General features: G+C 39.0%; 3 protein-coding genes, 1 long non-coding RNA gene and 1 pseudogene across 4 annotated transcripts; 2 read left to right on the top strand and 3 right to left on the bottom strand.

Annotated features, from left to right (window-relative positions):
• Positions 1–5,215: 5,215 nt before the first annotated feature.
• On the bottom strand, positions 5,216–32,279 carry wnt10a (wingless-type MMTV integration site family, member 10a). Its single transcript, XM_030759060.1, has 4 exons — positions 31,808–32,279; positions 30,048–30,313; positions 24,016–24,389; positions 5,216–7,773 (listed from the first exon to the last, which is right to left on the bottom strand). The coding sequence occupies exons 1-4, from the start codon at positions 31,867–31,869 to the stop codon at positions 7,255–7,257; spliced, it is 1,221 nt and encodes a 406-aa protein (XP_030614920.1). The 5' UTR covers positions 31,870–32,279; the 3' UTR covers positions 5,216–7,254.
• Positions 32,280–43,672: 11,393 nt separating this feature from the next.
• Positions 43,673–67,871, bottom strand: wnt6b (wingless-type MMTV integration site family, member 6b). The gene is made up of 4 exons (XM_030758251.1): positions 67,187–67,871; positions 57,620–57,840; positions 47,643–47,938; positions 43,673–46,369 (listed from the first exon to the last, which is right to left on the bottom strand). The coding sequence occupies exons 1-4, from the start codon at positions 67,264–67,266 to the stop codon at positions 45,908–45,910; spliced, it is 1,059 nt and encodes a 352-aa protein (XP_030614111.1). The 5' UTR covers positions 67,267–67,871; the 3' UTR covers positions 43,673–45,907.
• A 13,304-nt stretch (positions 67,872–81,175) lies between these two features.
• LOC115800639 (FAST kinase domain-containing protein 3, mitochondrial-like) lies at positions 81,176–84,700 on the top strand (annotated as a pseudogene).
• Positions 84,701–84,753: 53 nt separating this feature from the next.
• Positions 84,754–100,046, bottom strand: cfap65 (cilia and flagella associated protein 65). Its single transcript, XM_030757499.1, is given in 42 exon segments — positions 84,754–85,393; positions 85,513–85,771; positions 85,774–85,895; positions 86,126–86,202; positions 86,204–86,258; positions 86,380–86,395; positions 86,398–86,596; positions 86,713–86,763; positions 86,848–86,909; positions 86,912–86,981; positions 88,177–88,293; positions 88,568–88,711; positions 88,796–88,954; positions 90,325–90,516; positions 90,643–90,753; positions 91,268–91,334; positions 91,587–91,672; positions 91,781–91,871; positions 92,045–92,173; positions 92,859–93,072; positions 93,178–93,306; positions 93,448–93,613; positions 93,743–93,889; positions 93,987–94,071; positions 94,208–94,347; positions 94,444–94,695; positions 94,815–94,852; positions 94,855–94,933; positions 95,116–95,272; positions 95,421–95,492; positions 95,494–95,629; positions 95,785–95,983; positions 96,086–96,354; positions 96,472–96,694; positions 96,777–96,913; positions 97,347–97,552; positions 97,711–97,877; positions 98,221–98,279; positions 98,282–98,322; positions 98,416–98,603; positions 99,630–99,712; positions 99,904–100,046. Coding segments are annotated over 41 exon segments (5,358 nt in total). The 5' UTR covers positions 99,711–99,712; positions 99,904–100,046; the 3' UTR covers positions 84,754–85,227.
• Positions 100,031–102,138, top strand: LOC115800251 (uncharacterized). The gene is made up of 2 exons (XR_004021647.1): positions 100,031–100,108; positions 102,044–102,138. It is a non-coding gene; the product is annotated as an uncharacterized LOC115800251 (long non-coding RNA).
• Positions 102,139–116,300: the final 14,162 nt, after the last annotated feature.

Raw genomic sequence — 116,300 nt, forward strand, 5'->3', positions numbered from 1 at the left:
AATTTTACTGCTACTAGAGCATTTAAAGCCTCATCTTCTACAAACTCTATGGACAAATCACAGGAACTACAGGCAGCCAAACTACACTTTTATTTGTATGATTCAGTTTCTATTTATTTGAAAATTGCTTATGTTTGTTGCAAAAAAGTGAGTAGCACAGTGGTGTGGTGGTTAGCACTGCAGCCTCACAGCAAGAAGATCCTGGATTTGAGTCCATCAGCTGGCTTGGGCCCTTCTCTGTGGCGTTTGAATGTTCTCCCTGTGCTACTCACCCCATGACAGCTGGAATAGGCTCCAGCCACTGCCCCCAAGACCCTCAACTGGATAAGCTGAAGAAAATGGGTGGATGTTGTGCAAAGTAGATAAAAAGTTACTAATCATATTCCAACTAAGATGATCCTGAGTTTCAGTGGCCACCATTGTAGCATATTATCAGTCATGGCATCAATAATATGTTGTCTACTTTATGATACTGAAGGCCATACTGCTGATCCATTTTGTTCGACTTGCCGTTTTCTACATCTGGCATGCATACACAGCACATGTGGATTACTGTTATAAAGCACTATTCAGTGTTCATTCCCCTGAGTTTTCTTGTAGGGACTGGTCCCTCACATTTGTTCTTTTCCCTCAACCCTTGAGGGAAAAAGCAAAAAAAAAAAAAAAGAACATTTATTCTTCATCCAGCAGCTAACTGTCTGTCTACTTATGTCTGGCCTCCTCCTTCATGATTTTCTTTAGAAAGTTTCTTCGTGTTATGTGAAGTCTTTCTTGATCTCTCTCTCTATATATATTTTATCTCTTTCTTTCTACTCTTGAAAGAAAATACTCTTTCAAGAGTATTTTTACTAAGAAGACCTGTGGCTTGATTTATGGTAATCCACCTACTTTCCATTGCTTGCTCAAAACAACTCAGCATGACAGTGGCTAATGAGACGGCTATGGGTGGGAATACGGACAAACAATAGAGACTAGATTCACTGGGTGTTGCAAAACATTGCCACAAAAAAGGACCGCACACTGAAATGAACACAAGCATGTCCTAAACGTGAAGAGAAAGAGAAACACTGAAAACACTTAAATGTACAAATGCCCGTACACAAAAATATAAGTTGCTAGAAAAACATGACTAGACTCGTTGTCTTTCTCGTTATCTCTTGTGTGCATACTTTATGCATGCATTCACAGCAGTTACAAAAACACTAATTATAGTTTGGATGCTGTGGCCTTGTTGCTCATAGTAATATGCAAAATTTTATTGCAGTAGTTTGTTACATTACCAGCCATCTGATAGAACAGCATCAATTAAGCAATTAAGGTTAAAGCTGATGAATATGTTGGGTGACGTTTTGATATGCAGGCCAAATATATGAATCATTTCAAAATGTATTGTTCCCAGAAGAGGGAGATAAACTGGTGTATTTTTTCCACTAATGTTAGGTAGGGAACATACCTAACATTACCTAACAATATTTTCATTTACAGATGTTGATTTACAAGATTAAGCCCTGGTTTTGCACAGTGAAGACAGATGTCACTTCCTGTTATTTATATGCATTGTGAGTATCCATTCAGGCTTCATTGCAAAAGAACCTGACTCTCCTTGAAAACATAAGAGAATGTTTAAAAAGTGACATGCCAGTTCATGTCAAGGGATAATAACATAATAAATCTCACTCACCAGCATGATGTTGTTTCAGCTCAAATCTGCAGTCACTTTGGAACCTGCTCGCTATCAAAATAACAGCCACTGTTCAAATAAACTCAGCACACAAGCCCAGGCCTGGTGTTTCTGACGTTTACAAGCTAGAGCTATTCTCATGAAGATTAATGTTTTTTCTCTCTCTTTTGAGTAATCTAATATCAAACAAATGTTTATGAAGGATAATGATATGTGTTTATGATATATGAAATATGATAAGGTTCTTATATGATCATTTGCCATGTGTTCCTTTCTAAGTAACATGAAATCATTAAAGCAAGAAGTAAGCATTTTTAATTTCCGTGAAATGCTTCTTACAAACAATAGAGAGATCAGCTGAACTTTAACTGGGCTGCAACTAAAGCCTACTGTAGAAACCCAGCAGCAGTTGGAGTAGGTTACTCAACCTTGGCTTTAGGTTGTTGTGAACACATAATACTAGCGTGCATACACCCACCCTGTCACTTGTCACGCATGTGCCCGCAAAAAGAAACACACATGCTTGTATAAACAAACACTCATGTGCCATTCACACACAGTGTCACTGCAAGCACACCTTCTCACATCAACTTTTTATCCATGTAGTGTTTTTACTAAAATCAATGAACTGAAAGATGCACTGTGCACGCTGAACTCGACATGCAGTTGGTGCACGAGACAATGAGAAGATTTGTAGTTTTGGTTAAGAATAGAATCGCATGATTCTAAAATAGCACCTTTTAACTGCACATCTGCTTACTTTTAAAGTGTATTTCTTGCATTCTTACATTTGCGATAGTGATTCCATCACTTCCCTTAGGGTACAGAATATGTAAGTGAGTCAGGACACTAAACAGGATTTCTCTCTGCACGCAAGCAGCAACTGGTAAGGGAGGGTCTACTCTTGACCACAGATTTGTGGTCTTATCTGGTCTGGGTATATCTTAAGTTTCCTTACAAAGCATCCAGTCTATGTGCATTCTGAAAGTAATTACTGTAATTACAATTTGGAGGCCAGCAATTCCAAATATGGGTCATTTTTTTTCTAGAGTTTATAGAAAATGTAGAAAGAATTGAAGTTTCTAGACACTGACTCACTTTCTTTTTAAAGAAACATGTATTCACAGACTATATACAATAAAACTAACCAACATAATGTGTCAAATTAAAGGTAACCATAACCCTTTTTGTCATTTAACTGTTTACCATTGTTACAACTGGCTCCTAGGCTGCAACAAAGAATGGAGTCATGCCACCAACTATATAGGGATATTCAAAGATTTATTAAACTTAATTATGATGTACTGGTAAGTCCATATCAGTGGAATAAAGCAGTGCATGGATGAGTTGGCAAGTGTATAGGACATGACGCGGGCGCAAAAAGTAAATTAAGATAACTCAAATGAAAGAACCAAGTGGGGGTGCTGAGGCGTGAACTCGGCAAGACACTGTCACAGGACCAGAGTAAAGACGCAGTGGGAACAGAGACCAGGAATGCCTAGACAGGCAGAATTTTAAATAGGTGGGCAGAGCACTGGCCAGGTGTTCAGCATCTGCAGTCATGTCCTGAATCTCTGTGAGAGGTCCTGGGTTCAAATCCCGGGCAAACCCCCAATTGGTACAACGGCTCCTAGGTCGCAACAAAGAATGGAGTCATGCCACCAAATGTATAGGGATAACTAAAGATTTATTAAACTTAATAATAATTATGATACTGTATATGCATAAGTCTGTATCAGTGGCTTAACGTGGTGCATGGGTGAGTTGGCAAGTGTATAGGACATGCCATGGGTGCAAAAAGTATATCAAGGTAACTCAAATGAAAGAACACGGTCACAGGACCAGAGCAAAGACTCAGCAAGAGCGGTGACCTGCCTAGAGAAGCATGAGTGAGTCTCCACCTAGGAAACTCCTGGAAAACGCCACAAAAACAAACGCATACAACAAACGAAGGTCAGGGGCCATGACAACTACTAAACTGAAAAGCTATTTAAAGGAAAATGAACTTTTCCTTATCACTGGATCTGAGCTTCAAAAAAAAAAAGAAAAGAAAAAAGAAAATCACTGGAAAAAAAACAAAAAAATCCAATAAAAACTATGAGGACTACAACTATAAGGATTTATTATGCCCCAAACCAGCACCAGAGGCTATTTGCACATCTCTATGTCCCATTCTTCTGAATGCAGTATCTTAGGAATTTTCTTCAAATCTTGCACAGATTTTAACTTGGATGAACTGACTTGTTAATAGTCAATAGTAAAATGATCTGCTCATTGTGACCCCAAATTTGTCCCATTCTTACTGAAATAAAATCAATAATACTATCTGATCTCGTGAAATATATTACGAACACGTTGAGGCAATTTCTTTACCTGGACTCCTGTACAATTTGATGTTTAAAATAAAGGTTGCATTTTTGGTCATACCTCGTTATGTGCATGACAAACATTCACAAAAATGTCTAAAAAAGCTAAAATCTTTTTTTTTAATCCCACAAGATTAAAGATGAAGTCTGCATACATGTGTGGAAAGTGCAACTTTTTTCTTCTTGGTATCAAAGTAACATTATAATTGTTTTTGTTATTATTATAGTTGTTGTCATTGCTATTATTAGCCACATTTTTAGATTGAATTAGATTTAACTGCAACTCATTTGCAAGAATATGTTTTGAAGGAAACATCATGCTAACTGTTCGCTTACAAAAGTTCAAATTTTTTTTTTCTGTTCTAGGTACAGATGTTCATGCAGCACACTGAAGGTTTGATGTTTCTTTGTTTTATCCCACTATATGCACAAAAGTACAGGTCCAACTACAGATTACACCTACAGGAGCTGCACCATGGAAACCTATGCCATGAAACTCCTGATCCAAAGCTTTTGCGCTGATGTTAATGCCAAAGGAGGTTTGGAACGCTGCAGTTACTGAGTTAGCAGCTTTTACACACTATGCCCCTCATCACACTCTGCTCAGTAACTTTACATGGTCTGCCACTTTGTGGCTGAGTTGCTGTAATTCCTAAATGCATCCATTTTGCAATAATACCAGTTACAGTTGATCATGGAATATTGAGGGGGAAGAAATCCTACAAACTGACTTGTTGCAACGGTGGCATCACATTACAGTAACGCTCGATTTCAGTGAGTTTATTAGTATAATGTATTCTTTCACAAACGATTATTGAGGCAGACTGCATGGCTAGTTGCTTGAGCTTATACACATGTGCAATGGGACTGAAAACACCTAAATTCCAATTAAGCGCTGTGGCCTGATACTATTGTCCTCAGTGTATTTGTCTGATTTGCCTGGTGTAAACTGAAGTGGTGAAACTCAAAGCTGTTTGTTAACCTCACAGAATAAAATATCAGAGGGAATATCTACTTTTCAGGGAGCTGAAACTGATGAAAATGAATTAACTCCTGACCCCTAATATACTATAACACTAATTAAGTAAAGAATCCATCATCATTAGTATGCAGACGGCAGCTGGTTCATGAAATAATAAACATGACATGTTTCTTTTCCCAAGTCCGCTGTTTTCAGGTTCTTTATTATTTATCACATTAAAGCTTCTTGCATTATTATCGTCTGTCTTTATTGTCTTACAAATATTAAGTTATCCACAAAAATAAAATAACTTAGATAATAACCATATTAAAACATAAAAAATACGTACATACATTTATGACATGAACAAATGCATATTGCTGATATCTTCCCAGAGTTTTCCTGGACACAGTTCAGTATGTGCAAACTACTTATCAGAATCAAAATAAACAGTTACACTGGAAACATAATCCCAGATTTTTTTTTCTCTGCTTTCAACACAGAAATATATTTGCTTGAAATAAATTACACTGTCTGATAAGGAGCCTTACTCATACCGGTTTCTTGAAACCAAATATGATCTTATAAATGTGCATAGGCAGAAAACCATATCAATATTCTTTTTATATAGTTTGAAGTTGACCTCAGAATATCCCTGTAGTACACATCAAAGAAGTGTGAAGTAGGTGAGTGTAGATATATTACACAAAGCTTACAGTGTTGCACACATTACATTGCATCACAAAACAGGAAACACTTTGACTGATGAGTTTTGGATGTTTAGACTGTGAGGAACTGGAGCGTGTTTGTGCGCACTCAGTTTCCTGAGGCACTTTAAAAATTGTTGATGATTTGGTGCAGCATTATTAATTTTTATTTACAGTGCTGGTCATATCATGTTGACGATGAAAACTGTTCTCCTTAAATCAAGGTTTACTGTGCACTCTGACAGTCCTCTTACATTGCGTACCACACACAACACAGACCACACATTTTGGATGACGTAAATCTGGACCAGACATTTGTACTATATTTTAAAGGATTTCTGAATACACCAGTACAAGTTTGTGCCTCAATGGTTGTCAAACAGTGATGTTGAAATGAATCTTATAGTGTATAGAAGTGGTGCTTGTTTTTACTCTGTCTGAAGCTTATTTGTGGAAACATTTATCTCAGTGGCCACCATTAAAGAAAAGGAAGCATTTTGGTTGCAAGAATATGATATTTCGAATCAGCGCCAACAATCAGTTTCAGATCAGACTTTTGGCCCTTGAACTTCCGCCGCTCAAAATTCATCTTTACTGTAATCTTTCTATAGAGATCATTATTTCTTACCAAATGTTTGGCCATTAATGCAGCATTGTAATTTGAATAGACAAGTCTGTCCTGAGACTCAATTATAGAATTCACGCTACCTCTTTTTTTTTTTTTTTAATAAACTGTTTGATTGCTTTCAAAAAAATGTCATCAGTGTTGGCAGGGATATTAATACTGACTTTCAGTTGAGCCAGACAATCGCTTGATGTATTCTTATGTGCAACATGATAGCTGCTATAAATAAATATGGAAAATTATGAACTGTCCTTGAACAAGGTACAAAATCCTTCAATGCTCCAGATATGTAGTGCTATGTCAAACTGTGTGCATTATGAGTCCTGACATTTGCCTCTGCATCGAGTAGATACAAGGCAAGGTATATTCTAAATGACGGTACTGGTAATTGAGGCTCAAGGGACAACTTTTTGGTGTGTGATCTGTTTCAAAAATATACTTGATTTTATGTTTCATGCAGATCTTATATTTCTCCTGCAAAGAAGAAATTCTATTTTCTGTCTGCTTGCAATCTACTACTTACTTTAAACTTCCTCTTTGCTCACTTGACTCTCATGCAGCTCTGTGCCAGTCAAAATATATTTAATTTATTTAAGATTCTTGTCTTTATATTACTATGTTCTTTGTCCTCAAGATGAAGGCAGTATACATCCAAGGTCTTTGAGTTGTGGCACCTTTTCACATATGCTGCATGTGCACACTCTTTACCAACATACACTTCTATCTTTCTGCTGGCTCAACTGCTTCACTCTCTGTCCTTGCACATCTTTTCTGCAAAGAAAAACTGCAGTCCACCGCAAAAAAGAATGGGGTACATAACTTATGGTCATATTCCCATTTCAAAGTAATATTCTGGATTTAAAAATGTCTCTTTTGCTGTGTTTTGTCTATATAGCCTTTTGGTGTGTGTTTCTTCATTTACAGACACTGACCCACTCTGTTATCCTGCACTCTTCGCAGACCACATAGCAGCACCAGTGAAACTTGCAGTTGCAACGTTCACTTCGTGTCTGCTGCAGAATGTTGTGGCCCCTGCCACAACACAGACTCTCACAGTTGTCCATGCCAGGGCTGGTCTTGTTGCAGATCCGGCCCTGTGTGCCGGCTGAATCCGACCCAAGGTCCCGCTCACAAAAATCCGGTGACTTTTCAAAATAGACTAGTTCGTTGACACTGGGCCGCCGCCGATGGTGATGATGATTGTGGTGGTTGTGCGGATGATGGTGATGATGGTTGTGGTGGTTGTGATGGGAGTGGTCCAGCTGTCCGGTGTTCCGGTTATGAGCCTTGATAAGCGTGGCAATGTGGAAGCGCTCTTTGAGGATTGAACCCACCACCCGGAATTCTGGAGTGACCTGCCAGCAGGTTTTCAGCTGGCAGCTCCCTGATGTCCCGTGGCATTTGCATTTCCTTCTCATGTGGTCGAGCACCACCTGGGAAAAACATAGACAAGGCAGACAAAAAGAGAGAGAGTGGGATGGAGTGAAGAAGTAAGCAGAGGCGAGGGAGAGAACAAAGAGAAGGGAAAAAAGAAATTCAGAGATTACCACTTTCCTGATTGCTAGTCACATTTTAAGGCTAACATATACAGGTATTGACTTTATTTCACTTCTTTTTATTTGTTCTTCTATGGAAGCTACTGTACTGTTCCAGTGCATAATGAATAAGATAAATCCCTGAAGAAGCATTGGCTCCATACTGAAAAAGCCAGGTGGTCTGACTGAGTATGTTGTTAAACATGCTGATATCAAATAGCGCCCAAGTATGCAGGTATTACCCAAACAGATAGTGGTGTCATTATTCATCTTTTGGCATCAGGTAATGACTCCAAGCATCACCCACATGTAGCCGCACATTAGGCATCAAAGCATAACAGCATTCACATATTTTCACTATAATAGTTTAAGGCTGGCCAATTGAACTGCATGGACATTAGCAACTAGATCTGTTCACTGAACCACTCACTGTAGGCCCTGACATAGTATATGAAAACACTGTACTACTCCATGCACATAAACAAACACAAAATATCCTAATAGAGCAAACGGTGCAGGACCTGCATACATATATATCATACATGGCATAGCCTCTGTCCATCTCAGTTGTGTGTGTGTGTGTGTGTGTGTGTGCGTGTGTGTGTGTGTGTGTGTGTGTTTATCAGTCATCACCAGTCCTAAACTTTAAGATCCAATTACCAACAGGAACACCAGGCCACCCAGAGTACTGACAGATGATACTGCTGCCACCCCTATCAACACACTGGGGCAGGCTGGACATTTGCACAATTAAAGGCACTCTACACATGTGCTAGCAATAAGGGTGATTATTCTCTCACACACATAAAAAACTTGAACTTCACCCACACTTGATCACTTCATGCAGAATCAGACAAAAGTCAATACATGGTTTCAGAAAAGGTGTTTGAGTGTGTGGTAAGTGTATGTATTCATACTTCTGTGTACAAGGTAAAAAAAAAAAATCTGATGTTCTTTTGGTTTTGCTATTGTTAAACTCTCTTTGGTTGTAGATTTGGTAAAACCATCTAGCATTTCATCTGTTACAGAGACAAAACAGCAGCCAAAGTACAGAGGAAAAAAACAGGAGGGAGAAACTCTTATTGTGCTTTTTAAGTGTTACAATCCTGTTGCCTACTAAAATCCAGCCAATTAGGATGGATTCCATTCAATTCAATTCAATTTTATTTATATAGTGCCAAATCACAACAAACAGTTGCCTCAAGGTGCTTTATATTGTAAGGTAAAGACCCTACAATAATTACAGAAAAAACCCAACAGTCAAAACAAACCCCTGTGAGCAGCACTTGGTGATAGTGGAAAGGAAAAACTCCCTTTTAACAGGAAGAAACCTCGAGCAGAACCAGGCTCAGGGATCGGCAATCATCTGCCGCGACCGGTTGGGGCTGAAGGGAGACAGAGGACAATGGAAGACAGCCAGAGATTAATAATAATAATAATGATTAAAAGAGGTGAATGCATCATAGGAACCCCCCCAGCAGCCTAGGCCTATTGCAGCATAACTAAGGGATGGTTCAGGGTCACCTGATCCAGCCATAACTATAAGCCTTATCAAAAAAAAAAAAAAAAAAAAGGTAACATTTTTCTTGTCTCTTTGCTCTTCTCTGTTTATTCAGAGGTAATTGTAATGTTTTGGGGGAGCAGCATGCTCTTTCATGCTGTGCATTTGGGTTTCCCACTTGAGCTAACAATTCCAAATAAAGGTGTGACTCATATGTCCATGATGAACATGTGAAATGCACGCAAAATGAAAATTATTCTGTTTGCTACAGAGACAAAGTTCAAAACTAAGGTGATCAGTAATCGAAAAAAACAAAGAGTAATGGGATGAAGTAACCAGTAATCAGGTCATGTCACAAAACCTTTGGAGCATGGGATGTGATGCATCCATTTAAAACTGTGAAATCTTAACTTTCTGGGAAATTTATAGCATTTATAAATACATGTTTATGTCTGGAAATATGTTTTTTTTTTAGTCACTCAAACTTGTCAGTAATGAGCCTTTTAAGTTGAGAAAATGAAATGTTAGAAGCATGGATACTACACTTTAAAATGATTTACACAATGTATTATAACAATTATGCAAAAGAATGCAAAATATTTTCACCTTGTCTATCATTGTATGTTCATAATGTGTTACAATAACAGAAAGTGACTTAGAAGTGTGCTTTTTGTATAAACATAGTTACACTGTTATTGGGAGTGTTGACAGGAAAGTTTAAAGAAACTGTGATCAGTGGTGAGGAGATACTAGACGCTGTAAGACTTTATGGTAAACAACACTATAATTGCTCAAACAGCACTTGCACTGAGTTCAGACTGTAACTTCTGGCTCAGTTTTTACATGGGGCCAGAGGCAACCCCAGAATCACAAACGTGCTGGCCTTAAACACACAGCAAAGTCTGTAATCATGAAACGCTCCAACCCACTTAAACCTTAAAGAGACAAACTGACCTAGGAGTCATAATTGCATCCACATTGCTACTGTTTGATGGTATATTCACAGCAGGACAGGGGTTTCAAAGAACAGTAAAACAACCAGCTTAAAGAGAGTTTCTTTCTAAATATGAGAAACTGTTGTTGCAGGAGAAGACCAGATTATGAACAACAGCAGCACCTCTAAAAAAAAAAAAAAAAAGAAACTATCAGAGCATATTTATCAGAGCAGCGAAATAAACATAGAACATTTTCTTGAGATACACAATGCATTTGGAGATATACATGCTGTGATATCTTCAAAATGTTTTCCAGTCAGTTGCACAGCAGTTCTGGCTTCCATATCCAAACAATGTGCAACAAAGTAAATCCACGCAGAGAGCTGGCATAGTGGCCAAGCCATGTCACAACAACTTCCTCACCCATGACATGATACACCCAAAAAATGATCCCGTACACATTTTGTAGCTGCATTGTTCTAAAAATTTTCTCTTATGGGTGTTTTGTTTTGGTTTGATTTAAGTGTGCACGGAGCTGACAGGAAGTCTTCCTGTCAGATGGAAATCTTGGAACACTCACAGCCTCCTCAGCTGGGGAAGGTTGATAATGCGCATGCTCGACAAGTCAAAAAGGTGAGGAACCCTTCAGAAATGTGCCAGAGATTCCTAGGCTTATGTACAACTTTTGAATAAGTGCGCATCACTAAGCACAGTGTTAATGTCTCTTTTAAACATCCATGACTGGAATGCAAGCAACCATTTGGTGAACAGTGTCTATCATATGTCTGTGTAGATTCTCAGTCATCCAGGTCATAGTAGTCTCTGGAGCTTGAAAAAGGCGACTGGACTTCTTTTTGTTTCTTGAAGACGTTTCACCTCTCATCCGAAAGGCTTCTTCAGTTCTCAACCAAATGGTGGAGAGACCCAGGTATTTAAACCCCTGTGGGCGTAGTCCCCTGGAGGTGGTTATGACCCTCTATTGATCATGTGCGTGAACACATGTGCCCAGGTGTGAAGGGGGCGTGGGTCATATTTAATCAGTGGTTTCAGTTGAAACCAATTTAGGTCTCCGCTCCATTGTTTCCTGTGGCCTATTGAGGTCACTGGAACAAAGGTGTGAATGGGGGTTGAGACGTCTGGGAAGGGAGCTCAGGACAGCACTGTAAGCGGGGGAAAGTTGGTGACGTAATCCACCTCCTCTGTTCAATGATGGTTGTTCACAGTGGACATAGATGGCTTCTTTCACTCCTCTTTCAAACCATCTGTTTTCCCTGTCCAAAATGTGAACATTGGCATCCTCAAAAGAGTGCCCTTTTTCCTTCAGATGCAGATGTACTGCTGAATCTTGTCCTGTCGAAGTGGCTCTTCTATGTTGTGCCATTCGTTTGTGAAGAGGCTGTTTGGTTTCACCAATGTAGAGGTCCGAGCACTCTTCACTGCACTGAACAGCATACACTACATCGCTGATCTTGTGTTTGGCGGGTTTGTCCTTGGGATGAACCAGTTTTTTGTCTTAGGGTGTGACTTGGTTTGAAGTATACTGGGATGTCATGCTTGGAGAAAATTCTTCTGAGTTTCTCTGACAAGCCTGACACATATGGGATGACAATGTTGTTCCTCTTGTCCTTCCCATTCTCTGTAGTTTGTGTTTGGCCTTCATTCCTGTGCATCTTAGCTGATTTGATGAAGGCCCAGTTGGGGTAACCGCATGTTTTGAGGGCTTTCTCAATGTGTGTGTGTTCCTTATGCTTCCCTTCTGCCTTAGAGGGAACACTTTCCGCACGGTGTTGTAGGGTCCTGATCACCCCAAGTTTGTGTTCCAGAGGGTGGTGGGAGTCAAAGAGGAGATACTGGTCTGTGTGTGTGGGCTTCCGGTAAACTTCAATGTTGAGGCTTCCATCTTCCTCGATAAGCACCGCACAGTCCAGGAATGGTAACTTGTTATCTCTGGTGTCCTCCCTGGTAAAACGTATGTATTTATCCACTGAGTTAATGTGACGAGTGAAGACTTCTACTTCTTGGGTTTTGATTTTGACCCAGGTGTCATCTACATATCTGTACCAGTGGCTAGGTGCCATCCCTTTGAAAGAACCAAGAGCTTTACTTTCCACTTCCTCCATGTAAAGGTTGGCTACAATGGGAGACACTGATCACGCACATGATCAATAGAGGGTCATAACCACCTCCAGGGGACTACGCCCACAGGGGTTTAAATACCTGGGTCTCTCCACCATTTGGTTGAGAACTGAAGAAGCCTTTCGGATGAGAGGTGAAACGTCTTCAAGAAACAAAAAGAAGTCCAGTCGCCTTTTTCAAGCTCCAGAGAGTGTCTATCATACCCTAGCATTCATAACTAAAGACCATCTTGGAAGGGTTTCACACTAGCCATGTGCCAGTGATTTCTTCAACCACACTTCAGCTTCATTCTGATCTCAGCTGTAGTGTTTTATGCACCAGCCATAGGCCATGGGATCACAGTCATGGTCCTCTCTAACTCTTTACCTCCCAATAAAAGATGCCTTGAGATCACTGTTGTGGTGAACAGGACAACATAAATTAAACTGATTTAAACTGACTTGTGAACCTTCGAAACACAAAGACAGAAAAACATATATTTGCAACTGATTTAGTGGTAGTTTTTGTAACTGCCACATTTTGATCCTTGTCACACTGATGTCTAGGCAAAAAGTTTTCTGCTTTTTTCAAACCTACAAACTACTCCGAGTGGTAAATTGGATAGATGCAGCAATATTAAGAGTGTAGGGTTGGTTTTGGTTTTGCTTTCGATTTTTTGATATAAAAGGCTGCGTACTAAAAATCTGATTGATTCTGTCAAACGCAGACAGATAGATTTGCAACACATGTCTATATTTGGTGTCCAATTTTACAAAGACTGCTGCAACTTGCAACAGTTGGTTCCATTAATAGGGAAACAGCTTTCATTTAAATGTTAACACATCTGTCAATGCAGCATCAAAGGAATAATGTCTGAGCTCTTTTTCAGGGTGTATTTATTCTTTAAACATGAGGCATAGTGCACACCCTGTTCTCAAAGGCAAGCTCCTAAAACCTCAACAAAAGAAAATAACTGTTGGTGTAAAGTGATTTATGTGTGTGGGAAATGTCAGATATTCTTTTGACATGCAGATGATTCTGAACCTTAAGAGGTAAAATGAAATAGGGAAGCTGTCTGCTCTTGCTGTATCAGAAGTGGCCTGTCAGTGTGACATGTGCCGTGCTGATCCATCTGACAGAAGCGCACTGGTAAAGAACATTTTGTGCAAGTGGATGAGACTGATTGATTTTTACACAGCATTAAGTTGATAATGCAATATACTTTTTTGTATTTTATTAATTGCTGGTAGTTTTACTCTGAGAGATAATCTCTCTTTTTCATGAATGAAGTAATGACAGACAACAAACAAAATAAAAACTCAACAACATTCACTTGTTGACTTATTCCATTTATAAATGACGCCAGTCTAAAATAACATAATGAACTTCCCCTGTCCTTCTTCATTTATCAGCATATTGACTGTACTTTTCCAGATCTAGATGACTCTAAGAATTAGGCTGTTTTGATTAATGACCAGATGAAAGGTTGTTATTTTTTCCTTTCGGTTTCTTACAGTTCCTCCTACTGATCTGCCCCTTCGGACAATTACTCTGGGCAACATAGAAGACTTGCTGAGCTAAAACTGTAAAAAATGTAAATATATGTAACTACATGTGTTTAGATGATACCCAATACATTTTCATTTTAAAAGGCAGAACTTTTTCTCCATTTGCATCTAGCATTTACACCACTCAGGAACAAAACGATGCCACAGACACCCATATTCACTGCCTGAGTCGGTCTTACCAGTTACCATTTGTCCTTACCTGGTTTGTCATGCTAATCACATAACCCTTGTCTGAAAGAAAACAAAAAAAGAAAAATCAACATTGACTGCCAGTTGTTTATTTAATATGAATGCCAAATATGTTACTGACGTTGTCATCTCTGCCAGCAGCTTTACACTACATGTGCAAGAGACATGCACAGCAGACATAAATGGTCAATAAATATTGTTTTGAGGCATGTTATTCTGAACTGAGATTATTTCTTAAATGTTGATTAAATGCTTTTTTTAAAAATGAAAATATATTGTTGCATATGTGAAAACAGGAAAGAAAGCTAATTTTAGATCCTGAAAATTAACCCTGAGGACATTTATGGCCTGTGGAGGAAGGAATGCAAGACAGACTGACAGGTGGTGTACAGTAATTCAGAGATGAAGGGAGGGGAGAGGAAAAGAGGTTGACAGGAGGAGGAGATGATACAAAGGATTATCTCTTTGCAGCCCTAACACTGATTAATACACAAAGGCTGTTTGAGAGAGAAACAGTGTGTATGAGTGTGAGAGTGTGAGAGTGTGTGTGTGTGTGTGTGTGTGTGGGGGGGGGGGGGGGGGGGGGGGAGGGGGGCTGTCACAAATCATCTGCCTATCAGCCATAAAGATTAGATTGTGGTCAGTAGTATAAAATCTGTCAACATTGATTATCTTGGTGATGTGAGATGGGATATATACAGACACTTTATTGTAGCTCTTACACAGCTTGAGTAGCACTTTTGTTACAGCGATCTATGTTAATGTGTCCAGGTACTCATCAGGGCCTACAGCCAGGGTTTGGGAAAGTTAAACTAGAACAAAATGTTAAGCAAATAAAACAGCTACTGATTTGTAGAGAAAAAAGAAGAGGCCTGAATTTGTGGCTCATTGCATTCTTGGGTCTTAAATCCTTGTAAAACACCTGATGAAGAATAATTATCTGCATTAAATATTATCTTTTCAGAGCATTGGTTATTGGAGTGGAAATGTATTAATATATGCTATTTCATGACTAATACTTTGGTTTACCCAGCACATACACTAGAGATGTAACTTCTTCAAAGTCCATGGTGGACCACAGTTAGGAACAAACATCTGGAAAGTTTTAATTGGCTAGAGCATAGACAGGCATCTATAAAACAACCCCAGACAGAGATCAAATACGACATGTTGGTGGCAGACCAGGACCGTAGGCTACATAATACAGTACACCAGGGAAAAGTACCAGCAGACTACTGTGGAATGAGGACGGGTGGATGAGGTAAAGTAAAGATCAGAGGCTTATTATGAAAGCATGGGTCAGAGTGCATTAATTAGGTAAAAGAATGCAAAAGAGTATTTTTGGCACTTTACGTCTTTACAGGAAAGAGGACAGAGGGCACTAACATGCAGCGATTACATGATGTGACCTTATTATTATTTTTATCCATTCATGTCCATGAATTTGGGGGGGGGGGGGGGGGGGGGGGGGGGTACATCCTGAACAACTTGCAAGTCCATTATTATTATTATTATTATTATTATTATTATTATTGTTACATATTAAATGGTTAATTTTTCTTTGCTTTGTGCTAAAAGAAAATGCCTGTTAATACTAATAATTGAGTGATTTTTTTTTTTTTTTTTTTTTTTGGCTGGAGCATACAAAGTTAATGAGGCATTTTTCCATTTCTTGCATACACTTGCCTGTAGCAGCCCTGCCATGACACACTGTTATCCACGATTGCAGTATGCAAAAGGTGAAAGTATTACCACACTCCTTTTAGCCTAATGTTAAACCAGTATTATCATTCTCAGTCAGTACTGAGTCAGTACTGACTCAGTTGTAATAAGACAATTGATGATAACTTGCAGCACAAGGAAAGAACTGCAGCTTGACACAGACAAGAAAGGCCAAAATCAGATTGTCTTAGTGTGTCTGTGCATGTAACTTGTTTCTATCTTTATACTGTTTACATAAGATTATTTCAACTTTTCATCACTGTTCATCTACAACAAAAAACAACACGTTCTACAATATGATAACAACACAGTAAATTCATCTTATAGACTAGTTCAGAGATATGTTTTGTCGCGGGCTTTGAATTTAATCATTCCCTGTTTCATCACCACCAACTGTATTTGGGAAAATCCTATCTAACGTCTGTGTGTCCCACCATCGACCCATTTAAGCGGATAAACAGCAGACTAGTCTGCATGCTGCCTTGTGTTTGTCAGTTCAAAGAAAACCTACTAAAGGACTTTTAAAGCCGAGCAGCAAGCCGAAGCGATATCAAAGCACACAAACAAATCCCACAGCAACACATTAAACCCAGACATCACTTTAAACAAATCAAACGCCTCGCTTCAAAAGAACAGTTAAGCGCATGCAGACAAACACACACGCAAACATGCGAGCGCAGTGACATGCTTTTACGGAGCAAATGCATATCTGCACCACACAGAGAACTGTACTGTACTGTGTGTGAGTTTGTGTCTGTGTGTGTATAGCATTTACTCGCTGTTAATTGCAGACCATGTCCACAACTCTCATTTAGAGACTCTAATAAAATGTTATTACCAGCATAAGCACTTCCACCTGTTGACCTTTAACTATGAAGCATTTGCCTCCTTGTATACTTCTGTGTGTGTCTGTGTCTGCACTTATGTGTACGTGCCATGAAGTGTGTGTTAGGTCAGATCAAATACTCTGCGTTTGTACTGTCAGGACTCAGGAATGCCCTGCCTGCCACTGATGATATGGCCTCTGAGGAGCACAGGACTAATCTTTCTATTTTGATCGCACACACTTTGGTTTTGTGTGGTTTCTGAGTCCATTAACATACACGGCCTCCAAAGAACAGATTGTCATCGCTCAAGGGTTATATTAGCCATGAAGAGATGTAAGAGTCCTGATTTTGCTGGTAAAGATGGAACTAGAAGGGTTGTGGCTCAGATTTGTGATGACTTAATCGTGATTTTAATAAATCTTACAGGTTATTCAGTGTCCTGTTGAAGGAATGTCATGCCTTGACATTCACACTGTAAATCTTTAATTGCCTGGAAATATCAACACCAAAAAAATAATACTGAACACTGGCTTATTGAATCTAATTACATGCTGTTTTTTTTTTTTTTGCCAGTGTTACTTAACAATACAATACACTTCTCCATGCCCTCCCACTCTTGGTTTAACAATGCTTGTAAAGGATGTGTGGGTAGATGCCAAAACTCCCTACCTCTTCAGTATATTGCACCATCTTTGCTAAGCCATTTCCAATTTTTGTCCAATCCCATCTTATCTGAAGGATTTGGCTTAAGTCCCTCTTACAAACATACTGTACCTATTTATCCTATCATAACCCAACACGCTTACAAATATAGTTGATGAAGATGCCCTGCAAGTTACTTCAAAGCAGAAACTGCGATGTCGCATCCTGTCATACTGTGCTGCACTTGATTCAAGCTCACTTACGCACCTTTTGAAGATCACCATTAAAAAAAGTCCATAAAATGCCAGACACAAGTGCTATCATGAGCATAACTTTATTATGATTTAGTCAGGGCAAATGTTCAAATGTTTACAAATGTTTAACTGTGAGTTGTCAATTGTACATATTTGAAAAGGGGTTGAAGAGGAGTTGAACAGTATAGTTTACTCTGAGAAAAGCAACTCACCATCTCGTCTTACTCCCCTGAAGTCAAGCCCTGATGGTAAATTATAATTACCAGAAGATGCTTGCCAGAAACACAGCAGACTGTTACATAGCCAGCATTGTCACCACCTGCCTAATGAACAGGCAGGATTCAACAGAACCTTGAAATGGCTCTAAGCTCTGCAACAAGAACACAAGAAAGCGTGCCAAGCATTTGTTTTGAGGTGTGCTGTTTAAATGATTGATAAGAACGCTCCGACTTTGCCAAGAAATTTACTTTAGGATGATGGTTTCCATGTCATAAACTCTTAAAACACGTAGCCCAGCCTTTCACAATGACTCTTATAACTACTAGGTTGACTGGAAATAAACAAAAGAATAAACGAAGGGAAGAATTGTGCTTGAGGGACTGGAGAGAATCTGTCTGTAATAACTATTAAATGGCTTTTTTTTTTTTTGCGAAACATCAAATCTTACTCTAATTAAATTAGTGATGATTTTAAGTATAATCAAGCAGAAGGTGAAGCTTGTGCACATATGTAAGGTGTTAATGATATAGTGATATTTCTTGTTCCCCTAAGTGCGCAGTATTATTTCTGCAGCAAAGCCTGCTGCAGAGAGGTTGGAGGAGGCAGCGTAGGAGAGGGGGAAGAGGGGAGGGAAGGAAGGGCGAATCTCTTTCTACTTTCCGCCCTGGTGTTTGAAGTCTAAAATCTTTTGCAGGGTTTTAAACATCTGTTTCCAAACTGCCAGCAGCCACTAATTAGGGCTAAAAACAAGACGGGACGTCGTGAGAACCTTGGGGTGGGCATGAGGCGACATGCACACCCCGCTAAAAAACCACCGCATTCCTCTGCAAGAAGACTACTTCTCTGAAAGAGGGGGAGTTGGACAGGGGGCGTGGGGTGGAGGGAGGTGAAGTGGTGATGGTGGGTAGGTGGGAGAAGAAGACACACAGAGAAGGGTAGCCATTATTTTGAGGCCCCACCTGTCAGCATTTTATGTTTGATTCTAGGGTCTGTGCAAATGTGTGTGTGTGTGTGTGTGTGTGTGTGTGTGTGTGTGTGTGTGTGTGTGTGTGTGTGTGTGTGTGTGTGTGTGTGTGTGTTTGTGTGTGTGTGTGTTGCAAGGGTTTTATTGCACCTATCAGTATTTCACAGTAACACCTTTGTGATGACTCATAAATTTGTCCTCTGTTCCTCCCTGTCTTTTTTCTAGCCTTACACTCTGCTCCACCTCCTTTTTTTGGTTTCCCTTTCTCTCTGATCCTAACTTTTTTCCAGCAAGGGATGGCCTCTGTATGTTATACTTATCTAAGCAGTTATCACAACTTAACAAGTTAGTCAGACCCTTTGAGAAGCTCCCTGTAGCTGGTGTGGTACTGGTACAGTATATGCATACTACGTTTAAGCCTATTAGCCATAAATAGGCTTAATAATTATCCACTGAGCCCATTTTGCAATTTCAGAAAAAACTCATTCCATTCTAGCTAAGAGTTTGTTTTGTTTTCAGTTATGGATGACCAGATCTACCAGATATGCCAGTGGTAAAAGACCATCAGGGGCCATAAGGCTTGTGTCAAAAAAGAAAGGTCTGACGCACTAGATGTCATTTGACCCAAGCTGCTAATAACAATAATTTTTCAACAAAAATACTTTGCATTATTATGTATAATGCACACTCAGAACCAGCAACTAGAATTTCAAAATATCCTCCTTTAAACACCAAACTGTAAATTAAATTAAAACAGTATAGTGCCAGTTATAGGTTACTTTTCACTGAGCTATTGTTGAGGTTTTCTACGTTTCCACTGAACAAGTCACCTGCAAGATGAAAGTGTGGTTGATAAACTTGTTTGTATTGTTGTTGTTGTTGTTGTTGTTTTTTTTTAACAAACATTCTTGTAGATGCTAAGAAACGTGGGTGCTAAAAAGCACAGCCAAAATAAATTTGACTATTTCTATGATTGACTGTGATTCTTAGCAAGTCTATAGTTTTTCACTCATCTTTGCCAGACTTTTGCCAGCTGGTAATTATATAATGAGGTCTTGTGTCACATCCACAGTATAATTTAGGTTATGCCAAAAGTATACTAAGGTAACACTTTAATATCAGACTAATAAGATAATTGGTATCTGTGTCATTATACCTCTGTAAAAAGGTATTAACTAAAGTCAACTAAAATTGGTGATAATGATATATGACCATCTCCACATGCCAAAGTGAAACCTGCTGTTTATTTCAGCTGTTAACTGTATTTAAATTGGTAACTCAAGGACTACACCACCAAGATTCACAAAGATATGGGCTTCATTTTATGTTTCATATATGCTGCTCTTCTAGCTGTTGCTCAAAATTGAAATCTTTAGCTAGCTTTACAGATAGTTGACGGACTTATTTGCACCAACAAATAATGTGTTTCTACTCCCTGCAATTACTTACATATCTTTTAGCAAAACATTATTAATTTTCAGAGTTACAAATCCATTACAAAATGGCTTAATAATGTACACACATGTCCTAGCTGAAATGAAGTTGAAATGGCGATATATTATTAAGTTTCCTAGCAACAACGGATGGAAACATTAATGATCCACTAATGTTTCCATCAGTTGTTGTTACAGTACGTTGAGCTAGCAAGTCAAACATGCAATATGTATGAGAAGTTTACTAGTTACTGAATTATCTCTGCTAGCTAACTAACCTGTGTGCGTATATGTATGGTGCAATGGAAGGGAGCAAGCGGGATGAAGAGTCTGGGATTTTTAAATATAAAGTACACTCTCCAGCCACTTTCTTGGGTCCATCGGATGAACTGCTTGTTAACACAATATTTTATCAGCCAATCACATGGCAACAACTCAGTGGATTTAGGCACATAGACATGGTCAAGACAACTTGCTGAAGTTCACAATAGAATGGGGAAAAAAGGTGATTTAAGAGATTTTGAACACAGCATGGTTGCTGGTGCCAGATGGGCTCGTCTGAGTACTTCAGCTGCTGCTTTACTGGGAGTTTTCCACAGAACTATCACTAGAGTTTACAGAGAATGGTCTGAAAAAGAGAAAATATCCAGTGGTGAGCAGTTCTCTGGCTAAAAATCCCTTGCTGAGGCCAGAAGTCAGAGGAGAATGGCCAGACTGCTTCAAGTCGATAGAAAGTAACAGTAACTCAAATAACTGCTTGTTACAACCAAGGTATGCAGAAGAGCATCTCTGAGCACAGAACACCTTAAGCCTTGAAGTAGATGGGTTACAACAGCAGAAGACCACACCAGCTGCTACTCATGTAAGCTAAGAACAGGAAACCGAGGCCACAGTTCACGTGGGCTCACCAAACTGGACAACAGAAGACTAGAAAAACATTGCCCAGTCTCAGTCTTGATTTCAGCTGTGACATTCAAATGTAGGGTCAGAATTTCATGTAAACAACATAAAAGCATTGACCCATTCTGCTTTGTTTCAGTGGTTCAGACTGCTGGTGGTGTAATGATGTAGGTGATAATTTCCTTGGTGCCAAATTAGCATTGTTTAAATGCTAAAACCTATCTGAGTAATATTGTGCATCCCTTTTTAACCAGAGTACTCATCTTCTGACTTCTACTTCCAGCAGGATAGTGCACCATATCACAAAGCTCAAACCATCTCAAGCTGATTTCCTGAACATGACAGTGAGTTCACTGTACTCAAAGTCACCACATATCAATACGATAGGGCACCTTTGGGATGTGGTGGAATAAAGGATGACCATCATGGATGTGTAGCTGAAAAATCTGTAGCAATTGTGTGATGCTATCATCTCAGTATGGACCAAAATCTCTGAGCAAGGTTGCCACTCAGTACAAGCAAGAGCACCCGAGAAAGCTGACAGTATTATAAATATGACACTGCAACAGCTACTTTTTAAAGTGCATTATTTCACTCTTTTTAATATATATTATTAGAACTCAAAGCCACAACTCACAAGAAGAGAGACTTTTTCTTGTTAAACAGACTGACAGAAAAGAACAACACAGGATTAAACCTGGAGTGTGTTGGTAATAACACTGTGTACAGGACAGTTTGCTACCTCAAAATGTTTAAGTATTGTTAACATGAAAAACAACCAATCATACTGATCATACTAATTACATACAAAACAAAATAGTACTTAAAAGACAAATAAATCGCTCTCCTTGAACCCCTAATTCCTTACTCATTTCATTTCAGCCCCCACTCCTGTTCTCTCCTATTTCCACAGTATTGACCAGAGGTTATGTCACCTCTATTACTCTTTCTACCATGTGCGCTACTACAGGGAGGCCAGCTGCTGTTGTGTTCGGCTAACTCCACACTCCACATTTGTGTTTTGTCTAGATAATCAAGGAAACCAGAAGTAAACTGATCAAAAGATACAGGCTCAAATTACTCTGGAGGAAACAGGGAACAATGAACAATTTACACTGCTTCTTGTCTGTGTTCCCCCGCAGTGCTGGACATTGCCACTGCTTATCACCAGTCATTTACATCTTTCTATTCCATTGTTTGAGAACTAGGAAAAATGCTGAAAATGTTACAAAGTTTCTAAAATACAGATACTTGTCATTTGGTGTATTGTGCTATGTCATAAATACAACAAAGACAGTGCAGTGCAGACTACACAATCAATGACGTGTTATGCTTTGGATGGCCATTACTCTCTTTGACATCCTGACTGATGTGAGACTAATTAACATGACAAGCAGGATGTGACGACCATTTAAACAAAGCTGTCCATCTATTTTTTTTCTCTCAAGAAACTAAAACAGTCGTCATACCGAACCTTTACGTTTAGAGATTGTTTTTCTTTTTTTAAGCAATCTGCTAATAATTAACAGAGGAAAATACATCAGAACTATTTAGGCTGGTGCTACTTTTACGGGTTCTTAAATGTCACTCAATTATTTTCATCAGTTTCACAATATGCTGTAAATTGCGGTTTCAACTGAGATTAAACTTAATCCTTACAGATGTGTTTTAAAGCATAAAGGAAGAATACTGCACTGTAAACCCGGATAAGTTGAATCTACTTAAAAAAACCAAGGTAACTCGTTGCCTTAAATTTTTTAAGTAATGAAACAGTTCATTTAACTCAGCCTGTTAAGTAAGCACTACTCCATTTCCAGTTGAACTAAACTGTATGTTCTAATTGACCAAACTTATCTTTTATAGTTCATGAAAAAATAAAATGTCTTTTGATCAATCAATTCCCCTATCCTTTTCATGGTCACGGGAGGGTGGGGGCTGGAGCCTATCCCAGCTGACAAGGCAGTAAGATGCAGGGTACACCCCGTACAGGTCACCAGCCTGTTGCAGGGCTGACACAGACAACCATTCACACCTGTGGGCAATTTAGAGAGACCAATTAACCTAACCCCAGTAACTGCATGTCTTCAGATTGTGGGAGGAAACCCATACAGACACAGGGAGAACATACAAACTCCACACAGCAAGAGTCCTGGGCTAAGGTGGAATTATATTAAATATTTTTAACAGTGTTGAACTGTGTCTGTTTAAATTTGGTAAATAAACATGATAAAACTCAGCCCTGCTGAATGCTGTACATTAACATTTACAAATAACATTTGTCCATGGAACAATAAAAAAAACTATACGAGAGAGCGTTGTGAACAAAAACCAAACAAAACACCAAATGTCAACTATTCCAAACAGCAAGAGGCCTGGGTCAAGCCGGAATTGAACCCAGACCTTCTAGATGGCATTCTAACTGTGAGGTAGCACTGCTAACCATCGTGCCAACATGCAGCTGCGCATTAATCCAGTCTGTTTAAACTAGTATATACTAGATTTTTAGCAGGTGCAAAACTAGATGATATTAAGTTGTTTGAACTCAAACACATGATTACAATAAGATAGACCATCAAAAAGTACAGTCTACTCAGCATTGACTAGTAATGTTCACATTCTAGGCAATTTTAAGTAAAATGAACTCAATATTTTTAAGTGGAATCAAAATCTGGGTTTACAGTGTGGGACGTCCTACTGGATAACCCTTAACCAAACACTTCTTGCTCTCCACTGGGAAAGTAAAGACAAAGGCTTCCTCTGAACAGTGGATGATACTGTTTGGGGCATGCAAGTTGCAAGTGAATACTAACATCAAACCTCAAACATTGATTGACTTTTTGATAATGGGGCTTCAGTTCAATTTTCACTCACCTGTCTCCCAACTCTATTATTATGCAGCCTCATACGAGCATGGATGTCCTTGTAGGTCTCACGGGCATCCAGGAAATCCCGCGAGAACTTCTCTCCGAAATCCACGTCGGGGCTGCAGCCGCCCCACTCCCAGGAGTCTTGGGGCCCTGGCAGGTCAGCTGGGAAGTGCTCCATAACACCATGTACCATACCCTTCCCTCGGTGGATGGCCTCAAGTTGCAAGCGGTGGAGTTTGATACGGAAAGCCTCCTCATCCCCACGTCGCTTCTCGTCACAGCCGCATGCTTTCAGTTTGCCCATAGAGCAGGCATTGGCCACTGCATGCACCACTCCTGCTGCTGCAATGGCATACGCAAAGGCACTCTCTCGAAAACCTGTAGGTAGAAGGAGAGTATAGTAATGTTGCTTTAAACTAATGTGAAAGTAAAAGATTATAAGAAGTGTAACAACAGGAAGTGGTTTGGAAATGGAAAGATGTTTTCACTTCAAGTGGCAGTCACCCAGAGGTCAATAGAATTTATGCTCTCTAATGGTGCTCAGTGTTTTACTGCTAAGCAGTTTTTTTTTTTTTTTATAAAGTGAAATAAGAATCAGATGCATTTCTTACAAAAACTGACTTGATGACTATGCACTAAAGTGTTTTACTTTAAGAAGAATTTCTTAAACTTTAAGATGAAGTTTAAGATTTTTGAGTAACTTGCAAGCAGAATGCATCAGTATCAGTATTATATCAGGTGAAATGAGAAAATTACTGGGTAAAAGGAGGACAGAAAAATTATCCCATTTGACATTTGTATGGCTAAGATTCCACTTGAATGTGTTATTTGTTGTACATTTTTATTGAATATTTTCTATTTTTAATCAAAACCACAAAATAAATACCAAATAGGTCTATTTTTTCCCCTCTCATTAAACTTGTAAAAGTGCTGGACACATTATTTACATATTCAAGGTTTCCTTACCATAACACTCAGTTTAAGACAATCTTTTGACTTTAGAGATAGCTTAATGCGTCTGCACATTGTACTCTTTCCTTCAGGCATCATAAACAATACACAGAAAGTTTTTTTTACATGCTTATATGTACACGGACCAAGACTCATAAAACAAAAGGAAACATCTGGGACAATAGCAATTAAGTGTTCCAAAAACTTGCGCACTTTGTCTCAGTAGACCAGCTGAACGTGAACAGACCCCCACCACTCCCATCAGAGTACTCACCGGGTACTCACACACTGTGACTAAATGGGGCTGTGACTCCTTCCCGTGACCCCCTCCCATAGATCTTTTGCCCAATTGTACTTAAAAACCTTGTTGTTTTTATGGATAATTCCTTCCTTCCTTCCTTACCAACCAAGAGCCATTATTAATTAAAGACAGTTTTATTTCTAAAGTACTTAGGGACAGTTATCCATGCAAATATCACCTCTCAGGTGAACTACTGTAATTCCCTGTACACAGGATTGCCCTCATTTGCAAATGGTTCAAAATGCAGCTGCTCGACTCTTACCTGGTACAAAGAAAAGACAGCACATCACTCCTGATTTAGCTCAGCTGCACTGGCTACCTGTGAGGTTTTGAATAGATTTTATAATTTTATTATTATTTTTTAAAGCCTTCCATGGATTAGCTCCACAACATATTACAGATCTTTTAACTCCAGTCACTGAGGCCTTCATTCAGACAACTTTTCTCGGTTACTTCTTCTCGCCTAAAAACTAAAGGCGACTGGGCTATATTGCGATTGCTCCAAGGCTCTGGAATAGTCTGTCTTCCCACACAAGAACCTGTTCAACAACTGACAATTTTAAATCAGCTCTAAAGGCGTATCTATTTTCAGTTGCTTTTAGTCAAGTCTGAGGTCCCTCATGGTTTGGTCACACTAACTGTAAATGGTTTCTATTGCTCTTTTATTTGACTGTTTTGACCATTGTTTTTATTTTTGTTTTTTTTTTGTTTTTTTAACCATGGTTAGAATTTAGTCATATTTTTATTCTTATTTTCTTACTTGCTACTTTTTCAATTATTTATTTACTATGTTGTCTGTTTATGTGAGTTCTGTGAGTTTTGTAATTGGGCTCTTGGAGACCTGAATTGCAAATAAGTGTGCCTGTAAAGGACTTTGGGATAACTTTTGTTGTTTTGAAATGTGCTATGTAAATAAAATTGACTTGATAACTGTTAACTTGATCATTCCTGTATGAATACTAGTCTGACTTACTTTTTCTGGCTGACTAGTAGCCATACTTTTGTTGTCATTTCATTTATTGTGATGACAACTTACCACCAAATGAACTGTACATATGTTTAAGTTAGAGAGGCTCATTATGCCATACCGCAGCTTTCGCCTTGTAATCATTTTAAATTGGCTCAAAAGGAACTACTCGATGTAAAGGAGGCAGATGAATGACTGTGTGCATGTAAAATCCATGTATGACGTGTGACTCCTTTTGCTTTCTGCGTTAAATGCATCCCTGTATGTAATGAGTGTATCTCTACCACAACTACCACAACTGACCTGTAAATCATAAGACCAATGTTATAGTAGACGTTCCTTAAACTCATTTACACGCTTACACTGGAAATATAAACACACATAGACATTCACCCTACCCATGCTGATATACTTTTGTGACAAAAAAATGCATGTCTAATTGTGGAATCCATGAATACTGAAGGATAAAGTGTGACAGAATCATTTGCACTCCTGCCCTCTACAGTGTTTGTTGTTAGATCTCAGCTTTCTGCCTGTCAAGGTATCCTCAGGTTCTACAAAAGCAACCCCACTGGCAGTCTGTTTTAGAAAACAGCTACAATTATAATGGAAACTTGTAAAGAAAACATGAAAAGAAACCACTTAGGGGTTTATAGCACAGAGCTTGAAGGGGAAATGATTCAGTCTGCTTGTTGGAGTATAATAAAAACCCTATTAACTGGAACTGCCCCTTTTAGCAGTGTTTGAAGTTACTTCCTTATTAATATATTTTAAAATAAAAACTTGATTATTTCACTTTTGTGAGATGTGGGGTAAGATTTGACACATTTGTTGTTGTATGCTGGACATATTTGTTTTTGAATATCAAAGGCTTGTCACATGAATAGTCAGCGGCTGCACAGTAACCATGAGTTTGTGAGAAATTCATACACTGGGCAAGATGCATCCTACAGCCTTGATATACTTATGCAAGTACATGTTTCTAAAACTTAAAGGATGTTTTTGGGATATTGTCACATTCCGAATGATGACTGCAGTTATCCACATGGCAATGCTAACCAAAGTAACTTCTCCAGTTACTTTGGTTATTTGGCAATTGTTCTTGAAGTGTTGTCTTTCTTGTATAAAGCTGTTAAGCAGAGGCATGTTGATTTTTAGAAAGCAAGGAAGCTAATAGTATAGCATCTCTGCATGCTGCCAGCGGGAGTAAAACCAAACCATATACACCTTGTGAGCAAACTGCTGATATTGAGCAATCATCAATTTTCACATCCAATATCCACAATCCTTTAATCTCTGTTCTCAGTCTCCTCTAACTCTTATCAGTGATCCACTGATATACAATTACATATAGCAGCTTCCTTAACAGTTTAAATTTGAACAAGAGCAATTATAAATTTGAATATGCGCCATTAATGAATGCACACACATCAAAATTGTACTAACGATATATAATTTGACTCTGTGACTAACAATCAGCCCCCTCCCTCCTACTCTACCCTACCACCTGGACCCACACTGAGTGGGAGAAGGGAGAAGGATGGCACTCAAGCACATCCTCATACTTAGAAAGCCTGTTTTAGTTCTTGACCTGCTCTGAGTTGGGCACTGCAACGCAAGCCCCCGGAAGACTGGGAACAAATCAATCTAACAAATAATTCACCGGCTGTGGCACGCCCGGCTGAACTGATGGCAGTGGAAGTGGCAAAATGAATTAAAGATTCAAAGGAAACTGTCACTTTGTGTTACAGAAACCGACTAAACAGGTTTATGCTTTTGCCTCCGAGAGTTGGGAAAGTGCTGAGAGCAAATTCACAAGCACTTGCACTGGCAAGGGAAGAAAAAGCATTAGGAGCAGCCCAGCGAGGAAACACAGAGACACAGTGACAGAGAAAGAGATGGCGAAAGAAAGATAGAAAGACACAGAAAGAAAGGGAACAATTCTCCTATTTCTGTCTGTCTCTGTCTTGTCTGGCCCTCCCTTTAGCCTAGTTTTTAATTCAAGCTAAACGGCAATGAACATGGGTCCATAAAAGAAACCATCAGCAGAGAGGATTGGAGTACTATCTGATGTAATAAAATTAGACACAAAATTAATATTAAAATGTAGCGCATCTGATAATCTATTCAAAAACCTTTTAGAAGATCACATGCAGGATTTGAGAAAGCCCTGCAAGCATATTTGAGTGGGGAAGTTTTTCGGTTGGAAATATTTTTTTATATTTGAATGATTTTGAGCTTTTAAAACTGAGATAAACTTGTTGCTACAGTATACGATGTGGAAAAAAAATGCCAGTTTGGTATACATAAGCCTTGTGTAAGAGCGTATTCTAGTTTTGTTTCAAGAGCAGCTACATCTTCACAATTCTGTATAATCCATGTATGAAAACGTGCCTTATCCTGCTTACGGTAACTGCACGTAACGATGGCTGCAGTGTGTCAAACTTGTATCCATTTTTTAGCGTCTGTAGAGAGGATCGTATCAACATGTAACAGATGAATCACAGGATTTAAAGAGGTTGTTTATGTCAGTGGTTTGGAGTTTCTGCACCCGAGGCAAACCAGGGATGCCAGACAACCAGCAACTGCCTCTACTAATAATGACAAACAGCTTTTCAATGAGTCAGTTAGGAGTGAAAGTAAGACCAGAGATGAGAAAGCATTTACTGAAGTTAAGATGATTTTTTTTAGATGCATGGCAGTGATAAGATATAGTGCTCAGTGAGGGTTACAAACCATTTTTATGGTGGTTGGTCACTTTGCAAAGTGGTTAAAGATAGAATAAATTACTTCTACAACTTTTAACACAAGAACGATCTCCAATATTTAGGATTTCTTTATAATAGACAAAGTCATCAACAATCCAATGTTAGTGTCCCAAAGAAACACTCTTCAGAATATTAAAAGATGCCTGTTTTCCACACTTTTGTTTAAAAAATTTTGCTTAAAAACTCAAAGCTTTAGCACTCATTAAACTAAGGTAATGCAACATACACTGGGGCTCTCAACCAATTTCTGCAAGTTCTAAGATGAAGGTAAAATCAAAAGCCAGCTAAACTCAAGACTCAAACTACCAACCACATTGTGTGTTGTATCTATCCAGGTGCTCAGGCTACTAAGAAACTGATGCCTTTTCCAGTCAATAACCTGGGATGACACCATCTGAAGGCTTCCCAACTCGAAAGATCCTCTTTCATCCTTTGTGGCTGACTTGCAAAGCTGCAAGCACTACAAAGCGGCAAAGAAAAATGATATGCATGAAGCGTGGTAATCTGAAGGTGACTAACTGCTTTTGAAGTTACCTGCTCTTTGAATGGGTTATTGAGAAGCTACAGTAAGGTGGTTAGAAAGTAGATACCAGTCTGCTAGGGACTAGAGATAACCTGATAATCTGGAGGACTTGTTTCTGAGATAGCAATGAGGAATGTTAACCATGGGGGGAAAAAATCTATTGTTATAATCTTGTTTGAAGAATTATGTTAACTCTTGTTTAGGAGCTTATGTATCTCTGTGGCAGCTGATCTTTCTTAAACTATCCTTTCAAGATGCTGCATTGAAGTGTAATTGAGGAGGAAACCACAGTCTGTTTGAAGAGCGAATTTTTGCCTAATAATCTGTGGTGACATTTCAACTTCATAGCCTCCTAAAACTTTAGTAGCTTTTAAACTCATTTAACCCTTCAGACAGTAGTGTTTGGTACATTTTATGTAATCATATTTTGTGACTTTTATATTGTTCTTGGAAGAGATGCAAAATGTGTACAAGATTGGCAGAAAATGAAATGTAAACTCATATTAGGTTATACATCAAAACTGACCTCTTTTGAAGACTATGCTGTCATAGGGTATTTTGTTTCTAGTCTCTAGGCTGGAACAATTCCAGCGGTGCCCTCTGAACTGGTGTTGGCACTCATGGATGGCAATCTGGATTCCCTGGATTGCTGAAGCCGTTACATCTGGGTTACGCATGCACACCTCCAGCTGGCGCCGTGTCAAACCTGGCAGTGTCAGACACACCGTGTTGGCATTCAGGATCGGGTCGATGTTGGGGAGTTTCAGGCCCAAGATTTCATTGGAGTCTACCCTGCATGGAGCATGCAAGTATAGGTCAGGTTACTGACAAGATAAATGTACAACTCAAGTCTTTTGTTTGTGTTCTAGGTAATAATGTTAGTCACTGGAGGCTGTCTAGTTAGAACTACTAAGGTTTCTGTTAATGTTCCTTTGGTGTCACTTCAACACCCAGTTTCCACCCCACCCCACCACGACTTGGTGGTTTAGTCCATTACTTTAAAGTCTCAGAAGTACACAAACTATGTGGTAGTGTTGATAAAAAACATCTCCAGATGCTGGCACTTTTGAAGGGGAAGTGCACTCTCTAATCTCTTTGTATGTTTTTCTTTTCAGATTGATTTAGTTAATGATCATTCATATTTCTTTCCATAAATACAGATAAATGTAATATAAAAAGAACCTAGGAAAAACATTAAGTCTTTAAATGTATGCATATTTAACTTACAATATTTTTTTTATAATAGCACACATGAATTTAGACTGAAAAAAAAATACTTACTTGCCACATAAAATCACCAGAGGAAATACTTTAGCACATAAATTGTTATTAGCAGTAAGGTGTGTCTCTGCGCTCAATTGTCTCAGCTTCTGTTGCAGATCAATCTTGTGAACAGCAGTAATTCAGCTGACAGCCGTTTAAAGCTCTTCGCTTCACAGACAACTAGGAACAGCAGTAATAAGGAAAACACATGATGCGCTCACGATGGCTTGAAGTGCTGAAAGGTGTCCTGCATTTCTTTTCCTTATCTTTACAAGTAAAACACAGGTTGTGTGTCTCGGAGTGTGCCTAAAGCACACAACCACACATGCAGCCAGAAGCACAGGCAAAAACACGCATATAGCTACATACAAGCGCAACCACACTCCTAAATGCACACGCAAACAACCAGGTGTAGGGAAGAGTTAGTTTTTACACGCAGAGAATCTCTTCTGCAGAGCTTTTCAAATAATCAAATCAAGAATTGGATTGATTTAGAAAAAAAAAAAAAACACACAATACAACTTGCCACTACATGTTATTCATTTGCATGTTACACTGTCAAGGTGGCATTGGTCTTTGTGGCTTTGCAATTCCAGTTAGACTTCTGTTGCTACCTGTTGTGTTTCCGGCTCTGACAGTAAATTGAGCAAGTTCAAAAACTAACTTTACAAAAAGGCACATGTTTACCGCTGGGCAAAATGTTTAAGATGACAAAAAATATAGAATAAAGAGACATTAAAAAGAGGACAGTACTTTCACACTTCATTTTTTATGTTCATTGTGTTAGATTAAGCGCACACAACAACTTGCGACCTAACATTTGCTGAAATGAATGAAAAACAACTTTTACGTGGATAAATCTAACATCTATTCACAATATTCTATTGGTAGGAAATAATGTGATTTAAATGAAAAGAAGAAGGGTCAAACGAAGTAGTGAAAGATGGGCTTTAATTGCATTATACAAGCAGCTTGACCTCATTTTTAGTAAGAAGTGCTACACTCCGTATTAATTTCACTCACCTTTTATCCAAGAGACAGATAACCATCAAGACGCACGTTATTCTGAGGACTGAGTGTTCCATTTTTGCGTCTTGCAATAAAAAAAAAAATCAGGAAAAAGTTGTAAAAATTAAGAGTTTGACTCAACCAAATCCCAATGTGTCGCCACAAAGTTTTTTAAAAAGGTGAAAAAATACAAGAGAGGTGAGTCCGGTTGAAAAAATTTGCGCTGGACTTGACAGCTCCGACTTCCCTGAATCCAGATGCGCCAGCCAGCGGCGGTATACTCATTCAAAAAAAGTTTCATCAACCTCCCAACTTAATGAATGAAGGGGGTTGCTACAAGTCTGATCAAAAGTCAGCGTTTAGCCTCTCAAACACAAACGTTCTCATGCCGGTATCTCCGCCAACAAGGTCTTTGCTTTGGTATAACATCCGAGAGAGACGGCTGAACCTATATAGGCGCTCTAAATGAAGTCTGCTAGAGTAGTGATGTTTCGGTGCGCACTGATAGTCCTCTAAACTACTGCACTTAGCGCTTCGCCAGCCCACTTTTTTTTTGCGTCACTCGGGGAGTAGGAGAGCGCCGAGGGAGGTCAAGTGCCTCGTTAAAACAGGATAGAGATCCTTCTAGATAAAAAAGAAACCCCGAAACACTTAGCCTGCGCCCTCTGAGGAGCGGTGCTGAGGATGAGGATGGGGGATGAAGATGAAATGCAGCGCAAAACCAAAACTTTCTTTTGCGTTTTATTTTAGGAGATTGCCTATTTGGTGACGCATGTGATTGTGAAGTGGACAAAGGAAAAAAAAAATGAAGAGGATTTACAACCTGGATAAGCGGAAGAAAATGGATTGATGGCCCATTCAAACTTTCAGATATAGTCATTACCTATAATCAGGATTATTTTTTCACTGCTTCCATACTTAAATGTAAAGGGTACTTTACTGATTTCGCTTCATTAGGTAAATTTATTAGCAAAACACTCAAATTTAAAGTGATAGCTGGTGAAATATCTTTCCATTTATAACCCCCTGTGAGTAAAACTCCAGAATGAATCAGCAACATAATTTACCCACCCTATGCTTATAGCTGTAAACTGAATATTATTTGTTCTATATAAAGGATGGATGTGGCCTCCAGGTCTAAAAAGTTGAAATCTTAAACCTGCATTTTTCTGATGACCAACAGGGGCACCTCTTTTAGTTGCAAAAAGTAATCAGATTTCATAGAGTATGGGAAAACCGCCTAAGTGCTCACTTGATCTGCAACCTTAGTAAACACATTTACTGATAGATTTATGGTATAGTTAGTGATAGTGAGAGTCAGTATCACTGATTTCTTGGTCAGATTCACCTGACGGAAACAGTCAGCCAGGAAACAGTACAAAATATAAGTTGGAGTGGGTTTGCAAAGTTTAAATTTGGTAAATCTGAATGTCCTTGTGCACTGTAAAACTGAGGCGTGGTTAAAATTGCTGGTTCCCATTGCTGTCCAACCTTGCCTGTGTGTCATGGACTTTAATCGTTCTATTTAAATGACTATAAAATATAACAAAAAAGCTCCCTGGTTGATGAACACCACATGATATCACTCATCTCAGTGCTTTATGAGTAGGCTAGAGTAAAGAATTAGAAACCACAAATAAAAAAGGTTTTCCCCCCACCAGTGCAGCGAAGCAAGCATTCTGCCAGCATGGAGTAACCAAAGTAGTAAAACACTACACAAGTTTAGCGTTCAGACGCAATTAAGTTGCCATACACAAATTTAGAAGATCAGGGAAACAATCCCACATCAAGTTTTCTTCCAGTGGGATTTATCACAGCACCCTGATCTGCACGATTTGGCGGGGATGGCAACTTTGAGACTAATTATTTCAAGGCATGTAATGAAAGCTGGATTGCTAATAGACTTGGTGGTTTTGGATCTTTGACTGCAGTTCTACAGCAAGATGTGTTGCATGCTGTCATCTGGAGCTCTCTGTGTCTCTCATCATGACTGATAATAAAATTACTTTCTGAATCACAGTTCTTTATAAACATGACCGATACTTTATCCCCTGTTTCCACTTGGAGACTCAAAAACAGCAGCAGAGCGGACCTCTTTTGTAACACAGCAGTAAGGCAGTCCTATGGTGAAAGGTGTTAAAAGGGCTTTTTCTGTACTGTAAAACAGGCTAGACTGCATTGAAAGAGAAAAACAAACAAAGAAGCTAATGTAGAGGAAAATGTGGTCCCATTTTCCTCAAAATTTCCCATCAAAACTTATAAGACAAAACGTCAAAATTTCACTTGAGAAAGTAAAAAGTTGACTTGTGAGGCTTTCTTTTCTTTTCTTTCTTTCTTTCTTTTTTTTTTCTTTTAGCTGACTTTATTGACTTAATGCTAGAAATTTAAGCTTAATGTCAGGTTCATGTTCAGATTGAATCCCACTGAATTCATCATTTACCTGCTATTGACGATGAATTAGTTTAAACAGCTATACTGAGGAACTACACAGTAAATCTCATCTCCTTTTTTTTTACAGTACGGCACAGTGCCCATTACCTTCTAGCCTTTTCCAAACAACCTCACATAGCCCTGGGTAAATCTGTCTGTGTTTTGCAGTTTACTAAAGTTGTAAATCTTTTATCTGTGGTGACATTCCTTCGCAATAGTAATGGTTTCCCTGGGCTAGGAAGGAGAGAAATCCCATGGAGACATAGTAAGTCACAGCTACTAGGAGTATGAGTGAGTCTATGGTATAAAAACCAAGGAAACATTTTTGATGCTCCAGCTACTTGGAATTCATGCTGTCTTTAGTGGGGCAGGCGAACACCATTCATGCTATTTTTCCTTGTTGGAAAGCAATGACAAAAGAGCAGGGAGTAAGAGCAGACATGTATGATGATTGCTGCTTGTGGACAGGTTGATAATTCTTTAAATATTTTTGATCGGTTATTTAGCTATTACATTTACTCCACATTAGTGTTGGACAAAAGGAACTGTTTTTTGTAAATCCGCAAAAAAGCATAGTGATTATGCAATTATTCTCACTGTCAAAAGGCAGAGACAAAAAAAAATCTTCCCGCACTAAATTTAAGCATTAGTGTTTGTAAAAATATGTCAGAGGGATAATGATTTTGAGGTCTGTTTTTTCAAAATTTGAACATAGGTCCCAGCAGGAAACAACACTTTGGACACATGCATTACATATTCATTTTGAAAAGGAGTCACGCATATGTCGAAACATAATTCAGACAACTTCCACATGCGGACTGGGCCTGTAACACACACACACACACACACACACACACACACACACACACACACACACACACACACACACACACACACACACACACACACACACACACACACACACACTGTTTCCCATTCTTCACTAGTAGGTGTGTTCCTGGTTAGTTACATTTATTAAAAATGATGTGGGAAACATTACAGAGCTATTCTCAGTTTCTCGGACTCTTGTGTCTGGAGACCTAAAGACTTTTTTTTTTTGTCAAGTCCACATGCCAGCTTCATTTCATAGCTCCTAATTTTGTTCCTGAAGGCTTTTGTTTTAACATGATTTTCCTGTTACCCTTATTATTTTTATCTTGCACTGTTCACCCTAACTTGCTAGGCTACATGAAATACAAAACCACTGAACATTTAATTCAATAATAAACTAAAACACTGAGTTTTCCCACTAGCGCCTGTATTTGCTGTTGCTGTTGAACCTTTATTGTCCTGCAGGGAGAGACACGACTGAGCTAAGTTTTCACAGACTAGTGGTGAGTGCCATGTAAACACATTATGTCATATAGCATGCATGAATATGTAGTTTATATTATTGTGTAATCAAATTGTTAAGTTTTATTAATGTGGAAAAGCAGTCATTTAGCACTATATTGAACTATATGGAAATAAAAGATTTCAATTTCCCAACCAAAACAGAGATCAGATCATTTCCAATTATTTTTTTTTTCTGTCTATAACAAATAAGAAATATTTTGCCATGCAACTTTTACCATCAGAATTTACACCATTTCCAAAGTAAGGCATAACAAACGAGCCATTCAGCACACCTTTTTCCATATTATAACAAATGTGTCACGGATCAAAAGATTTAGGTAGCAGATTTACATTTAAAATGATGACTCTTAGATCAACTGATGATTTTTCTCTCCAGAGTGTGTTGTTGCATAAACAAACTTACAAGATTACATAACCATAATTAACCTTCCCTACACATTTATATTCCAACAATATCAATCATCACATCAGAACTGACTATCGAAGCGTGGAAGTGTAATGTAAATATAGTTAACAGGAGGGAAATGATCTGGGTTGCTTATGCATTTAACTAATGAAAACAGCTGAAAACCTTTTCTTGTCATATTAACAGAAATATTGTGTATTACTTTGTTTCTTTCACATGTACAATTATTCAAGCCAAAGTTACCTGTTTGAAACTGCTTAGACTTCAAACAGGTCCAGCCTGGGTAGCTTTAACCATGACCTTCACTCTATATAATTTAACATTGTTAAATGACACAAAACATTTTTAAAGCAGCATTTATATGCACTTTCAATAATCGCATAGGTAGGTTTTCTGCTAATTAAACAAAACACATCAAACAAGTTAATTAATGAACTCTAGTGGTGCTGTGAGAGGTTTTATATAGATAAAGGCAGGTGTCCTAAGCTAAAAAAAAATCCCCCAAAACCAAAAAGCTAATCGTATCAGGTGGGGGCAACACGGTGGTGCGATGGTTAGCGCTGCTGCCTCACAACGAGATAGTCTGGGTTCAAATCCACCATGGCCTGGGCCTTTCTGTGTGGAGTTTGCATGTTCTCCCCCTGTTTGTGTGGGTTTTCTCCAGTTTCCTCCTACAGTCCAAAGACAGTGGGGTTAGCTTAATTGGTGATAAATTGCCCATAGGTGTGAATGGTTCTCTGTGTTCACCCTGACAAGGATAAGCAGAAGAAGATGGATGGATGTATCAGGTGAGATAAGGATCAATATTCTGATATAACTCTTGGCAAGAAAGCAAGCATTTTTCAATAGCTTAACTTGCTTTTCCCAGAAAAGCAAGTTAAGCTATTGTTTTAAATTGCATCAAAGCTGTTTTTCGTATTTGCATAATTATGAGCCAGATGATTTATTTCCTGTTAACTGCAAAGTTCAGCTGCATTGCTGCCTTCATGCTTGGTTGAAAGCCATGGCAACTTTGGGCTGATTATGCCTTTTATACTTGTAAAGTCAACGGTTGAATGGACATGTAGCATACCTCTGCCTGTTACAGTGTGAAGGTTCCTGTTGTAATGAACTTCTCTTACTTTGAGGTCCCCTGGTGTTTTTTTACTGCAGTGAACTTTTTCAGATTAATTTCATTGTTGGAGGCATTGCAGAGTGGATGTCCTGGTTACCTTCACTACTTAAAAGATGCACAGAAAAATCATGGATTAAAAGTCTTGGACATCCCACAAATTAAATAAAAGGTAGTTCACTCTGATAGGATTTATGATAGACGGTCACATATAATTACAGCATACAGTAATTTAAAGATAGCTTGTGGCCATTTTGCAGAATCCCTCATCATCTCTCTCTCCCTGTCTCTGCATCTTGGCTTTTCTTTACCTCACTCTTTACCTCAGCACATGGGATAATAACACTGACAGTACACTGTGCATGTGCAGTTTATTAACTTACATAAGTTATGTTTGTCACACCCTCACTCTCAGTGTCTCTCTGAGAAGGGAGTTCAAGCAAAGTTCACATTTCTTTGAGAGTTTTGGACTGAACTGACGAAAATGAGCAAAGCAGAGGAGAGCGGCAGAGCAGAGGTTAGTCAATTACAAGGCTCTACTCTAGTAACAAACTTCTAACAAGCAAATTCTTGGCTCTGTGCACATGTGTGTGTTTTTGGGTTTTTGTGATTTTAAAGACATGCAGGAGACAGAAGGAGAGGAGAAAAATAGCGTGGGTACTTGAGGCTATCAATAACCAGCAGTGTTTGTTTGTTTTTGCATGTAGACAGGATCCAACAAACGCTGCAAAAGAAGCGACTGTGCCGTTATATTAAGATAGGACAAATGACAGGGCTCCCAATTAAACCATCTGCATTTGAGATCGATAGCATATGATTCGAGCGTTGTTTTGAAAAACAGAAAGTTAAAAATAAAAAGAGGAGTTAAAAAGCACTCATATGCATTACTGTTCAGCGTTTCCCCACACACTTCTCTTCATTTTTCTCTTTTCTTCTGATACCTTTTCCCCAAACATTCTTCTTCATGAAATAGCAATCATTGTATGACTATCCTACATAACAAGGAGAAAGACAGAAATCAGTAATCATCTGACTGTCATTTAATATTATCTTATGGTCTCTGCACCTAAAGCCAGCTTGGGCAGTGGGGATTGGACCACGCTTTTGGTGGGCCACAGGTGGATGGACTCATGTTTCTCATTCGGACTGATCCTGACCAGGTGCCATGAGCTTAAGTCTCGACCAACACTTGCTCCTCCAGGCCTGCTTCCAGGGTAGTGCCCTGCTAGCCCTGGCAAGGTTGCCGGTGCTTAGATTTTTTTTCTTCATGAAGGACATTAGAATTGAACTTGGTCTAGCCCCTAGCCCCTTATGTGGGACCATGTTACCCCCCCCCCCCCCCCCCCACACACACACACACTGGGAAGTGGGACCCTGATAAGTAGTAGAAAACGTATGGATGGCTGTATTATGTTCTCTGTACAAAACATACATATGTTATCAGAACAGAAACAAATGTGTTTTTATTACTGTAAGGTATTGTAGCTGTGTTGCAATCCCATGCTGAGACCACAGTGTGAGTCTAATCAATGAATCCTTCTTTTTGGAGAACAAAAATATCCTCAGGTAGTGAGAACTGCCATTATTTTGGATGACCCTAACAATTCACAGAATGTACAGAGAACACATGCTGGAGGAGAGATAAATCTTCCCTTAGGATCCTTTAACAAAACAGGCACCAAAGTGAGATGTTAAACTTGACTTTTTTTTATCCTGCTGAATGAAAAAGAAAATATTTTTGGGGTGTATATTTTGGGAAAGGGAGAATGTGAAAGAATTATTAAGAAGTCCAAAGGTAAGGCAGTAATGTTTTCCTTAACCCTTAAGACGCACTTTTCCCCTTTTGGTTCCACTTCAGTAGCTTTGAGGTTGATAAAATCTTCTTCATCTCTGCTTGACAGCAAATTTAATGAAGAAATTTGCAAATCCTTAATAAATCTGCATGGTGTTTACATAAAGGAAGCTACTCAGGGTTTTTCTGAGTTCCACCTTTCCATCATTTGATAGTTATTTTATATTGCTGCACTTTATCACACCCTTTTCTCCTTCCAGATAGCAAACACTGTCTTTTCTTCTAGGTGAAGACTCAAGCTGAAGTATCCTATTTTAAGTCTATGTTATATCTTCAACCTTGGCTCTTGACTATAATTTTAAACTTAGTGGCTTTGAACAAGGTTTCTATTGACAGGATAATTTAATAGGTCACAATAATGAGCTGATTAGAATTAATGAAGTTCTAGGAATTTTGTAAGAATTTTCAGAAAAGAAAAAAGCAACAGAAAAATCCTGTCAGCATTAAAAGATGTCCTCTTTTCAATTTTTTAAATCATTTTTTGTCCTGCAAACCAGGATCCAGTGTCCTGTTTAAAATCATATTTAACTCCTCCAAGCTGCACAAAAAATGGTCACAGTGTCATGGGTTTGATAGCAAAGGTTTCTAGAACCTTTCTAGAACCTCATTCCTCTTTAACTTTTGATTTCTTCATTGCAATCAAAACAGTGACATTCTAAAAGGATACTTTCATGGGATTTTAACAAAGATCTCAAGCTGAAGACATTATCTCTACAAAACACTTGAAAAGTGCAGAAGACCTGACAATTTTAAAATCTGCTTTAACCAGTGGGGGAAAAAAAAAAGTTTTGTTTCTAAACTTGAAGCTAAGAAGCTGTCGCAGTAAGAGTTTTGGAAAAGAGTGAGCATGGATAGCAGAGGTAAAGAACACATACCTATAAATGTCAGTTTTTTTGCACGTACACACAAACACACACATTGACTCACCAAACCTTTTTTGTTCAGAGAAATGAGATGTGCTTGTTTTCCTTACTGCCTCACTTACCCTTGGGTATCCCTAATTTGGGATGATTACAACACATTTGAATGCCATTGTTGCCTCAAAATGTTTGTGTGTGTGTGTGTGTGTGTGTGTGTGTGTGTGTGTGTGTGTGTGTGTGTGTGTGTGTGTGTGTGTGTGTGTGTGTGTGTGTGTGTGTGTGTGTGTGCACGCTCGTGCTCATGTTCAATATGTGTTTTTGTGTGAGTGTATTTTAGTTGGGGAAGTACACAAGGTAGCAGTTGCAGCAGATCCAAGAATGTGTTTACAAAGTTATAGCTTCAGAGCAAAAATATAGTATAACAGTTGGAAGGTGGATAATTACATGGGTTACCAAGCTAAAAACATCAATAAGAGTATCCCTTTCTTTTCTCTTTCTGACACATAATCTAAATCGACAATCTTACAACCACTACAGATACTCACACTGGATGAAATGAGCTGACTGAAGGAACCAGATGTAGGATGGATCCATGTGCAAGTTAAACCTTCACTTTTATTTTTCATAGTCTATGCCATACTTAATTATAGTTTTGTTTTCAGTGTGAGAATTAACTATATATATTTTGATCATTATTGATTATTATCATCACCACTGCCACCAGTCCGCTCAGTGAAGTCTGTCAAGCCAGATAGAGTGAGAAAAAGGAACAGCGTTCCAGTACATCAACTTTCTGCTCCAAGTGCGCCATCTTGTGTTCAAACACCAAACTGAGTAAATGCGTCTAGCATGTGCACTGTTTAGTTATCTGCAAAACAGACATAACTGATTGTATTTTACTGGTTCTTCTTGTTATACTGCATTATAGGTATACTGTACATTAATAGAGCTGCATTATTCTGCAGTGATTGTCCCGCTAATACACAAAACACTGCAACAACTCCGCTAAGCTGAAGATGAGGATTGTCTTGGGACATTATTGCTCATTTATCTACCTCATTAGAGAAACATGCAAATGCAAACAATTCTGTGTATTGATCACAAGTTGCCAATATACATGTTTGAGCACTTTGGTAACCTGCTTCCCATCAAGGCATTTCATGACTTTTTTTTTTTTTTTTTTTTGTACAAACAACAATGTTTATTATCTCTGTCCTAGGAGAAAGAGTCCTGCCTGATCTTCACACAGGAACAGACTCAGAGCCAAAGCACTCAGAACAGACATCAGGCCCCTTCTGTCTCCCACCAACTTCTGGCAGCCATGTTTTCACAACCCAAGATAACAGAGAAGAAGGAGAAGACATGGGGCAGAGAGACAGTAACAGAGTTTGAGAAATGATACAAATGCAAGCAAGAGTGTGTGTGAGATGAAGAGCGAAAGAGACAGAAAAAGGAAGTAACAGAAGGCGAACAGAGATGCGGGACAGATGTAGGGAGATTTAGGGGAGTGGGTGGTGAAGGAGAAAGATGAGTAAAAGATACATTGCGAGGTCATCTTAATGTTTATCCACCCACTACAATGATGTGGGTCAATGAGTGTTTCTCAAGAAAGAAATTGTTGTTTTAGGATGTTGCAATGATAACAGGTTCCTTGAGAAAAGCACACATAATTTCTCATATAGTATATTTTTTGAGGAGTATGGGGTCATTTTGCCAAAATACTTAAGAGAGAAAGAGAGACCACTCTAGCAGGGCTTTATCTGCAAAGCAATTTATTTAACATAGCACTTCATGTTCAGGAACAATCCTGAGCAAGATTAGTCAAGTCACACACTTCTGATGTGTTTTGCTGTACAGTAAATGTCATTTAAGAGTCCCCAGGCAAGCTTTGCCTAAAAGGTGATTAAGTGATGTGCGCAAAATGGACTATTAAATCTCTTAGCATTGGCAGCCTAGTTGGGTGGGCTGTGGAACTTAGGCAGCAGCTGAGCCATCACCTCCAGGGCCTGCATTAACTCATAAAGATCACTGTCTCTCCCAAACACTCAGAGACTGTGTGCGTGCAAATTTGAGAATGTGCATGTCTGTATTTTGAAAGCATGATGAATACTATGCATATATGTTTAGTGCATATTTCACCTGTAAAAGAAGCAAGATTGCTTCATCTCACAGGCTGCTTTAAATATATTTCTCTCTGTGTGTCTGTTTCTCCCACTCCTATAATTACAGTCAGATGAAACCCCACACAGAGTTGATCTCTAGATGTGTCCTTTGTGTAAGCAACATCACACTGCTAGATTGATAGAGGACTGGAGGAGAGTTCACACAAATGGAGGAGAATTATAGTGTCACGTTACCTCTAAGTTCTTTTTCTATGTCGCTTTCTTACTTTCGTTATCTTCTTCCTGTCTCTCCTTTCTCTTCTTTTTTCCTCTGTTCATTAATTTTCCCTCCCTCATCACTCATTTCCCTACAGTGGCCCATTCATTTTTCACTCTTATATAATCTCATGTCTCCAAATATGTTTTAGCCTTATCCTTGTTTTACTGTAAGTAAACACTCATTTTGTATGGTAAATGTATGGCAAATAAAAGCAGCAGACCACCAAGACTCCACTGTAGTAGATAAGCAATGACAGGACACTATTACTCTGAGTGATCTGCTGTCTGCAGAGTAACAGTGTCAGTCTATTAACAGTTGCAACCCTTCATTAATGCTTTGTATGAGTCTGTTTATTTATGTGTGTGAGCACTTAACATCAACAAAAACTTATTCCTATGAGGGATGATGTTGCAACCTGAAGGCACTGTTTCATTCAAAGGGTCCCATGGGAAAATACATCCATTCTAACCTGGCCACACACTCGTACAGATGCGCACAAATGAACGCACACATACACACACACACACACACACACAAGACAGACACATGCAGCCACATGCACACAGATGTCGACAGGCAACTCTATTTATACCAATGCTCCAATAAATCTATCTGCTCATTTGTGTATTTTCTCTGGCTCTGCCCGTGCCACACTGAATGCCTGTACAGGTTAAATACAGGAGGAGGAGAGGACAGGAAAGAAGAGGGCAAAGGAGTTTGAGGGGGACAGAAGGAGGCGAGTGCCCCATGGCATTTTCTTCCTCTTGGCTTACCTTTCCATTTCTTAAACACAACTTCTGGCCCGAGTGTTTTGCACCACCAAGAAGTTCCTGGAAAATACGAACTTGTGTCAACTTGTACAGCTCAAACTAATACAGGCCCACTTTTTTTTTTTTTTTTGCCTTCCTTGTCTTTTCATTTCTACAGAATAAATACCCCAAAACAATGCCTTCTCTTGCTGAGTACCACAGTGGATCCAGTTTAGTAAATAGCATCACTGATGTCAAAACCTAAATTAACCTTATACTTGTGTAAAAATAGAGCTTGCAAAACTCAGATAAACAGGGTGAAAAGACTCCCAAAGGTAAGAGTGATATAAAACAATTAGATTAGTGACTATAAATCTCTGATTTTTGCTGCTCCTTCTTACAAAATCTAGTATTCAGTGTGAGAGACTGGGCGTGAAAGTCTAAAATAACACACTTGCATTCACCGTAGAACTAAAACATTTCAGTTAAATAAAATCTACTTAACAACATTGTTTATGCATGAAAATACGGATTCTTGGAATAGGTCAACTTTTTTGTTCACTCAAAAAAGTTTATCTATCACAGTTTAAACAATCAATTTGTCCAACTGCACTGCAACATACAAAATAATATAATTATCAGAAGGAATGTCTTAGTAAGTCAGAGAGAATATATCTCATTATGAATGGTGTCTTTAATATCAGTCACAAGCCACTATAATCGTTTACGTTTAATGAAGTTGCAGTGTAACATCCAAGTATGCAATGATTTCTTCTCAATACAATGATGAAGAGCAGATGGAAATCAAAAGCAATATATGACAAACTGCATTTAAATAAATGACAAATGAGTTATCTAAGATTTGCTGGTTAAATAATGTAGATTTCACTGAAACGTTTTGAAACTGTCACTACTAATATCTCACCAAAGCTGGATGGAATGGTATTAAAAAACTGAAAAAGGGAGGAAATTCTCAAGCCCACACCTCTAGTGATAAGATGCAGCCTCTTCGTCAATGGGTGTGACTGGTTCATATATGGATCTTATTGCCTTGCTGTTCAACATGTCCTGAATGCAAAAAAATTAAACTTTGGCTCTGTTCACACATAAAGGGCTACTCTCTCATAAAAAAATCAGTGGGGGGGTGTCAGCCCAATGTGCAGTTATCATGACCTTAAGTGGTTAACGTTAACTACAAAATGGACTTACAGAATAATCAACAGTTAAGTTATAAACTGAGTCAATTGATTTTGGCCCCGCACAGTGCTGTCATACAACAGACAATAAAAGTGACATGGAAACATCCAGATCTGAACCGTGATACACCTCTAACTGGAAGATCAAAACCAGCTGACTCTAAATTATTAACCCTCATTCAAATGCAAAAACCTTAGAAAAAAACTGAAGTCTTATAGTTCAGTATACTTACTGTGCATTGTCGGATAATTAAAAAGCGTAAATGAGATGACATGATAAGTTTATGGGAAACATGCTTCTGCTGAAAAGGAACCAAAAAAAAAAAGACCTTGTCTGTCACAGTCAGACAGAAAGTCCAAGAGTGGTGTGCTTTCAATAACCAGCATAATGCAGTTTAACATCAGACAGCAACTTATAGATATGTACACTGAAGGATATGGTGATAACTGGCCAAACTGCACAAACACAATAATGCACACTTTTTTCTCTCTTTCTCCCTTTCTCTCTCTCTCTCTCTCAGTCTCTTGCTCTCTCCCTGACACACACACACACAAACACACACACACACACACACACACACACACATGCACTTACAGTATCAAATAAATGCTAACATCCAAAGTGCATTATTATTAGCCCTGTATATCATAATATATAGACAAAATGCATCATATACATTTTTTATACCAAACAATATCATGGAAAAAAAAAGTTTCTATTTTGGTTTAGAAGAAACAGCCAACCACTGCTGGTTTTATTGCCAAGCTGATGAGGAAGTCCCTGGCAGCTGTTGTGTCCAAAATGCTTCTGAGAGAGAGATGGAAGCAAGTAGTCATCATATCTTTATATAAATAAGAGTCTCTGCTGGCAAGCCAAGTCCGCACCTGTAAAGCATGGTGTTAACAGCATTTTTCAAATACAATAATGGGTTACACTTTCCCTTTTTTTTTTTTTTTTTTTTTTGCATTTTTTTAAACAGTAGCAGAACAATGAGTCAAGACCAGCACTGTTTTGGAGCTGTTTTCCACGTTCCATTATGTGGTTTCACTGCAGTTATTGCAACTGAGACACAGTTTTTGGTAAAATTTTGGTAAAATGTAAATGCAAACTCAAGAATATGATTATACTGTTAAGACAGAATATATATGAAAGATGGATGTAGCCACCATAACAATTCCCACTTGTTTGTGGTCTCCTATTTTAAAGCATGAATTTGGTGTTCTTTGGTCATCACCATCTTAGTTTTTTGAAACCAGGCATCAAGAGCACGGGGGTGATTTGACTCCCCTGCTGATTTTTGGAAATAATGCAGGTTTAAGGCACTTTTTGTGTTTACTTCACTCTTTAGGTCCGGAGGCTATGTCCATCTTTTATGTCAAGTCTATGAGCATTACACTGTTAGAGAACAGTAAGGACATCTCAAAGTACAATAAAAGCACTGGAATGGAATATGGCCATAGTAGGATACTTAATCTTCCTATTACTGTATAGAATGTTGTAGATAAAAAGCAATGTCTCCTATCATGCTCTGTTGTTGAACTGGATGTGGAAGGAAAACACTCACAATATGTGCCAGCTAGCCAACACTAGATTCTCTATGCCATATGTGGTAACTGCTGATTGAACTGGGGCATTATCTAAGAAAATGGATAACCATGAAACTCTAAATCCTTTCCATCATCCACACTAGCCAAACTAAAGCGAGAACTTCAAAAAGTAACAAAAGTAGTTATAATTAACAAATTAATTTGACTACTTTAAACCTCAGTTCATCAGTGACAGAGACTAAGCTCTTTTCGAACCAAGCACTTTTTGCACTGGACAACACAACACCAGTGAAAACGACACAAGCAGTTCTCCTCAAACACCACTGTTTCTTCTCGGTAGCCTCGTTCGCAGCACAACAAATCACAGCCACTTATGTCCATGGCTGTGCTGTTGCATATACGCCCCTTTGTTCCAAGTGAACCTGTTTTTCGATTTGCAAGGCAGAAATCCGGAGACTCGTCCGAGTAGATCAGATCCTGCTTATCCGGCGGCTTAATATTCTGGCCGACAGGGATCAGGGTCTTGCCGTCATTGCCACCCATCACCTTGGAAGCACCATTGAACCGCTCCAGCAGGCGGTCACCTACTTCACGGAAATGGGGCATCTTTTTCCAGCATGTGCGCAAGGTGCACGAGCCTGACAGTCCATGGCACTTGCACTCAGTCCTCATGTAGAGCTTTACTGCCTAATAGGGAAAAGAGTGGATGAGGGTGTGGGTTTATGGTTTAGGGTGGTGCAGGGGGAAAAGAGAGGTGAAAGAGGGCAAACAGGTGAAAAAGAGAGAAAAACAGTCAGTTTAGAAAACAGAAAGAAGGGACAAAGACATTTATATTGTACCCTGAAGTGAAGCAGAGCTGCCTTTGACAATGACAAGTTCACTAAAGAATAATTTATTATCGTGTTTTCATGATATATGACAGACATGTGCCCTGGATCATACACATGCACACACAGACACAGACACAAACACACACACACTGATAGATAAGTAAGATAAAAGCAGACGCTATTCAGAAGGAATTTAACTCCCCAACCCCCCCTTTCCCTCCATGTTGCCTCTGGCCTTCCTACATCTAACAAGCCTTGACAACAGATCATTCACTTATAATGCACATAATTAACCCATCACACACACACACACACACACGCACGCAGGCATGCACGCACACACACACACACACTCAAATATGTATAAAAGTAGACATGCATTCATGCACTAAACAGACATTTGGGCGCATCACAGCACGCTTATTTCTCAACCCCTGGGAATTGGTGTGCAAGTTTCTTCCTATGTTCAAATGGTTTGTTCACTAATGCTACAATTGGACTATATCCCAAAAACCCTCCTCTTTTCCTCTCTACCTGCCATTGACCTCAGCTAAAGTGAACTTTATAACTCTGTGTTGCTTGTGCATCTGTCAACAATTCTGCAATGAACGCTAACAAAGTGAGCCAGAACAGTGACAAAGCTACAAGTAGATGTGATCTGGAAGATTTACCAATCTTCTTTTTATAAATTAACAAGCTTAACTAAACTTGCACCCTCACTCACTCACTGGTAGATTGTCATGGTCATAATTAATTCATCTTCATGAAGGCAACAAAGAAGAACTTTTAACTTCTACAATGACTGTAGAAATGTTAGACGTTACCTGCCTCAGAGGCTTAAAGACAAAACGTGTGGCACGTTCATGTTTTTTTTTTTTGTTTCAGAAACCTGATTCTTGTTAGAATATCAGCTTACAGCACTACACAATATGGCTGGAGGCAGTGGCTTTCTCTTTTTGCATGTTGGTGGAATGAAGGAGCATTCCAAAGGACAATTGACACCTTTGCTCTTTTTAGAGTATAGCCAAACTTTAACAGCAGTTGAAATTTTCTTTTTTATTACATGCATTAATGTTGCGCATTACTCCACTGATTCGAAATGTAAACAGAAACTTTGTGAAACTGCTTACCAGTCTCCCGGCTTCATTATTGTGCAGGTCAACGAGTGTCCTGATGTCACTCTTGCCTCTCCTCCTCTTGGCATCCATAAACTGCTTTGACTTTTCATAACCAAACTCCACATCGTCTCCACAGCCCCCCCACTCCCACTTGACCCCATCCCCAGAGGAGGACGGCTTTGGAGGTGGTCTGTTCCTGGTCGCCTCACAGCCACACTGCAGGAGGTCTCCCATACTGCAGGCTTGGGTCACAGAGTGTGTCACACCAGCAGCTGTGATGGCATAAACAAATGCTGTCTCCCGAATATCTGCAGTAACAGGTACAAGCAAAAGAGAGGATTTAATTTATTATATTATAAAAAACATATTCAGCTCCATTGCAAACATGAAATACAGGATTATATAAATATACATCATACACATTTTCTATTCTAATTCTTCTGGATCTGAGTATTTGATACAGTTGACCTTGATATCATTATGAACCACCTTGAATACTAAGGTAGCCTCAGGGACTTTCTGTTTCTGTTCTGGCTACCTTTCTGTTGTAATGGGAGAATTCACCTCATGCTCAGTCCCTCTTTCATGTGATGTTCTCCAGGTGACAATTCTTGGTCCCATTTTCCCATTGTTTATATACACTCCTCAAAAAAATTAAGGGAACACTTTTTAATCAGCATGTAGCATGAAGGAGATTCCAGGAGACAGGCAGTTACTCTAGGAGAGCCGGACAGGGCTGTAGAAGGTCCTTAACCCATCAGCAGGATCAGTATCTGCTTCTTTGTGCAAGGAGGAACAGAGTAAGCACTGCCAGAGCCCTACAAAATGAGCTCCAGCAGATCGCTGGTGTGAACGTCTCTGACCAAACAATCAGAAAAAGACTTCATGAGGGTGGCCTCAGGGTCTGACGTCCTCAAGTGAGCTCTTTGCTCACTGCCTGGCACCATGGAGCTTGATTGGCACTTACCAGAATTGTCAGGTCCACCACTGGTGCCCTGTGCTTTTCACAGATGAGAGCAGGTTCACCCTGAGCACATGTGACAGACTGGGGGGTCTGGAGAAGTTGTTCAGCAGTTTTGTGGTGGGTCACTGATGGTCTAGGGAGGCATATCCATGGAGATGCACAGTCTTCTACAGACTAGGCAACAACACCCTGACTGCCATTAGGTATTGGGATGAAATCCTTAGACCCATTGTCAGACCATACATTGGTGGAATAGGTCCTGGGTTCCTCCTAGTGCAGTGATTCCAACGTCCTTTTAGTCTGGCCCCCAAAACCTGACCCAAAAAACTTTGGTAACCTGGCATCCAACATTCGATCTGCAGTCTGGGTGTGACTTTAACTTTGAGCTTTGCTATGACTTATAAATTACTCCCACCTCCAGCTTGTTCACAACTCTGCTGCCAGAGTTTTAACAAATTCAAATAGACCACATCACGCCCATTTTTGCTACATTACACGGGCTGTTATATACAGATACTTTAAAAGCCTTACATACAGACCCTCCTAACTGCTCCCACAGCCCGCCTCATTACGAAGGGAAATCAGACATTTTCTTTTAGAGCCCCACAGCTATGGAACTTTTTACTAGAGAAATTGAGGTTGGCAAACTCAGTATATACTTTGTTGTGCAACCTGCTCATTTAACAGAATAATGTTAACCTCAACTGTTTCTCCATTTAAAGTCTGCAAGATGTTCTTATCTGATTATGTCATTTAAGCCTTGTTTCATTGGGTTTATGTAAAAAAAAATGTAGGTGACAAGGGAACCAACAAGGTATATCAAGTGTTGGTTGGAAACATGTTGCCTAACCCTGCTTTTTAAATGATGCCATGTAATACATGTGCATGTAGCCATGCTCTTCCGGTGGGAAGGGCTTAGTTTGGATGTGTGTTTTTTTTTTTTTTTTAGAAAATTCAGCAATCCAAATTTGCCAATTCATCATAACAGTAAAAATGTATTCACATGATAAATATCTACCTATTACACAACAACACATTTGGACACACATTTTTAATGTCACACTCTTTCATTAAGTGTTCAGTATTCCCCATTTCCTCCACAATCAGTTGCAGGACAATAAAAAATAAAGTGAAGGAGTTCAACAAGTATCCATCCAGACATCGGTCAGTCAATATCTCAGTCCTATGGAACAGGATAAAAGCACTTCTCTCTCAGTCCGAGTCTATTACTACAATTGCAAGTGTCACTGGATTTGTGGTGCTGAGAGGATGGCTATTTCTCTCTCAGGCACACATATTTGTACACACAAACTCTCATACACGCCACAGCTGCTGGTTTATTTCGAGTGCATGGCTTAACACTCCTAGCTAAAGGCATGTCCAGCTACAACTGTAAATTGATCATCTGTCTCCCCTGGTGGCTTCAGCATTACTGTCATCCACAGATCATCGTGTCTTTATCCGGGGTTATAGCACCTATTGTCTGTCACTCAACATAAAAAGAGCAGCTATAAAAGAATCTCTCTGAGCTATTCTTAAATTTAAGTTTGCTGCAGAACAAAATGGAATTTAAAAATATTCATGCATTCTGTCTTATTTTTTTATGGCAAGCAAATCCCATGACAACAAACTGATGCTGCCAATTATGTGCTGTACAACCAAAGCCTGTATAGCTTCCTGCTCTACGTATGTAACCCCGCTGAACTGACATGTTCCTTCATAACTAACATGGGTATTGTAATTAATTTTATGTAATCTTGCTGCTGGATTTTTTTTCTCAATCTTTATCCAGACCGAGCCATCTTAAGTGCCACATAACTGGCATTTAATGCTGAGCTTCTAGTAAGAAGAACAATCCATTTACAGTTTAACACATCAGCAGCTCTGCGAGGTAATTTTATCATAAATTAACATCATGCATGAATATGTGATATTTACCAACTGATGTTGCTTGAGTAAAGTGGATTACTAAAAGTCAGTCTTTTCTGAGATATTTTAATCTGCACCAACAGGCAGGCTAAATGAGCAGCATTACTATTGGGGGAAAAAAATAAAATCATCCCTGTCCTCTGACCTGAACAACATAAGGAACTGTTGGAAGCTTTATTCATGTTAAGAAAAAGAAAGAAAGACTGAAAGAAAAGGCTGTACAGTCTTCACAGGACTACATCCAGTCTTGTAAAAAAAGTGTCTACATCCCATGATTTAGGTGGTTGTAGAGCCACATTTAGCAGCAATGACTTGAGGTAATTCTTTTCTCTATGACGCTGTCAGTCTTTCACATTGTTGTAAAGGAATTGTGCACCACTCCATCGTGTTGTTTTGCAGTTCGTTGAGGTTTGCAGTCATTCGCTTATGCACCGCTCTCTTAAGGCCTCGCCACAGCATTTCAATCAGGTTGCAGTCTGGACTTTGACTGGGCCATTGTGATAGCTTGACTCTTTTCTTTTCAGCAATTTAGTTGTAGATTTGTTGGTGTGCTTGTGATTATTATCCAGTTGCATGACCCAATTTAGGGCTAACTTTAGCTCTCTTTAGCTGTATTGGTATGAAGTGTTGTGCTGATATGCTGTGCTTGGTTTTTGCCAAACATGGTGCTGTGTATTTTTGACAATTTCATTTTGGTCATCTGGACAAAGGACAGTGTTCAAGACGTCTTGTACACTGTTCAGATGGAATTTTGCAATCCTAAGCCATGCTGCCAAGAGAAGAGGCTTTCTTCTGGCAATCCTATGCAAGCCATACATTATCAGTCTTTTTCTAGCTATACTGTCATGAACATTACCATTTAACATTCTGAGGCCTGTGGAATCTCAGATGTAGCTCTTGGGTTTTCTGCAATTCCTCTGAGCATTGCACAGTCTGAGCTTAGGGTGAAATTGCTGGGATGTCCACTCCCAGCAATTTCAATGCGACATTGCTTTGACATTGCATTAATGCATGTCAAAGAAAATGCATCTACAGGTCAATATGCTGTCCTCTGAACAGAATGAAGAACAGTGTCACAGATTTGATGGAAAAAATAGCATTTTAACTGCTATACACTGTGTTGAGATGAAGCAAAAGACTTTTATTTCTAAAAACTAGATGGTAATGAGTGTGTGGTCACCATCGTCAACACTGCCAACTCCATAACACATGATCGACTGAATGGGATTCATTAGGAATGGTAACACACACACATACACACACAAACAGAATGGGTGGCGTGCGACAAAACCTGCACATCCCAGTGAGCCTTGATATCAATACCAGCTGTATACCCCAACACCCAAAGATGTCTCCAGTGCAGGCGAATTTGTAAAAGTTTGTGTGCATGTGTGATATGTGAGTGAAAAACATTGTTTTATACAGTTTAAAGCATTTAACATTTTACAATAGTCAGGCTGTCTTGTGGTTATTTGAAGAGGTGCTGTGGAAAATTTTGGAATCTGTGCATTGGATATGTGAGGTGGTACATGAGTTTTGCATTTCTACCATTCTTGTGTGTGTGTGTGTGTGTGTGTGTGGGGGGGTGCAGACCACACATGATTGTTCCTGCCATTCGGCAAAATGGTATGGTTGCAAATAGCAGAGCTGCAAACATACTCAAATTAAAATGTGTCATCTCTAAAGCATTCCTGGGACTATTTAGAAACACATGTGAGAAACAGCAGCACTTAAATCATTATTAGTACAATATGGTGATAGCAACTCGTGCTGTGTCCAAACAAGTCGAGAGGCCATCCAGATGTCATCAACTGTGCTTGCAAAGCACTGCATTTAGTATTGGAAATCTCCATGACAAAAACAAAAGTGTCGTTTGACATGCTTTTTCCAGATTTCAAATTAGAAGGCATCAATTACCATAAAACAAAATCATAATCTCTGTAGAAAATAATGTGGGAGAGAATGAGAAACACTAACAACACACATTAGGAGGGGAAAAAAATCAGAGAGTTGAAAAAAGAGAGAGAAAACAAAGGAAGAGGAGGAAAAGCAGCTATCAAAAATTTGATGATTTGAGGCACCCTGTTTCACATTTTTCCTCGCAGACATGAATTCCAAACAAATTCTCTGCCATGGTGGGTGTCTGGGCCTGTCTATGTCTGCTTTTATTTGTTTTCTGCAGGATTTACCACATATTCTTTCAATCACTTTTTAATCTGTTAGGAAATCATACAAAGATGACCAGGTATATAAAGCAAAGCTTCAAAAAACACCAATGTTTTCTCATAGTGCGAAGTGATCCAAGAAATAAGACTTCACTCTATACCACCAAACTGTGGTTGTATCAAATAAGTTTCAAAATTTCAGACCAGAACCTGTTCAAAAAAGAAAACCTTTGTCAGAATTAACCAGTGAAGTGATTTTTCTTTTTTTTTTTTTTTTTAAAAAACAAGGAACACCCCCATGGGAAGTTTGAGGAAGGTGGGGACCTACTGATATAATCACATATGGTGTGTGGAAATTAACAGTATCTATAAATCCAAACACTGCAATATCTGAAGAGATGTCTTGTGTTAGTTTTATGTTAGTACTGGAGTTCAGCCCTTCTCGCACTCACAAGAGGTTGGGAAGGCCACGGAAAACATGCTAGTTTGTAAGTATGAGATGTAAACAACCGCATTCACAGCTAGTGTGCAACCAATTAACACACCCTGTGTGCTAACTGACTGCAAAAGGTTTCGTTCTATCTGCCAGTCAACCTATGAGGATCATTAATGAGAGTTCAAACATTTTTGACATAATTGATAACCAGTTTAATTAATCTACAACCGCTGTACAGCCCAGAGCAAAAATCATTGGTTTATTCCACAGGGCAGAATTTCATACACACATTTGTACACACAATTTGCAGTATCTCTAATGTGATTGCCAGCATCACTCTATGGGGGCAGGCTCACACTGGGAGTCATGGTGGCTCCATTGTCTGTATGTTTTTAAACACAGCAGAGATAAACGGAGAGAGGATAATAAGGACTGATGAGAAGAAAGCAGAAATCTTTGTTTTGGAGATAAGTGTACGTGAAATGTTTTTTCCCTGAGAAGAAAACAGTTTAATTCAGATGCAAAATGAGCCACTGGAACACATCCACACTCTCAGATCGTCGTATGATATCCTAAAGGTTGGCAAGAACTCATTTTCATCTCATTATAACACATTTTAAAAACAATTTCTGTCACGCTGAGCACTGCTCCAGAATATCCTTTTTCCATATGAGGAAGAATAAGGGCATGCGTCCCCAGACAGTGTTTTTCTGCACTCCCATTGTCTCCTTTCTACAGTATACAAATCCGCTGAAGCTGACCATTATCAGTGGCCTCACTTGCAAACAGTAAACAGAAATGCAGAGCAGTTCTGCCCAGTTACAGGGGCCGATGAGGCTATGAAACAAAACTCAAACTAAATCCTGTTTAACCTGAAAGCCTTCAAATGGGCACGATCTAGACAGTACTTGTGTACCAGTGTGTGGTACTTTCCCACTTGTTTTTTTGGCATGGTTTGTCTCATGCACCCACAAGTTTTTCAAAGCCCATATCAAGAACTGCTGACAATGCCGGGACACAATTTATTTCCGTCTTTGTGGCTAACCTTTCTCAAGTAGACAAAAAGTGCAAAATGAAGGAATGAAGAAGTCTTAAAAGATGGCTTTTGTTACCTAGCAACAGCAAACACTGTCTGTGGACACATTCACTAACAAAAAACATAAGGAGGCAGGTGAGGTAGTAAGTGGTATATTCACATGACTTCCAAACCAGAAGAGAGGCATTATGGTCCTGTCTAAATTTAGACACTAAAACCATCTGGTTTGGTTTTAAAAAAAGGTGGTTTGAATTAAAATACACATTTTCACAGGATTAACAGCATGTTACAAGGCAACATTTTCCCATTTGCAACAAGCCTTTCCACAATTTCCTTCATAGGGACCCTGCAGAGCACATCTGATCCTATGATGCCTATTTCCCATGTTGAGTGACTTCTAATGAAATTTATCAGACCACCCTGCACATAAATAAAGAGATGCAAAAAAGGTACCCGATGTGTTCAAATACATTGCGTACAGTTCTTGACCAAGCCTCAGTGTGTGATGAGTTGGGAGTGAGGACAGGTTGGCCCTTGTGTCAACGTGTCCTCACTCATTCAGACTTCTTGCAGTAAAGTTTTGAAATGGCAGTGTTTCAGTAATGTTGTGAAATCAGCTAAAACCCCTATTATATAAACACACACACATGCACGCACGCACGCGCGCGCACACACACACACACACACTTTGGTGTCTCTTTTCCATCTGCTGGCTTGACGCAAATCAAAAAGTAAACACTTGAACCTGGGCATTTTAGTATATGTGTTGTCATTTTATTCCCACGTAGAAGTGTGGGCTAACCATTGTGATTTTTTATCATTATATGCACACACATACATGCTGCACAGTTATTAATACAAAAAAACATTCAAAGCTATTATTCTACTGACAAGCTACAGTTGTTTCTTTTGTACTCAGAAATTCCTGTTGACATACAACAGTGATGCCTGCTCAAGTCAAATCCCATTCAAACAAAGCAAGAAATGCACAGATGCCATCATTAAGGTCTTTTAAACTGCTATTTAGACTATTTGCTGAATGGGATTATAAGCCTGCTTAACTCACAACAAAAGAGTTACTAAAGCACCTTCCCATTGTACAAGTGAAAAAGAATTCTGTTTTGGCACATGTAGACACATGAAACTTACAAATCAGTTGCTGTCAGTGAAGAACAGTCAGCAGGACTAACCGTAATTAAAGCAAAAACAGCAGAATAGATGAATAAAACAAATACAGACTCTAGAAGACTACATCCATTTCCAAAAACGATGCATGCAGGGATTCTCTGTTTTTTTGATGAGTTTTAGCTGGAACATGCTACCACACAAACAGCAACTGAGAGTGAAAATAATTTAGACATGCATTTCAATAATACATAGTCCATTCAAAGGAACTGAGGCAGACTTCCCTTTTAAAACCTATGTACAGAGGTCAGTGAGGTTAAGCAAGCCACTTACAGTGAGAGGATATTAAATAGGAAGGCACTTTTATTTTGACATGTACTGCTACTAGCCTATGATAAACAGCCTTTAATAGCAGATCCAGGTAATTGAGGACAAAGGCTTTAAAACAGAGGAGCACTTTGGCCTCCCTTATAGACAGGCAGGAATTTATGATTAATTGCTGGTCTGTCTCCTACCGGTAGATTCTTGCCTTTTCCCCTCTTCTCTTCCCTTCCCCTCTCTCTCTCTTTCTCAATCCATGTCTGTCTCTTCATTGTTTTTCCTCCTTTCTTTCTCTCTCAAGGATACTAACAAGACTAGTGTTACAAATTCAGACAAGATTTTTTTAAAAAGCCGCATTTAGTCCTGTTGTGAGGTCCACCTTAATAACTTGCTGAAAAATAGCTTATCAGATGTCACAGTATTATTGAGTTGTATTATTTAGGCTATTGGGATGTCCCTCCATAGTGTAGTGGTTAACGCCATCCTTTGGAAAGTGAAAAGTTGCTGGCTGAATTCCAGCCGGAGATACAAATTGCCTTTGGGGTTGCATCAGGAAGAGCACCTGGTGTAAAGCTCTTCCAAATCAAGCACGTGGAGCTACCTGCTGTGGTGGCCCCCTGTGGCAAGGGAGCAGTTGAAAGTAGCTTCAGTTTGGGATATTGACAGAAAGCCTTCAGAGCATTGCTGTACTAAGACAGTTTGCTGTGATCTTGTGTCCTTACCTTAGTACATTATTGAAAAAAAATATGGTTATCAAAGTTAAAATAATTACAGACTTCTTCTAAAGTGCATACTGAAGACCAAACTTCAGTTTCACACGTCTTTTATTTTGATAGGGGAGGTGAGTAAACATATTTGACAGATCTAATGGCTATTTTAAATCTCTCAACCATGTAAAATGTTGGTCATTTTTATTTTTCTCTCAGCTGAAAGCAACAAAATTGCCTCCTGTTACAAATATTTCATGTCTTTACCTTCATCTTCTCAATACAGGAAACCTTAATGGAACCTATTTCTTACTGTTAGGCCAATATGAAAGACAAAATTATAGAGTTTTGATGGAGAGCTTTGACAGTCATACAGTTATAGTATGTTGCTATCTAGTATAATATTATAATGAATGAAAAGTTATGTCCATTCCTGGTGACCTTGATGACAGATCAGAGTCAAACTTCATCATGCGCATCTTTTCCCAGTGAGACAAAAATGGGTTTAATAACATGTTTGGCACATTTTTATTCTTGCTGTAAATTAATAATAAATGTGCCTTGTTTGTTAACTAAACATAAAGATAAAGGTCCTCTGTAATGCAAGTCAAAAAAGAGACAAGCAACTCTCTATGAATCTAATCACACAAGAGAAAAACCAACACAGTAATTGCAGAAGACCCAGCAGTGACCCTGCATCAGTTATATTACAGACTTCAAAGAGCTGGAGGAAGATGCTAAGAGATCTTAAGAAAGATGTTAAGAGAAAAGGCATTCTTAGCTGATCATTTCAGGCATGCCCAATCTGATGAAGAGGAGAGTCAGTCAAGTGTGAATACGTCTCCTCAGAAACACAACAGCTGCCCTTGTCTGTTGGAGTGCCATCAGACAGGGATCTGACCTCAAGTTGATGTAAGGACACCGGCTGTAATCCCAAGGTACTCACAGCTGAAGAGAGGGGCATGACAACTTAAAATTCTTTGAAAAAATTTTGAACAGGCCAATAACGGATAATGTGTAAAAATGATTCCATTCAAGGGTTAAAAATTCTTAAGAACTGCCTGACTAAATTCAACCACTTAGCACATGTTATTGACCTTCAAAGGTGCTGGTCGAATTTGGGCTTCTCACTGTAGCTTCATATTTAACAGACATAAGAATGGCATTAATCTTCTTATCTAATTCAGAGTCATATGTGCATATTTCCCAACTATCCCTTTAAGAGGGTACACATTTCCCTAAACAAGACGAGTAAAAGTGAGGGGTGGAAAGAAGCACACAAAGTTTGCTAAGGGTCTTCACTCACCTTGTTGAAGTATTTTCCCAAAGTATTTGTGGTGGCTGGTGCAGTTCCACCTGCGGTACCTGAACTGGTACTGGCACTCCCTGACGCCCAGCCTGGCTCCTTTGGCCACCTCGTTGATGATCTCTGGCTGAGTCTGGCACAGCTCAGCCTGCTTCCCCACCAGACGCTTTGCCTTCCTGCAAATGCTGTTGGGGTCCATGACCAGTGGACTGCCTACTGCCCTATTTAAACAATGTTAGAGAAGAAGAAGAACAATTTCTAAGCAGCATGACAACAATGGAGAGTTCACATGGCTTGTTTTGTCACTCAGTAAACTATGCAGCTGCAATCATCAGTAGCCGCAAGCCAATTATTTGGCTCCTAAGTCTGCCAGTTCTACCCACCACATCTCAGCCATGCGACAATGTACTTCTTGAATAAGCATGTGGGAGACAACAGCATAGTTTCCCAGAGGAATCCTAATTCTGATGTCAGATTGGCAACTTTATATTTCGTTATTGGATTGTACTCGGAAGAACTGTGTGGTCCTTAAAGAGTTGGATGCCATATAGTTGGATGGCTCTTTGCAGAAAGGCCATTTACAGTTCAGTTTGATGCTGCTTAAGTTGATTTTGGTAAACCAGAAGGCAGACTTTCTAGATTTCCTGATTATACAGCTTCTCTGTAGATTTTACAGAAGTTAAGAGCTTTGCCGCTTAAACCACACACATCCCTCAAATCAGCCCTCCTTCAAGGAATCTGTACATATTATATTACAGTGTTTAAATGTGTGGGAAAATAAATCAAGCTTGCTTCATGTAGTTTAAATATTTAAAACATTAAACTATATATACATATTTCTTGCATTTGATGAAGACAACTGTGATCTTCCTGAACAGCTTTGACAGATTAGTGTGTATAATACAGATAAATAGTTTATTCTAGCTCTTAATGGGAAAAGGGGAATTGGCTCTGCCACTTAGAATCACTGCCAGCATTTGTGGACACTTCATTGGCATTACAGGAAAGTGGCTTTATGAGATGAGTTTATTTCCATTCTTTTCCTTTCCTTTCCTCATCCCTGCTGTAGCGTACAGTATCACTAGTTTAGCATTTGGAGAATGCCTAATCTCATGCCCTTCCTTTCATTTACTCAATCTCTCTCCTGCCTCTTCTTCATGCTTTTTGTCCTTGAATCTCAGCAGATGTGATTCATAAGCGGAGGTTTTCCAATAAAATAGGGAGGGAAAGTGAAAGCGAGGACAGGGAAAAGGCCAGCTCATAGTTTTCATTCAGCCCTGTGCCTGTTAATAGCACCTCCTGATATCATTCGTCTGCCTTGAGAGTTTGTTTTAAGAGGTGCAAACACTCTTGCCAATTTTCTCCCCTGGCGGTCCGATACCCAGGACACACACATGCTTCTACAGTCATTCCTGCACAGTTTGTATGTTTTTGAAAACACATCTATTTTTAGACTGACATAACGATTCATATGGCAGACTAACATGTAGGCAGATTATAGAATCAAAAATGCTTTTCATAGGAAACCAAAAGCCTTGGCAAAATGACCAAATATGGTACCACCAGGACTTCACTACTTTGCAATAGCAGAAGTACCTAATCCCATGTAATCATCCATTATATTTAATGTGCAATGTGAAAAAGCTGAATATTGTATTATATTTTGAAAATGAACTGGCATATAGCAACACATACACACACTGTCTACACACACCCACACATGATTGTGGGACACCCACTATTCCATTTCTTCTATGATTACTTGTGATTTGTGTGTGTTGACAACACTGCTATGGAAACAATGCAGTATTTACATTACAGGTGTTCTGTGTAAACTGTGTAGCTGTGAGGCTACAATGTGTGTTTATGTGTGGTGATCCCACAGATAATTGAAATATACAGACAGTGTGTAGGTGTTAATTAGCGGGTACAGGTAAAATACTTAGCAACATAACACTCCCTCTCAAAAACCACTTATTATCTACCCACTGCCACCAGGAAGCATGTGTGAGAGAGTGAGGAAGAGATTAATGTAAAATTAATGTCTATGCATGCAGGTGTATATCTTTGCAGTCTGTCTGGGCTTATATAGCTGTGAGAAAGACAATTGGCTCGTTTGTGCTTATGTCTGTGAGAGGGCTCATTGCGTGTGAGTGTGTGTGTGTTTGTGTGTGTGTATATGTGTGTGTGTGTGTGTGTGTGTGTACATGTTGCGCATTGAGCTGGGAAGCCAGCTCTGTCAGCAGCTCAAAAAAGCCAGGGTGGTTTTTATAATGGGAGATGTAGACCTGTAAAACTAGTGAACGGTACTGGAGGGAGTTTCTGAGTCCTGTGTCCCTGACATACAAAGAATTAGACAGAGAGAGACAATTAGAGGGCTCATAAGCAGAACATCCAAAAATCACACACATATATATGTGTGTGTGTGTGTTTGTGTGTGTGTATACAGAGAGAGAGAGAGGCTGCAAAGTATGCAAAGTAAAGAATAAAGAAACATTGTATCTAATATTAATGAAAAGATTTGGAAAGAGTATCAGATGTCCACTATTGCTTACTATTGATTGAGTCATTTGGCTTTACCTGGCTCTCTAAACACTGCATGATCACACCCTAAAAATGTGGTGCTGGCCATCTTTATAAAATGCATTTAGTTTTTTGTTATTTCCTTTTCTCTCTGTCTAAAAGGATGCAGTACAGGGTTTTCCCCTATACTTCACTTCACACCTTCTGTCACGCATTAAAAGTTTTTTCTCTTGGAATGATCATAACACACTATGTGCTCGGGGCTGATGAGGAATTCATATGGAACTTTCCAACACTTTTGCTTTCTGTTTGGAAAATCTTATTGTATGACACAGTGTGACTATGGCAATATTTTATCTGTGTAAGCATCATCTTGCCTTTTTTCTCTGTTTGTGTAACTGTTCGCAACAGACCATAACATATTCCCATGCTGCAATCTGCAATCCATACTTTTATATATGTATAGCCCTGTGACTCAAAGGCTAAGGCTTTTGACTAGTAAATGCTTGGTTTGTGAGTTTTTTCTGCTCTTTCATCTGTCACAAGAGTAATCTCTATGAGAAATTTCCCCATCTCAGGCAAATGGCTCTGGCTGTGAACACAGAAGCACCGTCCACCTGCTGCTCTAACCTTCTGTTTGCAAGGTGCAGCCAATCAGAAGAAATTTGGCTTTGAGAGAGGTTGGCTTTTTGTTGACAGTGAATGAATGGATTGGCTGCACAAAAGCCCAGTGTGGAATAAACGCGAATTATTTTGAAGAATTTTGCAAAGCTACTCCAAGAAAGAAAGGGAGCTGTATATGAGCATTAAGGTCGTATCATACAAAAGAGTTCCTTCTTCAGCTGCATAACAATTGTTATGGTATACCTTACTACAATTATGATAATTAACTAGCAAGAGACAAGCAGAAACAAGCAACAATATGGCTGAAATATAGTGCAATTACAAAGCTAACCTTTATTTAACTCAAGTAAGAGGGTTTTGCAATTTTTAACAATTAGGAGCGATATCAACATAACTGACTACATCAAAGCAATGTGCAACTCTTTGACACAGGCTGCAGACTGGTTGGGTAATGTGTCTTCGACAGACTTAGAAGTTTAGAAAAAGGGCATGAGGTGAGTGGGAATGTTGGAAGTGGGGTGAACTCAGGTGGAAAAGCACATTGCTGCAGATATACCCAAAAATGGGGTGCATTAATTGGATAATGGGATCAACGTGCTGTAAGTGCCCAGCATTCTTGCCCTTGTTTGGAGACCAAAACATTATAGTGCGCATCCCTGTGAGGAAGGGTAGACTATGGGAACATTTCACTGTGGAGTCCAAAAAGGGCATATATTATGTGCAAAGAAAAGTGAGCAAATAAAGATGCGTTTAAAAAATGTAGGAAATGTTTCGAAAATAGCTTTGGAAAAGTGAAAATGATCCGCGCAGGTGCATTACAGTGCAGACATGCACACAGATAAAAGCTCTCGTACACTTGCAAGTAGGAACTTCAAAGGGAAGCAAGTAATCAGATCCTCTCCATGCAAAGTGCCACTGTTCTTCAGTCAGTCATTCATGATACAGCTCATGAACCGATAACTCAGTGCACAACACCAAGAGGGAAGTTCAGTCATTGATGGTATCAGGAGCTTTGAGGAAACACTGTCTCGCATGAACAGTTCTTCTTGAAGATAAAGACCCAATCACAGGCAGAGGAACATAGCAGTCAGAGATAAAACAAGGCTGAGAATGAGAAGTACTCAAATCAAAGGCACTGATAGGAAGACTATCACTGCTTTGACAAATATTCAGCTGGTCCAATCAAGAACTAAACTTTTGCAGTTTGTCTGCATTTTTTTTGTAAGGGGTCATGCCTGATTCATTCTTTGCACTCTTTAATAAAAAACGAAACAGGTTTCAGACATGATAAAAGGTCTTGGATTAACAGTTTTTCACAATGAAAACAATTATAATGAAGACATTTGAAATCAACATCTTATTTAGTGTGTTCTGGTCCCACAGGTGGGTCGCAAAATGATTAAACATCGATGCTCATAGAGAACTCATATTTCATTAAAGATCTCACGCCTCCATAGATATAGAGCTGTACTGTACGGGGCCCTTCTCTTTTTTCTCCACCCACGAATGAGTGAATTTCATCCCTCCTTAATCCCTCAAGTATGCTGGAGATGAATACAGTCACGACAAGAGCTAGTCTCAGACGCCAGAGTAAAAGAGACAAAGGGAAAGGGTCAGAAGGAGTGTAAAGATATAAAAAGATACTGAGGTTTCATTATTAAATAAAGAGAAAAGAGAGAGTTCATATTTAAGGTAAAGGTGCCAAGTTCAAATCTGCTGCCCCAAACTAAATGTCAAAATTTTTCACATGTCAATCATTTTCAGACATTTTTCATCAGGCTGTTGTTGCTAATGTAAAGCAATGTTGAAACAATGACATTTGTTTCAGCACTCGTGATGCAACCAATAGCAATTAAATGTGACCAGCAGGAAACCAGCAACACCACGTTAACGTCACATGAGAAAAACATTATTCTGGTTTAACAACAGTGACACACCCAATGACACTGACTACTAACGGATACAGTTCTGAGTCAAAATATGGATATATTCAGATAAGTGCATGAATGAGCTCAACACTACTCATGGAATAGGGAAGGCAGAGCTGATAAAACTGATATGAAGATTGATCCTTTTTTGAATCACAGGCAAGTGTAACTGAGCGGAGAGGCCTGCATCATACATAGAACTAAAAGTGAATAAAATCAAAATATAGCAACTAAACAGGGGCAAATGCACTGTCACTTTCCTTTTAAGAACAGCAAATACTAACAGCAAATGCCTCTGGTAAGATGTTTATCACTTAAAGAGAAGCAAGTTGTGGCTGCCATAGTGATATCTATCAATAAACTGACACTATGAGTTTTTTCCATATCATATAAAGAGACTTCAACCATTTGCACTTTCAGACATTTTTACAGCATAATCATGTGGCCACCGACGTTTAGTAAACTGTTTTGTGTTGCCACAGACAAGAGAGTGTTTCTTCTGGGAAAGAAAATAGCAATTCGCATGACAAAGTTTAAGAGAAACAGCTTGAACACATACTTTTTGGATGATATTTGCTTGAAATACGGGCATGATAAATGGCAGCAGGTTAACTGTCTGTGAAAGGTTTTAAGGAGCTGCAAAACAGTCCAAAAGAGCAGGGACTTAAAATCAAAACTCCTCTTTCTACTTGACACCTAAATCTGCAAGGCATCAACATATAGAACACTGCAACCTAATGTTAACACCTACTTCAAATAATTTTCAGCCATCATAAAGTATTAGTTGGTATCAGTCTTACACATATGGCCCTTGAATGGCTTTGTGTGGAGTTATCACCTGATTAAATTACTGTAGTTGCACAGATCACATACAGGAATGTTTGCAGATAAAACAGCTAAGTCCGCATTCAGATGTGGAATTGCCACTTCCCCAACTGTTACCCAGGAAACTTGGGTCTGTGTCCCATCTTGGACTATTGCTTTTATGCTTTTCTTTTTGAGTTTTCATTTAGATGCTGTTCGGTTAGGCACTAAAAGCGTTGAGCTTCAATTTGTTGGACAAAACTGTCTACAAAGTTTATATAGTCTTGGTTAATTTTTGTCCTTGCAGGTGCCGTTTGACCGATTTGAAGCATAATTATGGGAGTCATGATAAGTGATAAGTTCCATTTAATGAGAGAGTAACAGAAATGTTACGCTTGCATTATAAGTCCATTGTCAGGTCTTTTCTACCATATTCTACCATCTTGGTTTTTTAAGGGGTTCCTAACATGCGTCACAAGGACTTAATCATAAATTTGCTTCTCTTCCTCGTGTAGATATTTTGACATTTCTTGAGCAGTCTTTGCCTTCTGCCCTGCATTGTTTCTGACACTATAATATGCTGTTGGCCTGAATGCCTACAAAAATATATGCTCAAAAGTGTGCACAGAGTACACACACATAAACAATTTGATGTCAGTTCTCTATTGTACATAATGCCAAACCCACATTGTCATTTAATCTTTATCTTAACCCATCTGCCTGGTCCTGATTAGACATCTAGCTTTTCAGACCAGGACTGGAGTAGACACGATAAGATCTGTTACAATGAACCTCTCTAGTGGTGATGATGGCGGTCCTGACTATACATTCCATGCAAGTGTATGAAAGTGTGCGTTTGTTTGTGTGCATATGTGCAAAAATGTTCCCATAATGTATTACTGAATACATCTTGGACTTGGATCTTGACTGACACACACAAAAATGTGCAAAAGGAGAGCGCTTAAAAACACGTGCACGAATGCGGTGTGTGTGTGTGCACCTGTGGCACGCTCTGTGCAGGCTCTCCGCCAATTTAGGACTGTGACAGACCCACACACACAACAAAGCTGGCCCTGCTAAGCACTGCAGTCAAAACTAGTATAAGAGAGCAAAGACATTCCTCACTCCTGTCTGAGTCTCTGAGCTTTGCTCTCTGCTCTCAGGCCAAATGATTAGAGCGCTTTAATCAGCAGAGGCACTGAAAGGACAGCTATCTCCCAACATTTCATCTCACTCACTCTGCGTCTCTCATTGCAGCTCTCTCTTTTCCTTCATCAACAACCTATCTATATGATAGGCATTTTCCTTCAAAAGACAAGTATGGCAAAAGACATACAGAGATAGAGCCATTCAAAAGGAGCAGAGCATGAGACAGAGAAAGAGCGCTGTATGATGGTATGTCCAGCATCTTTCAACAGAGAGAATCATTGTCCTGGCAGACAGGAGAGCAATCCACAGGTGTGGTTTCACCCTCGTTGCACCACAGTTGGCCACTCTCTGTGTGTGTATTTCTGTGTACGTGCTAGTGTATATATGCCCACTCATTTATGTGTGTGAGTGAGTGCATAAGCAAGCCAGAGGACAAGTGAGTGAGTGAAAGATGACAACGTATGTCAGTGGGGATAAAAAGGAAGTAGCTGATTTCTTAGTGTTGATTCCCTTAATCCACTACAGCCTTATTGAAAACAAATGGCCCAAGTCATGTATATGCTGCCAACTGAACGCCGACATCAACATTACAGAAATTAAATACAGATTGACCAAGGGGGCAATTTGTGTCAGTTCTCTTTCTCTTACTGATTTGCATTCGGATGGGCAGATTTAGCACCAATAAACCGATGAATTGAAGACGATGAAATATACTGCTGGTCATTGCTTTACTCTTTTTCCTTCCACAGCTGGGTACCAGCAAGGTTCACAAGATCAGCACTTTTCTGTCTGCCATTCACTTAGCTGGCTAAATAATAAACACTCTGTTTTGTCCCTACATACACACTAAGCCTAAAAAGCACCTCTGTCTCTGAAAATCCAATTCTTACATTTAAAGCTGAGACAGGAAAACTGTGATGAGGTGGTAAATGAAGAGGGCTATGAAGAAGTTTCGTTCACCTTTAGATCAATTTTGCATCACTTATTTTAGATTTCAATATTACCAGTAACACAGTATACATATTATAACATGCATTAATATTTTGAGCTGAAATCAAATTACTGTATAATACAGTAATTATTACAGTAAAAAAAATGCAAAAGAGAACAAATTATTGTTGGGCTTAATGATGGGATAGCCAGGCTGTTTTTGTAATAAATGGCTATGACAGACTCCAGCTAGTGATTAAAAAAAAAGCAAAAAACAAATGAACAACAACAATGAAATTAAAAAAAACAAAAAACAGAAAAAACATGTTTGGGCATTTTTTAAAACTGTGGCTACGTCTTGTAATGCATGCAAAATGCATTTTTTTTTTTGCATTTACCAACCCTAGTGTTGATACAGTTGTATCAACATCTTGACCAGTAACACTTGAACCCATGCTCTCTTAGGCCACTATTTTTACTCACTTTCACACCCTGTAACCCAAGCATTCATCCTACTGGTCTATCAATATATTGTGTTAAGCCTGCATCATAGTAGAAACAGAATCTACACAACGGATCAATCCCTTGGACATTCAAGATGCAGTCTGTGGATAGACAAGGAGAGAGTCTTACATTTTATTAAGAAGTGATTATTAAGTGAGTGATTCTAATTAGTTCAAATTATCCTCACAGATCACCTCGATAAACCTCCTATCTACAGTAAGCCACAGAAAAATGGCAAAGTTGAGGAGTTCTATCTACCAGTCATACAAGGACATAAACTTACAGAACTTCCATGACACTACATCCCACATTGACCTTGACTGGGCTGTGAATGAACAGTGGGAGGATTCAACTGGAAAAAAAAATCACAAAGCTGCACATTCAAACACTACAAAAGTGTGTGTGTGTGTGTGTGTGTGAGAGAGAGAGAGAGAGAGAGAGATGTTTGATGAGCCCTAATGAAACACTACACATAAAGCACTACAGACAGACAAAAGAAGACCCTCAAGAACAGAAAATATTTTATCAGCTGATCTGCTGTCTATCTCTCTGACTGTCTGTTCAACTGTCACACACCTTGTGAAGCTGAGCCTATAGGGATTGTTTTATGATGACATATCCACTGAGCCTAGAGGGCCACCTGACATTCCTCTCTCAGACACACATACCACATCCACCAATCTCCCTGTCCTCTCTATCACTGCAGGCAATGAACTGCACACACCTCCCTCACCTCCTTGTTTCTGTTTCTCTGGGTCTTCTCTTCAGGTCTAGTGTGTTACTCTCTGAACACTTTAAATTGTTCTTGAACATTCTTAGGTATCGGCAATTTGCTGGGAATTATTGTGCTCGCCAATAATTTATTAATATTATATTACTGTGGCAAGCTGTAAAATACTATATATATATATATATATATATATATATATATATATAGTGATTGCGTTGTGGTTATTTATTTATTTAATTTAAGAAAAAAGGAAAAAGAAAACAGGATTACGCACGGCTGTGAGTAGAAATCAAATAGAAGCCCTGGAAATCATTGAAAGCCTGGGTTGACATGAGACAGTCAGCGAAAAACACGTGGTAGTTAATGCATACTCACCACCAGAGTCCGATGATATTGACCGGACAAAGCAAGATAAAGAACAGAGCCAGCTGGATCCGCGAGAGACGAACCGTCATGTTGAACGCAACAAATCCTCAAGGAGATTCCCCACCAAACTTTAAAGTGACGATCTCAGCCAACACTGAGCTGGGTTTTTTCTTAAATACATAGGAAGTCCTTGCTTTTGCGGGTTGAGTCAGTAAAAGGACACTCAGAAACTGTCAAGAAGAGCGCAAAAATTCAACTCCTCTTCGGTCGTGCGCATCTTAATGCGCAACAAAGTTGGTCAAGAGGCTACTGAAGAGATGTCCGCTTTCAAAGGTGTGGTTAACCTCTTCATTGTCGTTTTGCCCCATCTGTCGTTGCACGTTACTTGCTTTCAAGGCGGACTGAGGAGGAATACTGAAAGCAGTGAAGTTTTATCTGACTGCGAAACAGCACCGCGAAAAAGCTCCGGTTGGGAGGATACTCGGCTCTGACTCGTCATTTTAGTTCTAAAAAACTGTCAGAACAAAGACAGAGAAGATGAGGAGCGCTTATACATGTCTAACAATTAAAATGCCTTTTAGTGCAGCGACGCGGTGGTCCTTCTCTACGCGCCCCGAAATGACGCCTTGATGAAGTCGGTAATTTTCGGTGCTCACCGGCCGCAGGTAGAGGCGTCTCTACTGCACTGTCTGTCAATGTGTTTTCTTTGGATGATGAAGGCAGGAAAAATGCACTCGTTTTCTCCCACCTTAGTGTGACGTCGCTCGGGGCGAAGCGAAATCCTTGCTGTCACTCAGAAAGTTAGGAGGACCCGGGTGAGAGCACAGACATACACACACACTCACGATAACGCACGTAGAGAGGGAGACTTGCCATAGGCCTGCAGTGTTTATGGTCACCCGAAATCAGAGCTTAGGGAATGAGGTGATGTCAGTACAGGTGTGATGGCACTTCTTTGATATTAGTGCCAAAAGGCTGACACGTTGTGAAGCCATTTGCGTGAGTGTCAGTCTGTCTTTGGCTTAAGGATCATCTTTTTTTAAACTTCATAATTTCATAAATTATTAATTTAAAGAAAACTTTTTTCTTCTTTTTTTTACACAGACAAGGATTTTTCTTTTTTCAGTTATGTTCTCTGTTCTAAATTATTCAATATGTGTATTTGTAGGTACTGGCAAGTATGATCACCTATCTGGCCAAGGGCATATCCATTGAAATTCAACACCACTGTACTGTCCTCACACCTGACTTTGTTCCACTGCAGTGATGCAATCAGTCACAAGTTAAACACAGGCTAAATCATCCAGACATGTACCTCTGTCTTTCCATTCCATTCACCAATGCACAAACCATAACCAAGACTTTAAATACCACCACTGCCTTCACTTATGCAGCTTTGTGTTGGATTGTAACCCTTACTCAAACTTGAAAAAGAAAAGACCTATAAATGTTGAACCAGTAAGTTTAATGCAAATTCACATCTTACTCATAATACTCTACAAAAAACTTTTGGCTCAAAGGGCCAAGAACAGTTTATTAATCCAAGCTTTACAACCATTTCAGTGGTTTCATTTGTTAATGCCACGTGAAACAGACTTGAAATATTAATAATAAATAACGGTTGGTGTGTGTCAGTCCATTTAAATTGTGTTTACATTGCTCTTGACAAAAGCACAAGGTCCTTTATCATTCTTTTTCTTAAATTTCAATCTGACATGATCTTTATCCTGTTGCATAAAAAAAATATGCATGGAGAATTGAAGGTTCAAATTTGTCAAATATAATTTTATATGTTTTGCTGCAAAGAGTATCACAGTGTGGTACACAGCTGAAAATGTGAACTAGCATGTTAACTGACATAGTTGAGAAAGGCCTTATAGCCACACACACACCACCCAAATTTGAAGATGCCTAAATTGCTGGGGTACAGCTTGCCTTACGGAAATGTGGTAAGACTGCAGACATGTAAGTGACATACAGATGAAGTATTTTAGTGTTTTGCTTTATTGTTGATCATTACAGGTCTAAATGCAAAAGTCCAGAAATGACAGTTACTGCAGATGTTGCAATTTCATACTGTAATGCCACCACTGGTGAAAAAACAAAACTAGAAGATCACTCAGTAGAGTGCATACCTCACCCACACCAAACTTTCTATCTGCCAATACTATGCTGCAATAGATACCGATTAATGTTGTCATACTCATTCATGAATGATTTTCGTGCATTCCTGATCATCAGATCCTGACTCCTCCTTCGATCATGAACAAACTTTGCTTTATGACAGAACTTGTGGTCATGTTGCACCCTAATTCTTATTAGAGGATTCTGACTTATCCTCCTAAGGTTAGATGCAAATATGCAAATATTGTCCCTATCTCCCAATGGTAAAGAATCCTTTTGAAAATTCCTGCATCCAGATTGTGATCTGGATCACCATCAAAATGTAATCAATTGTTCCCTGTTCCACCCCCAACAACTCCAGAAATTTTTAGTGAAATCAATTCAGAATTGTCCAAGTTATCCTGCTATCAGACAAACAGACAGCAACCTCCCTCCACCTGTCTGGGTGAGGTAAAAAGACAGAGAGAGAGAGAGAGAGATGCCCAAAATCCAGTCAGTCAGAAATTTCTCCTGGGTTTCTTCAGTAGTAGACCTTCCTCCCAATAACTTTGGTTGTAGAACGCTTCATTCCAAAGAGATTGCACCAGATACATTCAAATCATGTCAGATGCAACTTAGTGATGGTGAAGATTTTCATGCTTATGGCTTCCAAGTTGGTGATTGCCCTCTGCTGTTTTATAGTCTGATTGGGTCATGTTGATGCAAAAAATTATTCACACGATCAGTGCAACCTGGGTTTAGTTAGCTTAGGTCAAATCATGGTTGCTGTCGATGAAAGCATTTTGAGGCAAAAGGCAGACACTTAAATATTCTTCAGTGATTTAGTGGTGCAGCTGAAATGGTACAGACAGCAGTTTGTACCAAACACTCCTAAGAAGTGATACATATGTGTCTTTAATTGTTTTATCTTGTTAGTTACATACATTTTAAAGAGTTGAATGCATGTAACGATAGCAAAAACATTTTTTTTTTCATTGCTATTTTAACTGAAACGTCTCTGCTGATGAAGTAACAGTGTATTTAACAAATCCCTGCCCCATATATGGATTACATAAACTTTTGTTTACTTCAAACTTACATCATTAGTTGAGCTGTAACACTTTCTCTCTCTTTGCTTCTATCTCCATTGCCTGCTTTTCTCTCAGTTGCACATCTCACATAACACAGAGTCACGCTAAAGCAGATAATTGGCCTCCAGTGGCAGAAACAGAACGTAGTGGGATGTTTTACAGGCAAAGCTGTGCTACATGGAGAGTGCTGCATTGATATGCCTGCTGGAACCAACCACAACAAAATTAGAAAGTTATGAAAATTGAGTTATCTCTCAATGACCTATAAATAACTGCACCATAGTTGTGAGCAGAAGCATGCCAATTGAACTGTGCTTTATACTGGGTGTTATCTCACCCACCTTACACACTCTTTCTGCCCCACTTTCTCTCTCATCTTGCCCGTCTCTTTGCTGGATAAGTGTGTTTTGTTAGGGAGTGCTGAGTCTTCATACTTGGCTGAGGCTTTATGGACAATAAAGATCTGATTTCAAAGTCCGGCAGGGTGTTGAGCCTGGGGTCTTGGCTCAGCTTTAGTTGCCTGCTGGGAGGAGACACTGCACAGCCCCCAACCAGATGGCCATCAGCCCACATACAGTAGAATCATATTGTACATGATATGTAGTATTGAAATTCCTGTCTGTATGTAGCTCAAATTTTCACCGCTACAGGCTTGGCCGGAGTCCTGTGACCTCCTCAAAATGATTTCTAGTGACGGTGTCTGAATATTTAGACATATTTTAAAGCACTGCATTTCACTTACTGTTTTCAGCTTACAAATGTGCATGTAGATTTGACGTGAAACATGGCTAATTTGAGCACTGTTATGTATTACTCTTTTAACAGATGTTGGACAAATGAGTTCAGGGTTAATTATCAATGTTAAGTTTTAACTTAAATGGAGTAAAAATAGAGGGAAACCATGTGACTGCCTGCTCAGTATTAAATCAGTCATGTAACATGTAAGCTTAGGCAGAGAATTGCAAAGGATTTCTGGTTACTAGGCTATTGATGTACTGTCTCTCTCTCTCTGCTTGTTAGTTTTGCAACAAGTGTTCTGCACAAAGGCACTTAAACAGATGCTCACCAAAAGAGTAAATGCTGCTCTTTAGTTTTAGTGTATTCCATCTCCTTTTCCACTTTCCTCGGGCTGGCATCATCTCAGTTGTTCACTCCCTGTTTCATCTTAATCACATAGCTCAGTATGGAGATATGTGACATGTCCTTCCAGCATGCATTATACATCTGTGGGGACTTAGATCAGTGTTACAATGGAAAACGCCCTGATAGATACAGGAGCTTCACTAAAAGCTGCCAACAGTGCATTTTTTAGTTATTACATTAAACTTATAACATGAGTTGTACAAGATATTTTGTTGTTGGGGAACAATAGAATGGCAGATTTGAAACAGGGGTTTACTGGTGACGCGATGAAAGTTTGATCTAACAGCATAGCATGTGTCAAACCTTTTTCGGTGTTCCCATGCTTCCGCTGTCATCCCTAAACTCCCACACATTCAACGTTCAACAATAAATTTCTTTTTTTTTTATTTAACCCTTTTTAAAAAAAAACAAAACAAACAGGTGTTAGACCCTTGAGATTTAAAATGTCTTTTTTCACAAGTGTTCTAGTAAAGAGAGAGAGCAGCCTGTTCATCAGTGGTTACAGAACATTTTACACTTACTGATATACACATAATAACCAAACACATTTGCTTTAACTAAAGAGGGATTTACAGGAATATGGGCATATCGTTTGCAGCTGGATTGACTGCTCTGATTCATTTAAATTTACTGTTAGTTTCAAAATTACATTTGGGACCAAATAACAGTTGCAATCATTTTTGCCATGATAGTGGTACAGCTCCTGGGAATGCAATGTCAAGTTCAATCCACAACTTTCAAAAATTTCAGTAAATCTATGGATTGGGTGTATGGATATTTCCACATTACTTTACTGAGCAAGTATTATCATGCTAATTGTTTTGACATAGTGAACATTGTACTCACTAAACATCACAAGCATCACTGCAGCACTGTCATTGTGAGAATGTTTGAATGCTAGGCTACAGCTCAAAGCATCGCTGTGCTGGAACATCTCATGGGGTCAAGCTTGCACTGACTTTTAGATGTCTGTCAGTATAGGACAGGATTGCTGTACTGCATTGTGTACTGTGTCATACAAGGATTATCAGTACAGGAAAAATGCTAAATAGAAAATTGGCTGCAGTAACTTGTATTTTCCTCCGTGGTCTGTCATTAATTGAAGTAAAAGAACATTGGTCTCGATTATGAAGCGTTCCCTTCCACCCTTCTCCACCTAGGAAAAGCTAACAGACCTAACCCCTGCCCTGCCACACCTATCATACACATGCTACACACACATTCCCCCTCTGACACTGCTTTCATTTGGGCGTGAAATAGATTCCTACTGTCTGCCAGAATGCACCACCTATCTCTGGATGTAATTCTCTTTCACCCTTTTTTTTCCTTCGCTTTTTTTCCCTTCTCTGTGCCACACATGTACTCTTTTGTTTTCCATAGAAAAATGCCTTGCCCATACTGATAGCCCCCCAGAAAACATTCCCGGGTGATTATGACCAAAAAAAATGATTTGAAATCCCACAGAGACCAATTTTTTTATTTGACAACTAGAAATAGATCTAAATAAGAAACACATGATGGTCCTAACCTTTTTAAAACAAACCACAGTCATCCCTGGAATCCCCAGGAGAAAGGCATGTTCATGAAATTCCTTCATAACTGGCACACACACAAACACACACACACACACACACACACACACACACACACACACACACACACACACACACACACACACACTGAAAGTGTGAAAAAGATTGTAGTATAAAATATTGATACCTCCTGCTGCCACATGATTTTACATGTCCAGGAGCAGAAAGAACTGAAGTTATGCAAAATGGTCTTGTTAGAGCAAGTAAAGAAAGTAAACCCAGGCTACAATCAGTCAATAAAAGCTATATAATTTGGTGTTTGCCAAGTGTCAGCTCTGTGACTCTATCATAATTTGACACATTATTTAGATCATAACAGTTTGCAGACAGGGCACAAGAGTGGTGTGGTGGTTAGCACTATTGCCTCACAGCAAAAATGTCCTGGGTTCAAATCCACCATCTGGCTGGGGCCTTTCTGTGGGGACTTTGTATATTTGCCCTGTGTCTGCATGGGTACTCCAGCTTCCTCCCACAGTCCAAAGACATGCAGTTAGTGGGGTTAGGTTAATTGGCAAATCTAAATTGCCCATAGGTGTGTGCGTCTCTGGGTTAGTCCAGGGACAGACTGGCAATCTGTCCTGCCTCGTGCCCTATGACAGCTGGGATAGGCCCCAGCCCCCCTGTGATCCTGAATTGGATAAATGGAAGAAAATGGATGGCGTTTGCAGACACTTGGATTAAGCAGCTATCTCGATGAATAATCTATAAATCTGCAGAGAGTTGATAATAAGGAGTTAGATTTGTGGTTCTAGTGAATTTTAACTGCCACTTTGTTATTATGATGCACACACTTATATGTAAACAGCAATGTTCACAAATGTTAGTAATGCATGAGGAAATGTGGTATCCAGAGATGCAACAATGGACCAGAATCAGCTGATTTCCAGTGTGCTCAGCCCTGACTGGTGATCGCCAAGTCAGCCACACATTAGTCTGATTATGAGTTGGCACCATTTTTCATGCATACACAACATGTACACAGCCCTGTGGAAGCTTGTTTTTGCCACTAAAAGAAAAGTTGTTTTTTTTAGTGGCAGAAAGAAGCTTCTAAAATATTTGTGCTGTCAGCAGTGCAGACAAAATGTAATAAAATAAATAAATTATTATGAAAATAATAGATTGCATTGAAGAAACGTTTATTTTTGTTTGTATATGCTGTCAGTTATAGTTATTAGAAAGAAAATTTCAACTGGCAAAAATCAGTATCAGCAGGTTACAATTGGAAAAAACTGTAAATCAGCCAAGAAAATTATAATCACTCATGTCAACACGTCAGAAAAGACAGTGAAGGGGACCATTTCTGTTTAGCAGTGTAAATGCAGATATATGTAAACTCACATATAAATAGTGCAGGTTTTCTTAGGTACATGTAAATGGACTCGTACTTGCGGATGACTTTTCACTGTTTTATTCTATGTCTTTAAGCATATTCTATCAGAAACACTCCAATCAAGGATTCAGTATTCACTAGTTTGCCCAAGAACACTTTGGTGGAGACGGGCATTGAACCGCTGACCTTCCGATTAGTAGATGACCCAGTTTTCCTCCTGATGCCTCCTCCTCCCATGTGTCAATTAAACTGCAGAGTATAATATTTTTAGAACTGAGTACGTCATAGTGGTTACTTTAACTTTTAAAGTTTAACAAGGCTATATTTTGTTTTGGTAGGCCTACCCTCACTTTCAATTTTCTGTAAATTTACCGTTTACCCTTTAAGTAGCTTTAATTCACAATTTCATTGACAGTGTGACAAGGGTCACATGTTGTTCGGAACCTGCAGAGAACTGTTACCTGGATCACGTAGCTGCTCTCAGCTGTAGCGACCATGTTTCGGCTCAGCAGTGATGTTATATTCATGGTTGAACGAACCAATGTTCAACAAGCTTTCTATGTCTGTGGTTCATGTTGTTCATCAGACGTGCATTGTAATTTTCCCTTTAATTTGCAGAAGTGAACAAACTATCAAGCACAACTTTATCTGGGCTGTTGTCATTGTTTTTAGAGATTACGCCATCAGCCTTCACACACACATTAAGATAGTTTAAACAGAAGCAGAGTTGTTGGAAACAGAACAATACTATCTGGAAAAAGTTTTACTCATACAGTGCTTAACAAATGTATTAGACCACCACCCAATGTAAAGTTCACATCACAGCTGCCCTAAATTAACAGTATTGGTAATAACCAAAATATTTTATGTTGTGTATAATTTAAATTAAGATTAAAGAGTTTAAACACATTTTTGACAGATTTCTAAAATATTTGTGTTTCTTGTTTTTATGACAGGTGGTCTAAAAAATGTGTTAAACACTACCCTTTAGATCTAATAGTCCTTTAAGTCCCACAAATGGGGCCTCAGAGTCTATTATATAAAGTTTCATACAGCTGATTATAGATCGATAGAACTACAAAACTTTAACCATTTGGACTGTGTCACTTTTAATCCAATAACAGCAAAACTCAGGCAAGACTTGGAGAGAGTATCTCCAAATGCGTCACATCCATTTGTGAGTAATGATAACATCGTCGCTGAACTTTTGATTATTAGATTAGATTTGGTCAACACATTGGCCGATTCTATTCTCATACAATGTGCATTTGCGGGTACATGGAGGGATTAGATGAATGTGTGGTGGCATGTGGTCCCTCTGTGTAAACAGTGTTTTAGAAGTTTCCAGATTTTTGTTTCACTCTCAAACACAAAGACGTTTCTGTCTTTGATTTTTTTTTTATTGATGTGATTGTTTTTAATTTCCCCAAGCCTAAACATGTAGTCATTACTAGTAAGATTGTGGTTTATATGATAAAATGAGTTGGACCAATAGCATCCCCTCCTCGAGATATTTTCCTGCTGCTGCGAAGACTATCCACAGATGAAAAACGTGCTCATCAAGTTTTTCGCAAGAAATAAAAACTTTAAGAATGTGAACTCAGTCTTTCACTTTTTTTCACAAAACACAACCCACACAGAAAGACACAGTCTCAGTGACTGTTCAGTGTGATTCATCAGCATTACTGGCAGAACAGTAACTTTATTATAACAGATCTTATCGTCTCTGCCCTGCTCACCATTTGAAAGCTCTGGGTCTTCGGGCTCTTTCTTCTTTGTCCAACTTGTGTCCAGAGGGTTTGTGGTATTGCCGCTTGTTTGCAAAGAGATAGAGGGGACTGGCCAGATGGGTTTTACACACACACACACACACACACACACACACACACACACACACACACACACACACACACGGAGATAGGGGGTACCGGTGATTTTTGGTTTAGCCTTTATAAACCAGTCACAAACAGAAACACGTTTGTTTTTTTAAAATTTGTTTTCATAAGAAGTGCATCTTCATAATGAACTTCTCAAACCCCAATTATCAGATGTCACAAAAACAATATCAGTACATCTGCAAGTATTAGTACAATTTAAAAAAATGCAGTGATTCTCAATTGAACATGTTCCAATTTTAGATGCAGTACATATCTGACAACAAATCCTGCTGTATCACGGAGTAGAAACTCTTTACAGTTTGTTATATGTGGATAAAATTTAACTCAGCTATACTTTTGTCCAGAGAGACTTTGAGGCAGGTCAGTTTCTTTGTGTATGGTGCCATCTTGTGGAAACTGATACAGGAGCTGCTGAGATGCATGCCTACAGGAGCGGCAGGAAGATGATCTGGAAGTTAGTGGCAGCAGCTGTGTTAATTCTGTCTTTTCTGTCTCACTTTAAGCATAAAATAAATACAGCTAAGCATAGGCTATCACATTCAAAAATATATGAGACTTTGAGCCTAATAATTGCTAAATTATCAAACATTTTAGTTATAATCAGTTGTGTGTTTTGTCTTATTTATTTATTGTAGCTTGGCCAGTAAATCTCAGGGGGGGAGACTAATAGGAGTCTTTTCTCAAGATGTAACATAAAAAAATTAAGAGGCTTATTTACATCAATCATCTGACAACTTTCACTGTTTATGTAGCTCTGCATCTGTCAAAGTGCCGAAGTGCAGCAGGCAGGATGAGGACCCAATCACAGACTTTGGAGACAGGAGCTTTATTGCTGGACTACTCACAAACTGGGTGAGGCTTAACAAGGCAAATAAAAACCAGGGACCAAGGAAACCGAGGGAAACGAGAGATTAAGACACACACTGAATGACATCATGACAGCATTAGCAGGTTACACATTTTATATCTCTGTAGCAGCATATAGAAACACAACTGTATAAAATACGCAGGAGGGAGACATTTCATTTGATGATACTATCTCAAACTGACTCTGAGAATCTGGTCCGTGCATTCATATGAAGCAGGCAGGGCAGACTACAGTAATGGTCTAATTGGAGGATTATCCAAATCATTAGTAGGATGACTTCAACTCATTCAGAATGCAGCCAGAGTCCAGAGACCTACAGGGAAATTTGAACATACTACCCCAGTACTGAAGTCACTTCATTGGCTTCCAGCTTAATACAGAATTACTTTTCAATGTCTTCTATTAGTTCATAAAGCTCTCAATGATCTGGCCCTCCAGTACATCACTGACTGACTCTCTACATCTCTGTTCAGTGTCTATAACTCAATCAGACCTCTCAGGTCTCAGGTTAACTGCTCCCAGAATTCAATCTGAGTGTACTGAGGGTGCTTTCAGTTACTCTGGTTCCATTCTCTGGAAGAAGGTTCTTGCTGACCTGAGGTCAGTTATAACTGTGTGTGTGTGTGTGTGTGTGTGTGTGTGTGTGTGTGTGTGTGTGTGTGTGTGTGTGTGTGTGTGTGTGTGTGTGTGTGTGTGTGTGTGTGTGTGTGTGTGTGAATTTGGATTTTAGTTCTTTGTAAAGTTTTATTTTGTTTTGGGGTTTTTGTTTGTTTGTTTGTTTTGTTTTTTGGTTGGTTTTGTTTTATTTTTTACTTTAAGCATTGTAGACCTACAGAGGTTTTCATGTTTTTATCTTTTATGTTGAGCTCATTGAGTTCTCTGTGGAGTGAGTGGCCCACAAATCCTCTGCAGCCTACTTCAATGCTTCTTCAGGTCCACTGACAGCTGCCAGTCTTTGGGCTGTTGCCAGGATTCTTCCTGCAACCCTCTTGTGTCCAGCCCCTGGCTGCTGTCCTGCCTTGACAAATGTAATCACCCATGTTGTGTTGTGCACCTGGCTGCAGCTACTGATCCCCTTGCTGATGTCTTCTGCAATGGGTCTCAGCACCTGTTTATGGTGCCAGGTTGGGCAGGAGCTCAGGATGTGCTCCAGTGACCTTTAGGCTGAGTGTGCACCTTGCTGCAGGTGAAGAGGTTTACCAGGCTAGGCAGGACATCATGCACTGCCCAAATCAGGAAGGTAATGCGGTGTGGCTCAGCCTGCCAGAGGACTTTCTGGTCCATGGTTTGCTCCCACCACATCCATGTCTCTCACTGCCTTAAGCCAGTGACTCTGCTTGATCTTTCTTCCTCCACTGCAGCCCTCACTTCCTGAATCTGCCTCCACTTCTCCTTGCGCTCTTTGTGCCAGGGTGCTGGAAACAATCCCAATATATATATATATATATATATATATATATATATATATATATATATATATATATATATATATATATATATATATATATATATATATATATTAAAATTAAAGTATGAATATATTGAATGAAAATCTGAATATATACAATGAACTCTGAATATATTGAATGAAAGTCTGAATATATGGAATGAAACCTGAATATATAGAATGAAACTTGGATATATTGAATGAAAGTATGAATATATTGAATGAAAACTGACGTCACGGAAGCTCTTGCGCCATCTAGTTTTTTCGTCACGTAAAGCACATAATGTCGCTACAAGAAATGGCACTATGAGTCAATCTGCAGGGAATTTAGTGGCAGAAATCCTAAATAATGAGTAGCTAATTAACACCCTGGCAAATGCATGAACTGGCCAACATAATGCTAGCAGCAGTGTTCCTAATCATACTACTGATGAAGAGTTTTATTCAGTGAATCTCAGGTCAGACAGCTCCTGCGTATCAAGCTAACAATAAGCAGAACATGCCTTCCACATCCACATCTCAGAATCTAGACAGGGCCTGTTGTTGTGGAGGGTGCCTGTGCATGTTCTGCGTAATGTTAGCTTGCATGCAGGAGCTGTCTGACCTGAGAGGTTCGCTGCATTTGGTCTTCCACGATGAAACAGTGAAGATGAACTGCAGATTGACTCATAGTGCCGCTTCTTGTAGCGACATTATGTGCTTTACGTAACGAAAACACTAGATGGCGCAGGAGCTTCCGTGACCTCAGCTTTCATTCAATATATTCAGAGTTCATTGTATATATTCAGACTCTTATTTTTATATATATATATATATCAGTGACGTGCAGTCAGGGGAGGCAGGTGAGGCACGGCCTCACCTGTCATCGTGGAAATATAAAATTAAAAAATAAATTAAATGGTTATATTCATTCAGTGATTTGTATTTTAAAGTTCTTTTCCATTTAACTACACCATTTTTAGATTAGTTTTTTCAAAATCGCTGAATTTTCGCATTTGCCGGTCAAATACTAAGAGACGAACGGTGAGGCACCAGCCCGGCGAGCCGCACCACGGATTGCGCAATCCGTGGTGCGGCTCAGTATAGTCATTGCCCATGACTACTAACTGTGCTGGCATGCTATGCAGTGAGACCGGATTACTTTCCCTTTGCATGTGGCTATTAAATGTTCTAACACTTTTACTATATGAACTAAATTTCCTTATTTTAGCTGGTGTATATAATGCACAGTTTTTTTTTTGTTTTTTTCATTAACAACTGTATGTGTGTGTAATGCATTCTTGTGTTGAGCGATCATGAAACTGCTGCGAAGAGACACTAGGTGAGGCACGCAGTTCTCGTGCCTCATGGTAGGGGGCGCTGGTGATCCCAGGGACTACGACTCCTCGGCGGCAAGCTACCATAAACAGTTAGCAAGGCCAGTTAGTTTTTCCTGTTGCTTGGCCTTATGTTCAACATGGAAGATTACATAACTCAACTGAAAGAATTTTCTAAACTGGACTTTCAATCGAAGCAGAAGATAATAATTAAAGGAAGACCAACACCGGAGCTAAAAGGTTTGCTTCAGACTATGTTAATGTTAAACAAAACAACTGTTGCCAATCAAATGGTGAATAAGCTATATGTTTGTAAATCTGATGTGATGACGTCAGTGCCTCACCAGTCACGACCCTCACCGCACGTCACTGATATATATATATATATATATATATATATATATATATATATATATATATATATATATATATATATATATATATATATATATATATATATATATATTTGCCTTCCACTACCATCTTATAAACAAATAGGTTTATTAGTCTTTTTCTTTAAGACTGTGAAGGATTTCTGTGGTAATTCTGTGAAATCCTGTGGTTTCCTCTCTTGTGTTCCTAATTCAGTAAGGCCTTCTAATGGATTTCAGACTTTAAAGAAAAAAAATCCATTCAGATGATCTTAAGCAGCCTAAATTAATTATACATACAACATACGCTATAATACATGCAATATAATTAATAGCAGACACTGAATTGAGGGTTAAGGATTAATTAATATAAAATAAAAGTTTGTGATAAGATCAGATGGGTCCACAGCCAACCCCGTGTCGTGAATTTCCGTCGGGAAGGAGGATTCTTTGTACATCCTCCTCCTTCCCGACGTCTCCGCAAACAAACTTAAATGAAACCGGAGAGGTGAGCGCATACATGTACGCAGCCAGTGTGCAGTATATGTTATGACCACAGCGTGGCAGTACATGTAAACACATGGCATCTTACACAACTTTAACAAACACTGAAGGGGAGCTCTGTAATATGTAGCAATCTGTGATCATGCTGTCTGACTGAGGGTATGTTGTCTTCGACCTCAAAGAAAATGAAATGTCTATATATTCACGTTTAACAGCAGAATGATCTGGTTTTTATGATTCTTTTTATTTTACAATAACCCTTTTAGTTTCCTTTTGTGTGGCCGTTTTTTTTTTGCAGTAGTGTAGTGTTTTTAATTGAGTGTAAAAGTAGGAACATGTACGGACAGTGGCTTTTCTTGCGGTTTCTGACACAGAAAGGAGCATCTTTCAGAGAAAAATCCTTCATTTGTCTCTCAGCGTCTGTCGGGGCGGTGTGTCAGCACGCATCACCTTTTCCTTTAAATTGCGGTTTAAGTTTTTGCAGTTCAGTGGGCAAACGCACACGTTTGGAGTTTGGCAACAACATTCTCATTGCGCAACAACCGCGCGTAAATAATGTGCGTTTTGTCCAAACAACGCGCAACACAGAAGTAAAGTTGATGAGCGAAGTTGTGGTTCCTGTGTTCCGCGCTAGTCAATATTCAGTCTCTGTTTGAAGAGGATGTCATCGCTGAATTTTACTCCAGGCTGGAAGACTTCCCCAGGAGTGATAGGGCAGAGGGACTTGCCACTTTACTTGGAGCATGTGTTGAGTTTGGCTTGGAAGCACACAGCTCTCCAGTCTTCAGACTGATGAATGAGTGCCTGGAGCTGCTGTCCAACAGGGACATTGGGGTGGCACAACTCTGCCACCTGGGTGAGGTGGTGTGCGCCCTGGAAGGCCGCCAGTCACCCATGGTGACAGAGGTTTTGGACTGTGTATGTTCATGCTGTAGAAAAGAATATTGTCTCTCCCAGTGAGGCTGTCGGGGTCTACTCTCTGTTGACTCCGTTTTATGAGCCTGCCAACCAACAGCAGACCCAAATGCTGTCTGCTTTGCACACAGACATGAAAAGTCTAGTCCACCGGCTGAAAGCCAGTCAAGTCAGTGATTTTCTGCAGTCCTTGTTCAAGTTACACCAGAGACAGGTAGAGACAGCAGCTGGATAAGTGCGATCCAGAGCTCCATGCCAATACTGTCATGGAGTATTGTCTGCAAATGAGGTGCAGTTCTGAACCACTCTTTGAGGCTGTGGTGGAAAACTTTGTATGCCATGCTGAGAAGTACTCCACCCTTAGAATAGCCAGACTAATTGTTGCAGTGGGGAGACTCAACTACCTGCCGCAGGTGAAGATCTTAAACATGAATTGGTTTCACATATTCAAATATCATCTTCTAATCTGTTCTAATCTTTCTGTTACTGGAGAGCATTTTGCCAGAACAGTTCTTAGTTGCTCCACTATGTCAAACAATAAGAGCCAACAGAAACAACTACTTTACAGTACAAGAATATATTACATGTAACTGCATGGAATATGTACCTACACTATAAAGAAAGAAGTATTCACTCACCCATCTAATTCAGGTGTTCCAGTCACTTCCATGGCCACAGGTGTATAAAATCAAGCACCTAGGCATGCAGACAGCTTCTACAAACATTTGTGAAAGGTCACGCTCAGGAGCTCAGTGAATTCCAGCGTGGTACCGTGACAGGATGCCACCTGTGCAACAAGTCCAGTTGTGAAATTTTCTTGTTAATAAATATTCCGCAGTCAGCTGTTAGTGGTATTAAAAGAAATTGGAAGCAATTGGGAATGACAGCAACTCAGCCACGAAGTGGTAGGCCACTTAAAATGAGAGAGTAGGGACAGCGGATGCTGAGGCGCAGAGGTCACCAACTTTCTGCAGTCAGTCGCTACAGACCTCCAAACTTCTCCTCTGATATCAACAAAGTGTTTTCACCTGGAGAACTTCTGCTCACTGGATATTTTCTTTTTTTTTCAAACCATTCCCTGTAAACTCCAGAGATGGCTGTGTGGGAAAATCCCAGCAGATCATCAGTTTTTTAAATACTAAAACCAAGCTATCTGGTGCCAACAACCATACCACATTTAAAGTGACCTGAATCACCTTTCTTCCCCATTTTGATGCTCAGTTTGAACTTCAGCAGGTTGTCTTGACTATGTCTACATATCTAAAAGCACTGAGTTGCTGCTGTGTGATTGGCTGATTAGATATGAGATAACTAGCACTTGAACAGATTTACAGAGTAGCCAGTAGTGTATTAATTGTGTTTAGCTTGCTGAGCTGCATATTATTAAGACATTCTACATTTCACAAGTGTGGCTTACCAAACATCCACTTGCTTTGTCATGATTTGCTGTTCCTGCTGTACTCAAGAACAGTTGCTTGCTTCCATTTTTTTCTTTTTTGTCAAGATGTGGAGATATGCCTAGATGAGAATAGATTCGTTCTGCCTCTGTCTCAGTGGGATCACTTACAAAAGGTAAGAACTGACATGGTTGTTACAGTTTCAACATGCAAAGAGTGGGTAAGAAAATGTAGCAGCGAGACACCTACCTGTATGTCATAAATCTTCATTACATTTTGAAACAAGTGAAACTGTGACATCCTGTCTGGTTTAGAGCAGCGTGGATTTTGCCCGTATTCTTAACTGAGTAATTGAGCTTCTCATCGTGTCTTTTGCATGTATAGAATTGCGCTTTGTTTGGATGGTGAAAACCGTTTCTGTACCAACACGCAGCACCTGCTGGGGAAGGAAGTCACTAAGAGATGACACCCCCAAAGAACGGGCATTGAGGTGGTGGAGGTAAGTGTGAATAAACTTGAGAAGATAATATGAATTGCTGGCACAGGATATAGCAGAAAAGACACAGAGTACCACAGTGTACCCAAACTAAGAGGATCTAATAGACCAAACAGCGTTCTTTTTTTCAGTGGGCTCCACACTAATATAATATAAAATAATGTTAAACAAACTATATGTCCCTTACTTTCTTAAAACATTTTTAGTGGCAGGTTTTTGGAAATTAGTGTAAGGTTACCATGCTCCTGCCACATTCACCTCATGTGCATTTCTTTAGAATGTGGGAGGAAGCCGGGGTACCGAGACAGAACCCATGCAGGCACAGAACATGCAAACTCCATACAGAAAGGCCCCACCGGGCAACCAGGTTTGAACCCTAAACCTTGTTGCTGTGAGGGGACACTGACAACCACTGTTCCAAAATGTTATTGCTTCCCTAAGTCCAAAATTAACAAGATTAATTTCCTGGGAATATACAATATGCAGTCACTATAGTCACCAAAGTTAACATTTTGGTTTCATAGCATTAGAGGAAATGTCATCGACTGAGGATCACAAATACGACCACTAAATTTCATGGCATTTTTAAGGAGGAGTATTCTGTAATCTGTTACTTCGAGGTATCCCATTACACTTTCAGAATATTGCAGGGTGAAATGTTCTACCTTTGTTAATGTCCCATTAGAGGATTGACTTATTAAAAAAAATTTATCATCTCAGGCCTCAAAAACTTCCTGAAAATGTTTTCAGAATGTAACACTGAATGTTTATAAAAAATATTGTATACCTTTGGTCTACATCATTGATTGAAAGTTATATTTAAACTTTATTTCCAGGCTTTATTGTTAATGTGTATAGCAAAAGACATTTTATATTCTGCTATTAATTTATTGTTGTTCATTGAACACTGTAATTTATGTGAATAATTTTAAGAACAATTATTTCATGTAACTATTAAATGGCATATGGTATGGTTTCAACTTTTGTCCAAGGCTACCTCACAGACTGAAGATGTTCAAATTCAAAATGAAATGCTAAAGATATGTAAGTAAATCACAATATGCTTTAATTTCAATGAAAAATATAGAATAAATTGTCCCACACAGTCTGATGGACTTTTTTTATCTTTTAAAACAGAAAACACTGAGCAGGTGATAACATGTGTAGTGGCTAAAAGATGTTCAGCATCTTATTCATTTCAGAGATCCATTAAAAACAAAAACAAACAAAAAAAAACCCAGTAATAAGAACCTTTTACATCTACTGAATATCAGCTTTGGAAATCCTTTCCTATTAGAGCATTACCTATATTGCTATTGATTTTTATCTGACAAACACAGCAGCACTTTGAAAAAACAATGAATGACTCAAGGGTAAATCTGATATTAAAGTGGTAAAATCCACATATTATGTATCTGCAATACTACTGGTCAGTAGAAATTGACTATATGTGCTATTTTGTATTCCCAGGCAATTCTTAATTTTAGAAAGTAAAAAATAAAAATTAGTTCAGACCAGTCAATATGTGGATGTAAATGCTTGTAAGTTTTAAAAAACTATAAAAAAAAGGAGTCAAGAATTAAGTTGGGCAAATGAGAAGGAAAAACGATTTGACTGGGTCTGCATGTGTAAAGATAATGAGCTGGATTTTACTGAAATCAGTGGAGGGAGGCAGGCCCCGGACACTGGGTTGATGGTGAGACTTGTCTCTTCTGGTTCCTTTCATGGCTTTGGACATCCTCCTCCTAATGGAGCAAACAATATGTTGATTAATTACAGTCTCTTTCACTAATGCAACAAACAGAAGAAAGAGGAAACACTGTGAGAACTAATGTTAGTGTGTTTTCAGTGTGTCTGTATTCACCTGGTAGACAGAGGTGGTAGGATAATAGAGCGGGGGTGCGCAGTAAGGACAAGCTCTCCTCTGACAGCTTCCATCATCAGGTTCTGGAGGGTGTTCATCAAAACATGTTCACTTATGAAAGCAGGTACATGTTCAGCTGATCCTGTGCTCTGTGTTTGGGGCCTGTTTCCCAAGCATCCTGTAATCTCTGCACTGTCCACTGCCTTAATCAACGGAGCCTGAGTCTGTGGAGTAGGGGTGGAAGAAGAGGTGGAACACAACACTGACAGGAGGATGGCAATGATGAGCAGTCAGAGGGAGACATTTCTGCCAGCCGGTAGGTGTCGGGCTTGGAGGCCAGAGAAATCAGACACTGGATGAAGGTAGAGTCATCAAGTATGTTGCTGAAAAAAAAGGGGGTGTGAAAGACATAGGCTCATCCAATAACACCCCCCCCCCCCAAAAAAAAAACATACACATGCATAATTAATTTTTACATTGTTCTCATCTTAAATATCACAAGACTGATCTAAAAATTAAAGCTATATCAAAAACCAGATTTAGTTGAAGTAAATAAGTCAGGGTGGAAGGCTGCATGTAAGTCTTTGCTGTATACTTTATATCTGGTTGGTACCTTATCATACAGCTAAGTATGTGCAAGAGGATGTCTTTGTCAGGACCGTGTGCTCGTGTAGACAGCCCAGTAGGGAAGGATTTATGTGGGAGAAGTGGTTTCAGGATGCTGCATCTTAACTGAGTCAAGGCATCTAATAAAGTCAGGAGAAATGAACTGTTATTGCTTCATAGTTTACTGAAATCAGATCTTTATTTTTGAAGCAATCATATTGTTCTTGGTGATTTCAAAGCGTATTCTGTGGAAGACTTTACCTAAAATGCTTATTAAGTGATCTGGAAAGTGTGTTAGGTACTCCATTAGGCCATGGGAGTGCGCTGTAACCGTGAGATGCAGCAGTGCAGGTTTGGGGGGTTCAGGGCGCCTCCAAATTTTTTCTATTTCTCGCTGTGCCCGCGGCTCAGCTGTGATTAGTTTAGCACCTATAGTTACTGCTTCACAACCACTACTGCCACAGATAGGAGGAAGGGTCTAGAGTGGAAAGACAATGTAAGACATAAAAGTCAAAATGGAAGTTGTGTTCTCAAAGATTCATGTTCTTTTATAGTCTATGAATTTTTTTAATTATAAAATTACATAGAGACAACCTTATATTTTCGGAGTGGTGGACCTTTTCTTACAGGGACTGCTGGGACTGTCTGTGTCAAGACAAGTGGTGAAATACAGTGACTTTTATTTCTACATAATTTTAAAAATGTAATAATCTGTCTTTGAAGTCAGACCTCATCTATCAAAACTCTTTGGCTGTCTGTGATGCTTTTGTCTGTGATTGTAAATTCATTCTCTGTCTTTCTCTCTCGTTTTCCCAGCGCTGCAAAGCCTCATGATACCGACTAAGTTCAGCTTCCAGAGTGACCTAGAGAAGAGAGGAAAAGGACATAATTTGTGGAAATAATAATATTAACTTTATTTTTAAAGCACCTTTCAAAACAAAGTTACAAAGTGCTTTACAAGACAAGATAGGAGACAAACCGATAAAATGTTTAAAAAGAGAAAAATGAGCAACAACAAAATTAAAACTAACTGGTAAATTAAAAGTAAATATAAAACAATTAAAAATGATGGCTGGAATAGATAAAACAATTATAAAGAACATATAAGTAAGTCAAAGTGGAGGCACAGAAAGGTTTTATAAAATATGTCTTTAAGAGGGATTTAAAACATGCGAAGGAGCTCGTCAATCTGATCTCCTCAAGGAGGCTGTTCCAAAGAATAAGTGCCCTGACAGAAAAAGCCCCATTGTAAAGCATCTTTGTAGAAAATAACTGAGACTTGCCAATGACAACGCTGAAAGACTTGTAAATAAGAATAAAAACACCTAAAACTGAACCAGAAATGCCAATCCAGTGTTGGAAACAGTTCTGTAAAATACAGCAATCCACACTGCTAAATGCAGCGCTCAAGTCTAATAAAACTAAAACAGAAGATTTACCAGCATCAGCGACAACCAGCAAATCATTCATCACTCTAAGAGCGCTGTCTCTTTATTGTGGTTTGATCTAAAACCTGACAGTTCAGCAACAATCTTTTCTAAAACCTTGAAGAGAAAGGGAAGTTTGGAAATGGGTTATCCAATGAATTGGGGTTCAGAGAGGATTTTATTCAGAAGAGGTTGTACTGTTGCTTTTTTAAAATAAACAGCGACAAAACCAGTCAGAGTGATGAATTAATTACAGATAAACGAGCGCTAAGATTTATTTGAATATTGGACCACTGATCAGCCACAACACTGATACCAAAGACAGGTGAAGAGAATAACAGTGATTGTCATATTAGAGTGGGAGGGCTGGGGGCTTGTGTATTGTTTTCCTGCGGAAGTAATGGCAGCCAGAGGCCACTATGGGGAAAAAGGTAAACCAGGCAAACCTCCCTAAAAATGCACCCTACCACATTGCACAGTTTTTGCAGGTTTGCAGATCATGACAAAGACTTCAAAGTACTGACTTAGCCTCCAAATTTCCAGATCTAAGTCCAGTTGAAAGTGGTGCGAATTGGGACTTTATGCCAACTCTAACAAAGCTTAAAATTTACATTGGTAGCCGCTGTGTTACCTGACAGATGAGATCAAGTTGATAAACTGTGGGGTAGTCAGTAGAAGTGAAGGTGAGGACACAAAGGGCACACTCCCCTGGACAAAGATGACCTCGGTCTGGATGGATCTGCACAACTGACACAGCACATCGTGCGTCTTCAGAGCTAGTCACCGTAACACTTGTGCTTCATATCTAATCTCATCTGATCTGAATAAAAGACTCATCTGGTAAGGAACAGAATATATTTATATATTACTTGTACAACAAGTAATATAAACTATACTTGTGTTATCTCTGACAATCAAATAGAGCCACACAAGGGGGGGGGGGGGGGGGGGGTCTATTTTTTTTTTTTTTTTTCTTTTCAAAATCGAACCAAAATCATGGTATCTTTCGCACTTTCCTGTACCTGGTGGCTGCTGGGCTGGGGCAGGTCCCATGTATAGTGGGCAGTGTCTCTGCAGGACACATTGGTGAGGAAGAGGATTCTTGAAGATCGTGAGCCCACAGGGATGTCACCTAGAAAGATGCTGTCCTCAGACAGGAACAATACCTTCAGAAAAGCAAACATGTTAGATGATGTTAAATAATATTTGAATAATACTCAATACTCTCTGTAAAACTAATTTGGTTTCACCTGTCCTGGAAGGGCACCCTCCTAACACAGGTTTGCAAATGTGTGACCATCACTGCTGTTAAATCGGGTTGAGGAGTCCTGTGTAAGGCTATTAAGCCCACATCCTTTAAACCTCATGACTGCTGAGTCACTACCCCTGATGTGGATAGGAACATCTAACTGGTGATACAGACAGAAAAAAATACGGGACATTTAGGGACAGAGTGTGCCAAGAACCAAGAACATCAAGTTAGTCAAAATAAATGAATGAAAATTCATCAGTTCATCATATCAGTCTGTTATCATTCCAATTCTTTTTGATTTCTAATTATTAGCTAAATGATAACAATGCCACAAAAGAAGACATTTGGGGAAACATGGTTTACAACCTAGTTCCAAAATTAAAACAGAATGCAATAATTTGTAAATCCCATAAACCCATCTTTTAAAAACAAGTGAACCTAGAAACACACATTACCTAATGTTACATAATCAGTAAGATGACTGGGTATAAAAAGAGCATCAAGAGTTTCTCAGAAGTAAAGATGGCCATCTGTGAAAATCTGTCTACAAATGGAACAATATCAGAACAATGTTCCTCAACCTAAAGTTGCGAAGACTGAATATCTTATCATCTAAAGGACATAATATGTTGTCAAGTGCTTGCTCATAGGGGGTCATCTGATTGTTGGGGTTTTCTCTGTATTATTGTAGGGTCTTTACCTTATAATATAAAGTGCCTTGAGGCCACTGTTGTTCTGATTTGATGCTACATGAGTAGAGCTGACTAACCTGTTGGCAGCTGGAATAGGATCCAGCCCCCATGACCCTGAATTGGATAAGCGGAAGATAATGGATGGATGAATTGAATTAAATTAATATCATCAAAAGATGCTGAGAATTAAAAACCGGCATACATAACTGCACAGGCTCAGGAACGCTTGCAGAAATCATTGTGGACACAGCTGCCATCCACTAATGCAAGTTAAAACACTATCATGCAAAGAAGAAGCCTTATGTAAACATAATCCAGAAATGCTGCCGTTTTCTCTGGGCCAAAGCTCATTTAAAATGCACTGAGGCGGTCGAAAACCATCCTGTGGTCAGACAATTTGAAATTCTTTTTGAAAAACATGGACAGCACATCCTCCAAACTAAAGAGGAGCAGGACGATCTGGCTTATCAGTGCTCAGTTCAGAAGCCTGCATCTCTGATGGAATGGGAAGGGGTGCATTAGTGCCTATGGGATTAGCAGCTTGCACATCTGGGAAAGCTCTATCAATGCTGAAAGGTATATACAGGTTTTAGAGTAACATACAGTATGCTCCCAACCAGACAATGTATTTTTTCATTTTAAACATTTGATTTGTTTTTTATGTTCTAGTGTGAATACAATACGGGTTTATGACATTTGCAAATCATTTCATTCTGTTCTTGTTTATTTTACACAACATCCCAATTTTTTTTTAGAATTGGGGTTGTATAAATATTCTGAGGGGACAATGTTAGGATGACAGCATAAAATATGTAGAGTATGATTTAATTCTTACGTGATACGTCTTAGCCTCTAATGGTGAGAAGATCCATTCCAGCACGGCAGTTTTCCCTGGAGGGATTTCTCCTTGAGGATTGAGGCAGCGCAGCACTGGATGGTTAAAGTTGTCCGCTTGAAGTTGTGACAACACAGCTGTGTCCACATCATACCATGCTGGCACTGCCCCACCATTGTGTAATTCACACACCTACACAGCAAACAGGCAATCGCAAATTTTTTCTGGACCTTCATCAAATCTTAGCCTGTATTTTTCAGCTCACTGTAAACACCCACTCACTGCATAGACTTGATGTCTGAGAAACCAGACACACACCTGCTTTGGAGGACTGCAATCTCCAGTAGTTACAGAAGTCAAGATGTGTTCACTGGAGGCAAATTGGAGATATGGCTGATCTCTCGCCACCGTCACCCCTTGGAAGTTCAGCTGCGCACAGAAATACATTAAAAGGCAACAAAGACAATGAAAACAATAAACTGCAGCAATTGCACTGATGTTAAAAGAAAGAAAAATGTTGTCACATGAATAACGTTTTTTACAGACCACAACATACAAGGATGGGAGATGATGCATCAGCTGTAATTCTTACCTTTAAAAGCACAGTTTGCAATAGTTAAACTAAATATCAGTTTGCACTTAATAACCTTTTAATTTTGTTTTGCATTTAGAAAAATAGTCTGAAGCAAGCTGATTTACTATTAATAAATATCAGTTGCCTATATTGCAATTTTTTATGCTTGACATTCATTCTACCAAAAGGTTAGAAATATGAAATTTCTTGCAATTTGTTTTGAAGGAACAACAGTCAAACAGCACTACTCTAGTCAAATAACTGAATTACAGCACTTTATTTTACTTTAGACTCTACTAGAATTGTCATGTTACTTTTTACCATTATATTGTTAGACCTGAGTAAATATAAACTTTATATAAGCCTCACCAAGATCTCTCTGCCATAAGAGAGCTTGAACACGACAGGAAAGTGATCTGTTCCAGCAAAGACGTGACTGTGAAGGACAAAGTTTTGATTATTTTGGTAACAGTGTATTAGTGTGAAATTTTTATATATAGATAGAAAGATACATAAATAGATATATAGAGAGATATATAATCTATATATCTATATGATAGATAGAGATAGAGAGTGAGAGAGAGCACAAGCAAAATTCTAAATTTACCAGTAATATAAAATCTTAATTGGTTCAGATTTTAGGTAATATAGATATAAATACAGCATATGAACAGTAATTATCTCTGACCTGTAGCTAAAGTGTACTGCCCGCTTCTTGCCAGGAAGCAGAGTTCCAGAGCGAGGTGAAATGCTAAACAATTGGTTGTCCTGAACCTGTTAAAAACATGAAACGTGTGTTCTGTGTCGTATCATAATAGTGACATTTTTTTCTCACAAACTGGAATTTATATTAAAAAAAAAAAAACATATAAAATGGATGACCTTCATTTGGTACAGCTCTGTGCTACTGAACTCTCCTGTCACTGCCCAGTATTCCAACTCTATCTGCTGGTCCTCTGGAAACAAGAATGCCCTGACATTGAAGAAAAAGCCAAAAATTAGTAGATAATAGAATGTTAATTCAAACCATTTGTAACACACTCTAGTTTCAACTACTATAAATGGAAAACTGATAAGATGTATGGAGCAGGCTAGTGTGTTATGCTTTGTCATTATTGTATGTTTTACAGAATGTTATTTACATACCAGTCTACAGGAATAGTTCCAGGGTTGTGAAACATCAACACAAAAATTGAAGGGTCTGAATTTAGAGGAGCAGAACCAAAGCTGAACTCCAACATTACTTTGGTGAAGATGGAAGGACTTCTGTGAAGGCTAGAGACAGGATAAGATGATAAGGTGATGTGCACACTACATACAGACGATGTAAGTTTCAAACAGGAGCACTACTGAGCAGGTGCCAATGCTCAGCTGTTTCGGATTCAGGGGAAAAGTTAAAGTTTTTGTGACTAACGTTAAAGTTTTAGTGGAACTTCAAAGTCAAAAAGGGGGATAAATATGTTATAAGATTATAATAGTGGTCAGCACCTCTAGATTTTAATATAATAGTTGAGTTACTAAAATGTTAAATCCTTGATGTCATCAATATCAAGTTATCATGTTCACAAGATTTTCAGAAAACATGACACCTGACCTTTATCTTTAGGTCATAGAGATTCAGTCTCATCCAAGAGTTTTAGTAGACGCATCTATGGTGTGAATTTGAACATCCTGGCTCACCTCGTTCTCAAGTTATGGCCAATGTTAAAGTTTTTGTGGCTCACACGCCGCCGCCATGACAATACCTTGACTTTTTCTTCAAAAGAGCCAAGCTAATGAATGTTTGCCATTAAGGAGTTACAAACTGTTTTAGATAATACACAATTATCAATTGTAATGCCTCCAAAATTCCATCAAATACAAAAATGAAGACTGCACACCCAAAAAAAAGTTAATTAATTAATTAATCCAGTGTTGCGATTTTTTCTATTTTTTGCTTGTTTTTAATGCAGCCACTGACCTGTGCCTGGTGGGAGTTTGAAAAGTGAGTTCCTCAGAGGACGGGCTGGACAGCAATTGGTCATTGAGGGTGTCCAGTGAGAATAGTTTCCATAGATGTGTCTTGCTGAGTCCACCCACACAGCCCCTGCTGCATGCATCGATCACCTGCAGGGAGGGAAACACACCCCTAGCACGCACTTCACACACTGCTTGATGAGGTGACAACACAAATCCTGAAGTCAGACAGAGAGAGAGAGACAGGCAGTGTTGCTTTATAATTACGTTGAATTAAATTGTGGTATGTATTTAAATGTATATTGTGTGTGTATTTTATTTACCACTGGCATTTAGTGTCTGATATGTGATAGTCCAGAGGTACTCGGCTCGTTTCTTTGGTCTGACAGTGGCTCGAACCAGCATTGTGGAATGTGAGGCAATGGTTCCCCTCTCAAAGTCCAGCTGTAGGGCTAAATGGGTCACACAGATATGTTCAGTTTATACTGGTAAAATCTACTCATTTACCTTCTCACCTGAAGTAAAAAAATCGCATACTCTGTCACAGAGAGCTACTCAATGTCACACATGTATAGTTTCACAAAATGAAATACCACTTTGCTCGGCTGCAGAGTCATAAGTATGTTCATCATCCCGAATTATCTGCTGTACAGAGAGGCTGAAGGAGACTGGACAGAGGCTCCTGTTCACTAGAGGAATCTCAATAGTTCGACAACTTCCAACCAAAGTCTCTCCCACATCCAGGGCTGCTTTCTCTGCCTGTGAAGGAAGCAAACATGCATTTCTTTGTTTTGCATCACCTCCAGTGCTCTATTACTGTTCTAAAACTATATGTAACAGCTGTTAAAATCACATATTAAAATCGCTTAAACACATTGATAGTTCCACCTCGATGGAGCCCCTGGAACCCATTCCCTCCACTACAAGGGTAAGGTGTGACTTGTTGGGTCCACCTGTCTGGATAGGCCAGTAGGTTAGAGTAGGTTCTAGTGTGTATGTTTTCTCTGCCAGTGGAGTGAAAGACCATGTTTGGATCTGTAATAAAAGTAAACAAATTAAACAGCTTTTTTCAGTAAGTTGCAAAGTTATTGTTCACATAAATGTACAGGATGTAGGACTCTCAGTCTCTCACTGATCTCTCATTGGGATGCAGTTCACCGGCATCTGGTTTGACAGAGATAAGCTCCTGGTCTGGCTCTGGAATGCTCCACTGGAATCTGTCATGAAAGAAAATCAGAAAGCCAGCTGTAGACAATAATGATCCTGAGATAAGTCCAGACTACAAATGCTACACTGAAAAATGTCGGAAAACAGGACCAGAAGAACAGTGCAAAAACAAATCAGACAACTGACCTTAGTGGCAGGAGGCTTAAGTTCCTGATGTGATGGGTGCACTGGGCCTGTGAGCCCACTGCTGTTGGCTGGAAATATAAACTGCTGCTTCCTTCCAGTGACACACACAGCTTTTCCACCACACTGACAACTGTCAGTTCCTAAAAAAGACAGAGACATTCACAGATAGAAAAGCCAGCAAAAAAAAAAAAAAAGGAGGATTGACTGCTGACTATCGCCCTTGTGTAGTGCAGTACCCTTGTGAATTTAGATGCATTGAGCTGCAGGTGTAATTTAAATCCCTGTTTAGAATTTTCCTCTACTGGCATTGCTCTGAGGGTGAGGATTTGATGATCTCCTGGCTGGATCAAACCACAGCTTGGCACTACAAACACAGATTCTGCCAAGGCAGGGTTTGAGCTGTGGTCCAAAAAGAAAGTGAGCGGCAAGTCTCCGTCATTGTGGAGTAACACTGTCCGATAGGAAATGACACTGAGGGCTGGAAACACCTAGTAGAACAAAATAGATATAGTTGTCAAAGGAAAAAAGACAAGCTATATGTTGTTTCCATTAGATGTATTAGCTTAAAGAATGTCTTCATGTGTTGGGATATTTGCTCGTGTCTCACCACGTGAGGGGGCTTTACAGAGCAGCATGGAATGAAGTTTCTTTGCCTGGCTCAAAGGAGTGGCCAGTGACTCTGACAGTCACACACCAGGGTGGACACACACCTTCATCTTGACTGTCCTGCAGAAGCGTAAAGATGTAAGATTGACAACAAAGGTTTGAAAACAAGTAACTGTTGGGTTCTTGCAAAATAAGACAAAGAAAGTTAAAAAATAAAAACACAACTGTTTTGAGTATGAAGTCAAAAAAAGCAGTAATTGATTGTTGTAATGAACTGTTTACTGTAGTATATAAAATAATACCTTTGAGTATGCAAAGCACTCAAGTTGTGCTCCATGCAGGGTATTGGGCTGCTTGGGGGCATATGTCACTCTGAATAAGGTGCACTTCTGAGAAGCCAAGTCACAGGATGATGGAGAGATGGAGAATGGAGAATCTTGAGCAACAGTCCACACTAGGCTAGAAGGGAAATACATGTAATATTAGCAGTACTGGTCAGGATATTAAAGGCAAATTTCATACACAAAAAAAAAAAAATTTTAATTTTAATGGGGGAAAAAAACTGCTGCCATAAAAGGAAGCAACACTTCATGACAAGAAGAAGCACCTGAGTTTCCTTCTGGTGTGGTTTGTGATAGAGACAGACTGCGAAAAAGCAGAGGCAGATGAAGAGGATCCATTTTTGATTAAACAGCAGTTCACTTGGCGCCACAGATACATGTAGTAATGATAATGACAATCTCGAAGAGAGGGGATCTGTGTACCCCAAGCAGGCTCGGTAAAACTCTTCCATGGGAGTGGTTGATGATAGCAGAACTGTTGGGTTTTTGCATGGACTGCTATAAAATGACACAGAAAAGAGTCAGAGGAACAAACATGAGACTTCACTGATTAATGTGCGATTATGTGAATGCTTTTCTTATACAATATTTACATAGAGAAACATGACATTTGTTCTTGTGTTTGGAAGCATACCTCCTCCACAGGGGAGTGCACCCCCTTCTGGTCAAATTGTATATTATGATGTTCCTGCAAGGCTCCCTGAGTGTGTAGTGAGGTCTGTCTGCAGTCACAGTGAAGCTTGTGCAGAACCAAGTGTTCAGGTTTTAGTATGGTGGGTATGTGGTGCTCTGAGTGGCAGGTGCCAATCAGGTCAAGAAACACTGGGTTCTAAAAGGGAGATAATATAAGTAGTATATAGTATAAGTATGTAAGTATATATGTAGGTAGAAGTAATTCATTGTCTGCATGTTGTTGTTTTACATCTCTTACCCCATCCAGTATGAGGCATGCCACTTTCCTGTGGTGCATATTAGGCTGTGAGGGCCTATATACTGCCTTCACTCTGGTATGGCTATGTGGGAGAACAGTGCCACTTGCTGGTAGGATACTAAACACACTATTCCCACTACAGTCAATATCCCATTGGTAGATAGCCTTGGCAGCTGAAGTATTAACAAGCTCTACTATCCGTACAACTGATCCTCCTTCTTCAATGCACTCAAAATCCACCACAGAGGAAGACAAGGAAACACTGGGACCTACAAAAACATTTTTTATAGACACGCATCTAATTTTTGGTTATGATTATCTTCCTTTTATCAATATATAAAAAAAAAGTGGCGTATACAGTTTTCGTTAATATCTGTGCCACTTACCGATACAATTTCCAGTGAGTTTGAGCAGCGTTTTGCTGAGTGCGCCCTTACATTTTACAGACAAGTACTCCACTGAAACAGTATCCACCACAGCTGGAGAATAAGAGACTGAAACCCGTTGTGATCCACCAGGTGCCACCTTACCACCGGTGATATCGCAGCTGAACTCAGATCCAAAGGGCACCCCACCGGGCAGTCGTGACAAAGAAAAAGACGCAGTTATCTGCAGGAGAGGGTGCAAAGATTTGTGGGAGAAGCCACTGAGCTTGAGCATTAGCATTTGTGTGTCTATGTGTAGTACCCACTGGAGAGGGATTGAAAATGTCAAAGTGTTTCTGCGAACTCTTGCCAACTGCAACAGGACCAAAGGCCACCACTGGGGCACCATTTTCTTTGACTCCTTTGCTACTGGAACAATTCACCTGAAGATGTGGATATTTGGCTGAAAAGAAAGCAAAATAAAAAGTCTAAGGTAAAATAAATGCTCAAAGGACCAATGAGTGACCATTTGAAGTGGATTTAAGGCAGGTTGACAAAAACAACTAGGGCGGACTTTTACTTGGAAAAAGAGTATTCAGGGTAACTCTGTACTTTAAACAAAAAAACTTTATTCCTCCTTTTTAATTTCATTTTCATAACATGACGCTGCACCTTTTATCTTTGATTTTGGTGGTGGACCAATCCCATCATTTTATATTTAGGTTACATGACATACAAATAAATGAGTCTGACAGTTACTCATGCTACTTTTCCTAATTAAGTGTCAAAGTTTAAATGCTAACCCTTCAAACTGTTAACCATAATTTACCCGCTGACTTTTTAGCTGAAATCTTTCGAATGAATAGGTTTCTCTCGGCAGCTGCTAGTTTCAGTACCTAGTCCCTGCAGAAGAACAGTGCAGCAACTCTCACGCTTGCCCTCCTCTCCGAACCTGCAGTAAGCCTGCTGTTGGTACACCAGTGCATCTTGTGGCCGGAAGACCACTTTGATGTTACACTCTAGACCAGGTTTCAACAGGCCTTGCTCTGGCCTAAGCTGGAATGGTGCAGGACACTCCCACTGGAAGCATGTATGGCATTTACTACAGGATAAGAAAAAGTGGGAAAAGAGAAAAAGAATTATTGATGAAAAAAAGTAGAAAAAAAGAAAAGATACTGACTCATTTTCTGTTTCCTCTCAGCATGAGCGCACACATACACAAGTTGAATGAAATGTGCTCAAAGCCATAATCATGTGTACCTGGCATTTTTTAGCAGGAAATCAGTATCTGTGGAGTGTTCAACGGCACAGAGTGGGAGCATCACAGACTCAGGTACCTCCAGGGTGTGACAGGGAATGATGCCACGGAGGCATACTTGAAAGCTGCCCTCTTTACCTTGAAATTCAATGCTGTCCTCATACTCACACTGTCTCAGACAGACACACACAGTGTTACACAAGCAGAAGACATGAAAGTACAAAGTGGGGGGTGCTGTATTTAAATGGTCATAGTTTCTCATCTACCCTTGGTTTTAATACTATTATAGTAGGTTATTTAAACCATGCAGTTATGAGGATTTTCTTGTAATATTTCAACTAATTTATCTGCTTTCTGTATATATCCCTTTATATCATGTAATGTTACTAATTACAATGATATTGTTGTATAAGCATGTAAGCATGTTTACCTTATCTAAAACAACTGGTACGTTCATTTTTCAAAATAAATTGAGCTCAATCAGCATTCGGCATATTTTTGGGATGTGTTACCCTCTGAAGTGGTTTAAAGGTGACCTGAACCGAGAAGGAAGTCCCTGGGCTGATGACGGTATATCAGGAGTCAGGGTCGCAAAACTATTGGACATAGGAGGTCTGTCAGGGGGAAACAAGGGATACATTATTTGTGGGGATTGAACATTGTATATTGGACTGCTTGGCACAGTGCATGTGTGCAAGATTATAAACCTTATCTGTAGCTTCTTCAGCTTGTCATGAATGTTCTTTATCACTAATGTCTTGGTAAATTCTCTTCCTGGTTCCCAATCCTCCCAGACCAGCTCTGGCCTAGTTTCCAGTCCAAAGAAGCAGCTTCTTTGGCTTGATGCTTGTCGCTGAGATTTCCCAACCCTCAGCCTGTGGTGAATCCCTGGATCCTGCCAGAAGATGATGTGAGGTTTGGAAAAATGCAAATACAAATGATTTATTAAAAATGTATTATTTGCTTACAGTGATGTGAAAAATTATTTGCCCCCTTCTGATTTCCTGATTTTAGGGTTTTTTTTTTTTTGCATATTTGTCACACTTACCACTCAACTTTTGTCTCATCAGTCCACAGAAAATTTTCCCAAAAGCCTTGGGGGATAATCAAGATGTTTTTTGACAAATGTGAGATGAGCCTTTGTGTTCTTTTTGGTCAGCAGTGGTTTTTGAGGCTCTCCCGTGGATGCCATTTTTGCCCAGTCGCTGTCTTATTGTTGAGTCATTAACACTGACCTTAATTGAGGCAAGTGAGGTCTGCAGTTCTTTAGATGTTGTTCTGGGTTCTTTCGTGACCCTCTGGAGGAGTCGTTAGTGCGGTCTTGGAGTAATTTTGGTAGGCCGGCCACTCCTGGGAAGGCTCACCGGTGTTTCAAGTTTTCTCCATTTGTCGATAATGGCTCTCACTGTGGTTTGCTGAAGTCCCAACACCTTAGAAATGGCTTTGTAACCCTTTCCAGATTCATAGATGTCAGTGACTTTGTTTCTCATCTCACTTCACTTTGTCAAACAGGTTCTATTTAAGAGATTTTTTGATTCAACAGGACTGATGATAATCAGGCTCTGCTGTGGCTAGTGAAACTGATCTCAGCTTTCCAAAAAATGTGGTTAACAGTCTAGTTACTTAGTAGTTAATGATTTAACTGAGGTGGTGGTAGTGGAGGGAGGGGCCAAGTACTTTTTCACATAGGTACTGTTAGGTTTGGTTAGCTTTTTTCCCTTAATAAATTAAAACGATAATTTTAAAACTACATTTTGTATTTACTGGGGTTATTTTTTGTCTAATATTAAAATTTGTTTAATGATCTGACACATGCAAGTGTGACAAATATGCAAAATATAAAAAATCAGATCACATCAGTTCACACAGATCTGAATCCCAGACTCGAGTTATTAATGATGCTAAGCCGTTCAAACCTTACTTTGGTATCGGTGCCAGTGATGGAGGACTTCCACGAAGCTACTGACACCAGCGGGTCAAGATCCCGAGCCTCTGCTAACATGGCTGTGAAAAAAAAAAAAAAAAAAAAAAAAGGCATTTAGATATCTACACGGTATAAAATATGGGAAACGTTTCTGCGTGGGCTTTCCCTGTATAATAAGATATATACTACTAGTTTTCACTCAGTAACACAAACTGGTTGGTAGCTTATAACAATTAAAAAATATAAATAAATAAAATAAAAACAACCTTACCTTATTGACAAACGAAGAAAACGCTTCAATTTACGACTGCTTTTTATTCCATTGGGGGTAAAATGAAAACAAAGCTAACAACAGGGACAGCAATAGCTCAACGTCGTTAGTGTAGACGTTTCCATAGCAACAAGTAACAGTGCCGCCAGAAGAAGTTACGGCAACCGATAAGGCTCATTTGGAGCCTTTCAGAAGTGGCGTTTAGGTAGGTTTGTTGTATTTCAGCGGGTGAGACATACAGAAACAGTGCAGGTCATAGGATCCATTAACTGATGCCACTACCAGCAGCCACGCTTTAACTACAAGCAAACGTGAAGTATCGTTTCTTTCAGTTAACTTGAACACACATGAATTTAAGTAAATTTCACAAACTTTATTCACAAGCAAACAAAAACGCCGACCCGGCAATAAAAGTATGTATATATTAAATTCTGTAACTATTAAATCATAAAGCTAACTTTTTTTTTTTTTTTTTTTCACGAAGTACAGGTGGAATGGGAAATTTGGAAAACAATGCATGTAGCTGTTTCATTGTGTCCGTGGCTTTAACTAAATAGAACATGCAGTTTTAAGATGATAAAAAAAGGAAAACATTCAATATTATAAAACAAACCACATATCTAAAAAAAAAAATTACAGTAGCAAAATAGCAGTTTGCTTGTCATGTGTTTATAACCCCTGAAACGTTAACTGAGTGACTGTGAATCAAAGGCTTTTTCCAACATATTGTAACAGATCAGGAAGCCTATAACATAAATGACAGTTTAATTTTTCTCTCTCTCTTTGTCTACTGACTTCTATGAAAGTGCTATTATCACCCCTTCATACAGTTTAATTGCATGCATATCAAAATAAATGTGTTTATTGCAGGTGACAGGACAGGGAAGGGGGCTTTAAATCACAAAGATAAATTCTAATAGTCAGAATTATTTGTTGATTTTAAAGTCGTAACTCATGGTGGATTGCTGGCTATTAAAGCATTAAAATCTGGACACATAACAATGGAACTGTTCTGATTTTATGTAATAAACAGTGTACAGATGTTTAAAGAGGACTTGATAGAAGTATGGGAAACACCCACCATCCTTGTGCACAGGATTGCACTGGTATAACCATTTTAATGATGAAAATAAGAAGACATACAAAAGCATGCTCAAGTTTATGATGGGAAAACCCCAGTTTTTGTTCTTGGGCCTCCCTGCTCATCTCCTCCTCTGAGTAAGAGTTATAGTTTCCCATTTCTCCTCCTGAATTTCTTGTGAACCCAACAGAGCTAAAGGAACCTTCATTTAGATCTTCTATCTCCAATTTCTCATCTTCATGCTCCTCTGCTATCTCTCTTCATCCTCCGGGCTCAAGGTGTGAGAGCCAACATGACGCTTGATACTCTGCAAATCCCTTCCAGTTCTTTCTCTGTCAGTGAGGTTGCTTAGGGTTATTGTTCCCTAGTTTTGCGACTTCTCTTCCACTTCATGCGTCTGTTCTGGAACCAGATCTTTACCTGGAAATCACAGGAATCATGACAGTTTGGACTATTATGTGACTGGCTGAACTGGGGATGAATGAAGCTGGTATGTGGAATATTGAAAATAGTAAAAATGAAATATCATAGAGCTAGTAATATAAACCAAAAGAAATGCCAATATTAGCTTATACAGTCAAGGTAACAGCATTAACTAACTGTGTTAAAACAGTCTAACCTGAGTCTCTGTGAGCATGAGTGATGTGGCCACTTCAAATCGTTTAGGCCTGGACAGATACTTGTTGAGCTTGAACTGGTTTTCCAGTTCCCAGCTGCTGACTGGTGAAAGCTGTCCTGGGTCTCCGACACTTCCCCAACAAACCTGTCTGAGATGGTGCTGATAAGAAGCCAGAAACAAGGCCGGACAAATTATTTATATATCAGTGATATTAATTGTTTCTCTGCAGTGGACATATTTCACTCCTTATAATTGGTAGGCCTGTAAATGAGCAAGGCATATGGTAGCCTATATTAAGGTGATATATACTGTATATGGGAACCAAGGAGGAAAGGAATTATTAAAAAATCCCAAAGTTTGGTTTCCACATTGTTGACTAGAAGTCACAGGCCAACCTGTCTGACACTGCTTTTTTTTTTTTTCTTTGTTTGTTTTGTCAGTTAACAGTTATTGCTTTGATGGAGGGCCATAACAGGATTGCTGTGGAGGAGTAATAAACTGTCCCGGAGGTCCATTACCTTAATGAAAACACTGTAAGTGCAATCAATTGACTGAGTGGTAGGTCTATTTCAGGTGTTATCTTTATCATAATCATCGTATGTTATTTGTATGACATAAATTGTCCTCAAACTACATCATCTCAGTGTGAAAGTCCTTTCAAAACCAATACCAACACACAGGTGTTCATGCTTGTAAGAGTGTTTGTTGGCCCATACAACCCTTAAGAAAAACTAAAAGAAAAAATATATAGCTGTGGCCCAATCAGTCAGTGAACTGAGGAGAAAAATGTAGGATCTGTTTACTCTTACATGCAGTCGTTTGTTGTTCTGCATAAATTCGCAAACTGGCCAAATAAATGATCTACAAAGAAACACTGTGAAAGTTACTGTTATATAAATACTAGGGAATTATTATTTAAATTTTAATACCAAGCACACGGATGTTATAACATGTTTTACAGTTTTGTAAGTTTAAAAAAAAAAAAAACTTTGATCCAGTAGTTAAGAGATTGAAAAATTCTAAACATGTACGAAAATATCAATGATAAAGTTTGTATTATAGGTTAAAAAAAAAAATAGATCTATGGAAACAGAAACTCACTGCTATACTCTCTGAGTCTGGGCATCATCATCCCGGCTCTGATCCAAGGCTCCAGTGGGAGCGTTCCGGCAGTGGTGACCCCCTGCATTTGCTCCGGATATGGCTGGAGCAGCTGCGTGAAGCGAGGATACAACAACGCGGGGTGCTGGCCTCCGAGGGCCGCCATAGGATACATAGAGCCTGGGTGCATTCCGATGAGACCCGCTTGATGCAGAGCAGTGAATCCCGACTGGGATAGGTTGAAGAGATGGGATTTGGAAAGGACTTCTGACTGCGCCGGAGACGAGTTTAAGGAGATTAGATGAGGGGAGGGCGTCTCTGAACCGCCGTCTTCGGGAATCTTGCTGTCATACAACCCAGGGGACACACTGTCGACGTCCGTCCTCTGATCCACGTTGTGCGCCAGCAGTGCGTCAATTCGAAAGTTTTTGGATTTCTCCATGGTGGCTGTCATTCTGTCTCAAGATGTGTCCTCTGAAGAGGTGATGTTGATATAATGTGAAACGGGTTTTTGTTAATACTCTATATTAAAAATATGAACCTTATGAAAAAAATGAAAAAAAAAAACTCTTCTGATGAACTTTAGATTTTGCTCTAAGTTCTGGACACACGATTTAAGCTTTTAAATGAACGCATGCATCCACTGAAGAAATTTATTTTCTGACCCACTCCGCTTTAACTCTGCGCGTAAAAACCACTTCACCCACTCCAATAGTAAGCGCAAAAATTACTCGCACCCAAGAGCACAATAAAGTCTGCTCTGTTATGATTGGCCAGAGCGCTGCAGCAGCACAGGGGCAGGATAATCACAAATTCTTCCCGTGTTAAGCGGGCTCTTCCATATGCATACTCCTAATACTAACAAGTTCGTTTGTCTCACTGCTTTCTCTTCTTTATTTATCTGTCTGTGTCTGTTACCCTTCATCACTGTAATCTTTCACCCTATTTCAGGTGAAGTTAAGGTGCAGTTTTCTCACACAACCTCTTACACACTTATTATTCCACATCCAACATGTGTGAGGTGTAAACACTCTTGACAACTATATTGCCTTAATTGCTGTAATCTTACTTAGAGTTATGACAAAAATTAATCATTTTACAGCTAACTCTTGATTAAACTTTATAGCCTGTTAAGGTTGACAGAAACCCAACTGTTCTTATCAGTGGTTGCTTCCATGATTATCGTCATCACCACACACATAAAAAGGGCAGTAAACTCACAGAAAGCAAACTTATTATTTTTTTCTCCCTGCAGACTAGAACCACACAGAGAAAGCAGATACGAGTGAAATATACTATTGCCTGCAATTGTACGTTTTATATTATAATGTACACAAAGCAAAACAGCATGTAAAGAGTTACATCCAGCTCTGCAGGAGATCTTCTCGTCCACCTAAACTGATTCCCACTTGTCAAAACTGACAAACCATATCTTAATTAGGGCCTCAAACTGAGCAATTAAGTGTCGTTTACAGGGTTCGGCCTTCATCTATATAGACTTTTTTCCAGTCACCAGGTGTGATTTCCTGCTGGATTTTACAGGATTGATAAGAGCAGTCATAGACCTGGGAAACAAACTGTTCTCATGTCAAAGACAAATACACCAACACCTGCTGAACGGCCCACACAGCATTTAGATGAAACCGCCTACATGTTTAAAGTAAAAGTTGCGTATTTGTGTGCTGGAACGTGAATATAACCTATTGTGACCATCAAAGCTGTGCAATACTATATGAAGGCATATTTATTTATTTAGCCATTAAAGGCCTTTAACTCAAACTGTAAGTACCAACAGCAGTAGACAAAACATATTCATTTACCCATAGAGTCACTCATACATATTGGAAAATGCATGTTTCAGTTGTGTCCCTCTAATGGCTAATGCACCCATTTGTTTGGATCAGTGTATTGCACAATAAATGTGTGCATTAAACAACAAGACGCTCTGCTGTGTTTGAGTCCACAAAGCAACTTACACGACACACACACATTAATTTCATTCCCCTCTTTTAACAAGAGAAACTGATTTCATAGCAAATTCTTTGTTATTTATTATAAAGTAAATGCTTCATGTTGTAGTGTAGACAGTTCTTTTTCAGTGCCTTTGACAGTCAGACAGGTAACTATAACGTAGGGGAGGTCCAAGGTTGTAAAAGCCTACTGTAAAGTAATTACTACTCTGTGATCTTTTCTCTGTGCATTAGATAAGAAGCGAAAGGATATAGCTCACCATTTAATATGGTCTGTATAACATTTCTTGATAGCAAAGCATAAATATCATAACCTTTGAGATAAGGTTCTGTAGATATAAGAGATCTCACATTTGAAATTTAACACCATATAGAGACAATAATTTTGGTAATATATTGGAATTGTGATTTATGATCATTAGAATTACATTTTAATAACCCTCAACAAAGGAGTCTTTGTTTTCCTATAACGTATGTGCATAGGTTTTATCTATTCATAAATACATAGCAGCCATAACTTTGTACAGCAATATGTTTGGGACCCCAAGATGGAATAATCAGGTGTATAAAGTAACTTTTTATAAATGAAGATGTTCAGCAACTGCATTCCCTCATCTTATAAAAGCCAGAGCTCAGAAGTGAGGGCCTTAAGTGGTCTTTCAGTTTTTAGAAATGTATGTTGTAAATGCAAATTGTTCTCATCCTAGAAGACATTAATGAATTTAAAGGGTTAACACAGGTATTACATGGGGGGGGGGGGGGGGGGGGGGGGGGGGGGGGGGGGGGGGGGGGGGGGGGGGGGGGGGGGGGGGGGGGGGGGGGGTGGGGGGGGGGGGTTAGTGTGCTTACAGCAGTAATAACTGATAAAAAGGTTGTGATGTAGGCCACTTGGTTGTCGTCATTAAATTCAGAGGAATGTTTTATCTGTTGACAAAATGTAGTCCTTCTTGGTCCATTTTAACACACGTGCATGTGAAATGAGACAGTCCAAATGTTTTTTTTCTTTAGTTTCATATTTTGTTTTTTCCAGAAGGACGGCTGTTCCTCCATTCATGTTAAAATCCTTGATTTTATTAATCAAAAACGATTGCAATTTAATGTCTTTCATTTAGTCTCCCTTTCTCTCTCTGCTCTCTCTCTCTCTCATACACACGCACGCACGCACCACACACACACACACAGGCCTGACAAGAACAACAATGCAGATCACTACCCAACCCCATCGCTCCCCTCTAACCTTAGCTGTAAAAGAACCGTTTATGTTGCCTCTTTTCATACACAATGTAAAGGAGGTGGGCGATTCTGTCAGACCGCTATAGTTAAACGGCAAAAAGGTTACACCATTCTTGAAGTGTAGAGGCAGAGAGAAAATCAAAGCTGATTATATTTCACTTATTTTATGCCAAGAACTTGTTTTATGAATTATATTTAAAGGGCCATGGGGTATAGTGCAATACAACATCAGCAGCATAACAACAGTGTAACTCTGACAGAATTTGTGCAAATTAAAAAAAAATTTGTTCCACCCCCAAATGGCTACAAAATTTAAAACCTTATACATTTCTACATCATATCGTGATTTTGCAGAGGACAAATTTTATGTTAAGTCCCGTCATGGAAAGACAATAAAATCACTTGTGTTTTATTTTAGAAAAGTTGATACTACTGATTGCTGCAAGGTAGCACTTGAGAATTCAGCTGCATATGTTCACATCTCGCACAACTGTTCAAGCAAATCATGCAGTGCTGTACTATTGATATAGTGTGTTTTTAGTCTTTTTAACAGGTTGCTTATTGCAAATAAACTGCTGCTTTACAGGATGCTCTTCAGATAGAGAAGACCATTAAATACTGTATGGAGAGGAGTTTTTTCCCCCCTTTTGTCCAGTTTAATCATCTATGAGCAGAGAATATAATATACAGTACATAGTCATCTAGTCTATGTCAAAACCATGCAACCACTGCTAGAGTCACACACAGATTAAGACACTCTGAATTTTAGTAGAGTAAAATTTGGCTATGTATCCCAGGAGACATTAGGTTCAGAAGAAAATTCCCCCAAATTCACAACAGATAGAACATAATAAAGCCTGTTGTTCTCCAGCTGTCTGTGTCCTATTGTGGTATCTAGTCTAATATCTGCTTTTGGTTTCTATTGTATCTTTTGTCATACTCTAGTTTTGCTCTGATTGGCCTAATGGACCGCAGGGGAATGGAACATTTCCTAGTTGAGCAGTGGTGGGTGTTCAGGTTGCAAGGTTCAACATTGTTCAAAATGAGTTGATTAATGACAGCCTTCAAAACTCAGCCCAGGAGATAATGAGGAGGACAAGAGGGAGGGATGGAGGAGAGGAGGGAAAGGAGGGGATGCGGGCGGAGGAGAGTTGAGATTGGATGATTATTACTTAGCACAGTTAACGGTGAGATGACAGTACAATAAGATGAGGCTTCAGGGTAGAAGTGGAGGGAGAGAGGAGGCACATGGCTAATTACTCCTAAACAGAGGTCCGTGAATGATAGGAGGAGACAGACACATGTAGAGCTGGTTAGCACACAAAGACAGGGGCAGTGACTGGGCAGCAAAGGAGTGGCTGAGGAGAGTAGTTAAACATCTGTTGCTCTGTCGGACACCCAGACTGCTTGCTCTTGAGGGTGAGGTTCTCAAAATACTCATCACCCACATGTTCCTTAATACAACAATATGAAGGCTGTGCTAACTTGTATAAAGCCTTATACAAAACTGGTATTTCTATAAATAGTAATTAAGTGAAGATCTGTTTCTGGGTAAACGCATAAATCACCTCATTATCTTGTTGCACAGTTTCTTTTTTTTTTCAGATACTGCCGACACTGCGTCACATGGCAAAGTTTTGGAGTACTTCACTGCTACGTAAAACATTAAACATTAGGGAACATGAACATCCAGTTCCTGAGATATTTCAGCCTGAAACAGGGCAATAGATCAACAACCAAACAAAGGTGCATACACAAAACTAAAATCTAGCAAAGGAAAAATCAAACATATGATAGTGTATCACCAAATCACGTCAGCAATCACCTCTTTTATATCTTTGTTTGGGCGTTCAAACATGAATATAAATCTAACAGACATCTCTCCTTTTCTCATCTTCTGCCTTTCCTCCTCCTTCTTGTCCTTTCTTATATGCATTTTTCTATGACTAATACGCCTTCTTTTCAGCACAGAGACAGTTCAATTAGCCTTGTGGTTCACAGACACGCCCACAATCCATGTTTGTGGTGTTTAATCAGTAGCATGTGTGTGTGTGTGTGTGTGTGAAAGATTGTGTGTGTAAGGCTGAGTGCTAGGTTATGAAGGGAACATATAAGTCTTTGCAGTAACCTTGTGTGACATATGATTTTTTTTGTTCCCCTTCTCCTCTGATTGCTGTAGAACCTGACACACCGAGATGAAATATACCTTTATTGTTGAGTGAGGAAGATTAAATAAAAAGACCAGATGCAGAGGCTTACAACTCTGGGAATGAGTTTAGGTTGCAGATTTAGAATATTGCATAGCTGGCTGTTGTGGGGGTGTTGCATTCTGTATGAAAGTGCGTCCTGAAGTGACCTACGTGGTGATAAATGGGTTGAAAGCAATTTGGATAAATGAGGAAATGCTGGAATCTTTTTTTTATATATACTGAAGACACAGAGCAGAGTCTTCATGTATTTATTTCACAATTTTTAATTTTTGTTTTTTGCAGATATTTTGCACAGACGCTCCTCTTAATTTAAACCATGGGCATCTAAACATAAACTTAACGCCTACAGATATACAGTGCTGTGAAAAAGTATCTTGATTTCTTAGTTTTTGGCATATTTGCCACACTTACATGTTTCAGATCATCAAACAAATTATAATATTAGACAAATAAAACCCAAGTAAATATAAAATGCAGTTTTTAAATGGTGATTTCATTTATTAGGAGAAAAAAGCTGCCCAAACCTATCTGGCCCTCTGTGAAACAGTAATTGCCCCTAAACCTAATAACCGGTTGTGTCATCCTTGGCAGCAAGAACTGCAAGCAAGCGTTTGTGATACATGGCAATGAGTCTTCCACATCACTGTGGAGGAACTTTGGCCCACTCTTCTTTGCAGAATTTTGTTAATTCACCCACAATAGAGAGTTTTCTAGCATAAACTCCAAAGAAGCCTCAGGCCATCAAAATACCACCATGTTTGACTCTTGGTATGATGTTCTTTTTTATGAAATCCTGTTAGTTTTATGCCAGATGTAATGTGAGCAAAAAAAGGGAAAACAAAGGGAAAAAAAAATCAGGAATGGGGCAAATAATTTTTCACAGTACTGTAGATCCAATCCAACAATTAGATATTTATAATGTGTCAGTCAACAGACCCAAAAAAGAGGCATAGAAGTTATCAAAAGACACACATAAGGAAAATTGAACCACTGACTGTATGTTTTTAGTACTGGGCTACAAAGAATGCCTTACTTTACATAAAAGAAACACACATGCAAATTAACTTTGCTCATACTACATGCCAGATATGTGAGCACTGTGCCTTTAGATAGCATAAAGCAGTATTGTAAGGAAGTGTTCTGCTCTTGATTATTCCATTAGACTCTAGGCATGTTTCCCCAAACTCATTCAGTAACAGCTCCGCATCCATAATGCCAAACTGCTGTCTCCAAGAACACTTTTGAATTTTGGAAAATAATAAAACACTGTGTCCCCATCACCCTTCCAACATTTTATTGTTATTTTTATTTTACCTTTAACTTTAGCTGAACACTCACTTAGTGCAATGAGACTTTAACCAAATCTGAATGCACTGGGAATAAAACAGAACATTAATCGCAATTTAAAAGGCAGTCTCTTTACTGAATGTTGCAATTAAAAATGGCAGCCAATTATATTTTAATAGCTGATAAAGCCTGGTTGTGGTGAGGGGATTTCCAGCATGTGAAGGGTTAAAGGATGAAGTCGTCTTTGAGAGGCTTTCCAGGGGTTAAGAAGAGAATTAGCTTTGGTTTAATTGGTCATTTCAACATAGGCAGGACTGACAGGCTCAGAGGAGGGGCTGTCACTGCTTGATGCATGTTGTGCCACACTGAGGATGATGTTTAATTTTCCTCACTGATCTCCTGCTTGTATGTTATGTCTTCTGTCATTATTGTTTTGCTCAATATCCTGCTCCTCTGTTTGTCTTCTTTAATCCACACTTTTGCTTTGCTTTTCCTTTTGCCAATTTTTTTCATCAAATGGCAGTCTGAACAAATTAATTAGTTACAGTAACTAGTACGACTACAACGTGATGTAGTAACAGGACCCGATGAGTGGAGGGCAGCAAAAATAAAAGAGAAAGCTGATGGCAAGATGGACAGTTCGCAAAAACTGTCCCATACATGACAATGAAATTTATAAATTCACAGCTCTTGTATGTCACAAATAATGTATATGCATTGAGACAAATAAACTCACACACCTGTTAGTTTCTGAGCTACCTGTTTTCCTGTCTAATGTCTGTAAATGAGCACCTAACGATGTGTGTGAAGCTATTTGCTTATCCATATCGCTTCCACATCTGCTTGTGTTCGCACATAACCTGTGTGAAGATCACTCAAATACGCAGATGCACACACAAACATGACAACTTTTGTTTGCACAGTGAACATGGAGCTATGATATGTATTATCACTTGCATGAACTGTTATTAGGGGTCATTGGCAGGTATATATCATTATTTTTGCAGTGAAAGGAAGTATCTCCACAAGATGGGTATTAATTGACTTTGTAGATCTATAAGTTATCCTTTAATTTCTGTTAAGTTGAAACTTCAACTCTAATGAACGTGTAACTGTGAAATTAATTTAACCCCCAGGTTAAATTGCAGAACTTTGGTGATCTCTTTTGTGAACTTCTCATTTATCACTATTATTAGGCTAGCCTTTATGTTAATTCCAGCTGATAGGGTAGTTCCCAGCAGTGTTAGCTGTACTTTGCAGCCTAGTTACCCTTAGCAATTTAGCACACTGCTCATTCTTGTTCATTCATCTAAATTTAATTATTTCCACTGTCCATTATTTGTCTTGGCAGCTAATAATGTAAACCACACATATGACACAAGTTTAGTTCACGTCCAAGCAAATTTGAGGAAATTACAACTTTTATAAAACACGTTACTTTAGGTCAGTGGCCACATTCAGCACGTTTGAATTTAGGTTTACAATCTGAAAGAAGTGATTACTACTTGTTCAGCTATCCACAGATGGTGCAGCAGAAGCTAGTTTCCACCCCTCAGTCCTTACCTCCCCCTTGCACTCCCGCATCCATTCTTGTCTATAATGGCTACAAATTGATGAAGCCATTGAGTGTGCTGGTGACTCAAGGGTGACTGGGGACACAAACTCTTCACCACCTAGTAACACTCATTAATCAGATCTCGTCCAGCCCTCGTCCCTCCCTTCAGACGGCCTGACATGCTGCCGGAGGCAGTAATGTGATACTTTGTGTCTGTTCCTGTCTGTGGGTGTCCCCTTCACGTCTGCCTTTACCACAACCTCATTTTCTTGTTCACTGGGTCTTTGCTTCCTGTTCATGCTAGCATCAGTCCCTGCACTGCAAGTTCATCATAAAGTGAATTCATTAATTAAAAAAAAAAAAAAAAGATTTTTAAAAGAGAATAATAATAATAATAAAAATGCATTAGTCTTATATAGCGCTTTTCTAGACACCCAAAGACGCTTTACAGTTTCATGCACTATTCATACCTCACACCTCAATCATACTTGGTGGTGGTAAGCTACTAATGTAGCCACAGCTGCCCTGGGGTAGTCTGACAGAAATTTGATATTATCTGTGCTAACCAGATATTTAGAAAGATGACCAGCAGGATGTTAAGTTCATGTGTATAACCTTTTTTTGGTTCCAAACTAACAAAGAATCAGAGGAAAACCTCAGTGAATGACCTCCAAAACTAGATGTTGGACTTAAGGTAAAGAGAAATGACTTTCCCCCAAACTAATACACAGTCTATTTCTGGGCTTGAGGGATGCTTTTATTTAAATCACAGTATAGATTTATGCCAAAATAAATCAGCAAGCTGGCAACCAATGTGTTGACATCTACATCCTCAACTCCCTCACTCAATAATGAAATCAGCCTTGATGCTGTGACAACTCAATAGCATCAATATAGTTAACTAACTTCACACACACAGGACAATTTATGCCCATTGCCTTGAAAATGAAAAAAAAAAAAAAGGGACCTGAGAAAGATCAATCGAGTACATACAAGGTGCTGCTTTAGTGCCACCCAAAGTGCTTAAAAATTAACATTGCACCCACTGCATGTGGTGCTGTAAATTGCCTGAGAGCATAGTGTTTGATGTCACATGTCTCCAGACAAGAATTTCTAGGAGACAGAAAATATGCTAATTGAATTACAACAGTAAAGTTGTAATATGGCTATAGATCATGGTCCAGTGATACAGAACAAGGATTATTTATGAAGATTTCATCTCTGATGATATGCAACATTAAATTAATGGCTCAAAAAAAAAAAAAGGTTGGAAGAAGGAGAAAGGGAGGAGGGCCAGTGTGCATATTGAATAAGGGATTCATTAGATCATGCCGAACTTTGATCTTATTGACACTTTGTGGCAGTAAATTTAAGACCTGGAAAAGCCCAGGGTAACTGTTCAAGGGGCATAAAAATGGCTGCTTGGGTTTAATGTTATTTGGTTTATTTGAGTCTGCTTGGTGATTCTACAGTTAAATCTGCAGTCATGGTTTAGCCATGTGTTTGCACTCTTTCTTGTGTAGAAGTGGTTAAGTATGCCAATATGAAATCCTATTTAAGGTATGCAAAATGCTATATTTTAATTGATATAAACAAACTGTTTGGTACAGTCTCATATTAGCAATTTTATTAACACTGAAACCTGATAAGATTTATTTGATGCTTGATAACTTATTATTAGTACTTTTGGACCTCTTCCTTTAAGAACATCCACATTTCGCCTTGAGGCGACAGTTTGTTGTGATTTGGCGCTATATAAATAAAACTGAATTAAATTGAATTGAATTGAATTTCAAGCTAAAACAATCCAGCTTTGAATAATTTCATTTTTAAATTGTGGATGAAGTTTTCTTGAATAATGATGCAGTCTGGTGTTTAAATAAAGGCAAGTATAGAGTGCAGAATCAGAAATGATAAGATTGGAGTTGTATGAGGTTTTATAGATATATGAAACTACAAGAGATGGCTGGGGAACAGTTGCATGATAGAAGAGGTTTATTCCCAGTCTTTACAGTAAGTAATTATTGACCTTCTAGTGGGACCTTATTAAATTGTCTTTAAAGTTTTTTTTATTTTATGGTTAAAATAATGAATCCCTCTTACTGTGAAATTCATCTCTTAAAAGTCTTTTCAATTTGCTCACAGTGTGAGTTTTTGTTGATGATGATGGTGATCATAACACTGAGAGATCATAGTGATTCTCAAGAACCTGTGTGTTTTATCTGTCTGTAGCTAATAATCCATGTTTGTGTCATTGGTTTGTGTAATTAAAAACAAATAATCCTTGTTTTGTTTTCCATTGGCATCAGTCCCAAGATGCATGTGTCACTGCAATACTGAGACAAGTCTTAGTCATGAGTTCTTCTATTTTAAGCTAAACCTAATCAAATACTCTTGCTGCCTAAACCTAACCAGTCAGAAGACTGAGAGAGTGAAACAGGACACAATGAATAATTATATGTTCTTTAAAAGAAGTATATAAACATAATTTATAATCATTTACCAATTAGTAAGCAATTTTACTTATAATGTTGTTGTTGATCACCAGTAAATAACTATTAACTAAAAAAAGGTTAATTATCAATTCTCCATTTATTAGCAATGGTTATTATAAAGTGTTACTGATTAGTTCAGATATGGGGTTCACCCTAAAATGTCTTGGCTGTGACACAGCCGTCAGTAATCTGGCACTTTTTTGGGGTGCACCCTTGAGGACATGTTCCACACTTAAAAAGCTTAGAAGACCCCAAAAATGTCAAACTTCTTTCAACTCCTAAATTTTCAAATCCGTGAAAGCCAGTGAACCATAAGAGAAGTTAACTTTGGCTTTAGAAGGTGGATTTGACTGACCCCTAGTGTCTTTACTGTACAGCTACACAGTTCGAGTGGGAGGGGCAGATGTTCCAGCTGCAGGTCTGCTGTAAATCTGAAGCATAAATGCTAAAATTGCAGTCACAAAAATTTTAGAAAATTCAAAATCAGTGCCAGACTTCACATACAAGCTCAGGTTGATGGACAAATAAATAGTAATGATACTCCTACTATTAATAGTATGAGAACAAGTTGTGCACAAACCAAGCTGACGTTAGGGAAGAATATGACCACTCATCCTTGAGTAACCATTTAAGAGTCAGCTTGCTTTCTTTGGAAGAAATCTACGTTACAAATGCACCAGAAAAGTGCACAAGCAGTGTCAGCAATGTCAACGTTCTTCGAGGCCCCTGTTTATCTTGAGTGGTAAGCTCTATCTTACCAACAAGTTTCTCTGCCATGCAATGCAATCAGGAGTGAGTGGTCCTTGTGTATGAGAGAGCAAAAGAGACATGCCAAACCAATGATCATTTTCTTTGCCCAATAACAGACAAGGATGGATTCTCCCGCGAAACGGCACGTGTGTGTGTGACAGGCATGTAAAAACAGTGCTAGTAAATCAAATGCTGCAATACACTTTTAATCACATTAGATCATGAAGTGGTTAAGGTGCACTTAGCAAGCGTGCAGTGTTGTACACAAAATCCAGAATGCTGCTGCTGCAAGAACCTGAGGAGGAGTGAGTCAGGTGTATACTTACAGTACACTTACATTTTTTATTCATTGCCAGCAGCATTAGAGCTGCCACTGCAGCTCTTTTGAGTATGATGTGACATCCCATGTGCTTCCCAATGTCAGCATCTTATTTACTGGCTTTCTCGTCTGCTGCAGTACAGTCAATACGAAAACTGAAAACTGAGATTTGTATTATATAAACATATGTATGAAGAAATGTTACAAAACTTTATTTATTCTGCAAGGTTTTAGCTAAGCTGACTGGCTCAACCACAGATCCTGTCCAACTGATGTTAGGCATGAGGCACAGTACACCCGGACAGGTCACAAGTGCATCACAGGGCTAACACGGTAAGACAAACAATTTAAGCCTACAGTAAGTCTAAAGTACTGATTAACACATCATAAATGTTTGGACAGTGGGAAGAAGAAGGCCAACTTTGGTAATTAATCCTAGACAATTTGCATCATTAAATAATTTATATAAGTCACTTTAGACAAAGTTAGTGAAGTTTATCACATCATTTCTCTCCTTTCAGTTAGCAAAGCCAGACTCTACTGGTTACAGAGAACCCTATAAGGAGATCATATCATTTCTAACAAAGCATTTGTCATAAAAGGTTATAAAATATAACGTATGATAATTCTTTTTTAATTATGGATTCATGAATCAGTCAAAAGCAATAACCAAGGATTCATTTTCTATCCTCCAGTGCGTGTTCTCCTTCACTGTAATGTCACCTTTTATCCATAGGATGTCACTAGAGACTACCCAATCTCTCAAGTGGCACCATTTGCCCCAATATGGTTTTCACTGAAGAAATAATATACCTTTTACATTAAAAAAAAAAATCCATTTCCCATTTATTACATTTTCGTACAAGATAATTAAAAAGTATAAAATATTTCTTCCACATCCACCCTCAGAACCAGCCTAACCTGCTATTCTGCTTTGATCCAGATCCGTATCAGTGTTTGACAGCTACAGGCTCTCCAGGAGATGGGACCATGCATTGTCCAATTCCTTTGAGATCTCACTCAGGGTTGAATATTCAGTGGGAGGATGAGACCACGCCTTCCTTTCCCAGCCTGCAGAGTGGTGGGAACTGGGTACTAGGCAGCCCAAAATGGTATGCTATTTTTACCACTCTGTGTTCAATCTGAGGGCTGCTCTCTAGAGACCTGTTGCCGGCAGTTCTCCCAAAGCTGCGGAATTTAACCCTAGGACAGCTCTTCCCAGATGTGATGGAAAACATCTGGCCAGCTGCTTGACTACAAGGCTTGGCTGTCCAGCCCCAATGCTACCACCCCCCCTTAACACTCCTAGTCCAAGCTAAAGATCAGTTGATAGTGATGATAAACAGCAACCAAAGCCCTTTAAAACAATGTGAAATTTAATTGTGTGATGTACTGATGACTGAAGTTCCTGCCTGTATGTGGTAATATTTAGAAGGAACAAAAGCCTCGGAACAAGTTTGAGTTGGGGTCAGAAGAATGAATCATATCAGTGAGGATAATAAATGCAGGCATCCTTTAAAATAACTGGGGAAAAAAAAAAAAAGGAAAAAAGAAAAAAAAAAAAAAAAAAAAAAAAAAGGAAAAAAAAAAAAAAAAAAAAAAAAAAAAAAAAAAAAAAAAAAAAAAAAAAAAAAAAAAAAAAAAAAAAAAAAAAAAAAAAAAAAAAAAAAAAAAAAAAAAAAAAAAAAAAAAAAAAAAAAGGAAAAAAAAAAAAAAAAAAAAAGAAAAAGGAAAAAAAAAAAAAAAAAAAATGAAAAAAAAAAATGAAAAAAAAAAA

The sequence above is a fragment of the Archocentrus centrarchus genome, chromosome 21 (genome assembly GCF_007364275.1).
Source record: "Archocentrus centrarchus isolate MPI-CPG fArcCen1 chromosome 21, fArcCen1, whole genome shotgun sequence".
NCBI lineage: Eukaryota > Metazoa > Chordata > Actinopteri > Cichliformes > Cichlidae > Archocentrus > Archocentrus centrarchus.

Bases quoted from the DNA above. Each gene is read 5' to 3' on its own strand.
- wnt6b (XM_030758251.1), bottom strand. From the start codon at position 67,266: ATGACGGTTCGTCTCTCGCGGATCCAGCTGGCTCTGTTCTTTATCTTG. The intron at 57,841-67,186 runs GTGAGTATGCAT...TTGTTTAAATAG, and splicing joins AATATCATCGGACTCTGGTG to GGCAGTAGGCAGTCCACTGG. The intron at 47,939-57,619 runs GTGAGTGAAGAC...CTGTTACTGCAG, and splicing joins TGGGAAAATACTTCAACAAG to ATATTCGGGAGACAGCATTT.
- wnt10a (XM_030759060.1), bottom strand. From the start codon at position 31,869: ATGGAACACTCAGTCCTCAGAATAACGTGCGTCTTGATGGTTATCTGT. The intron at 24,390-30,047 runs GTCAGTTTTGAT...TTCTACCTACAG, and splicing joins CAGCATAGTCTTCAAAAGAG to GTTTTCGAGAGAGTGCCTTT. The intron at 7,774-24,015 runs GTGAGTGAAAAT...TGTTTTTCCCAG, and splicing joins ATAATAGAGTTGGGAGACAG to GTGGTGCTCGACCACATGAG.